Source organism: Macaca mulatta, chromosome 7, assembly GCF_049350105.2.
Source record: "Macaca mulatta isolate MMU2019108-1 chromosome 7, T2T-MMU8v2.0, whole genome shotgun sequence".
Lineage (NCBI taxonomy): Eukaryota > Metazoa > Chordata > Mammalia > Primates > Cercopithecidae > Macaca > Macaca mulatta.
This window is the reverse complement of record NC_133412.1, coordinates 99821047-99965225: the sequence shown is the minus strand read 5'-3', so window position 1 is coordinate 99965225 and position 144179 is coordinate 99821047. Positions and strand designations below refer to the sequence as shown.

The following is a 144179-nucleotide window of genomic DNA, read 5'->3' as shown; positions in this document are numbered from 1 at the left end:
TCTCTCCACAGGAGAAGAAAAACATGAATTTAATTATGGAAAACAATCATTGAAAATAGTATGAGAAAATGGCTGCTTTGTCTGGAAGGCTTGGGAAAAGTTACACTAAACTATTTCTAAGCCGAAAGAAAATTAATACAGAATATTTCTTCATGAGAACTCAAACATCCAGTAGGAAACTGTAACTGCACCAGACCAATCTGGCTCAACATTTAAGTAACAAAGTAAGTCTTTTTTCAGTTGCCATGGACTCCCAGGTAAAAGGTCACATAACCTGATCATTGTTTTATTTATGACTAAGTGAATAAAGTCAGATGAGCAAAGCATGCAACCAGTGGAGGAACCCAGGTGCTGAGACTGAGGTGCTGGGACTGATTTTAAAAGTGAACACTGTATGGCAGGATCCAGAATCCAATCAGATAAAGCTCTGGTGTCACTACTGGATTCTGGATCCTAAAGTTTTCAAGTGACACCAGGGCTTTATGTGACTGGGTTCTAGATCTTGCCTGATTATCTAATCAGATCATGCCTCATTACCCTACAGATATAAAATCTGATCCAGACCCCGGCTCAGAGAGACAGAAATGAGAATTTCCTTCTGTTTCCTTGCTAGTCAGCTCTCCATGAAGCTTTTCTTTTCTCAAAAGCCTTTGTCATGGTGTTGGCCTCCATGTGCATGAGGAAGCAAGCCCATTGATTGCTCTATAACAAAATCAACAGGAGAAAGCTCCTCATTCCTGCTCTTGGGTCCAGGAAAGTAAGAAGCAAAAAGTCTCGTTAGACACCCTTTCATGGTTTCCTTTGAGCTATGAATTAAACAGAAACAACAAATAATGTATTATTGTAAAGGGAAATAACCCATTTGTTTAAGGAGTCTTAAAGTTTATATTTGTTTCTCTATAATATAAGGAACATAAGGTGAAAAAACTTACATTTCAAAGTCATGGTTACTTTGAGATAAAAAAATGAAAAAGTTGTATTCTTAAAAATAAAACTTTAAAACCATAACTTTCACATGTGTTTTTGAAAATTTGAATCAATATGGAACAGTCTTTGGACATGAAGTTGTTTTGTATTGTTTTGTTTGTTCTCAGCTAAAAGCCATAAATGTATTTCATTCATTTGGGGAGGGCAGCTTAAAATTATGAATAATGTCGTTCAGTAATATCTTTAATATGTATATATATGTGTTTGTGTGTGTGTGTGTGTGTGTATTTTTTTTTTTTCGAGATGGAGTCTCGCCCTGTCACCCAGGCTGAAGTGCAATGGTGCAATCTTGAGTCACTGCAACCTCCGTCTCCCAAGTTCAAGCGATTCTCTTGCCTCAGCCTCCCGAGGAGCTGGGATTACAGGTGCACACCACCATGTCCAGCTAATTTTTCATATCTTTAGTAGATACAGGGTTTCATCATGTTGGCCAGGCTGGTCTCGAACTCCTGACCTCATGATCCACCGACCTCGACCTCCGAAAGTGCTGGGATTACAGGCGTGAGCCCCCACGCTCCGCCATCTTTAATATTTTGATGTCAAATTGAAGCATATTTTGACTGATGAAGTCTTTGTCAAAATAATCAAATTATGTAACTCAGGATTAAAAGGTAGAGAAGGAAAGAGAGTGAGAGGGAGAGAAAGACAGAACAAGGAAATTGTCAAGTTTGTTATGAGCCAATGCAAAGAAATTGTTAAGTTCTTGTGAAACAAAAGAAATACTACAGAGCCATAATTTGATTTCTAAAGGCATATCAAGGATATCACATCTGAAATGTACATGACAGTGGAGCAGCAAGGACAAAACTATGGATAATATTTTACCTGGCACTCTACATCAGTCACAGTAGTAGTCACATGAGGTACCAAGCATTTCTATTTTACCCAGTCACACCTTGGTAAGACAGAGTAGCAAACTGAACCATATTAAAAATAAATGATTTCCAGGATACCAGTCCTAGACATTTTTTGAGAAAGACTTAGGAAGTAGAGAAATTATTGTAGTGTACCTGATTGGTTAAGAACAAACATTTAGCTATGCATAAAATATTTCTGTAAAACATATACAATGTGAACTCTGTCAATCTTTGAAGAATTATATTGCAAGTTGTTTTACACAATGAGGGGATTGGAGAAGAATGGAGAGAGAGAGAGAGAGAGAGAGAAACTGTTTTTGACCCTGAGGGCAAGTAGATAGATCATATAAGTTTAATATCTCTATATTCAGGCAGAACTCCATGTGTGATTACTTGTTGAACTTTACAGAATGGTGTCTCTAATAGACCCAGCAATACTATACCAGGGCTGGAAAAGATATCAGCAAACATTTAACTTCCCCTTCTTTTTGTATGCAAGTCTGCTCTTAAATTAACAAAAGAAGACAGTTCTGCAATCCTTTTTAAAAGTTATTGGGAAAAAAATTCTTTGGCCATTCTTTGCCATTTCAAATTAAATAAAATATATTTAGACATGTACTCGCTATGAAAAGTTAACAAGGTCATTGAGAAGAGGACAGGGATCTGAAGAAGTGTATATTTTATGTATGCAACACCTGGAAGTCAAGTGTGTGCTGAATGTTTTCAGTATGATTAAATAGTTAGTACAGTGAGAGTTAAGTAAAAATAGTTTGAGTTCACCTATTTCCATGCAAAAGTAATCTTATCAACTTAATTGTAGAGTACTTTATTCTGCATTGTAAGAATTTGAGGCATATTTTTAAATAAATGGATAAATGAGTGATAAACAGCATCAGAGATGGAAATGCATCTCTCATCTTTATATAACTTACCCTATTTCTTTATGAAATCCTTTATGAAATCAATACTATATGTGTTCGGGTAGGTATATGTGTAGTTAGACCCTAAGTTGTCTTTTTTTAATAAAATGCAAAGATTCATGAAACTAATTCTAGATATTCAAAGGCTGTTGTAGGCTGGGAGTGATGGCTCACGCCTGTAATCCCAGCACTTTGGTAGTCTGAGGCAGACAGATCACTTGAAGTTAGGAGTTCAAGACCCATCTGGCCAACATGGTGAAACCCTGTCTCTACTAAAAATGCAAAAATTAGCTGGGCATGGTGGCATGTTCCAGTAATCCCAGTTACTTGGTATGTTGAGGCATGAGAATCACTTGAACCCAGCAGGTGGAGGTTGCAGTGAGCTGAGATTGTGCCACTGCAAAAAAGCTGGTGTAAATTTGAAGGCTCTAAAAGCAGATACGTCATAATTATTAGTCCTATGACAAGTCGATACGTTATATCATTTTGCAACACAGACTATGGAATTGCTAAGACCTGGGTTCCAGTTCAAGACCAACAATTATCAGCCATGAGTCAACAGACAAATAACATTCTCTGACAATCAACTTGCTCAGCTATAATATTGGTACTATAACTAATTTATAGTCCTTTTTTTAAAGTATAAAATACAGTGTTCTTAAATATTATAGCTATTAATCTGTGGTATTAACCCATAACCTGTATTTCATGTTTGAGACACTTCCATCTATGATGTACATGCATCATCTCCTCCATTCTTTCCTCCACACATTTGTGAGATGCCCTAATTGAGTACTTGACAGTTAGTGCACCTTTAAGTAATGATAACAGTTATTGTGTGGAGGAATAGACACGAGCTTACAAAGAGATTTTGATTACACAATGAACAACTTAGAAATACCTTGGGAAAAAAAGTAGAAAGCAGATATGAAGCAACTGAGCTGAAGTCAATACACTAACACTGCTCTCATTGTTTAGCTGTGTAATGACAATTAACATGCTTAAAATATGATTATAAATATGCATATTGGATCTAATTATCAGCCACATAATCATCTGTAGCATATGGAACAGGTCATGAAGAAAACCAAAAAGATGATTACAGGGCTAAGGAATAGTTCATATAAAAAGGTTCAGTAGAGCTGTTTTTGTTTTGTTTTCTCTTGTGTTTGGTAACAGAGAAACTAGGATGCAGAATGACTTGATTGACACAAAAGCTGTATGTCTAATTTGTCACTCTTCATACAGACTAAAGAATTTTTATTCAGGATGATGGAATGGAAATTCTTCCTAAAGTTGATAATGCATATTTTTTAAAGGCTATAATCTTTTTGAGGGTAGGAAGAGGATCTTATTAATTTTGCATTCTTGTACCTGGTGTACACTAAGTGTTTAAAATGTGTTTATGGAGGGGAAAAGGAGAGAGTTAGGGACAGAGAGAAAAGAGAGAGAAATCCCTTCCTGATGCTTGGCTAGAGAATAGGGATAAATTTGTCCAACTCAGTCTAACTATTGGTTGAAAATGTAACTACTCATGTGAATTGCCTGATATGCTTCTTTAAAGTACAGATTACCAGAATAAAATCCACAGAATTAGGAATCTGAGTAGTTCTTAAAAGAAAGATTCACAGGTGTTTCTAATATTCCAGATTTGTACCCATTAGATTAGGTAATAACATTACTGGGTCAGAGTTCCAAATTCCAAATTCATTTGGAGGATGAGATGGTCCTCACCTCAGATCTTTGGTCATGTGATAGGAGCAAAGAAGTTGGAGTTTTGATAGACATAGTGACTAAGACACTTCTACAGTATATGTCTGTCATACTGGAGTTAAAGAAATTTCAAAATCCTCAAGAAGAAATCATGTTCAGTAAAATGTATAGCTTGACTGGACTCATCCCTTTTTTCTTACTAGAAGAAGAAAGCTATGAGAAAGAGAAATGAAGCTTTCTCTCTCTGTGAGTCTGTGAGTCTTCCAAGTTAAGAGTTCATACTGAGCTCTTAACTTGCAACTTAACTGGGCTTACGACGTCAGAGGTACCTGTACTAAGCGGAACAATCAAACCTTTTTAAAAATCTTCAGCCCTTTCCACATCTTGAGGAGCAAACTCTTGTTTCTCTATAGCAATATGAGGTACCTCTTGGATCATCAAATATAAAGACCCATCAGGGTCATGCCAATTTGCTAACACTGGATATGCATTAGCAATTTCAATATAGTGTATCAAAATATATCTATATAAATGTTAAATAAGACCAGGTATTTGTATTCTACCCCCATAAGCTACTCAAAATGAAGAGTGTTGCATCATGAGAAGGGGGAAAAGCAATGTTGCTAGGATTGCTTTTTTTTTCACCAACATGTGATTAGTGACATTTCTGCAGAGACATCTCAGGGGTGTAGAGTACACTTGGCCTAGCAGATAGGATGCCTTTTTACCATTTTTCTCTCTCCAATAGACAGAAAGTTTAGATTAGTGAAGGTGTAGTCTTCTTAGATAAAATACTTGCAGTACTTAGTCCGGTGGCATTCATAATTCTGAATTTAGTCTGCTCTCTAAAGTTCCTCAGAGAAGATCAAAATTAGGTAGAATACTATCAAACACTTTGTCATTCAGCACAACACTAACCAATCTGACTTTTATAATGTTTAATGTGGAATGTTTCAGTAAACAGAAATTGTATTTAAACTAATACACTCTGCTATATAAGCATCACTTTCTTCTAAAATATTTAACATCACATACACCACCATTACCAACACTATTTTAATTTCCTAAGCCAGAGTTATCTCAAAAAGTCCAGGAAAAAAGAACCACTTCCCTAAATTGATGGCATATTGATGGCATATATATATATATATAAAATATATATATGTATGTGTATATATATGATTCTAAGTAGCTTCTACCTAAAGATATTTGACATGCTTAGTATGCTTTCCCCAGAGGATTTAGTAAAAATGAAATTAACTGCAGATACTAATTTATGAAATATCAAATTCATATGTATGTTGCATTTGATTCATTTATATAAGTTTCACATTTTTTTTTTCATGGCTGCTACCGAATGAAATATGTGATACCGTAGTTTGAATCTAGACTCTGCTACTGACTTACATAAATGTCTCGGGCAAGTTGCTTAATTGCTCTGAACTTCAGTTTGTTTGTGTATAAAATGTCAATAATGTCATTCTACATCATGAGGTTGTTTTGAAAAGCAAACAAAATAAGGTTTATAAAATTAGCTCAAGTAATACAGCGCATATAGTATGCAATACATTTTCCATACTTTGTTTTATATGCCAAGTGGGTACTTGACAAGTAATGCTTGTACTTGTATGTCCTGGGCTAGCATAAATTTATTTTCCATTTCTGAGCATTTATTTAACTGAATGTCTTCTATGAAATTCAGGTTCTGAAGACGTACAGTCTGGATCTTGAGATAGAATTGTTGCATCTGTCTTCTTATCAATTAAAACAACCAAATTAGTTTAACAACACTCTTATCAGAATCCTGAAACAACATTCATGAAGGATGAGCTTTAAAATGCCATAAGAGTATAGAAAGGACTTGCAAAATACCTTATTAGGGTGGTAGTTGTCCATAGAATAACACAGTAGATGATAGAGAGAAATGGAGATGGGCAATCTAGTTGTTTTCAAAACTTGAAATATTTTCTGGAAAATACTGCAGGGAAATTAATAAAAGGAATACCTAGATGTAAAAATGTATGAGTCCTAATAATCTAGGTACCTAAAGAGCAAACAATAACAGTCTGTATTCACTTATAAATCCTCACTGCCAGCTGAAAACTCTCAGAATAACTATGTGAGCATAATGGAGAAAAAAATATCTGGATGTTAGTGCAATTAGCTGTGTTTTTTACTATTAAAAAAATGCCCAGATGAGTTGTTATTAAATTGATCCACACCAATAGGAAAACTATCAAGTCATATATATTAAGAGAGCCTGGCCTTGCTTCACTCTTAATAAACGTTTTGGCCATCAACTTGAATATAAGTTAAGAAGTAATAACAGCAATAATAATGGTATTTATTAACTCTCAGCTATGTGCCACAGCACTTTGCAAAGTGTCTTTTCTGTATTATCTCTATGTTTCTGATAACCACTCTATGAAATAGGTACAATTATCCTTATTTCTTACAGATAAGGAATTTATGCTCAGAGAGGTTTAGTAACAAATTCCAAATCTTAACAATTAGTTATGCTATTGTTAGGTTTGGAATCCAGGTTCATCTTACAATAATGTCACTTGAGTAATAGTCTACACTGCCTTCTCTCTCTCTCTCTCTCTCTGTCTCTCTCTCTCTCTCTCTCTGTCTCTGTCTCTCTCTCTCTCTCTCTCTCTATATATATATATATAACACACACACACACTCTAATATATGTATGCTCTCTCTCTATATATGTGTGTGTGTGTATATATATAAGAGTGTGTGTGTGTGTGTGTGTGTGTGTGTGTATGCTTAACTAAACTTGCAGATGTCAAATCAGGCAGGTGAATAAATACCTTGATAGCTTGGTATGGAAGATGGTGCTGCACCTCACCAAGAATCAGTAATTGCCCTATCCTACATCTATGCTCCAAACTTCAACTACACAACTCAAGAAAAGGACAGAGGTGATGTAGTGGCAAGGACTCAGTCTGTGTATATGAATGTATATATAAAAATATGTGCATGCATGCTTATGTGCTGGACAGAATTAGTTGCTTTGGAAGAACATGAGTCTCCTCTTTCTGAAAGGATTCAAATCTAGGCTGGATGAAAGTCAGGAACTGTGGCTAGAATTTAAGCACCAGATGGATGTATAGACTGAACATTTAAGTGTATTTCCAACCCTAATATTCTTCTGTCATGCTACATTCAAGTGTTCAAATAAAAAACAATCCAATGTGGTTAGGAGAAGAGATATAGGGAAATGTATATTTTTAGTATCTTTAACTTGTAGTGAATAGTTGGAAAATCCATCAGAAGTGCAAAATCATATCTTGACTGACAAGCCTCACCCAGTGCACACCCCAGGCAATATTTTCATGTCACTGAGAAGCAAACTGGCCCACCCAGAAGAGAGTCTTACTAATCTTGATGCCTAGAAGCTTGAAGCCTCACTGGAGAAGTGAGCAGTCAAAGGGAGCTTGTCACCACTGATTAGTTGAAAACAAAGAAAAAAAGAAGAGAAATAAAGGAAGATATTTATTTTGCCAAGATGGATAAGATCCACCAGCTGAGCTGTACAGCTGGAGGGTAAAGGTAAGTAACCATAATCGGCAATAGTCACTTCTAGCTGGAGTTGAAAACAGTCTGTCGTATAAAAGCAGGCAAAGGGGAGCACCTTTCTCTTCCCTGAAGGGATTTCTGGCTAAAGGAATACTGTCAGTCGCCTTCTGGGGTCCCTCCCCCGAACATATGTGGACTCTGATTGTAGGCAGCCAACCTGGGCTTCTCTCCAGTCAGGGGCATATGGTGAGGTCACAATGGCTGAAGGGGATGAGACAGAAGACGATTGATTTCAGAGCCAGAGACAGTAATCCCATCAAATGCAGGTGCACAGAAATTATATCAGAACAGCTCTTTGCATTTCTTGCTACATTTCCAGTAGTTTCCCATTCCGTTGCTCAGTGCCTTGTCAGCACACCTAGAATTGAGGGTGTGATAAGAGAGGAGCTGAAAAATAAGACTGAAATATTTTCAAATACGACTAAGAATTTTGCAGAACGCAATAATTGTTTTAAACAGAACAGCAGTTTATGGTTATCAAGGCACCAAGGAATAGCACTGCCAAGAATTTACTGAGCAGTAGGGCTTCTCTGACAGGAACTGCGCAGCAATGTTCTCCCAGCAGCCTGACGTCATTCTGCATTGGTTGGGGTGAGATTGGGCAGAGTGTGGCTGAGGCTGACAGGAAAGAGATTATGCAGGTATGTGAAAGTAAGGGTACATAATTTGCACACAGTTCCTCATGGAGTCCGGAATTAATGGTTCAGATGAAGGTTGCAGCTTTCTTGTGGCACGGAATTCAGCATATACAATACGTTTTATACCAGGAAGTAATATATTGCAACTTTGATCCAATTCATCACCCACCTAAATCCATTAGGAAACAAATGAAACAGTCTAAATAAAGAGCCTAGACTAATTGAGGTTAGGATTTCCAGAACAGAAAGAGTTGAGACTCTAATTAAAGAAGCCTCCTAACCCCACACGTGGAGCAAAGGAGCTGAAACAGAAAGGACATGAATTCCTTCTGTTGTGCACGACAATAGCACCATCTGACAAGTCAAACATCTGTCCAAATGACCAAACATATGCACATCCCAGTTTAAAATGACAAGACATACACACTTAATTTAGAGGTATCTGAAGTATTATGCGAGCCTAAGGGAAATCCAGAGAGACTGGGATAGAGGAAAAACTGGTGCCAAAGCTTTGGGATTCACCTTGAATAACAAACAAAAATATCTTGGATTTTTGCATTCCTGAAGTAAACAATAAATATCAATATTAGAAAAACAACAAATGTGAAACTCATCCCCTGATACTTATCAGGAGACTTAGCCTCAATATTATTGCTCTCCATGATCTAGTGTTCAAAAAAGAAGTACTGATTGTTTTTATATTTGTTTACTTTGCAACTCAATGCATTTGTTCAAATCCAAGCAGAATCTACATATTTTTTTGTTTGTTTGTTTCAGTGGCTAACCAGCCAGGTACACTAATTGTTCTCTGCTCGTAAATCGAAATTAGAATTAGGAACAAAAGCCAAAGTAGTATAGTTTACGAAAACCCACCGATGTTTACAGTCATTAGATGGCACAAAAGAACCTATGGTTTATTATGAAATGTCACCCGCCAGAAGCTAACATTTAGACTAAGTCTTATATCACTGTCCTGGCCAAACTATGACAAAGCGAAGAAATTGCTTAAGCAAAAACAAGGACAATAAAACAAAGGTTTTCTAAATTACTGTTGCCCGTGTCATTAAATTTCATATTGTGCATGGAATATAAATACATCACTTTGTTCTGCATGACAAGCAGAAGTGAGCATTCATACATTACTCAGCCACTTAATTAAGTGCCTGGGATATTTGCAGTTAGCAGAAACTAATAAGGGAATCACATTTAAATTCAAATCACTCCTCAGGGTAGCTGTCTGCAACATAAGCAAGGCTTACTGGGTAGATGTTCCACTAAATGCTCAGCTAAAAGCTTAGATTCACTGTATTTGTGAATAAAGAATAATTCTACTTGTGATTAAAGGTGAGAGTAAAATAAACAATTCTGTTAGGAATATTTGAGTGACGTTTTATTTCCCCTGTTTTAAATAACCATGTCGTCTATTACTTTGTCTCCCAGAACAAGGGTATGATTTAGGGCTTTGCTAGCTTAGAGCAGGAGGTTCCATAAAAAAACAAATGACGAGGCTGACCCTTTCCATGGCAGCCTTTCAACAGACCTGACAGTAACAGTCCCTGCACCACAGACAGTAAACAACAAAATTATAAAGTCTCCATTGAGGAAAAAAGGCAAACAGGAAACAAAGTGATGGAGGGTCACAAGAGGCAAAGAATGGGAAGGAGAGAGGAGGGATTCACATATTTGTAGCAAGAAGCCAATAACTCAGTATTCCCAACTCTGAGGAATTGCTTGTCCTCTAGCCATTGCCCAAGACTGGGTTTATTTTTAGCCATTCTTCTTTATAAATTTTAACTTCTCTGGACTAAAACAGTCCCATATGGTTTCAAATCTGCCCTTGATTCCAAACAGCCCCCACACCGAGCTTCTTCAAAATTTCAAAGCCATCTGGTCACCGTTGGTACAAATGACCTCTCAATATCCCTCCTCACACAAAGTATGGTTTTTCTCAGCTTCAGGAAACTGGGCTCCCAGGGCCCCACACAATTACAATTACTACGGGCAGAGGTACACAAAAGACCCCATCACTTCAAGAAAAAAACATGCTCTAATCCAAGGTACTTACAGAAAAGTGAGTAGAATAGCTTAGATGCAGATTGTACACCTTTGTTCCTTTACTGAGAGAAATTACATAATTTCACCTGACACCATGCATCATTTTGTTACCGAAAAAATAAACTCCTAAATTCCAGATTGCAATCCCAACTTGAAATAAATTAAACTCTAATATTTTAACACTACATTTAGACTGAACATAGTATTTTTGGTTAGATTGAAATTTGGCATCTTCTGCAAGTCATAAAATCTTTGAAGCATAAATTCTGATCATCACAATAGGTACTGTCACACAGCATCACCTCAGATATTGTCAAGGTACCATCTGGCATTAGTTATACAGCAGTGGATAGAAAAGGTGTAGGCCTAGCACCCAATTCTTAAAAGTGTGGGAATCAGTACTCATACCAGCATCAAGAACCAGCATAAAACAGCTCCTATGTAGAGTATACATGCAGAAAAAAATGCTTGAGGATTTACATAGGGAACCATTATCTTAGTTGTATCTGGAGAGAAGACAGGGAGATTTAGTTTTTAATTATATATCCTTTTATACAATTTGAATTTATTGCCATGTGCATGCATTGGTTTTGTTAGACGTAGTAAACAATAAAAATTAAGTTTGCCCACAGCTTTTCAATTTTTCCCCGGTAATTTCTCTCAAATACCTCAATCTGAAAATACATTTCACTATTCAAACACATCCACTGAAATCCATCCTACCATTTTAAATAACAGCCTTCTCAGTTCAGAAGTATAATCTCCCCCTCAATGTTCCAAATGAGGTGCCTTGATAGATATGCCCTACTTAGATTCATCTGAGTCCTGATGGAAGTGTTGAGGATGATCTCTTATCCAGATAACATATTTGATTCTTCAGTGGAACTCTTTTAGACACTTGAAAATTTAGGATAGATGTTAAGAAGTTGAAGAGTCTAGCATTGTAAGCTAGCTATTATAACAAGTAATGCCAAAGATCTGAGAAGATTCATATGCAACAAAAGTTTATTTAGTCCTAATGTCACACATCAATGTGAGACTACTTAGAGGCTCTACTGTACAAAATTAGGGTCCAGTTTCCTTCCATTGTGACTGTGTAGCTTGGACATATTATTCTAGGTCCAAGAGTCCTCCAGACTCAGCCAGCAAATTAATAAGGAGAGAGCAAGAAGCATAGTGTGAGAGGTTTTACGAACCAAGCCTGGAATTGGCATGTATCACTTCTAACTACATTTCATTGGCATCACCCCTTCCCATGAGACACCCTATCTGCAAGGACAGAATTTAAGTATTTTCTTAAGAAGGAAAGTTTGGTGAACACCATAGTAGATCAGATCCTTTCAATTTCTTCATTCTCTCCATGCACCCCTACCTTTGCCATGTGACTTTGCAGTACTTCTCAGGAGAGTGAGCAATATCTCTTTCCCCACCTCACTGATATTGGCTTTGGCCATAAAATTTGCTTTGTCAGTGGCAAATTAGCAGAATTGACAATAGCAAACGTTTAAAATGTCCTGAGCAAGTTTCACCTTCCCTTGCAATTTGTTCCCTTAACCTTGAAAAGAACATGCCTCAGGAAGGAAGAAAGTCATGAAGTAGACCAAAACTTGTGCAGATATGAGTTTGAAGCCACATCCAGTGAACCCACATTCTGAGACAGAGCCACTCAGTGTAAACCATCCTAGATCAGCTAAACCACAGGTGGCTTGCTGGCCTGGTAGGTGAGAATCAGTTTGCTGCTCTAAGATGCAGAATAGAGGGAGAGAGACACAATTTGTTAAATATCATTACTGTAGTAGTAGCTAACTGATTCAGACACATAATAGTCTCTGCTTCAGCCGGCGTCTGTGAGCAATTATAATTTTAAAGGACCTCACTGTATATCGTTTTTAAAAGAATATTTCACCTGTATAGGAATACTTCTGGATAAATATTGAGAAAATTGTGAAATCTCTTAATTAAATCAGGTATAGCAAAACGAGTTAACACCATGAACTGTAACCTGGATAACATGTTGTTGTTTTACCACATTTTCCAAGTATTCTCTTAAATAATATGTTCTTAAATGCCATAAAGTGCTCATTTAAAAACTGAATATATCTTTGAGAGGTTAACAATTCTCCAAAAGTCATTTGCAAAATACTGAGAAACACAGCATCTATTCGACTACTATAACTGTAGATGATCATCCAAAGACTCATTTCTTTGTGTCTATAAATTTTTTAGATTTCTTTCCTTGATGCCTGCATTACAACATTTATTTCACAGCTGGTTTGAAATTTTAACAATGGATGATCAGAAGCAGAGATGTTTTTTACACCAATCATGAGCTAGATAATATTAGGCATTTGAAATATACTGCCCCATAAAATCCTCAAAATATTTCCATTCATTATTTATACTTGTCCCCATTTACAGATGAAGAATCTGATCCTTTTAATTTTTCCTAAATTTTTAATGTTATATTCTGCTAATGTGTTATAAAGTTGAAGGGCTCAGCTTAAAACTAAAGGAATCTTTCTCTAAAGTCCACATTTCATCCACTACACCAGACTGTCTCCCCAATTAATGTAAATGCAGAAACTTTAGTTAATAAAACACTGGCTAAAAGTAAGTTTAGGGATGACTAAGAAAAATACATTACTGACAATACAGACATTTGTAACTTGGCTTCATTTTCTAGATCTTGCAATAAAATTTAACAGTCATGTTTAGCCCACCTAAGATAAAATAATTAATAAATGTAGTTTAACAGAATAAGGAAGAGATTCATTTGTAGAATTAAAAATCAACTGATTTCAAGTCCTTAAATCACTACAACTTTTTATAAACAAATATAAGAAAATCCCCCCCCCCCCAAAAAAAATATCCTAATCTTCTTCTAAAACATTTGGGAAAAAAGAGAAACATATATGATACAATTTTGAAAAAAAAAGTTTCCAATTTTAGAAACTATTAAGTTTAGTGAGTGCAAAGTACCTATTTAGCCAATGTAACACAGCACAAATAGCAAGAGACCTTCTGTGTCTGAAGTTTGGTCAGAAAGAGCCACCATCTCTCTTAACCTCCCACGTATTTACCTTTGTAATCAAAAAAAGTCAAAATAAACCGAGTAAAGACGAGTTTTGTTTTAATTCTTCTGTAAGTCAAATACATTAAAATAAGTAAACACAGAAGAACGAGCTCCCACAGGGATTGAGGAATAATAGCATAGTAAGTGACTTGCAACGGGAACACATTCAACACTTCATGAGCTCACTGGAATTCGTGACACCTGCTCCACCTATTGAGTCAGCCTTGTGGTGGGTGGGTGCTGGAAAGGGAAAAGTGGGTGACAAAGGCAATTTCCATGGACCAAAATAGGTTCTGGCACATTTAGCTCCTAAGATTTTTTCTATTTAACTTTCTGAGGAAATTTTGGAAGAAAAAATGTTTACCAAAGTTTTCTTTTAATAAAAAATACTTTTACAAATTGAGATATAATCCTAGTTTCCATTGCAACGTAACTTCAAAATGCAAAGGTATTCTGATTTTCAATTACAGCCAGTACATCAGATTAACTTTTCCCCCAAGATGAGCTTTCTACTTTTTAGTAAAAAATCGTCATCCAGGTGACAAATCAGCTTTAAACAGGGCTTAAATCAGCACAGAATTTGAAATAAGCTCTTTCCTGCCAAAAGTGCAAAGACATCTGTTATCTCTTCTCTAATTCTTCCCATTAAAATTGCAACAGCAGAACAAATTTTTAGCATCATATCTCACTCAATCATTAATCTATGGATGAAAATTATTAAAATTTAAAAAATCAGATATACTTATTCCCAAAAGTTTCAATCTTTGAGACCTTTGTTTAAGATAAAGTTAAATACATGCATTTCTATTATGGCACTTATTTTAAGGCTCACCTTGGCTATTATTTCTCTCACTTGCCACGTTAATTACTCTTAATTTCCACTTTTTTGTTAGTTTAAATGTATAATAAATATACAACTAAATCTCTCCTTAATAAATGCCACTTTTATTATATATATATAAAATAATTGACTTAAGTCATTCAAAAATAATCAGGTTTAATTTATATCTTCAAGTTTGTCACTGAAAATCCTCTATTAGCTAAAAATCTCTAGATATATTAACTAATGTCATTGTATGCATATGAAAATATTTTAAATTTTATGTTAATACAAAATCATTATTTTATTATTTCTTGTTCTGTGTTATGTAGCTGATAAATAGTCATCGTTGAAAATATGTAAAACAAAAATACATGAAGGAATTTAATCTGTCATTCAACATCTAAATATGCCTTTCACTGGAATATGTTAAAAATATATACAATATAATTTATATTTATATTTGCATAAAAGGTTTCTGTAAATTTGAGGTGACACCTTATATCATTTTATAAATTTTTCCGACTTTGTTTTCTTTTATTTCCCTAGTTAATAATCTGTTAAATCTCCAAGTAGAGCACCTAATATTTAGGATACTCATCCCTATAGATGCCTCTCACTCCCTTTTTATAAACGTGAAATGTTAGCATCTTACAATTTATTTTATAGAATGATCTGTTTTCAAGTTCAGAGATTTCTTTTAAAATTGCATTAATTCAAAGATAGTTCTCAATTTAATTGACTTTAATGTACTTCACCTGCACAACTTATTTCTCATCGAGCTGTGTGTTGTTTTTTGTTTGTTTGTTTTTGTTTTTAATACGTTAAGTTCTAAGGTACATGTGCACAAAGTGCAGGTTGTTACATATGTATACATGTGCCATGTTGGTGTGCTGCACCCATTAACTCGTCATTTACATTAGGTATATCTCCTAATGCTATCCCTCCCCTCTACCCCCTCCCCACAATGGGACCCGGTGTGTGATGCTCCCCTTCTCGTGTCCAAGTGATCACATTGTTCAATTCCCACCTATGAGTGGGAACATGCAGTATTTGGTTTTCTGTTCTTGCGATAGTTTGCTGAGGATGATGGTTTCCAGCTGCATCCATGTCCCTACAAAGGACACGAACTCATCCTTTTTTATGGCTGCATAATATTCCATGGTGTATATGTGCCACATTTTCTTAATCCAATCTGTCACTGATGGACATTTGGGTTGATTCCAAGCCTTTGCTATTGTGAATAGTGCCGCAATAAACACACGTGTGCATGTGTCTTTATAGAAGGATGACTTATAATCCTTTGGGTATATTCCCAGTAATGGGATGGCTGGGTCATATGGTATTTCTGGTTCTAGATCCTTGAGGAATCGCCACACCATTTTCCACAATGTTTGAACTACTTTACAGTCCCACCAACAGTGTAAATGTGTTCTTATTTCTCCACATCCTCTCCAGCACCTGTTGTTTCCTGATTTTTTAATGATTGCCATTCTAACTGGTGTGAGATGGTATCTCATTGTGGTTTTGATTTGCATTTCTCTGATGGCCAGTGATGATGAGCATTTTTTCATGTGTCTGTTGGCTGTATGAATGTCTTCTTTTGAGAAGTGTCTGTTCATATCTTTTGCCCACTTTTAGATGGGTTTTTTTTTTCTTGTAAATTTGATTTAGTTCTTTATAGGTTCTAGATATAACCCTTTGTCAGATGAGTAGATTGCAAAACTTTTCTCCCATTCTATAGGTTGCCTGTTCACTCTGATGGTAGTTTCTTTTGCTGTGCAGAAGCTCTTTAGTTTAATTAGATCCCATTTGTCAATTTTGGCTTTTGTTGCCATTGCTCTTGTTTTAGACATGAAGTCTTTGCCCATGCCTATGTCCTGAATAGTATTACCTAGGTTTTCTCTTAGGGTTTTTATGGTTTTAGACTAACATTTAAGTCTCTAATCCATCTTGAATTAATTTTCGTATAAGGAGTAAGGAAAGGATCCAGTTTCAGCTTTCTACTTATGGCTAGCCAATTTTCCCAGCACCATTTATTAAACAGGGAATCCTTTCCCCATTTCTTGTTTCTCTCAGGTATGTCAAAGATCAGCTGGCTGTAGATGTGTGGTATTATATCTGAGGGCTCTGTTCTGTTCCATTGCTCTATATCTCTGTTTTGGTACCAGTACCATGCTGTTTTGGTTACCATAGCCTTGTAGTATAGTTTGAAGTCAGGTAGCGTGATGCCTCCAGCATTGTTCTTTTGGCTTAGAGAAAGAAGGAAAGATCTAAAATTGACACCTTACATCACAATTAAAGGAACCAGAGAAGCAAGAGCAAACACATTCAAAAGCTAGCAGAAGGCAAGAAATAACTAAGATCAGGGCAGAACTGAAGGAGATAGAGACACAAAAAACCCTCCAAAAAATCAATGAATCCAGGAGCTAGTTTTTTGAAAAGATCAACAAAATTGATAGACTGCTAGCAGGACTAATAAAGAAGAAAAGAGAGAAGAATCAAATAGACGCAATAAAAAATGATAAAGGGGATATCACCACCAACCCCACAGAAATACAAACGACCATCAGAGAATACTATGAACACCTCTACACAAATAAACTAGAAAACCTAGAAGAAATGGATAATTTCCTGGACACTTACACTCTCCCAAGACTAAACCAGGAAGAAGTTGAATCCCTGAATAGACCAATAGCAGGCTCCGAAATTGAGGCAATAATTAATAGCCTACCAACCAAAAAAAGTCCAGGACCAGATGGATTCACAGCCGAATTCTAGCAGAGGTACAAGGAGGAGTTGGTACCATTCCTTCTGAAACTATTCCAATCAATTGAAAAAGAGGGAATCCTCCCTAACTCATTTTACAAGGCCAACATCATCCTGATACCAAAGCCTGACAGAGATACAACAAAAAAAAAGAGAATTTTAGACGAATATCCCTGATGAACATCGATGAAAAGTCCTCAATAAAATACTGGCAAACTGAATCCATCAAAAAGCTTATCCACCATGATCAAGTGGGCTTCATCCCTGGGATGCAAGGCTGGTTCAACATATACAAATCAATAAATGTAATCCAGCATATAAACAGAACCAAAGAAGAAAACCACATGATTATCTCAATAGATGCAGAAAAGGCCTTTGACAAAATTCAACAGCCCTTCATGCCAAAAACTCTCAATAAATTTGGTATTGATGAAACGTATCTCAAAATAATAAGAGCTATTTATGACAAACCCACAGCCAATATCATAGTGAATGGGCAAAAACTGGAAGCATTCCCTTTGAAAACTGGCACAAGATCAGGATGCCCTCTCTCACCACTCCTATTCAACATAGTGTTGGAAGTTCTGGCTAGGGCAATCAGGTAAGAGAAAGAAATCAAGGGTATTCAGTTAGGAAAAGAAGAAGTCAAATTGTCCCTGTTTGCAGATGACATGACTGTATATTTAGAAAACCCCATTGTCTCAGCCCAAAATCTCCTTAAGCTGATAAGCAACTTCAGCAAAGTCTCAGGATACAAAATCAATGTGCAAATGTCACTAGCATTCTTATACACCAGTAACAGACAAACAGAGAGCCAAATCATGAAAGAACTTCCATTCACAATTGCTTCAAAGAGAATAAAATACCTAGGAATCCAACTTACAAGGGATGTAAAGGACCTCTTCAGGGAGAACTACAAACCACTGCTCAGTGAAATAAAAGAGGACACAAACAAATGGAAGAACATACTATGCTCATGGATAGGAAGAATCAATATTGTGAAAATGGTCATACTGCCCAAGGTAATTTATAGACTCAATGCCATCCCCATTAAGCTACCAATGACTTTCTTCACAGAATTGGAAAAAACTGCTTTAAAGTTCATATGGAACCAAAAAAGAACCCGCATTGCCAAGACAATCCTAAGCCAAAAGAGGTGTGATTTTTATAACTTTATTTGAAGAAGATGTGAGTAATCATGGAATGTGCTTCTTTGGTCCCCAAACACAGATACAGAGTTCTGAGATCTGAGGAAACTCTTTGGATGTTAATCCAATATCTTCGATATGAGAAATCGGAAATCAGCATGATTATGTTTTACTTTTTATGTTAACCTATTTTTTTAGTCTGATCTAGGTGGTTGAAAAACATTTTAAACATATTTTTAAATGTAAAATAAAAATGTAGCGCAGGTATAAATATGTTTTCTCAGGTGGATTTTCACTTATGTTCAGTAAACTTTTTCAATCTAAAGTTTTAAGTCTTTTGAGGTTTAGAATTGATCATTAATCCTTCATCAGTTCTGTGTTGTCACTCAAAACTTTTAAAAAATATATACTTAAATAATATATGTTGTGTCTGCTCTCCACATCACTTCTTTTCCCTTTCAGTTAGAAGAAACTTTCTCCAGTTTTTCATCTTCATGGATTTAACTTTTCACCATTGTCGTGGTGGTTGTTACTCATTGTTCCTTTGTTTTTTTGTTTTGAGACGGAGTCTCGCTCTGTCGCCCAGGCTGGAGTGCAGTGGCCGGATCTCAGTTCACTGCAAGCTCCGCCTCCCGGGTTCACGCCATTCTCCTGCCTCAGCCTCCCCAGTAGCTGGGACTACAGGTGACCTCCACCTCGCCCGTCTAGTTTTTTGTATTTTTTAGTAGAGACAGGGTTTCACCGTGTTAGCCGGGATGGTCTCCATCTCCTGACCTCGTGATCCGCCCGCCTCGGCCTCCCAAAGTGCTGGGATTCCAGGTGTGAGCCACTGCGCCCGGCCTCAATTGCTCCATTGCTTTAATATAATCACTTTGATTCCGTTTTATGCACTGTGCACTCTTATCTCATGTTGTTTCTTTCTTTTTTTAACTCCTTACAAACACAAATTAAAACAAAATTGTAATTGTTTATTCTGTTTCTTCAGTAAGTTTATTTTGTAGAAAAAAAAATTGCCATGATTTTTTATTTGTTGGTTTGTTTGTTTGTTTGAAACAGAGTCCCTGTGCCGCCCAGGCTGGATGGAGTTCAGGGGCCGGATCCCCGCTCACTGCAGCCTCCGCCTTCCAGGCTCAAACAATTCTCCCACCTCAGACTCTGGAGTAGCTGGGACTACAGGCGTGCGCCACCGTTCCCGGCTAATTTTTGTATTTTTAGTAGAGACAGGGTTTCGCCAGGGTGCCCAGGCCGGTCTCGAACTCCTCACCTTAAGTGACCCACTTCGGCCCACCAAACTGCTGGGATTACAGGCCTGAGCCACTGCTCTGGGCCGATTGCCATGATTTTTAAGAGTTGTTCCCATTATAGTGATAAACCGAGACAGCAGAAAGTAAAAATGCATGTTCACGTGCCCACAGACCTCAAAGGCCCCAAAGAGGAAAGTGAATCATTAAGACTGACCACAGTATCAACCACTGTGCTATTACTCATCTCTTCCTGGGATGATTTTTTTCTATCACTTATCTACTTAATTTGTGATTATATAAACTCTGGTTTCAACACATAGCTATAGCTGTGAAGATAGATTGACAGCTTGTTCCATTAGAAGCGCTTAGTAAATATGAATGATTATGATGATGACGTGCTGCAGAAATCGTGATTTCAGAACACCATTGTACAACTCTCAACCTCACATAGAAGCTTAAAAATACTAAATGATACTGACCTTGCTTACTTTACTTGGGAAAACCAACAATTTTCTTTTCAAATATCCAGTAAAAGAAAACATTTGAGTTCATCTAATAGCTGCTATAGAACACAAAACAATGAAAACTTACAATCTAGAATAGTAAATCTGAGCTTTCAGGAGAGAAGAATCATTTGACCTATTTACAAATTAGAACATGCAGTCAGTATGTATTTATAAAATTAATTTATATAAGTGATTTCAAAACATGTGATCTTAGATCATAAGCCCTCTTTATTTAGCTGAAATAATCATAATAAAAAGTTGTTGGCAGCAAAACTTGTAATAAATATTTCTGAATGGAGATTTAATTAATTATAACAGCAATGCTTGAACAATCATTGCCAAAATAAATAAATGCCACCAAGAACACAGGCCTTCCATGCAATTTGCATTGCATTAACAGATCTCATTTTTATCATCAGCAACTTTTTACTAAGAAGCCATTGTGAACAAAATATTAGCAGTGCTCTCCTTGCTACAGATAATCAACTATATTTTCTCAGGTGAGTGGGAACAAGGAAGTGGATCATGGGGAAGAGGAAACAAGATATGAGTCTTTTGGCCTCTCTTTCAGCTGCATTGACAACAATTGCAAGTATTAAGAGTCCAACAACAATTTTATTTGTTTGAGGTTACTGATTTGCCCATCCTTCAAACTTAGAAAAAAAAATCACATTTTTTCCCAGTATTATGAGAATCTTTGAGAGTTCTGCTATAGAAACATACACGTCGCTGTCAAGATACAGCTACTCAGTCTCTTGTATTATTGCCTAACTAAATTATTGCCTAATAAAATAAAATAAGGCCAGATATCCTAACTCTATTTATATATTCATTTAACTCATGTGTTATATTTTAAGCTTATCATCTTAACGGTTTTTCTCTTGTGCTTTACAAGAGCCTGGTATCATTTCAGTTGTAACACTCCACCCTGAGTATAGAAATCTTACATGAGACAGACACATGCTTCCCTAATGAGACTACCAACAAACTCCAGTCTGTTTCTGCTATACTCTTTTGGATATGTCTCACTATCATGCTTCATTTAGTAGGTCCAGTTGTTATATTATACAATTCATATTAATCCTTCTTAATATGGTTTTGGCCATCAAATGGCACATAGGTAAGCCATTAATAAATATTTGTATTTAAGCTTAAATAAAATAGTTCTGTAATAAAAGCCAAATAAGACACCACTGGGCTGTAAAAAGAGCATTTTTAACCCTGGCCCTTATTGTTTAAATAACAGCTTAAACTAAAAGGCAAGGAATCATGGATATACAATATAATGTATATCTGAATAAATGAGAACCTTTAGAGTTATACAACAACTACAGGCTATTTTCTGCCACGAAAATTCAGGTAGAGACACTAAAGAAAGGTCTCTTGTGTCTGCAAAACTCATCTGGGAAGCTTCTTAGGAAACACGAGGTAGGACTTCATGCGAATGAGAAATAAACTTCCATTGTGTTTAAAAAAAAAAAAATCAGGAGAGTCTCTTAAAACTCCTGCTTCAGACTACAACCACAAACACTGAGTCTTTTTAGAAGAATGTTTTACAGTAAGCATTAGTCTATTTTCTGGTAAGGAGAGACAGTCCTCCATACTTCCAGCATTTCTTGCACTGTATGAATTTATGAAATAGCAAACAGCATTGGTAAACATTAAACTATATTAACAGAATTTATGAAACCTCTATTGATAAGTAAATGCCTATAGAGATGACACTTAAAGGTGTTACGCTGTCTCTGATAGATAATTTAGCATCATACTGAGGAGTGACAAAAACAAGCTTAAAATAGTATGGGATGCTAAGAGACAATTTGTATCAGAGGCTAACCAAATAAGGAACCAGGTTCCCATATACTCATGTCTCAGCTACACTTGGACAGGGACTTCAACAACATTCTTGTAATGAAAGCCTAGTAATCAACATTAGTATCAACATGTAGACTATTTCATACAATGTGCTCAGCTATTTCCACCCGATTTTTTGTTTTATTTATAAATAACATGTTTAATAGAACCTTTTCAAGTACTTATGGTTTAAATTTGATTCTGCTTCCTAACTACTGAGATTGAACTCTTCGGAGGAATTCCTCTTCTAAATGAAATTAGTAATGGATAGAGGTTCTGCCTCACCAACCCAACATGTATTTTTGTCATATACCTTTGCAACTATGTCCTCGGCCTTAGCTGCACAAAGGCTATTCTTGCTGAATGATAGAGAGTTTACAAAAGTATGTAGAATGTCCACTGGGAATTAGTCCAAGACCTAGATCTAGAATACTAGATACCAAAATAAAATGAGTATTATTAGATTACAAAATGACCCAATTTTTTTCTGTCTTCATTTCTCAGTGGGATTTAATGGAATCATTGTAAGCAACCATAACAAAGTAGAAAAGAGACCAGGGAACCACACATATCTGCTCATTTCTCTCTGAAATTTCCATTTCTTTTGAGTCCCATTGCTTTACTTAATTAATGTTTTATGATTCATCATTCTCAACTATTTGTCCATAGCAAATACAAAATTTGTTCTTATTTGCATCCATCCTGTAACTCTGTCAGTAAAATAGCCTTCTTGTTATCTTTTCTCCCACATCAAAACCATTCCACAGATCATTTTGACATTTTTTCTTTCTCGTCATCTTGACCTTCATATTCCCATTCCTGAGAATACCACTGTTACACAATAAAAGCTACAGAGACACTGAAGATATAGGAATGCAATTTTACCAAAACCATTCATAATGGTTTTGGTAAAATTAAAAATCAATTATTTGTATTTTGTTCAATAGACAATAGCTATAAATAATCTGCAAGGAATAAAGTAGAATAAATTAATGTTTTCCTATGAAGGATATGTGTGGGTATTCTAGTACCTGATCCTCATAAATCCACCAAGCAACATTTAGCTAACTTGCAAATTTCCATATACATTTAATGCACTAGTAACAAAATGAGATCAACAATAGTACCAAGAGTTTCTACAAACCAACAATCAGTAATGAAAGTGTCTACAGAGGAACTATTTGACTTTTTGAACATAAAATGATCAATCCAAAAGGTATGTTTTGGTGAATTAGGTAAGAGTATTAGGTAACAATTGGTTCCATTATCTTTTGGTTAGAATACAATTATCAAAATGTAGAAACGATTTTGATTGAAAATATACCCTTGATTTTACGTAAAAAGATTATTTCTATGTCATATATTGTAGTTAATTGTGTTAGTAAAATAATTGCACCAAAGTGGATGTTCTCGAGTCATTTATGTAAAATGTAAGAGACACAGTATTATATTCAATAGCAATAATGCAATGTATATTACGGAATCTTTAAAAATGAGCCATCAGCAAATTAGCAGGTATATCCTGGCAATAGTACTTGCATAGTGACAAAACTGCTGTATTTTCTAGGGGAAGAACTGGGTAGTAAATTTAATACTAGACCAAAGTTCATTTAACAAGGGGACTTTTCACAAGAATCTACCATTGTGAGAAAAATAAAAATAAAAGCAAATAAAGTAAAACACCTGAAACTACACAGAAGCCCTCCACTATGTTACCATGACACCAGTTACAGAAATCCAAGAGTGTTTAAATCCTGCCTCTGGCAATGTTATATATAACATGTGTAAATTGTATTCTCGAGCCTTGAATTGAAAAATTTGCTTCTCTTCAGCTCTTCTTGTGGGCTGAGAAAATAAAAGTCTGCAGGAAAAAAAAAAGTATGACATGAACAATAAACATAATAGATTTTTGGACTTTCCATTCCTACATTTTGTACTCTGAGGTTCCTTTGTGTTGCCAAAGAGAATAGAATTTTCCCAAAGCAATACTGGTAGTTGAGGCAATATTCCACAAATAAAGAAGTTCATTCGAATTAGGAAGGAGCTACTTCCAGTTGACAGTTCACTCAGCTCCATAGCCGTGTTTATACCCAGTTTAGCCATCATCCATCACATTTCTGTTCCCTAGAGGTACAACACAGGAAGTTCTTTGTTTCTTAGCAGACACTTTCCAGATAGCCAACAGAGGTCTCTCAGAGCTTTTCCAAAAGAGATTGGGTAAGGAAGCACAGGTAATTGCAGACCAGAACAAGGAACAGCATAAGAGAAAAAGCGCTCTTAGCATAGCACTGGGCTCTTAATAGACATTCAAAAAAATATATTAAATTAATTAATTTTTAAAAATTCCATATCTTACACATTCTATAATCAGAGTCACTGAATTAGGAGTTTTTCATCTCCCTTTGTCCTTAACAATCTGCAAGAAGACATTCAAATTTAGAAACTAGACAGACCCACACCCATCTACATGCAAATCAGCATTTGTGTGCAACCCCAGGCATTTGGAAAATGTTAATATTTACAACTATCAGTTTCAATTTAATAGTATAACGTATTATATTGCAAAGTGTTTTAAAATAAGGGAGTGCGCATATTCACAAATACTCTGTCTTGAATTTTGGACCTGATTTTTGAAAGTAGTATCGAGAGTTCCCTTTCCTTCACACTCCACAACCTACTTCAAATTTTTCAGAGAAGTCCCTGGAAAACAACAAGGGCACAAAATATAACCATCTTAGAACACAATCCTACTACTAGGGCAATGAACTTTTTCATCAAAAGAGTGCAGAATCCCAGCACTTCGGGAGGCCGAGGCAGGCGATTCATGACGTCAGGAGATCAAGACCATCCTGGCCAACATGATGAAACCTCATCTCTACTGAAAATACAAACATTAGCCAGGCATGGTGGCAGGTACTTGTAATCCCAGCTACTCGAGAAGCTGAGGCAGGAGAATTGCTTGAACCCGGGAGGTGGAGTTTGCAGTGAGCTGAGATCATGCCATAGCACTCTAGCCTGGTGATACTGTGAGACTCCATCTCAAAAAAAAAAAATAGTGCAGAAGATACGACTTCCTGTAATTTCCCCATTAGTAACAGAAAAGAAGACAGAGTCTGGAATTACCTAGCTTTCCCCTTGAGATATTTCTTGAGTCTAAAGAACCTAGGGAAATAAAAAGGAGATGACATTTACTGAGTGTATATTACAAACAAAACACAGCACTTTATGGCTTATATATTATATATTTAATCTTTGCACTAGTCCTGTGAGGTAGGTGGTACTTACCCCATCTTACCAATGATGAAACTGACACTCAGAAAGGTTAGGTAACATTTCAAGATTACACTGTTAGCAAAAAGAGGTCTCTGTCTGACTCAGTGGCAGCCTTTGCTGAACTGTCTGCTGAAGTAGACTGGCTCTCGAGCAAGAGCCATCTGCTTGGGCTTATTCTGGCTTCTGGGGTTTATGAAAAGAGAAACCGAGGTTCTTCTTCAGAACTCTGTCTTGAAAAATCACTTTTTAAATCCCTTTCAAAATTATCAATTAAAAAGACGGAACAGAAGGGGACTTTGAAAGAGAGAAGCCAGAGAAAGGGAAAGGAAAGGGGTCTTTAACTCAAAGGATGCCTGCCTTGGTAAATATAAAGAAAAAAAAAAACGGAGCATGGAAACCCCCTTTGTCTCTGAAGGACTCCAGCAGTCAAAACAAAAATGTGGCCTAAAGCTCTAGGGCTTCAACAAGGGAAAATTCAAGATGAACCAGTTTTCTCACTACTCATATTCCTCAGCTGATTGATAATTTAGTGATTACAATATCTAGATTGCTATAATAAAATAGGACTTAAATCGTTTTAGAAATCAAAGCTATTAGGTTGAACCATGTGAAAATGTCATCTTTGTCGATCAAAAATGGTTGAATAATGACAGTTCAGTGTGGTTCAACCTAACATATTAGGTTGTTAACACCAATCCAAACATGGGAGAAGACCAAAATAATGAGAATTCAAACATGCCAATAACTCTGGATCATGTAAAATACAAGTTTTGACCCACACAGTTTCTCTGACCAAAGTTGATATGCCAGCTTGCAGGTAGAACATTCCCAAAAGACAGTAGTCCAGAGCTCTGAAATATTACTAAGGAAACAGTCTTTTACCATAACAGCAGTTTCGCCTATGGCAAAGCAAAACACATGCAAACAAAAGTTCTACTTCTCCCATGCCAGGGGCAGTTTTTCAGACTGAGATAGCTGGTCTGTGCTTACCTATTCTCATAGCTATGGAGAAGCTTTAGCTGGGACCTCAGTGTAAATTATATTCAGCCAATACTTGTGTGGAAGTATCAATTTAATTTTTAAAGAACAACCTTTGAGGTTTAGCATAACTAAGCCTGAATTAACATGTTTGCTACAAGGGCTGAGGCAAGCTGCTGGCTACGCTGGCCAATTCCAGTGTACAACCAACCCCCTTAGGTTTTCTACCGCATGTTTAAAAGGCCTGTTCTCTATGGCAAAGGCAGAATATATCCTGTAGGCTCCCTATGCAGCAAGAGGCTAAAATAGCATTTAAATTTGATCCTTGGAACCAAGGGGGAAATACAAAGCTGTCCAATTTCAGAAGAGTTGGAATGAAATTCAGCTGGTATCACTGTCATGCTTAGGAGAAGGAAAAGGCAGACAAGCCCAAGAGGAGATAGTCACAACAAACAAGAACTCTGGATCTCTGAAATGAGAAGCTACTGCCAAGTCCTCTCATCTAACAGTGCACAGTGTTGTGAACTCCTGGGGAAACTCAGACTCTCCACAGATGGGCATTTGTGGCATATGTTTTCCCTTCACAGTACACTGTAAACGGATATTTTCCTTTCTGCTTTGCTTCTTTGTCTAAAATTTAAGAGCACATTTAATTGTGCTATGCACTTTCCTAGACATTAGGTCTAGATCCCAGATATTGGTGGACTAAGAGGAGAAGACCCCTAAGAAATTGTTTTAGGAAGAACCACATCACTTTGGAAATGGTGAGTGAACAAGAAGTCCAATAGAGAACAATTCTAATAAGGGTAACACATCTCAAATATGCAGAAGTTAGGCAACTAAGGCACCGTTTAGTGAACTAACATGGGTTTAATTTATAAGTATGTAAGTGAATTTAGAAGAATATACCTTTATAAGAAAGTAAGATTTTTGCTTTCTCGTTAAAGGGGTATACTCTTTAGTGCTAGTCTTCACATTTCTGACTCGTGCATCCCTCCCCACCTCAACTCTTAGATTATTTCCCTTTGCCTTACTTAATTGAAAAACTTCCCTTAAGGGATAAGTATCTACATATTACCTTAAATGTAACCTGCCATTTTTCACAAGCAGCTTCTTTAGAATGGCCCCATGATTTTTTTTGTGTTATTATGATTAGAAAACTAAAGCAAAATGGAGACTTGGTTGATAAAGTTATTGAGTGAAGAAACTCCAAGATTGTATCTCAGATATTCCTAAAATAAATAACAACCCTTTTCCCCATTATGATTGAAATCGTACACATTGTAATCCGATTTTTTCAGCATAAATGTTTTCAAAATAAAGGAAGTCAGGTGGATAAAACAAAGGCGAAAGTATTCTGATGCCTTCTATGTTCAGCTCTATCTATGCCAAGCTGTTCTTTGATAATTCTATTACCAGATTCTCTTATACAAAGAGGCTTAACTGAAACCTGTATGTGTTATACAATTAAATTATGTGTGACTAAAAAGAAATAAAATGTTTTCCTTTTCTAAAATGCAGTTAATAAAAATTGATTTTCCCAATTTTGTCCATACTCACTTTTTAATCAAATGCTCTTATTAAGTCATTTCTTAGACACTGCAGTGTATGTATGAGTTTTTTTTTTTTTTTTTTTTTTTTTTTTTTCCCGGTAATATACCTTTTTGTCCATCTCTTGTTAAAGAACACAGATTTCTCTTCAGGAAACTGGAGTACATTATGTTTTTATTCCCAATCTTCCCCCTCTCTATATTTATATCTTCTGCAGTTCTTTCAACAGTAGCAGATTATACTTCCCTACGTCATTGATTGGCTGTGTTATTTGCTTTGATCAATGGGAGCATGAGCAGACATGACATGGAGGCTTCAAATGTACTTGAACCAGTGCCTCCAGCGTTCTTTAGCCATTGCTATGAACAGAAGATATCCCTGGTGGCACACAGTCCCTAGAATAATGAGAGACATGTGGAGATGAACTAAAACAACACCTCGCCTGTAGCCAAGCCAGGGCGAGTTCAGCTAAGATCAGTCAAACCCCAGCAAACCCACGGAAATATGAGCAAGCAATAATTGCTTATTGTTTTATGAGGATAATAGTTTGTCGTCTATTATTCAATATCATTGGCACCATATCTGAGTGATAACAGAAACAAATTCTTACCCTTATGAATTCTAGTGAGACTTTCAGTAAAGATTCTTCTTCCACTAAAAAGAGATGGGCATATGACAAAAGTTAGGTCAATCTGACTCTCTCTCCTAAGAATTCCAATCAACCTGAGTAACAAAGACAGAAAACAGTTGAAGCCTTTTCATCCCGGAAATTCTGCAGAGATTATGCAATACTTCTTAAAATCCAAATTCCTAAAACAGCCAAGAATCTTGACTTTTCCAAGACTTCAGATTTTTCTTTATTCTGTTGAGCTAATACACATTAGTTAAATTCATTCATTTGTTCTTAAGTTAGTGACTAATTTTCTGTTGCTGGTAACTCAAAAACCTTAATGATATAAGGACTTCATTTTTCAATCTCTAAATAAATTCATTGAATAGCAAAATATCTTATCATTATTTGCATTTTTCAGGACCGATCAAAATTCACAATGAGAAGGGAGTTGCCTACTACAATGGGAATTTCTCCAAACAAGTTAAAAAAACAAAGACTTCAACATCAGGTAACTTACTTGAATATTTTATTTGACATAAGAAAATGAATAAGACCTGATGATGACTCTTTTTGTTTTAGAACATTAATAAAAGTATTTCCACCAACAAACATTTCATAGATGTTATTCTTATTTTATTACAGAAGCTATACATAATAAAATCAAAGAACCCTCTTGAAATGGCATGTAACATGCCAAATATAAATTGAGTCAGAATTAGTATAAACTTATTTTAAATAACTCATGAAAATGCAAATATTTATTTTAAATGATGATATAATTCCCATTTCCAGCATATGATGATCAAAATAATCTGAAAACTCAGCTGCTACCAACCAGCTACAAATGGGAATAAAATTTTATTGCATATTTTAACTGCATAGCCAATATTTAAATTATACTTGTGAGATATCCTCAGAAACCAAAACTGGAAAAGGAACGAAAAGTAGGGGAGAACTACAGGGCTGATAATTTTGCTGGGGTGGAGTGGGCTACAGTTAATTCCTCTCCTTAACAAAGGATCTTGGATTTTAATGCCAAGCTGTAGCTAATACTCTGTGTCTGAGAAAGGAATGGATTATTGGTGATAGCCTCCCACAAAGCTGAGACCCTCACCCTCAGTGAAAGGGTAGACACGTGTAGGTAAATATGGACGATAAGTAAACTTATGCTTTTCCCTGAAATTTATGTGAATAAAGAACTGATCTGAGAATCCGAAATAGTGCTGAACTTAACATGGATTTGAAGTTCAAATCAAAATATCAAACTATATGGTGCTTAAAGTGCAAAATTAATATTAAAACACAGCACCAGTTTGATTACAATACCTTTAGCACATGGCATAAGCCAATGCAGACACCTAAAATGAACAATACTAATGATAAATAGCAACAGTGACACAATTATAGCAGAGACTTACAATGCTAAGAAAAAACTAAGAACAAAGTTAGTCAATGAATATAAACTTTTAATTAAAAGACTTACTAGAAAAGGACAACTTGCAAATATATTTCATATATATATTTCCATTAGAGAAATTGAATTGGTCTACACCAGTGTTTCTCAACTTTGTCACCATTGGTGATTTGGACTAATAATTATTTGTTTTCAGAAGCTGTCGTATACATTGTGGGATATTGAGCAGCGTATCTCGTCCCTATTCACTAGATGCCTGTAGCAAACTCAGAGTTTCCATAATTTTGTCTCTAATTCTCAAGGATGACTGAGGGGTTCAAGACTTCAGTGAAGGCAGTAACTGCAGATGTGGTGGAGATAGCAAGAGAACTGAATTACAAGTGGAGCCTAAAGATGGGACTGAATTGCTGCAATCTAATGGTCAAACATAAATGGATGAAGAGTTGCTTCTTTTGGATGAGCAGTGAAAGGTGCTTCTTGAGAAGGAATCTACTCTTGGTGAAGATGCTGTGAAAATTGTTGCAATGACAGGAAAGGATTTAGAATATGTCACAAACTTAGTTGGTAAATCAGCAGCAGGGTTTGAGAGGATTGACTCCAGTTTTGAAAAAAGTTCTACTGCGAGTAAAATGCTTTCAAACAGCATTTCATGCTACAGAGAAATATTTCGCGAATGGTAGAGTCCATTCACATGGTAAACTTCATTGTTGTGTTATTTTAAGAAATGACCACAGCCACTCCATCCTTCAGCAGTCACTACCCTGATTAGTCAGCAACCATCAACATTGAGGTAGGATCGTCCACCAGCGAAAAGATTACAACTTGCAAAAGGCTCAGATGATTATTAGCATTTTTTCATATGTGCATTATTTTTTCAGATATGTTATTGCACACTTAGACTATAGTACAGTGTAATCATAACTTTTATATGCACTGGGAAGCCAAAAAACTCTTATGACTCACTTTACTGTGATATTTGGTCTACTGTGGTGGTCTGGTACCAAACTCGCAGTATCTCTGAGGTGTGCCTGTACAAGTTCTCCAAAACCACAAATTAACAAATAATCTCCTCCTTTAAAAACTTGTCCCTGAGACTCAAGAGAGAATTTATTTTTTGCAATGGGTCTTACGTTAATGTGAAAATTACATAAGGGAAAAATGACAAGTAGGTGTGACTTCTTAAAATGGAAGAAAAGTTCTTAATATTAGAAAACTAATTCTTTCAACACTTACACACTGCTAGTGGGAATGTAAATTAGTTCAGGCACTACAGAAAGTAGTATGGAGATTTCTCAAAGAACTTAGAACAAAAGTACCATTCGACCAGCTATCCCATTACTCAGTATATAACAAAGGAATATAAATCGTTCTACCATAAAGACACATGCACACATATGTTCATTGCAGCACATTCACAATAGGAAAGGCACAGACTCAACCTAGATGCCCATCAATGGTGGACTGGATAAAGAAAATATGGTACATATTCACTATGCCATACTATGCAGCCATACAAAAAATGAAATCATGTCATTTGCAGCAACATAGATGCAGCTGTTGATTATCATCCTAAGCAAATTAACGTGGGAACAGAAACCAGATCCCTCAGGTTCTCACTTATAAGTGGTAACGAAACAATGAGTACATGTGACACAAATAAGGGAACAATAAACAATGGGGGCTACTTGAGGATAGAGGGTGGGAGGAAGGCGAGAGTCAAAAAACTACCTATCAGGTACTATGCTCACTACCTGAGTGATGAAATCACCAGACCCCAGTGACATGTAATTTACACTAGTGACATGCAGTTTGACAACCTGTACCCCTAAAACTAAAATAACATTTGAAAAATTACCTAATTATTTCAGTGTACAAAAGAGTACCTCACAACTGAATTGAGAGCATCCTAGGAATTCAAGAAAGAACATTAGAAAAGAATATGGTTTTAATTTATCATTTTGATACTGCTACAGATGCATACAGATGCATGAATCTAATGGACATAATATTGAGCAAAGAAGTCATAAACACATAAGTAAATGTGGTATCCCATTTGTTATGAATTTCAAAAACAGACAAAACTAGCATACAGTGTTAGAAGGGTAGTGATTCTTGGCAGATGCAGGGAGTGGATAGAGAAAGAGAAATGGCATGTGATATTTTATTGTTCTCTGCCCTTATGCTTATTAGGTCTTTCCTTACCTGTGAAGTGCTATTGTTTGCATAGGTATAAGGCTATAAATTTACCCCTGAGTTCTGTTTTATCTACATCTCATAAGTTTTATGATGCTATGTCATCATTCGTATTCAGTTCAAAATACTTTACATTTCTGAATTTAAGTTCTCTTTGACTCACGAATTATTTACAAGTATATTGTATGATTTCCAGGGAGTTTTTCTAGTTGTCTTCTTGTTATTTATTCCAGTAATATGATCATGGTCATATAACATCATCTGTGTTATCTTAACCTTTTCAAATTCGTTGAGATTTTGTTTGTGGCAGCAAGTGGACAATTTTTGGTAAATGTTTCATGTGTGCTTGAAAAAAATGTGAATTCTGTCATTATTCGTTGACACTTTTTATATGTTTGTCAATTAAGATAAATTTGTTAATTGTGTTGCTCAGCATGCTATATGCTTGATATTTTTTGCCTTGTTAGCCATTGAGAAAGATATGTTAACATCTTCCAATATAATAGTAGACTTGCTAATTTATCCTCTCAGTTTTGTCGATTTGTGTTTTGTAAATTTTGAAAGTATGTTTTTGATAATGTACAGATTTAAGACTGTGATATTTTCTGTTGGATTAGCCCCTATATTGTTATGACTATCTCTCCTTGGCTCTGCCAATTTTTGCTTTTAAGATTGTCTGATAGCATTTCTGGGCCTGCTTAATTTTCTTTAGGATTTTTGTGATACTTTTTTTTTTTTTTTTTTTGCATTTGGTTATTTTAACTTCTCTGTGTTCTTATATTAAGGATGTTTATCTTAATGCAAATTAAAACCACAATGAGATACCATCTCATGACAGTCAGAATGGTGACTATTAAAAAATCAAGAAATAACAGATGCTGGCAAGGCTGCAGAGAAAAAGGAACAGTTTTACACTGTCGGTAGGAATGTAAAGTAGTTTAACCATTGTGGAAGACAGTGTGGTGATTCCTCAAAGATCAAAGTTCTAGAAACAGAAATATTATTTCACCTAGCAATTCCCTTACTATGTATATAACCAAAGGAATATAAATCATTCTATTATAAAGATACATGCTCGTGTTACATTCATTGCATCACTATTCCCAACAGCAAAGACATGGTATCAACCCAAATACCCATCAATAGTAGATTGGATAAAGAAAATGTGGTACACATACACCACATAATACTACACCGCCATAGGAACGAGATCATGTCCTTTGCAGGGACGTGGATGGAGCTGGAAGCAGTTATCCTCAGCAAACTAATGCAGGAACTGAAAAGCCAACACCACATGTTCTCACTTATAAGTGGGAGCTGAACGATAAGAACACATGGACACATGTTGAGGAACAACACAAACTGGGGCCTGTCTGGGCAGAGAGTGGGGAGGAAGAGCATCAGGAAGAATAGCTAACTGATGCTGGGCTTAATACCTAGGCAATGGGTTGATCTGTGCAACAAATCACTATGGCACACGTTTACCTATGTATCAAACCTACACATCCTGCACATGTACCCCGGAACTTAAAATAAAAGTTGATTTAAAAAAAGAATGTTTCTCTTATAAGAATACTACAATCATTGTGTTTTTTAAAAAATCCAACCTGAACAGTCTTTATTCAGACTATGTCGTCCATCTACATAAAATATAATTACAGTTGGCCTATATCTACACACTTATTATTTGTTTTGTGTTTAGTTCAACTACTTTATGTTTCCTTTTGCTTTCTTAACTTCTTTTGGATAAGATCAAATATTTCTACTTGTTCTTTTGTTTCTTTCAAGTAGTGTGATTATTTGTTTTTGTTTTGTTTTGATTTTTACTATTCTTATAGTGGTTATGCTAGATATCACAACACAAATCATTGGTTTATAATCTAATAATATTTATATTCCTACTACTTTCTTGATACTACCTGGAAACATAGAACTTGTAAATTACATTGACCTTTCTTACCTTTTATATTATTAGAATCATACTTTTTAGTTCCACATATAATTTAACCCGCAGGGCATTATTATTATTTTTTTATAGTCTGTAGAATTTAATATTTGCCTGTATGTTTCTCTTGCCTTGTGTTCTTTGTTCTCTTATACGGCACTTCCACATTTCCATCTAGATCATCTCTCCCTTGAAAAGTGTGCCTATTAGTGTTGGTCTGCTAATAATAAATTGCCTGTTTTGTTTGTTTCAAAATTTATTTTACTGTATTTATTGACTAACATATTTTGGGATAGAAACCTTAGTTGAGAGTTTTTTCTAGAAATATCATTTAATTTTTTTCTGATTTGAATAATTTCTGCTAAGATATCAGCTATCAGTCTAGTGTTCCTTCGAAAGCCACGTGTGCTTTTTTGTTTGTTTTTCTGAATGTTTCTTTCTTTTGTGCCTTTGATGCTCAACAATTTTACTATGATGGCTCTTGGTATGGTTTTCTTTGTATTTGTCCTGCCTGGGATTTGCTAAGTTTTTGGAATAGGTTAATATATCTCACCAAATCTTGAAAATTCTTTATTGTTTGTTCTCTGAATATTGCCTCTGACAGAGAAAGAGACTAATCTCTCTTTCCGGAATTCCAATTATAATTATATTAAGGTTTTTAATATGCCCATGTGTCTCTTATGCTATTCTTTTTTTATTTTGCTTTTCATTCTGTTTTCTCTGCATTCAGTATTTTCTTTTGACTCATCTTTGAATTAATTCATCCTGCCTTTTACTTTGTGCAATTGACTATTAAACTCATCTCTTGAGTTCTTCAATTCTATATAATATTTTTAAAATTATGAGTTACTTAATTTTTATATCTAATTGATTGCTATTTTTATTGAAATTATCTTTTACACCGATTTTTGTTCATATATTTCTCAATTTTTAATATTTCCATCACAATTAGCTTAAAAGTCTTTGCCAACTTTTATATCTAGATCATATGTAAGTCTGCTTCTAGCATCTAAATTTTATTTTTATTATTAATAAAATGCAAATCTTCCTCCTATTTCCCCAGTTTCTCAGGAAAGAAGCTGAACTCCACCGAGGAGAGAATTACATAGCACTGATCATTCAGAGAAAAGTAATCTGAAAGCATTTATAGCCATTAATAAGCAAATTTTAATTCATCTCATCATAGCTGGATAAAATGTACTATTTTGTAACTTTAAAAGAATGGTTAAGATATATGATGAAATCTATTAAATGCCTTTCAGACATGTACAATAATCCTATTAACTTTGAACTTAGAAATTCTATGTCAAATAATTGATACTTACTACCACAAGGATTCAAATGGAACCCCAGTGATGTTGCATCAATAGTGTATGTTCCCACATGAATAAGAGCAAATTCTTGTCAGTAAAGATGCTCTAGTTTAGGTATTATTAGAGCTCCATGTGTATTGTAAAACCTACACACAATTTATCACGTTGAAAGGTATAGATTTCATATAGTTCATGGAATGCACAGGTGACAAAGATAAACAACAATAAATTTCACAAAATGCAAGTAAAATGACTGTGTATGACTCAGATATGTCTCCCTTTTGAGACAAATGGCATATTTGTAAAAGGTAAAAATTTCTAGTGCACAAATAGATTTTTAAGAATTTTGATCAGTATTGCCTATTTAATTGCTTCATTTGTTATTTTAAAAAAGTAATAGTAGGCTCCAATTTACCCAAAACAAGTACTTGGTTTACAGGGTGACACCAATTCACTTCAAAGCAATTCTGATCATACACAATTTATCCATGTAGAATGATATTCTAAATATCCAATTCTATATATATTGTAGTAAAAGCCACAAACTTGGTGAACAAAACTATCTGTGAGAAGATCTTGGTATACAGCCATTTGGAATCACAAAGTACTTTGTTTGAAATAGATGGAGAAATTAAAATATGGACTAAAAATGGTAACTGATACAGAAAATGTCTAGATGCTAATAAAATGCTTATGTTTATTCAGACTCAAACAAAGCAAATATTGGTCACCTTATTTTCAAATATATAATCCACAATTGTGGGAGAACCTGGAGAAGTAAAGACTGGATATGAGAGACAGAGGTTCAGAGAAAGAGTGACTAACAAAACAGTCTGCTAAGCCAAGTACTTCTAAGAATAAGTGGGTCCACCAAGGGGAAAGTTATAGGGAAATGTACGAGAACTTGTGTATTTTGTATAGCTATCACCTCCGTGAGTCCACAGCTATACATGTGGTAGTAGCCATGGACCCATCCTGTTAGTCAATAGTAGATGAAAAGACCTGCTCAGTTAGCAGGAGAAAGAAAAGACAAACTACAACTTATCGGCCCCCCCTGTGTCTGTCTGCAGGGACATCTAACCACAGAATGACCTTTGGAGAGTTTCACATCCATCTTCAGAGAGTTTAACCTCCACCTTCCCAACTTTGCATAAGTTCCTTTTTTTGCCACCTCTTAACCAGACTCATAAGCAGAAGGGGATTCTGGAAATGTAGCTCCCAGATTAATCAAGAAGCAAAATACACCAAAGTACCTATCAAAGTTAAGTGCTTCTGTCTTACATAAAATTACAAACATATTCTCATTTATAATTTATATTATTGCTTCAAATAAAATTAAGCAATAATTTATTACAGTTTTATTTTTAACAAAGAAACAAAGGATAGGATATAGCCCTTCCACTGATGTAAATTTCAAAATTTACAAATTTTAGACCCTCTTCCAAAATAAAAATACTGCCACTTACCATGTGATAGAAAAGCAAATTTTTAATCTGTATTTATGTTACCCTGAGAAAATCAAAGTTAATTTTAGTTCAATTATTAGTTTTGTAACTTCTTTCTTACTCTAGAAATTAATTTGTTATATATCATTAATCAATAATACATAAATAGGAGAGTCTGTATTTCGTAATGTTTAGCATGTAAGTACAAGATATTAACTTAGCCTCTTGGAGAAAATCTTGTTGAATTTTAGAACTACCTTATGACTTTGATTGACCTTAACTCTTTTTTACTTCTTCGACAAAACACATCTAACTGAATTGTTTGTATTGAAATTCACAGAAAGTAATAAGCTAAAATACTTTAATTCCAGAAAATGTGTCAATTTGAAAGATCTCATCAGGCACATTTGAGACGTTGTTGCTGCACACACTTGTACCCTTTTTGTTCACATTTGTTTGTGTTCAAGGGAAGGAAAGGAGGAAAACCCATATACCTTGTTGCTCTGTGAATTCTCCAGCCTGCAAGTGTCTGAGAAGCTGCCAGGACCTTTTATTTGTTTTGTAATCTTTAAGCTCTTTAAAAGGACCTTGACATTCTGCTTACCTTCTTCATTTCAGCTACCTATTAAACATCAGCGTTTAATGATTTTCTAACTATAACTGTAAAATTGCTTTGCTCATCCTTCTGATGTCACAGCCTTTATAACACAATTCTTCTCCTTCTTTATTTGCTCTAGGGTGACATTGAGAGTACGAATATCAGAATCCTTTTTTGTTTTCTATTCCATTCCCTGGACACATAGCACTCCTTCCAGAATCCTTATGTTCCCTCAAATTCGCAAAACTGCCCCCTGACTGTAAGTCATTACCCACAAAAAAAGTCATTTGGTGAGCTGATTTTCTCTCTCATGCACAGCGCATACAAAGCACCTCATTATATCTTGGTATGGCCTAGTAAACTGCAGAGACGTGGGGGCCACTGAGGAGCCTCTGCACTTCACAGTCCCTGATGAAGAAAGAGCCTCTGCAGTTTCTTCATCCTTTCACGTGCACTTCTTTAAGGAAAATAATCTCTAAGATGAAGAAGTCTTGCAGGCAACTGAAATTGAACTCCCTTTCTCCCCATACCCTCACTCCTATCACTCACTTTGTCAGTCCCCTTCTGCAGTCATCCAACACCCCCTTCCTGAAATTACTCTCACACAGATTTCTTACTCATTCATTGAACCTCTAAAGGAAATTGTTTGTATCTAGTAAGCTCTTTTCATATATTTCTCATCCTCCCTGGGAAAAGATTTTATTGATCCATGAATGTCATGACATTTCCAAGATGATGGCAGTTACAGAATTTTTATCATGAGCAAGGCTTGGTTTGGGACAAGACAGAAGATAGATGGGGAACTGGTGATGTCACATATGATGTACCACAGAATATGGGGGTATCAGAGAGCACATGTGCATATGTCAGCAAGGTTCAGTAAGAGATCAACATCTGAAAATAAAACTGAGCTAACAATGAAGCAGTGAGGAAACAGGATATTTATTCTTAAGAGAAAATTAAAACAACCATTAAAATTTCAGGTGGAACTTTGGGTTTGGAACTGACATTTTATGTCAATAGGCAATAATCATGGTGGAGTGTGTTTCCATAATGCATGTAAGTAATTTGTACATGGATAATTATTTTGCATTATTACTCAACGAGAGACCTATTATTTTTCCATGCAATAAGAAAACAGCATATTTGTAAGTAAGGCCAGTGGAATTGTATATTAAATTTTGAGAAAGAGATATTCATATAGGACACTTTGGTGCCTGTGGTAAATGAGGAAAGAGAGAGGAAAGAAGAGTGAGGTTCTGGGAGACTGGAAGTTAACTCAAGATATTGGAAGGGGATTGAAAAATTGGGGACTATAAAACCAGTAAAACATAAGAAGGGAAACTTGCTTTTATAAAGAATGAGTATTTTTTTTGTTTTGATTTCCATGAAGTACATGAAAATAAAATTATTCTTGACTGTAGTTCACCCAAAGGTTTATTGACCTTAGCTTTACAGCATTTGGATAAAGAGCTTATAAAATGCCTATCATACACAGGCCTGAGAAGCAAGAATTCTGCCTAGGGTAATAACTCAGGTGTCTGCCATTGACAAAAGTTGGCTGCTAGATTTCTTTGCAATGCAGTTTAGTTAAGTGATTCTGCAAATTACCTGCTCCTGCTATGTCTGTCAGTAAGGCATTCTCAAACAAGTGTAATTTTCAGTGAAGAAGCAGTCTTGGCAATCAAGTATAAAAGAAAAAAGCAGGAGGAGAGGGGAGGGCAGAAGCAAAGAATGCCACTCTAATCAATTCTGCCTTGGAGCGGAGACTCCTACCTAAATAACATGAGAGTTAATCAGCATTTTGTGTGCGGTATATAGAAAAAAATTGTCAATTTTTTATTGCAGTACAGATATCAAAGTAATGTTTCCATTACTGATTGACTTCAGACAGTGAATATGTTCCATCACAATGTAGCCACCACAGCTATTTCATTTAACGCTATTTTTATTTTGAAATAAAAGAACATACCTTATGAGATACCATAACAAAATATCATTTTAATATTCAGCCTTCTCAGTTTTTTCTTTCCTTTCAAGTTTTAATTCTAAGGAGCACTTCCTTGTGAAACAACCAAGAATTGTCTTGAGACAGGAATACTCCAGAATTAGGTTTTGGGAGAGTGTCAAAATCTCATTCTAATAGTAGGTAGCTATGAGAGAATTGTTCATGTCATCCTACAAATATACAGTGAGCATAGATTATATTCTAGACAATATTATATTGTTTTGTCATATATGGAGATGACTAAGGCTGGCTTCTAGACTTCAAGAGATGATAATATAGTTGGCCTTGTCCTAGGACCTTTAGAATTGCTCTGCCTTCTTTTTAGTCCATCATTATGTGTACAGATAATTTACCCGGCAAATTATAAGACACCGGAACAGGTATTTTCCATTGAATTTTCACAAGTGTGATGAAAAAAATTCCCCGACATAAGTATCAAAGTATAAATATGAGCTTCAAAAAGTCATATTGCAAAACTGCAAGTGAATTATTTCTAGGAAATTTACACCTGCAAAAAGGATACTTACTGTCCAAGTGGCAGCTCTTTAGTAAACTCTACACATTTGATTTCTTAGAGTTATTTATTAATCCAAATCCAGTTTTCTTACCAACCCCCAGGCTGAACAATTTTAGCTGGGAAGAGAGGTGGCCAACTTTCTAGGGCTGACTTTGATCCAGTAGAACATGGCTTTTACAAGCATTTACTTTACCAACTGGGAACTCAGTCCCCTTCCCTGTGAAAAACGCCCAGGCAAGTCCAAGGTAAAATTTCAGCTCTCATCTACTAGAATGAAAAAGGAAGAGATGGTCAACATAATCAGCTCAATCCAGCAATTTCTAGAGCAAGATATCCACCCTTTGAACTTTTATGTGTTTCAACATCCCAGGGACTCCCATTGTTCAGACTGCCTGTGTGTGGGGTGGTAAGGGTGGAGGGACTGCCTGGTTCATTTAAGCACATGTTGACCAGACACCTATGCAGAGCAGAATTTTTCTTACATCAGAAACAAAAACTTTAGTAATTCTAGTTTAAATGTGATTGAGCAGAATCAGAGATGCAGTTTATTCTCTCCTAATTTTTCTCTATTTATAGCCTCACTTAGTGACAGGTCTGTTGCACAGGAGTGGGCTCTTACTCAACACATCTGCTCCCCATGTGTTGCTGAGTCACACATACTTTTTTCATTACCAAAAGTAACAAATATTTATTTTCTCCTTGACAGTCCCACAGAGTTGTTGCAACAGCGGGAAAAACAAGTGGGATTCCATTCAACTTGGCTCATATAAAGATCCTTATTGGTGCTTGTGTCTCCACTACTAAGAGGCTTGTGGAAACCTTGGAACATGTACAAAGTAGAGCAATGGAAATGACTGGGAAAGAGGATCTATGAGAAAGACTGAAAGAATTGATATGGGTGTAGAAATAAAATTGTATGGAATTACAGATACACTGTTTCAGGTAAAAAAAAAAAAAAAAAAGATAGAGAATAGCCTACAGCTGAGTTTCCTCTAAAGCAAGTTTTATCAATCTGAGACAGGCTTCAGGGAACTTTTGAACCCCTCTGTCACATATTATATCCACATAAATCTTTAATTTTTGTATCAGCCTCAGATGTAATCATGCAATGTTATCTTAAGGTAATGACATAAATTATGTTTTTCTCACGATGATGTCAGAGGGCAGAGGTGAAAAACTAGGCTCTTCCACTCTTTGTGATTTTGTATTAGTAATTCTTTAATTTGCCTATTGCAGCTCTGGACTTACACATCAAACCACGTCTGACCTAGAGGACAAGGAGTGAAAATGAATAGTCTAGCCCACATCATTTCTCTGAATCAGTTTTATAATTGAACTGCACTTTAAACCTTATCTTTAGTCTTCTCACAAGTCTTATAAATGAATGTCACCCTGATTTGATTGACTGATCTTCGTTTCACACCCTTCATAAAGTAGCCCAAAATAGCTGCTGGAAAACACTACAAACCTGCTGAGTTTTAGCAGTCGTCAACTTCATATTGTCAGAATTTCTTGTGGGTGAGTTATAATTAGGTTTATTTATTAACTATAAAAGCTCCTGAAAGAAAATATCACAAATCATGCCATAGCCATCTTATCGTGTCACTGCTTCTTTCTTAGGAAAGACAACATCTTATCCACTGTCATTAAGGATCATTGCTTAGAAAGGAATTTTAGGAACTAAAAAGAATGACTTCATACTGTGACAGTGAATTTGCCTTTTCTTTAAACTGGCTTATTTGCTATCTTAATTGCATATGTGTGAAATCACAAACATTCACAAAATAGGCTCTACAAAGACATATTTGCTAGTATAATGATCGCTTTGCTTATATAATCTGGGAATGGACTTAGCATCATTACACACATTTTGAAAGAAAAAAAAAATCCTTCTATCAAGGTGGCCTAAATCAAAAAGAATGTTAGCTGACTTGAACATCAGCTGCTGCTTCGTGACCTTGATTGCGTTTAGATCACCTACATTCCCCCTGCTTCAGAAGAACCCACATTATGCTAATGACCCTACTTCCCAAAATATCTAACCCTCTCACATCTAGTTAAGCTAGTGCTATTCCAAAAACATAGATCACCCAAATGCTCAGGTGCTTACAGAAAATTCACCCTTTCTAATAAGTCATTTTGGCTTGCCACTGCAAGTGTTCATGCATAAAACATACAAGCTGAACTGAAGAATTTCTGTAAAAATATATGCCCCAGAATATTTTTCACAACTTAAAAATCATGTATTTTAAATTGAACAACCAATGTAATGTGGGAGCATAGCAGTTTTTAAGATGTAGTTAAATACTTTAAAGAATTATTTTTCTACCTGTGGCTTAGCTAATGCAATCTGTGTTACTTAACTTTCCAAAAGCTATTAAGTAAAAATGTAAAATTTCTTTCACTTTTACATCTAAAAACTCAACTTTCTGCTCAAATGTAAACTGTCTGTGGGGATACGAAATGCAATCTCAAAATGTAATCTGTTTTCTAGTCTTAAAAATCATCTGACAGCTCTCCAAATGCAAAGTACACACACATTTCAAAAGTTAACCTTCAGGAAGTATAAATAGAATAGAGAAGCACCTTGCTGTCTCATTGTGTGTTCAAATAGCGTAAATTGATTCAAAATCTATTAAGATTAATCTTTCAAAACTAATACTCTGTGGTTCGAAGGTTACTGAGATAGTATCCCTTCATACCTTGACATGTTTTATCATATCTCAAAAGTATCTTAAGGGGTCACATACTATCTGATGTTTATGTAGGTTATAGGCCCATTCCATTCATAGGCAACCCAAGCTATTTCTTGTCAGACAGAAACTGATAAAACTTCAATAGTATTCAAGAACCTTTTCCAGCAAAGTAACTATCCCATTGCCATAGAGTAGCATTAAAAAAAAATGGTAGTCCAATGTATTATGAATGCCTATTTTCATAAACAGGCTTTTAGGTGAATGTGTAAGCACATAGTACTATGTCTGAAAGCTAGCTACTAAGAAAGAAACATTTATCTCTTATAAGAGTGTCTTTAAGTATACATCAATTCAAGAAAAATGATATGGCAGAAAAGTAGTTGTGAAATGAATGTGAGCAATAAAGGCAACCAATAGGAATAACTCAGGTTGAAAATATTTGTCTCAAGAATAGGATTTTGGCAGAATCCCCAGATTATAATTTCAACTCTCTATTCAAATTTGCAATCATAAAGAAATCCAAAAATGATAACATATTGTCTTTTTTTCCCTAATGAAACAGCCATATATTTGAGACATATTTTTGTCTGAAATTAAATAAGATTCTGATAGACCTGCGAAAACATGTGGACAAACAATTTGACTATTTTTAACATTGTTGTCTCTCATGAAATTAAGTTGATAATAAAACCTGTGGACTGTGCCTTCATGGAGAGGGTAGACAGCATTTACTGGGAAGACCATTGCCACTGATATTTTTGAAATGCCTCAGAAACTTAGAAACAAAAACATTATTAAAATCTCTTCTCCAGGAAGTTTTGTTCTCATTCGTTAAAATAATCCACCATTAAACATTATTCCATTATTCTTGTCCTTAAACATTATCCACTCCTTCTTCTGGCGAAAGGCAAATGCTGCTCAGACAGGAATTCTTGAAGCCTGGTGTTCACATGGATAGGGGAATGTGTCTAGCCAACCATGTGAGTAAGGACCCTGCAGTGAGCCACAGCATAGACTGAAGAGATCAATTTCTTGTCTTCAAAAAACACATATTCTTGATGTTCACTGCAGATGTCAGAAGCAAACTTCAGGGAGAGTGAGACTAAAACGATCTTCTAAGGAATGATAAGAAATATTTTGTTAACAATCATGTGAGATTGGAAAGTAGCACTCCTAGAAAAAGAATTTCATGCTATCATATACCATCTGTTTAAAATAATGAAACCATTTTAGAAGTGAGAAATGTCAACAAATATCTTTTATTTGACTATTGTAAGTAATCCAAAAATTGTTTATGTCCAAATTACTAAGCAATATTGTATACACCTGGAGTCAGAGTATTATACACTGCTACACTATACCAGGTCTATAGGTAATGCATTCATATATTACATGCCTATCCAGTTAATGGTTTACAATTTCTTTTATATAGTATTATTTTGAAATGTATTTAGGTATCAAAATGAAATGTTTTCAAAAGAAAGATCCGCTAAGCAAAAGAGAAAACTCCTATAGCAGGAGTTCCATTTGAGCTCCTTCCCTACTTGTCAGGGAAAACTAACAACAAATATATAAGTAAATAAACATTTAGCAAAAAAATGATAAAATCCACTGACCTTCTGGTAATCTTTTATTTAAGAGTATGAGGTTAAACAAACAAGAGAATATGAAGGAGGAAAATAAGATGGAGGAGAACAAAGTTTTCAGAAGTGCTTAATAGAACTATTGTATGCCAAATATCTGCTCTATGGGAAAAGCAAATTTCACAATATTTTTATCAATTCTGTATTCACACATCTGATCAAGGTAACATCTTAAAATGGGTAGATGAAACAATGACATGAAAAAACCAAAAGAGAACCCAAAGATAAGTTGATATAAATGTCAATTTAATTCATTTAAAAATCTCATTTGTGTTGAGACTCTAATTCAGCAAGAAGTGTTAACTCTAGTTAAAAACAAATTAATCAAGTCTAGTATCACAGATTAGTAAATCAAGGCCCACCCAAGGTCATATAGTTAATATGTGGCAGAATTGGGATTTTATTATGCAGTACTAGAATTAGAAATCAATTAAAGTCCTTTGATAAAGATTGAGACTTTGTAAGCATCTTCCAGTTTGGTATAGAAATGGGTTAAACAATAAATGTTGATTAAGAAAAATACCTAGAAACCTCAGAAATACTACTTAAACTTCATGGAAGATGAGTGCTGATTTATCCCACAATCTCTAACCAGATATCCCCTTTTAATTCCTATAACCTAAGATTTCATTTTTTCTTTCCATGAGATATTGCTTCCAGTGGAGTTTAAAAAGAAGGAAAGAACCTTTCAGATTACTAATTCTAAGCATGTAATATGCCCTCATGATAATTACACTTCTCTCCACTTTCTCCACTGCATTTCACCTGAATAGAGCTGGAACTAGATCTATAAGCAATCATAGTATATCCAATGAGAGATTCTTTATTGTTATTTTAATTAATTTTGTCACCCAGGCTGGAGTGCAGAGGTGTGATCATAGCTCATTATAACCTCAGAGTCCTGGGCTCAAGCCATCGTCCCACCTGGACCTCCCAAAGAGAGATTCTATTTTTAAATCTAGGATTAGGCATATCTACCCCTGGGTAGCTTTATGGTGAGTTGACCGGAAAAGTAAATTTCCTTTTTTTTTTTTTTTTTAAGGTTCTACCATTTTTTGAAACTAAATACATGTAACATAACAATTGAAGTAACAGTGAGGTAGGGGGAAAATATAGTGGCATTCTTTATTTTTATTTGTTAAATGAGGCAATCTGATTCACAAGAGGAAAATGTAAGGTCTTTATGAAATGCAGCAGTAGTACTCAAGGTAATTTGGATTTTTATATTAGATATCACAGATGTTAAGTGCATGCCCAATAGGTAATAATCTATTTAGGGAATAAACAACTTCAGTCTGTTTTAAAAGTATTTATATGTTTTATTTTATGACTAAATATTATCATTGAGCTAAAATAATTTATACAGCTACAAACATGAAAACATTAACTGTGGATGTAATTCAAGCAAGTGCAAGTATCACCTGTCAGTTGGCTGTTATGAAAACAAATTATAATTAAAACAAACTTAAATTAATTCAATTTCTCTAAAATTCTTTGCAAATACAGTACAGCTATTTGAGAAATGAAAACTAATTTGACTTCCATTACTCATAATTAGCATTCGTTAATAAGGCAAGAACTTTTAAACAAGCTATAGCATCTCTGCCTCCAAGAGTAGAAGGACTGACTTTTATTACATTTAAAACATAATTGGTAACTTAGATAACTTACCTAAAGCAATCCAGCATTATGAAATTTTGAAAAGAACTTAGCTGCTCTGGGCTGTAATCGTCCTGAGGAAAAACTGTCTACTTTCTGTTCCGAAATAGCCCACCCAAAGACTATCAAAAACTACTAACTGAAATGTTGTGATAATTTGAAGGCTTTCTTCTCTTCTTTTTGTGTAAAAATCAACATGTAATAGACAAGGAAAGTTTAGTCGGCTCTTTCAATTTTGCAGGTACGTGAAACATTCTTGTATACCTTCAGAGAATGAGGCTAGATGAGAAAAGGGTCATTTTATACCTAAGACGTGGTTAGAATTTAATTTCCTTTTAAAATTTATTTTGAGCAAAGGAAGCTTTACTTAAACACACTGTGTGATTCCACTGGATTGTCACAGACTTCCCTCATCTGTCCAATTGTTCTGCTCACAGCATTCAGGAAACCCTGCTCGCCATCTCTCTTGTTCAGTTATGTCATTCTTCCGCTCTCTTCTTGTTCAAAGGCTCTTGAAATCTCTTTTCTTTTTTTTTTTTTTTTTTTTTTTTTTTTGAGACGGAGTCTCACTCTGTCACCCAGGCTGGAGTGCAGTGGCCAGATCTCAGCTCACTGCAAGCTCCGCCTCCCGGGTTTAGCCATTCTCCTGGCTCAGCCTCCCGAGTAGCTGGGACTACAGGCGCCCGCCACCTCGCTCGGCTAGTTTTTTGTATTTCTTAATAGAGACGGGGTTTCACCGTGTTAGCCAGGATGGTCTCGATCTCCTGACCTCGTGATCCGCCCGTCTCGGCCTCCCAAAGTGCTGGGATTACAGGCTTGAGCCACCGCGCCCGGCCAGAAATCTCTTTTCTTAATACAGATTTCTATGACGAAGAAATACAAAAGAAAGAAAGCTAATCTTTCTGCCCCTAATTTTTTTCTCACTAGCACATTTCTACTATACAGCAAAACCACTCCTGGATTAGTGCTTGTACTTTAGCACTTTCCTATCAGTGCTTGCATAAAATGAGCTATAAATGCTTCATCCAAAATAGATGGTGACTTTTTAGGCTTTATATAACCACGTTCTTTTATATGTTAATCCATAAAAGTTCTCTTCATTTGAGATACCTTGAGATCAAGGACATTATCATTTTGAAATAATTCTGTGGATCCCATAGAAAATGTTCATGTGGCATAAAAAACAGCACGCTATAGAATTTGCACTAAATCTGCTCAGCACAATATCCAAAAGTTTGCAGAGAATTGGAGCTAAATTGGGTGAGCTGGTGATTATACTTGCTTTAAACCAACAGCAGAGATTCACTAGCCAAACGAAGCGAATGCCTCATGTTGTTAATGCATAGTTTTAAACAACAAAACTACAACAAATACACTTATCAAGTTCTATGTCAGTAAATTATAAAATCTAGAAGTTGAGAAGGAAGTCAAATATGTTGATTCTCACACTGACCAGAATATAAAATATAGAATGAGAGGGTTTGAAAAAAGAAAAAAAAAAAAGGAAATAAGAATGATTTTTAGGCTTTTCAGGGGCCATCCCACAATATTCTGTTAGATTTCAAAAAGCAGATATAATTAATTGCCCACAGACATTCATTTAATCAGGTGTTTTTCATCAAATGTCTCCCTAGAATTTAAAGCTGATTGCAGTCCTAAAATGCTATGATATGTACCACAGGCTCTGAAAGATCCATCTGGTATATGTAAGTCAATATGCATTTTGGAAGGCTCAAGGCATCTTCAAAAGTCAAAACCAACAATCTACTATCTGCAGTTTACAAACTAAATCATACTGGTATTTTTGCCTGCATTAGCCAATTTACCCTTCATTATAATGTAAACTAATAACTAGAGCCAATAGCTAGTTATTTCCCATTTTACAAATATAAATTGGGTCCAGAAAGGATAAGTAATTTGTCCAAAATTATATTTCCTAAGAATAGCAGGACGGGGATGTGAATTCAGAACCTGAGAATTTAGTCATTTTGCTCATCTGAATCTCACAAAGCTCTTGAACAAAACCTTATTCAACATGATTGGCACTAGAAGTTGATCATCTACTCTAAGAAATCAGTTAAGGTAAGAAATTATCTTAAACAATTTACAGGACAGACAGACATGGATAAAGAAATGGATATATTAACAGATTTATTTGTAGATATTTTCATATATGGCCAAACTTTTTCTTTGGTGGGTATCCTATTTTGTGCTCCCCACAAAGTACACGCTGAGATAAGTATAAAGCGCAAGTGACTCGTTTGAAAGTGGTCCCAGAAAGCACAACAAATAAAATAGGGAAGATGATTTAGAGAAGGGAAGAAAAGTCATCAAGGTGTAGGTTTAGCTGTGAAAAGTAAAATTCAATCTCACTTGAAATTCTCTGAGGAACTGTGTGGTATTTCAAAACTATCCTAAAAATAATAACAAAAAGAAATTTTAAAAAGATAGAAAGCTGGCTGTATATTTATTCATTGATTTCCATGCCTCATTGAATCAGAGTTTTACTCGGGAGCATTAAACCCCTAGCACTTTAGGTGGCCTTGGCGCTGGACTGAGCAAGCTTCTGGATCTCTAAGAGAAATGATCAGGCAGAGAGTCAAAGGAATGCAGGTGTGTGGCATGTCATGCTATAAAACTGCTGGGCACGGTCTCCTGAAAGTGCAGGTGAACACAGAAAAGCTGTGGATGGAGCATGAAGTGTCCACAGCGTCTGCTACTACTATGAGCAGCAGAGGAGAGTTCCTGGTTGGAATTTCTCATCATTTTTCTTGCTTAACCCACAGCTCTTCCCTATTTTTGATAAATATAATTTTATGTTCCCTTAAAATGAAGTAAGAAATTAAAGATACTTGGAAAGAAAAGTGTAGAATCCTTTAGGTGATTTATTTTTTCATACTTTTATAAACTTTCCCAAACCTTTACAACCATTTTACCCTCAACAAATTCTACAGAATGCTTTTCGGAAATGTTCTATAATAAATCTTCCTAACAACTTAAACAACAACTTTATTTCATTCTGCAATATTTCAACTGTATACAAAATAATTTCTTCAAAATAGATATGACTCTTGGTAAATACACAATTTAGCTGGTTGGGTGGCTAAGGTAGATGAATCATCAAGATTTCTGCTTGCCTTGGACATCAGGTGCTATGTTTACCAATGAAGTTAAGACCATGGGCTAACCTTGTGGGGATTTTTTAAGTGGAAATTGCCACTGTTGCTGGTATTTACTGCTGCTGGGAATCTTACTCTCAGTCCCAGAAAAGGCTCATCATTATTTACATTTTACAAAATAAAATGCAAAGAAAAAATGATTCACTGTGTGGTCTAAAAAGGCCACACTATTGCCATGTACACTTACACCCAAGTCACCAGAAGGCACACCCATGGCTAACTGATGAGGCAGGTCACCCATTCATCTAAACAGTGAGGCAATGTGATTAGAAAAACGTTAGATAATTAAATAAATAATTAAATATATTGATGTCATTAATCCATGTAATCACAGCCTTAAATAATGACTGAAATATATTACTTTTGTAAGAATCAATCACAAATCCTAGCCAAAAACATAAAGTGGGCAAGCATGTCAGCCTTGCTGTCTTCTCCTTTCTTGATACTTCACTCATGTTTAGGCACTTTTGGCCCTTTGTCTGTCCCGCCTCAAATACTCCTCCTTCCATCATATGGAATAATTGCTAGGAAGCAGGCACTCATTTCAGGACTTCATTTCTAGGTTCCATTTGCATCAAAATGGGGTTGTATGACTAGTTTTTAATGGGATAAAATGGCTGGAAGCAAAGTATATTATTTAATGGTCCAGATATTTGAAAAATGAGCATGCCTTCTCCCTTCTCTTTTACTATCTATTGGCTGCATATCAAAGCCTAGTGTGTCCTGGAAGATAACATGACTTCTGGCAGCCTGGTCTCTGAATGTCTGAATGAATTGATCGTGACTCTTTTCTAGCCCCAGTCTCTGAACTGGAACTACCTTAGACTGTTTAGCTACAGAGAAAAAGAAGGATTTCTGGAGTCTAGGTTTGAAACAATGCTGTGTGCTTCCCCAAACCATGTCATTTTCCTGGTCATACAAGAAGACTATAATGCCTAGCCTCTCCTATTTTTATATTGGGTAGATGTTTCTGCATTCTGGCTAATGGAATTTGGGTATAATTGACATATGCTATTTCCAGACTCAGCCAGAAAGCTTCTTCCACAATCCTGCATTCTCACTACAAGTCTCCTGCAGTCTCCTGGAGCTGCATGCTGAAGATGGAAGGCTAGGTCTTGAATTGCTTAGGTGGGGCAGCTTACATTGACTGGGACATGACTCATGACAGGCATCAGAGTGTTCATTGAACACATTTGGTAAACCATCACCTATAGCCTGTTCCTGCAGAACTTGATCTAAGGGAAGAGATTAGAAAACAAAGCCATTAATGTATATGTTGGTTGCTTCTGTTGTGTTTGGTAATATGTTGCAAGAAAGAGATAGACTAAGAATAAAGTGGCTAAGTTTGCAAGCAGAAATAAATGAGAATGAGAACCTACAATTTTTGAGCCTTGCTAACCCCTTCTAGATCCCAAAGTGTAATAAATAAAATTGAGGAAAGTCTCTGACCCAGTGAAACTTTTCAGTTGAACAGAGTGACTCAGCTTTGTGCCCAAATTCAGTTGAGGGATCCATCCTTCCTAAAATTCCTGATAGCCTCAATAGAGCTGGCATTAAGCATAGAGTCAGAGACTTGAATGAGGAATTAAAAGAATGAGTATCTTTGTGAACTACATCCCAGAAAGAACTTTAGGTGTGGCTACTAGGCCATATAAATGACAAGAAAGATAGATTAGAAGATACTGTTTGTGACAAAACTATTATTTTAAAATAAGAAATAATGAGCTTAGTCTAAAACATTGGAGGATTTGGGGGTAGTGTTAACCATTAGCAGACTAAGAGGCAGTCTGCAAAACTTGTGCAGTCCTCACAGAAGGCAGAGCCAGGCACCCCCTAGGAGAGGTTCTTGCAGAGAGTGGAATTAGCATCTAATCAATAAACTTCTCCCTCTTACAAAGTACATAGTCTTTACAATGTTCATCAAGCAAGTTTTAGAATTTTTCTATGCCAGCTTCTGTTACATGGAGCCCATTTCTTACCTTTTCACATGACAATGTTGTCATGCTATTGGGTTTTAGGGATAGAACCAGATAAAAAATCTTTTCAGGTTATAGGATGCTGACCCAATGAAAAAAACAACACATCGTCAGTAGATTCTAGACTTTGAGTTGGAGGCAGTGACTGAATGAATTTTGTCCACCTCAATGGAGAGTTCATTAATGTTTTCTATGTGTAGAAGTAAGAGTGAAGTAGTTATTTCACATTGGAAGTACAGACTTTGGCAGAGAAAATGCTATGTGTTCACCAAAAGCAACTTTCTTGACTTTCAAGAAGAGTACATTTTTCATACATTATGTTGATTAGTTTGAGGTTCTATGATTGAATCCTGGCCATCCGAGTATTCCTGTGAGTAAAAGTGATGTATGCCAGTTTCACACATGGTCGAAAAAACATCTGTATGATAATCTATTCTCTTTTTTCCCTTTTGCAGAGATGTTAGAAGCCAGTTCTTGAGAATGGTAGGACCACCTGGTGGACATAACCTGGGTCGGTGAATGACTGCATGGAGCAGAGTCCTATCTGTCAAGACATCAGATTATGATGTAAGCAATAAACATGTATCTTGTTAACTCATTAGATTTGGGAATCGATTGGTACAACAGTGTATTAGTTTCCTAGGACTGACATTATAAATGACCACAAACTCAGTGGCTTAAAAAAAACAGAAATTTATCCTATCACAGATCTGGAGGCCAGAAATATGAAAGCAAGGGGTTTGGCAGGGTCATGGTCCTTCCAAAGAGGGACACTCTAGGGAAGGGTCCTTCCTTGCCTCTTTCAGTTTCTGGCGGCTGCTAGCAATTCTTGGCATTTCTTGGCTTGCAGATGCATCAGTCCTATCTCTTCCTCCTTTTTCACATTGACTTCTCCCCTGTTTCTGTGTGTGCATCTCAAATATTCCTCTGCTTTTCTAGAACACACTTGTCATTGGACACTTTTTCCAACGACACTTGCCATTGGATTTAGGCTCCCCCAATTCAACACACTAGGAGCATTTAGCTTATTCAGTCCATTGAGCTCTCAAGCTATTCTACACAACTTTTTTCTCAGAAAAATAACTCTCCAAAACAGAAGTCAATGTTTCACAAATTGTAGTAACCAAAATGATTTTGGATGCTATACATGTGAATATTAATAATTACATTTGTCATTTTAAGGTTCATTCCTAATTATATAAAGTTTCACATTTAAATAGATGTATTATAAAAGACAAAAATGTTAAATAATTGAAAAAAAAAAAACTTCTATCTATTGGTAAGCAGTAGAGAAGCTTCCTGAAAGTAAAGGGGCTTTCCTGTATCCTTAAAATCATGATGTTGGGAGGCTGATGACACTGAAGAAGATGAAAGGTGGTCTCTGATACTAGGAATTAGATATTGAGGAACACGACAATTGCCCAGGCAGCCTCCAAGTTTGGACAAATTATATCAAGGAGTGACTGGCTTTGTGAAAAACTGCAAAGCTTCCAACTACATGCTCATTTTGGAAAGATCAGTAGGTCACACTCTTCCTTCAGAGTGTGTCCGTAAAAGATAACTTCTTCAGTCACTGAATATCAATGATCATAGAAATTAAAACACAGAAATAAGTACATATCAGAAGTCGCAATACTGAAGAACCACACTGAGCATGATGTTGGATCAAATGCAAAGCTTTGTGTGCACACACACACACACACACACACATTTAGACTAACAGGACTTGTGTTCCTTATGCTGGCCCATCAAAATAAGAGAAAAAAAGACAACAACATAAATTAAGAAGTTATTTGACAGAGGATTCTTTGACTCAATAGTAATTAATTTGGTAATTAATTACTGAATTGTAATTAATTATATTTAATTAAACAATAAATTAAAAGCCATTTGAACACAGACATGACAACTAGTTTCATAAAAATCCTCTCCAAAAGAAAATGTTCAAGAACTTTATCATAGTCTCTATTATACTTAGCATTTTTGGCAGCATATTCACCATGGATATCTCACCAGACATGAATCCTATCAAAGTTTACGTAAATTAATATCAATTTTAAATTGAATGTAATTTGAACAAATATATTTTTTGGCTTATTGTAAAGATATGAAATTAAGGCATCAAATAGCAGCACTAAGTCTCATTCTTATAAATAGCTTATGGCCCAAATCTTCCTAAAGTCAACAGAAAGGAAAGACAATTAGCACGTTACTGATATTAATGTTCATTCTGTTCTTATTTCCAAAGCTATTTTATTTGCTAATTACACTTTGATTAATGGTTCAGTCTAGGTTTGTAATATCTCCCTTTTAAATGCATTAAATACCAAAAATATGCTAATTTGAGAATAGGATTATCAACTGAAAAATAGTAGTGGGTTTACTACATCTTCTCATCTATTTTGACCATTAAAAAATAAATCTCTCTTCACACTGCTCTGGACATTAACTGCAAATCAGATATATATTAAATGAGTTTCCTCTCATCTTATTTCCCATTTTATTTTAGTACATAATTTACTTTCTTTGACAGTATTTTAAAAAATCAACCTGGTTAATAATAAGATTGCAATTTGGTGGCTTCTAGACAATAACTTTACATTTTCTCTGTTATTCTCTCTGGTTAAAATTTAAAACCTTGTTAAAACAAATATTTTAATTCAGTCAGGCTTGGGTGGGGCCAGTCATTATACATTTCTAATACTCTCCTTTTTGATGACAGTGCTGCTGGTCTGTGGACGAGACTTTGAATAGCAAATTGCAGTCACATCAGGTAAATGTTCAATTTTCATTTTATTAAATTTATACTGACTTCAATGACTATAAAGCCGTATACTATTAACCTAAAATGACAATATTCAAAAAGAAAAAAAAATCACACAAAGGGAAGTACACACAGAAATAGGATAATTTTAAATGTGTTAAACCCCTTTTATACTCTTTAAATATGTTTTGCATGTTGTAACTGTGCAACAAGCTAGTTCAGTAGTCAACACTTCTCAACTCTACTAGCAATTCACAAACTATGCTAACACTCAACCACAAGGTTTCCTTGTATCTTGCTCATTTATTGATTTTCCATATTTTCAGTGTCCACACGTAATCTTGGCAGCCTAGCAAGACCTGATCTCTGATTTCACAGCCATATGCCACTTAAGTAATAGCAGAGTTTGCTTGCACACATGGAAACATGAGCATTCTTAAAAGTATCTCTCTTGGGGTCTCACCAAAAGGGGCCAATTTTTCGATATCATTGTTCAAACCTAACTTGGATGAATATCCACCTGATCTCCTGTAGTGTATTCATTTATCTTTGCCACAATGTTATCCATAAAGATCACCTATTGAATAAATGACTTATCAAAAAAAGGAACTTATTGGACACTAGTCTAACAATTCACCTGAAGAAATTATTTATTTGTTTGTTTGTTTGTTTGTTTGTTTATTTATTTATTTATTTATTTATTGAGACAGAGTCTCCCTCTTGTCGCCCAGGCTGGAGTGCAATGGCGTGATCTCGGTTCACTGCAACCTCCGCCTCCTGGGCTCAAGCGATTCTCCTGCCTCAACCTCCCAAGCAGCTGGGATTACGGGCACCTACCACCACGCCCAGCTAATTTTTGTATTTTTAGTAGAGACAGGGTTTCGCCATGTTGGTCAGGCTGGTCTCGAACTCCTGACCTCAGGTGATCCACCTGCCTCAGCCTCCCAAATTGCTGGGATTACAGGCGTGAGCCACCGTGCCCGGCAGAAATTATGTTATTTATAAAAATTCAAAATTTTATTCATTGTTACCTGCATGTACATGTACAGACACACACATATAAAACAGGTTTATAGATAGAGAACTTAAAGAGCCCAGTGAGAAAATTAAACTGTTAATAACAGAAATGTTGAAAAGAAGCATTGAACAACCCTGGCATTTTCTACATAATATGTTCTTGTACCTGATAATAATATTAATAATATGCTTACTTGGAGACAGTATGGCATAACAGTTACAAATATGTGTACTGAAATCAGAGGGCCTTAGTTTGAGTCCCAGTTCTTTTGTTCTATAATCATGTGAATTAGGATGCTTTACTTAACCATTCTGAGTCTCAGTTTCTTTACAATAGCTTCTGCTTTAAAAAATTACATTAACTTTTGTTGCATAGCAGAATCACTAAATCACACAGGCATAGATGAAGAAGCATTATTTTCTCACTCATCACTGTGTGAGTTTGCAGGTTAGCTGGGAGTATCTATCTTGTAGATTAAGTCCAGATCAGTTCCATATGTAGCCTTCTGGGACCTGGGTTAGAAGGACAGTGATTACCTGGAGACATGTTTTTCTCATAATACAGTTCGCAAGCTTCCAGGGGATTGAAGAGTGAAATGTACTGTTTTTTAGTGACTCAAGTTTGATACAACAATGTCATTTCAGCTCACATTTTGTTGGCCAAACCAAGTCATATGCCAAGCCCAACATCAAGGAGATGTGGAAGGAAACTCCTCCTCATGAGGTAGTAAGGGGAAATCGTTAGGGTGGTAAGGCAGTAATCATTATCTAAACAATAATCTAACCTTTACCAATGTCTTGTGAGGGATTTAAACTGCACTTCAAATGCTTAGATAGGGATGTATAGTAAGTATTCCATGAATGCTTAGAGAAGAGAGATATTTAGTGTAACTATGAGTCAGAACCTGGTTTGGTTGTTCACCAGCCGTTTCCCTTTTGTTCTTGTGCACATAGCTTGATTGCATTTCCCAGTTTCTCTTTTATTTAGATGCAGCCATTTATTTGAGTTCTGGCCAATGGAAAGTGAACAGACATGATATACTGGACTCAGTCTGGCTCACAAAAATCCCCCTACCAATCTCCCATGCTCTCTCTTTCTCATCTGCAGGCTTGAAACAGAGGTCCTAGTGGAAGACCCGGAGGCTCCAGTTCAGAGTGTCCAGCTAGATTTTTGTGATGATGGAAATGTTTTACAACTTTACACACCAATAAAATAGTAGGCAAATGATGCTACTGAATACTTCAAATGTGGCTTCTGCAGCTGAGAAGCTGAAATTTTCATTTTAATTAATATCTTCATATGGTTAATGGCTACCATGTTGTACTGGGCAGTTCTGAGGAAGGCAAAGACACTAGATAGATGGAGTCTGAAATGTTGCATGCCAATCATTTAATTGAACTGTGATATGAGCTAGAAATGAAATTCTACTTTGCTAAATTACTGAGATTTGGAGGTTGTTTCACGGAACTGTTAGACTATGCCAACTAATAAAGGGGCTGTAAGTAACAGAATTACGTGTTCAGGCTTTAGCATGAGACAGAAAAAGGTTTCGATCCTGGCTCCACATTTAGTAACTATGTAGCATTGGGCCAGTTACTTAGCTATCTCCTTTGCCTATTAAAAGAAAATATTACCAGAACCTACCTAATATGGTTATGTGGGGATTAAATAACACGTTGCTCTTACAATAACATATGAAGCATAGTAAAAGCCTAAAAATAGCAGTTACAATTGTTGCTAAATAGTTGAATAGCTGAAAATATACAATTCACAAGGGTCACCCCCAATCTCTCCTTACCTTAATGAAATATTTACGATAGTTTTGTATGTGAGAACAAGGATTGAGGCAAGTCATCACTTTAGTCAAATAGATTTGGACAGGATGCATTATAGCAGTATAAAACCACATTTTAGTATTAAGCCTGGGACTTTAATAAACTGCATGGAAACAGAGAAATAAAAAGAATCCAATCTATGTTATAAAAATGATTAAAGGGAGGGAATGCCTTAAAGAGGCATGCTAATTAATAATAATAAAATTTAAAACCATAGTTGAAAACATACTCAAAAGGAAATAATGTAGCATGAAAATTCTAAAGAGATGTGTTTGGTAGAAGAATAGTTTTCTGCTAACCCCACCAAGCTACCTTGACTATGATTTGTTTGGGATCCTCATGATTAGGGAAAACACAAGTGTGTGTGGATGTCCATGCAGGTGCTGAGAGAAGAAAGAGTGGGTATGGAGAGCGAGTGGGTAGTAGAACCCTTACCCTAAATAAAAAGCAAATTATTGTGGAAGTATAAAATTTTCATAATAATTTAACAAATTACCACCAGGGCAATGTCATATGCATTTTAAAGCAACATTTATCATCAATTTAGAAATGCCTTATTTCATCTAATTAAAACAGAGCTTAATACATTTTATGATGGAAATTGATACCAGGAAATGATACAATTTAAAATCATATTTATTATGTTTTAAAGCAAGTGACTTATTTTAGGATGGAATAGATCAACTCATTCCAAGCGATAACTTTCTCCGGTTTCAGCTACATTGTTAAAACTTGAAAAATTATCAGGAATTTCTCTCTCATGGTGATATTTAATTTGAGTAAGGCCTTTCACATTTGGTCTGATTGGCATATAAATCAAGAACAAATATTTCTTAAATGCTTATTTAAAGTACTCATTTGCCAATTTTTGAAATATAACTCAAATGTTATGGAAATGAAAATTAATGTTCTACCCATATATTTCCTAGAACTTCTTAATTTAGGGCAATTTTTGTTTGCTGATTTGTTTTGGTTTTTTTGAGCCCATTTTTCCATATCAGAAAAAATAATTTTAGATTATCATCTCCCTTAGATCATCTCATCTAGTCCAATGGCTTTAAATACAACCAATAAGTCAATGACTTCCAAACCTCTATCTCTATCTCCCTCCTTGACTGTTTAAGTCCACTTTTCTAGGATAACAAATAAATAGAACATAGTGGATTTCAGCAACATGTGTTTCTTGTGTGCAGCACTCCAGTGCTACAACTCCAATGGCCTTGACTCAAACAGCTCAGTGTCATGTGTCTTCTCATCTCAGATACCAGGCTTAAGGATCAGAGAATCACTGGAACTTACCACTTTCATGGTGGAGGGCAAGAAAAAGGGGCCAAACTAAAACATGCAAGCCAATTTAAAGCTTTTTCTTACACACAGCAAATGTCAAGTTTGCTCATATTCTATTACCCAAAGCCATTTGTGTGGGCTAGGAAGCACGTTCTGTATATAAATGTGGAAAGGGAGGGAAGGGGACAAATACTCATGAACAAACAATGCCAGCTACAGCACTACGCTTTTTCTGAACTCAAGGTTCATATGGACATTAGAGCTGCTTGATAACTCCACCTGCATGTTTACCAAACATTTTGCCCTTACCATGTCCAAAATTGAAACTTTGATTTCCAGTGCCCCCTCGAAGCTGCAATTCACTGACCTGTCTTTCCTAGCGCAGTAAATTTCATTATTATCCAGTCTATGTTCCCAAGCACTATACCCTAGCAGTGTATCCTATCAGTAAAGGCTAGTATTTACCGAGTCAAATCTGGGCACTGGATTGCTTATTATACTGGAGGAAAGTCGTGTTTTTATATAATTTTAAACCTTTGTATTATGAAAACTTTCAATTATATATAAAGTAGACGGAATGGTATAATGAATTCTATGTGCCCAACTTTAATGACTATCAAATTCATGGCTAATCGTGTTTCACTAAACCTCATTCACTTTACCTCCCCAACAGCTTTTTAAACAAATTCCAGATATCACATCATTTCATCATTGGTATTATACTATAAAAAGAATAATATTTTTTAATCATCAAACAAATCACCATATGCTCCTGGTACCCTGCAATAGGTTCCCTTTGCTGCTGGAATAAAGTCTAATTTCTCTGATACCCATAGTATCAGCCCACACCTACCTCTCTAAACCCTTTTCTCTCATGCTGCTATCACCTTCATCCAATAAGCCCTGAAACACTGAAATTTCTGGTCATCTAGTGTTCCTTTTGCCACCAAAGCTCTGCCACGCAATCTTCACATGGTTATATTCATTTTATTATTTAGGAACAAGCTTAAATGCTGACGTCTTAGAAGGACATTCATTGACGATCAGTCTTAATGATCAATATGATTCGTGGCTATTTTTTAGCTTATTATCTGCTGTCTGTTCACTCCACTAGAATCTGAACATCTTGAGAGAGAGTTAGTGTTTTTTATTATCACATCTTTATGTCTAGAACAGTGCTCTTTTGTTAGCATATATTTAATAGATATTTATTATATGAATATTTTTGTTTGTACAGGTTGGTGAACTTCTACTACTTGGATCATAATCCTCAGTATTTTCATTTAAAGAGTTAAATCCATTTCACTAAGTTACGTGATTTCTAGAACTTACTATATATTCTTGCCTAAGAATTGGAATTACAGAAGACAAGCACAGAAATAGGGGAATGCTGTCTTGCCATGTTAAGATTAAATGCATTGATATGCTTGTGTTTGATTCAAGTGAAGGATAAGGGGTGTGAGCTGGATTTGGGAATGCACAAGGCACTGAAGAGCAGTGAAAGGTAGATCCAAAATTCCTCCTGGGACATAATTTAGACAGCTTGAAAGTAAAAATGAAAGATCAAAATGGTTTCAATTCTTATTTCTGCTATTGTGACTTCTAGACATAAAAGTTCTAACACATCCAATGATTTTGTATGAATTTTTTGTTAGCTTATTTCTCAACATAAAACCACTGAGAGTCATCATCTCTATCTAATTTTTGACCACATTTAAAGCAAATGGACAAGCAATAAAATAAAATATGCAAGCAATAAGCAGAAGGGAGCATACAAGGATAGCTTATCAGTAAAGATTGCATCACCAAGATCAGATCTGTGGGTGCTGTTGTGGGGATGGTTAGTAAACGTTGTTAACATTCCCATTATCTCCCTCCAAATAATGCATAATGTGACAGTTTCTACAAATGCAGCCACTGTCACCACTTCCAGCCAGATTACTGCCCCTAAGCTCCTTGTCAAGAGAAATTTAGGAGTTACCAATGTTTAAAAGTATTTTAAACCAAAAATTTATTACCTAGGGAGATTTTGTTTGTGAATAAAGTTTCTTTCTACCACTTCAAGTGGATAAGAAGACAGAAAGAAAATAAATTGTGCTTGACATTAAAACTAGAGAAGCTAGAGAGAACCGGGACATCCCTTGCAGATAACTTCAGCGTAAGTCAAAGGAAAACAAGGAGAAAACTTGTAAAGCTGAGGCAATTTACCAGTTTCCTTATCTTGCTGTTTTGTGTTTTACATATATAACAATGAGTTACTAAGGCAAATGTCATGTTAGGAAGAGAACACAATCATCATGATAGGAAGACCCATGTATCTGGTACAATAATTTCAAACTTAATTTTGAAAAAATGTAGTTTTTATTTTCTACAACTGAGTCTAATTTAACCCTAACTCCATTCTGCTCAGGAGAACAGAAACATAATTTGCCACTTCAAAGCAGTCTAGAGGATTCCTCTTCCCTTTCCCTTTCTTCCTTGTATTGTATATAAATGCCAAGGTCACTGAGGTGAAATGTGACATGAGGTGAAAGGTGGCATCTCGTCCTTCATCACTACATGCCTATCGTGACATAGAGGACTAAATATATATCCTCCATCTACTTTCTGGAATTAATACCTTCATGATTATGTCAATTGAGGTGTACAGTTCTCATGTGGTCTTTTATATTATTCAGGCCACGTATACTACTGCAACTCTCCTCCAAGTTGGCTGGCAAAGCTATGCCAACCTTATCCAGAAAAACTATGTCTATACTGTAAGTCTTTTTGGTGCATGCAGAACTGATTTAGCCATTTCATTTTATCCTCTACTGCCAAGAAGGAACATAGAACGTCAGCAGCACAGATTTTATCTAACTGCAGATCTCTAAAATTATTAAGGGATTCCACTTTGTCCCCATCAGTTTAGAGTTAACTCAAGTAAGAGAGGAGAGAGTAAGAAACCCATACCAGTCTCTGGATTGCTAAACTCCTTCCTTCAGATGTCATGATCTTTCTCCAGTCTCTGTTCTAGTGTAGTTTGGGAAAGAACTCCTTGTGTGTGATCATGTTTGTTTGCTTGTTTTTCTCAAATCTTATTGTCTATTACCTGAGAACCACTTCAAATGTAAAAGGCAAGAATTTTAGGTCTATGCCTTTGTTCTGATGTTTTCCTGAGACTGTCCTCCCCTAAAATAATGAATGCTTTCTCGTGTTGCTGCCTGGAATAAGGAAGGAAAGTACCTAGTGACACAAGGAGATGTAATGTTTAATACTTTAACGCTTTGCAATACTAGTCATCAATAATAAGTTTTCCAAACTTAATCATTTAACTAATGACATCTTAGTATTAGCCTTTATGTTACATGTCTATAAAACGTCTTATAAAGATGTAGTTTGAATTTGCTTCATGTTATATTCTCCTTTTGTTTATTTAGGAAAATAACATCTACTAATTTAAAATTTGTCACATCCAAAATTTGTGCTATAATAGTATAGTGGTAAATGATGGTGTATCAGGATTCTCTCTTAACTATTACTGATATGTTTAATTTACAGAATGGAAAGAGTTTAAGAGCTTAAAGAAGGAATCTTGTTATTTCTTTCAAGATATATCAGTAATATTTATTCATGAATAACCACTTGTTCTAAAATTTAAATGAAACTGAAAATTATTCAGAATATTGTAGCTGAGGCAATTATCAAAGCTGTTTTATACCAATTACGATTTTTATAGACAAGCTAGCACAGGCTATTGTGCTCCTTGCCATATAGAATTCAAAAACTGACGATGAAATTATTTTGCAAATTTGTAATAAGAGTAATCCAGAACATGAGTATTTAGAATTTTGTTGATTTATAATTTTCAAGGTCACTTTCAGTCTCAAGCTCATTATGCTCACTAGCAACTCCATGAAATATGCACAATGATGTATTTTTATTTAAATGATAAGCAATTAGATTCAGAAGAGGTAAAATATTTACTTGAGGTCATGAGTCACAGATATTCAAAAGTAGGGGTAGCACTACATGATCTGAAAAATAACCCAATAGTTTTTCTACTTATTATCCCCCTTGAAATTATGTTTGAAAATCGGGATGAACGTTTTAACTGTATTTAGAGATGGGTTCTTTATATTAGCAGCACAATGTAATTAAGCATTCTTATGAAAGTTATGACGGGCCTCACAGATTGTAATTTGTAAGGCTTCGATAGATTGTCTTATTTTCTGAGTTATGTGTTATGCCAGAATATTTTAAACAAAATATAGTTTGCTCTAATAATTCTTCCACAGTCTTATTTACATTACTAAAATGCTTACTAATGCATTTTTTGATATTTTGCACAGATAAACATATACCTAGTTCTTTCCTGAAATACCAGAAATTGCAAGCTTGTCAAATTGTGATTAATGAGGATTTACTGGATATCAACATATGAGTCTTCGGTAAATAATGTTTATTCTTTTTAACTGAGTTGCATTATTCAACAACGAAGAACAGAGGAATGATAAATAACATGCTAACATGATAGAGATTTGAGTGAATGTTTTGTCTTCACAGATCTTCAACGATTTGAACAAATTCAGAATTCATTACAGCAGTTTTTCACATAAAACTAAAGAAAAAAAAAGATCAGTTCAATTTCTATGAGCCAGATATTGGAATTACTTGAAACAGGCTCGCGGTAGCTGTTCTCTGGGGAGAATAGTTGTTAACTCAATAGAATCAAGTCCTGAGATGGAGGGGGAGAAAAACAAACCAATCAAGGCTAATGGTTCCTGATGAACCCAGATTAAACACAGAGATTGGTCTGGTTTAAATATACTCAAGGGAACAGTCCTTCAGATAAGAGTATCAATTTTCACTCTGGGTCAATAGGATGAAGAGTGTGTGGTTAAAAATCAGATATTGCAAATGTATACAGCTTGAGTCAGGATGCCTGTTGGGGGGAAAAGAACACTTGGCAATCAGAAAAAAACCTGAAAGTACATGAAGAATTATAATGAGTATAGTCAAATAAAAAATATTAAATTTAACAAGATAATTTTTAAAATACTTAAAAATAAACATGCAGAAATCAGTAACTCGTATATATATATATATCAATATCTTAGAAAATTAAAAAGAACTGTAATTATGAACAACATAAACATACTTATGCATAATATTTAGGATTAAAGTGAAGAAAACTTCAGCAGTATTGAATAATATAAGCACTTAAATAAAGAGATATTACCATATGTAAGTTTAAATATTGTAAAGATTTAAGACATTTCTACAGATTAATTTTTAGATTTAAAGCAAATCTAATCAAAATCCCAACTTTTTACTTATAAAATAATACAAAAATTTAATTTATCAAAGCACGTATTGAAAAAAGGCAAATAAGAGATTTTACCATAAGGATGTTCAATGCAGCATCATTTAAAACAGAGAAAGATGTAATTGTTTACATAATAAATTACACTGCATCTGAAGGTTATGATTTTGTAGGCAAGTTGTTTTTTAACAATAATTTTTTAGATAAGTTACAAAAATGGTATGTATGTTATAATGATTTTTATTTTGAAAATACTCTGGAAATATAGTTATATATATTTTTACATACAGGGAAAAAAAAAAGTTTGAAACTCTCACTGCTCTTACCTAGGGGCAGATAAATCTCCCAAGACGGGAATGAAGAGGGCAATTCCACGATCTTATTTGAGGAACCCTCCTTGAGCAAACTCCACCTTTCATAACTCCCCACCTGCACGCCCACCCCGCCCCATGTATTGCTGTGTTCGTGTTTTTCTCTTCAATCTGATTCTTGATAATTTTTTCAAGGGAATAATTATAATTTTTTCTCACTGCTTTTATCAACATGTTTATGTATATGTATGCATTTATTCATTTTATAATACCTTCCATTGCTAAGGTTTTGAAGCTGAAAAGGAAAGCTACAGTATGCATTCATTCTGTAATCTTGAAACAAAACTGGAGACATTTTGGCAATGGCAGTCAAGACTGCCTTATCTCTGTGTTTGCAGTGTTCATGATTGGGTGATGGAATTATGAATGCTTTTCATTTTCTTTGAGTAAATCCATGCTATCCAAATTGTTCATTCTCGGCATATATTGTTTTACAATCCTAAAATCTATACTATTTGTTTCTGTTTTTAATATCCCTAACAATATCTGGTAAAATGAAGAAAAATTAAAAGTATTTTTGAAATACTTTCATTTTTATTGTCTTGGATCACTTAGAGAAAGAAAGTGGACATTTTTCTAGTAAGAAATACACTTAAACAAGTTTGAATTAAACTCAAGTATTTAAGACTGATTTACTGTTCACCTGAATTCCATTTTATCAACCCTTTTATGTATCCTAGTTTAATATATGTAGAGGACATGTTTTCAACTCTCTAAAAAAAATTTCCACAGAGATTGTGTTAAGTGCACATGGTATTAGAGGATAACCTCTTTGAGAATAAACACTGTGCTAAATGCATTTTTGTATCCTTCCTTGTGGCTAGCATAGGGCCTTACACAAGTACACAATGAAACACACAAGTAGTTAAGACTGACTTAAGATCCACTTCAACCCCATTTTATCAATCATATCCTAGTTTGATATGTTTAGAGGATATGTTTTCAATTATCTAAAAATATTTTAAAGATGTCTGAAAATATTCTATATCATTATGTTGAAAATAATAAATTTGGGATATACGTTGCTCTTAATTATTATAAACTCTCTGGTTTATTATCTTAAAAAAAAAACTCTGTGAGGATATACATATGCTTCCATGAATCATTATATGCTTGAGATCTAACTGATCCCATTATTTGACTTTTTACTTTTAGGAATATTCTCCTATCATTATTTCAGAAAGGAGAATGACCTTGACCTTATAAGCACAGAGAATCAAGTAGAACTGACTAGCATGTAGTGCTACTGTCTTTTTACGTGTTGAAAAGATACGCACTTTTTTTAGTCCCCAAAAGGGGTCAAAATAAATGTGGCAAGCTGGTTATTGGTCTCAGATTAGAGTCATATCTTCCCAAGGGGCATTCAAACTAGACCGTTAAGAAAAATGGGTTACCGGGACAAAAATTATCATAAGATGATATACACCTACATAGGAGTCCAAGGGACTTCTGTGTTTTATTAGGGCTCTGAAAATATGCAATATGAATGAACTCTATTTATTTTGTTGAACTGAGTTTACTAAAAAAATTAAAAGTTTGTGTCTGCTGAAAATATGTACATTCTACATAGGGTTCCAGCAAGTATGAGGAAAAAAAAAAAAAAATCTAATTTGACTGGACCGCTGGTTGATTTCCTAAAGTCCCATTGCTTCCGATTTCTCAGTGATGACATACTTTCCTGCAGTCAATATGCATCTCTTAATTTGTTTGCAGGAAAGTTGGCCTCTTTTGCCTTCTCAAATCACACTTTGTAATCAATGACTATGTTCTAAATGGAATTCAGAAATGTCTTTAGAAATCGAGGGCAGTTTCAATAAATTATTTTTAGCCTGCTCTCCTTCTAGGAACTTATTACTACCATAGCATAGCAGTGATTTTTCTTTCCTTACATCTGCAAACCAACACACATTCTACTACAATAGTCCAGGATTTACAGAGCGGCCACATACTATGAATAGATTTTGTTCAATAAAATCTATTCCCAATTCACTCTTGGAAACATGCCATATTTACATGGTTCTTGTAATATTTCAAAACATAGAAATTAACAATTCAGTCACTTGGCCTATTAAATAAATTTTCAATATCTGCATGTGCAACAAAGTCTTACTTTTTAGGAAACTAAGAAACTTCTAATACTATTAAAACATCCAGGATGAGTAAGATACTCAGACTTGGGATTTGAAGTCAAAATTAAATTACAGTAATAAGTAATAATTACACCTTAGAGTAAGCTATTTCATTTATATTTGAGTGATGGCTGTTCCAAAAAATATCTTTCTCAGAGACTGGTTAGTTCATGACACTATCATTTTATTTGAAGTACTATATATTCATACCATTTCAGTTAGCACTGGTGAGGTAAACCTCAGAAGCAGATGACCTGTGCAAGATCATCTGAGTATACATTTCTGAACTTGAATATTGCATCTTAAGAAGGCATTGTCCTTGATTTGTCTATTCTACAAAAATTTTTACCTATAAACAACAATAAATGCCAAAACCTTAAGGAGATTCTACATTAATGTTTAGCAAAAATACATTCAAATAGTTAATCCATTTGGACAAAATACACGAGTAAAGAAACAATCAAAGCCAAAAGCAGAGTAAAGATACTACCGGAACTGTTATTAAAGTTGTGGTTCAAGGCTATCAATAAGGTCACTTAACGTAGGTCATAGAGTTCACTAAGACTGAGACAAAGCTACAGAGCAGGTGCTGATGACGTATATTTATAGTTCATTCACTCACTGACAAACCCAATGCTATCTATGAACCATTGCTCACTGTGGGACTGTTCCTAGTCAAGGGATACAGCAGCGAAAAACATAGACAAAGTCCTTCTCATGCTGTCATGGCTCTTCCATTTTAGATGAAGCCAAGGAGAAGGAGGAGCTCCTCAACAGATAGATAGAGAGAGAGAGAGAGAGAGAGAGAGAGATAGTTTAACTTAAGGTAGTGATAAGTGTTATGAGCAAAAGCAATGTATCACATTCTCAAACGACCATATTGTACCACATCTCTTGAAAATATACTTTAAAACGGCTTCAGTATAACATTGTTAGAATTTAAAAAACATCAAGAAAACAACTTTTCAGGGGATAATTCATATACATACTTATACAAGTAACTTCTCTGAACTTACTAGTAGCAGGATTAGTGTAAGACCTAGCATTTTCTTAATTCTAGGCTTGTGCTTAGATGTATGCCTTAGCTTTCAGCTTTCATTAGCCATAGGTTACATTTAACTTTAAAGATTATAGTATTACCTCAAGAAGAGTATTAGAATAAAATTCAGTAAATGAGGATTCTAGAGATTCAAGAGATCATGAGCAAATTCTAATCTCTTTGTGTTGGTTTCTTCCAACTAACAAATGTGGATAAGCTTTTTCAAATAAATATAGAGGAGTTTTGAGAATTTCTATCCGATTCAATTCCTAATATTCCAGCTATTGTGACAAGCATGGGGGTGCATCAAGGAAGACAAACACTAAATAATTCATTATACATATTAGAAAAGTGGAGACCTACCCATTTTTTTAGAGAAGATAAGCCACAATAAAATTTGAGCATACACTTGAAGAGTGAGCAAATATTAATGCATATACTAAGTAGCATATTTGAACTCTTTGAGGTTCCCTGGAAGAATGGCAATCAGTATTTGTCTAACGACAGTAGCGAAAGTCACACTATCATAATATCATATCAGAAGATATAGAACAATCCCCAAATCTCAAATAAATAATATATATGAAAATAAATGAAGTCTTGGTAGTTAATATGCTCCTCACTAAATTCCTGAATAAAATGTGGCCCAACCTATTAAAACTTTAGGGCATGGCTAAATCTTACAGGTATTTTCAGAACGAGTTATTAACCTTCTCCCTGTTTCCTCCTTAGTTTCTCATTTTTTATATTCTTCATTCTCTCCTTTCATTACAAACAATCACACTAGTTACTAAACAGCATAGTCAAGATAAAGTGGCCCCTGAAATTATTCATCTTGCGCTGAAGTCATTGAGAACAGAGTGAATAAGTTGTAAGCAGTTGTCTCTCCAGAAGCCATCTAGTTATAAGAGAAAAGGTGAAATACTAATTTCTCTATGAACTTTGTTTTTAAAAACAAATTTTTATAAATTGCATAAAGTTGATCATTACAGTAAAAAATGCCCTTTAATTTGACTTAAATATCAAGTTTTTGTGATGAATCCTTCTACACATATTATAGTGACAGAACAAAGAAATAAGATTTCCAGGGCTCACAATAGCTACATCAATTTTCCATTAAAAGCTTCAGAATTTAGCTGATCTCATTTAGTAATAACCTAATTAGTGAAGGTAAGGAAATAATAACATGCATCAATCTATTATCTTTTTTATATAAATTATATAATGAAATTAATTTACAGCCATAAGAATACAGGTTATAAATGACTCTGATAATGTGTTAACACACTAGAAACCCAATTGAACCTATAAGTACATATTTCTTCACTGAAATTGCTCAAAATCCATTCATCAAATTGTTTCATCTAAATTCATTTCCCACCGGTAAGGAGAAAAGGGGATAGAAGAAGAAAGATGAGAGAGGTAGGAATGAAGGAATTCCTGGTGTTATAGCCCTGTGCCAAATTTTAAGCTTTTCAAATACCTAACAGAAAAGATAAACCATCTAGTATGTTGTCATACTAAACACAACAAATGATGGCTCTTGTCCCCAGTTTCAATTAAATGCTAAGAAATATAGTTCATGACCTTATTTGTTTTGTTTGTTTTCCTACAAGAGCTCCAAAGAGCCATTTCAAAATGATCGTTCTTTTTAAAGGTTGGCGTTGTTCCTCTTATCACCCTTATTTGCATTTATATTTTAGAATAAGAATTTTATGATACAAAATCCTCAATATGCACCTGATGGCCTTTTGAATTCTCCCCAATAAACACTGGCATATCTACACACATACACACACACACACACACACAAACACACACACACACACACACACACAAAGTTCATCAGGCCATATGCCACAATTATTTTACCTTCTCAAGACTAATCTTTTTTTGTCATAAAGTCACTGGATTATTGTTTCTATATATTCTGAAATGACATCTACTGCATACCTCCTTAAATATTTTACTTTATATAGAAGTAGAGAGCAGAAGAGGAGGAATAGGAGAAGCACTGTGAAACTCTAAGTCAAAGACGGGTGTTTTGTTGTTGTTGTTTTGGTTGGTATAACATTTAATAGGTACAGGAAAATGAAAAATCTCTCCTTCAATAGAACATCCTACGTAAGTAGCCACAGTGAACCTCTCCCTGATGACCCCTCAAGAAAGAACAATTGCCAAGTGTCTGTACATAGGCCAAAGGGACTATCTCAACATTCAAATTATTTGAAATATGCATTATTTTAACATTCATGTAAAATTTCAATTTTGCTTCCTTAAAACAATACCAACTTATTTTCACTTATTAAAAATTCCTGGTCAGGCACTGTGGCTCATGTCTGTAATCCCAGCACTTTGGGAGACTGAGGCGGGTGGATCACCTGAGGTCAGGAGTTTGAGAGCAGCCAGCTAACACGGTGAAACCCCATTGCTACTAAAAATACAAAAATTAGCCAGGCGTGGTGGCGGATGCCTATAATCCCAGGTACTCAGGAGGCTGAGGCAGGAGGATTGCTTGAACCCAGGGAGTTGGAGGTTGCAGTGAGCCGAGATCACGCCATTGCACCCCAGCCTGGGCGACAAGAGCAAAACTCCTTTTTAAAAATAAAAAAATTCCAAACCTTCTGGTAATATTTCAGCCCCACACCACCATATGCTCCCAGAGGGATCCATAACCAACCATGAGATGCATAAACAAAGGTGACCTTCTGGATGAGGTACACTGGCTTATGGAAAATTATTAAATGCATGCTATAATTGACCTTAAGAGGTTATATAATCGAACCACAGTTTCTAGGTATGATTATATTTGGTCTAAACATAACAATATAATTTCTGTTTGAAAATTTCCAGAAGGGGAGGTAACATATCTTACCATATTTTAAATTATAGTGCTCAACAAAGTATTCAAATCTAAAAATTCTCTTTCTCAGTGAAAAGTCATCTATTCCTTTCCACCCTAGGTTGCAATGAAGGACAGCTATTAACTATTACTACATCATCATTATTATCTTTTAACATTAGAAGCTCAAGAAAGTTACATTTTGTTAAGAAAAAGCTGATTTTTACTCAGAACTGTGCAAGAGCTGTGAAATGATAATAGCAGTAAAAATAGCAATAGATTTGAAACTCCATCTACAATACCTCTGCAAGCTCAGGGGGACAGAGAAACTAAGGCATTGCCTCTGCAAGCTCAGGGGGACAGAGAAACTAAGGCATTGCCCCATCCAAGGTCATGCAGAATTTAAAAAAAAAAAAAAAAAGAGTCAATAGGAAGCCAATCCAGGAGTTTCAGTCTCCTGTTCTTACTGCTTCAATAGTCTCACCATCATTAAAGTTCTTTTTCATTCAGGTTAGACAGAGCCCTATGGGATTCATTCCCCCTTGTGTGTGTTGCTTGGCTGAGCCATACATTTCTATTGGCCCTATTGATTAGGCATCTGCTTCCTCTGTGAGGATAGTTTGCTCTTGTGGAACTGTGTTTAGCAGCTGTTACAGTTCAGATGAGTGTTGACAGGATGAAAATTAAATTAACACCCAATAACATTTTAACACCTGGTCCAACAACTGCAATATCATTGAATTTCACCTTTTCAAAATTGCTTCGGGAGTTAATTCATCCTTACTTTGACTTTGACCTGAGGAGACATTCCTGTAATTTTGCCACAAAAGACTCTCTCCTGACTGTTCATTTATAATTTCCATGAACCTCCCTCTGATCCATGTTTAGGGACTACATGGCCAGTTTTTGGAAAATACACAGAATAAATATCTTATTGGAAGATGTGCCACCCTCTTGATCACAGCTAAAGAATGAGCACAAACAAAAACATTAACCGAAAAGAATGTGTTTCACTGTAGCATAAGCCAGACTGATGGGCAAGTAACCATCTTACCAGAGAAAATGAACTCAGAAAGAATGCAGGTTTCACACACTTGTGACTTTCTCAGTCTTGATTGGCTTGTGAATAATGTTGGAAGGAGGATGTAAAGCACTGTCTTGAAGCCAGTGGACTCTGAAGTCAGTCGGCCTGGTTGAAAACTTCACCTTGGCTGCTCCCTAAGCATATGACATTGTATAAAATACTTCAATCCTTAAGCCTCACTTTCTTCATAAAATGCAACTAACAATGGTGTCTATTATGCAGGATTATTTTGATGATTATACAATCCATGTAAAACTCTTAAAGTGCTAGTGCCCGACAAGGTCCTAAGTCAGCCTAAGGTACCATATTATCTCACAGTCTCCCTGAACTGAAAGGGAGCTTTGAGATCATTTATCTTGCCCTCTCATTTTACATTAAGCAAGCACAAAGGGGTTCAGCAATTTCTCAAGGATGTTTATTTTGTAGTTAGAGCTGAGAAACAAACCCAGGTTTCCTCATCAGAACTTTTATTTTCTTTTTATAAAACTGCCAACTTCTATTTTAACACGCTATTTATTTAGAAAACATTCTGTGTCCGTGCTATGGAATTTATCCACTTAAGCTCCTTTTGTATTTCTCTTTCTCCTCTGGGAGGCGGAAATGGTGTTATTTGCTATTGGCCAGAGCTATTAAGAGGCATAGGTAATAAAAATATTATACTATCATTTGCTGTTTAGAATTCCTATCAGATGCTAGGTGCCCTGACAAAGATAAATATAACACAGTACCTAACTTACAAGAAAGCAAGGAAAAAATGGTATCACACCACCACATAAAAAATACAGTCTATTAACAATTGTTAGAAAATGATAATCCATTTTGTGGATTTTCCAGGATCATTATGTCTTTTCTTGTTTTTGTTGCCTTCAATTTTATTGCTAATTATATCTGTACTGAAGGAGGACTAGCAGAAGAGAGAACAGCATTTTTTAATTTGGGTAGCGTTGCACATATTAACAATGATTTTGGCAAATGTTTTGTATTTCTAAGATTGATATTTTAGGCTGTAATGAGATTTTAGGATTAACTGTAAATTGTATTTATCTATTTTTCCCACCTGCCCTTTCCCCAACAAAAAGTAATACAGACTCAAGAGTTTTTCTTTTTGTTTTATGATAGATTATCCACCCCCAACTTTTTTTCTTTTCATCCTAAACGTATGGTAGTGATAAAATAGGCACAATTTGCAAAACACAATTTGGCGGTGATAATTACTTTCACACATGATACTTTAAAAAAATAATTTTAATTATTTTAAATAAAACATCCCAATCCTTTATTATTAAACTTGCAAAATTCAATGTAAGCATTAGTTTCTCAGAAAAATGACATTTTGTAAAATGAGGTATAATTTCATGAAAAAAAAAATGACAGATGGGAGGGGCAGGTGTGAAGATTTTAACTATTCTAACCAGCTAGTATGAGAAAAGCAGTTCTCCAGAAGTACAAATCAAATGGTGGAAAGTATTGAATGTTTTCAAAATGTTATATAATTGCTTAATTGCCTCACTCTCCTAAATGGTTCCCTGTGTCCCCTCAGGCAAATAAAGCCTTCATTACCCTAACTGTAGAAGGGATCTAATCACCCTGGGGAGAATATGCATATAATTTGAAATATATAAGCATTAATGATATAATAATGTGCTCAGCAACACATATATCACTGATTCCATCTATATTTCCCAGATAAAGGTATATGTATCTGGAGAAAGGTGTATTTTTCACTAAAAATAATGAGACCAGTAACAGTTTAAAAATATTTTTAGCTATCTAAGCATGCATTTAAAACAGGAAGAAAAGTTATGGTTCTCAAATTCTCATAGATATGATAGTGTATTTTATCAATCCTTTGCAGAACCAATTACTAAGCATCTAAAAATACTCCTACTAAAACTAATACATTCACACTATGATCAGGATTAATATTTTAATGTTGTATGAAGAATGAGAAAAGATAATCTTTACAGACCTAAAATATGTTTGAGCAGTTTTAAGAGCCTTGGCAACCAGTGACACTTTGCTTTGGGATATTTTAATTATACTTTACTATAGTAAGATATGGTCAACTAGGGAAAAAATATTGTTTTCCTAGGAGAAAGAGAAGCCAAAAAAAAAAAAAAAGTGGAATAGAAATCAGGAAAACGTCTCATCTATGTCATTGCCAATATATAGTTATCAAGTAATAATTCATAAAATCATAGAACTAGAAGAAATATTAGTATTCCATTCAGTCCACGCTCATGCCTCCTGGAAGTCAGTAGAAAATAAGAAAAAAAAAGGGAAAAACAACTATAGACTTTTGAATAAAAAACAGCAGCTCAGCCAGGCATGGTGGCTCATGTCTGTAATCCTAGCACTTTGGGAGGTCAAGTTGGGTGGATCACCTGAGGTAGGGAGTTTGAGAGCAGCCTGGCCAACACAGTGAAACCTTGTCTCTACTAAAAATACAAAAATTAGCTGTGTGTGGTGATGTGTGCCTGAAATGCCAGCTACTTGGGAGGCTGAGTCAGGAGAATCACTTGAACCTGGGAGGTGGAGGCTGAAGGAAGCTGAGATCATGCCACTGCACTCCAGCCTAGGTGACAGAGTGAAACTCTATCTCATACAAAACAAAACAAAAAACAAAACAAAATAAAAAAATCCAGCCACTCATCAGCCTCTGATACTATTTAAAAATATTCATGATAATGTTGGCAACCAAAGCAGGCAGAGCTCCTTTTTACCACTTCATCAGACATAAAATTAACAGTAATAATAATTAATTAATTAATTAAAATACCAGAGAAACACAACCCAGAATATTGGGGATCATCTGATAGGAACACTTTATTTTACAGATAAGATGACCATCCCTGTAAATTATGGCATGTGTTCTCCATGGCTACACAGATAGAAAAAACAAGATGCAAATGGAGGGACATTACCTGGCAGGCCAACATACGTTTTAGGACACCAAGCTAGTAGTCAAGCTTGCTCTATTATTAGTTATTAGTTAACACTTAAGTGGTAGCAGAAACTAACAGGAGTCTGAAATTCTAGAACTTTTAGTTTATTTGCCAAAGGGAATCGCGATCTCAGCCTCTAGGGCATCTCAGATAAATGGCATGGAAGTCATTTATTTTGATGTCTACCAGCCTGTCTTCCAGCACTCTAAGCTGCTACAGATGACTGCTAATAACTATATCCAAATAAAAAAATGTTTGGAAGGGAAAGTTCAAATGTATAGATTTGGTACCAATATATATTAGCAGGAAAATTACATATATATATATACACACACACACACACACATATATATCTCTGGTGGAAAATTAATCAAATAATCAAAATATTATTTATTACAGATATATATTGCTAATGTACTATTTGACATAACCTATGGTCATTATTGAAATTCTTTAGATATATTCTTTGGGTATTCTATAAGAAGGTTAAGATTCATAATCTTTGCCACCATCTCAATAGATTTTTTATGTATTTTTCTGATTTTACTTTTAATACAAACCACTATTAAGACAAGAAACAAGCCAACAAACAAATACGTTTCCCATGGTAACTGGAACTCATCCTCTCTACCACAGATCACCAAGAAAGCAAAGTGTATTCCATCTGCATGAGAATGGATGGAAGGCTAGAAATAGGCTAGAAATACCAAGAATATAATGTTCTGACCTAAGAACTCTGAGGTGAGAATGTTCTTCAAAACAGTCTTGACAGATACACATAATCAAGATGGCATGTTGCTGTGGCATACCATACCCACATCCATGTGAAACACAACATATAAAAGGGAAAAAAAATGGAGAAAGACAGAGTCATTCTTTGGCTGATCTCTTATACATTGCATCACCACCAAATGTTAAGTAAACAAGAAAGCAAATTTTAACCGGGGGCGGGGGGGATGTCCTTTATCTAGAGATTTTTATTTAAAGTTTTATTACAAACTGGAAAAAGAAATGTAATTATATTTGCTTTCAGAGATGGATCAGGCTTAATACATTTATACAAATGTAGCCTTCCTAAGAAAATAGATATTTAAGCTTTGGTTCCTGGGAGTTCCTAAAACTGAGGATGAAGTGAAATTGCCTTTGGAGTCAGTTAGACACCCAGAATGAACTTCAAGATGAACTAAGGGAATAGGAAGAAAAAACAAATATAACCTATCACTGAAATTATATTCTTTACATAACTATAACCTTGTTATCTAATGAAAAATTTTATGAATTGAAATCTATTTGATTTATTTTAGTGATTATACTTAAAATATACAATTAGTCAAAACATTTCCCATCTGAGCTATTAGTATTTTGTAGAAAGAATGAGTTTCCAAATATTTAAAAAACAATCACATTCTTAATAAGCTCACAAATTATCGTTAATTATTGCAAAAAGTTAATAGATAAATGTGGGCTAGTAACTTACTTTTACAGAAATAACAAAAGTAAGCTCAGATAGTCTCCATACTATAATAAAGGCTCTTCCATAATTGAAACACAAATGCTTTTACTTACAAACACATGCAGTTAATGTTGATTAGGGATTTTGGGTGTATTTAATCTGTAGTGAGGGCTGACACATTTAAGACTTGACCTGGACAGGACACAAAATGTTCAACAGCACAATTCCATGGCTGAAACAAAGATGGAGTTTCATCATTCAAGGAGAACGCTCATAGATTTAGCCACTATTGATATGTACCTAGAGTTTGACTCTTTTCTCAAAGCTCTCTAAGTAGTCCATTTCTAAATTGCCTTCTAATATGATCTCATCTTAGAATCTACATGACTTTGTATTTAAAAATTCTTACTGAAATAACTTCACTTCTCTATATTTATTCAATTCATCTCACTCTTATTCTCAGGTGAGGTGATAATACCATGTTCACCGTCTTCAAAAAAATTTATTTACTTTTTTGAGACAAAGTCTCACTCTGTTCCATAGGCTGAAGTGAAGTGGCATGACCACGGCTCGCTGCAACCTCCACTTCCCAGTCAAGCGATTTTCCTGCCTCAGCCTCCCTAATAGTTGGAATTACAGGCACCCACCACCATGTCCAGCTAATTTTTGTATTTTTAGTAGACATGGGGTTTCACCAATTATAATTTTTAAAGTATTTATTTAGGTCATCTGAAAAGCAGACAGCAAGATGGGAATAGACTTTCAAGATATTTTTTCAGTTGGAAACAACTGCAAAGGATAAAGGGGAGGAAGCAGGATGAGGCAGAGAAATTCTTCAGACTGCAATGCAGATCTGATGTTTTTGACAAGAAAGGGAAAGAAAGAGAGTGGGGCAGGTAGTGTCTCAGACTTCAATGCAGCTCTGAGAAAATCTCAGCCAGAAGGATAGGAGTTCCCAAACCAAACTTTCCTACTAGAGAAGTCCAGCCGGGCGCGGTGGCTCAAGCCTGTAATCCCAGCACTTTGGGAGGTCGAGACGGGCGGATCACGAGGTCAGGAGATCGAGACCATCCTGGCTAACACGGTGAAACCCCGTCTCTACTAAAAAATACAAAAAAAACTAGCCGGGCGAGGTGGCAGGCGCCTGTAGTCCCAGCTACTCGGGAGGCTGAGGCAGGAGAATGGCGTGAACCCGGGAGGCGGAGCTTGCAGTGAGCTGAGATCCGGCCACTGCACTCCAGCCTGGGCGACAGAGCGAGACTCCGTCTCAAAAAAAAAAAAAAAAAAAAAAAAGAGAAGTCCAATGTCTCATCAGAATGGGCCGCCATCAGAGGCTTTCAATAGCAGAGCTCAATGGTACATTTCTATGTCTGCCTTGGTAGTTTTGAACTCTTCCTGCATATCTATGAGAATTGTAACCTGGAATATGTAGATACTTTGCAAATGCCCAAAAGTTAGGCAAGAATCTGTCTATCAACTTACCTTCCAATTGGAGATAGGAATTCTATTAGTGTCACAGTGACAAAGCACTCAAACCGACACAATTGCCTTCTAACAAACACTGTAATTAGAATAATACAGCTTTCGTTCACATGGGAAATTAGAAAACAACCCGGAGGACTTTATTCTCTATTTCTATGGATGTCTCTTTATTTTTCTCATGATTGATCAAATATATATTGGAATAAGTTTTTCAGTAAGGGTAACATACTTCTTCAGAATATGCATATGTAAGAACTCCTTTTTATTGCCTTTGCAGATACACACCAACTTGACTGAGAGGAGATAAAGGAATTGCAATTTAGTCAATGATACTGTTCCATAAGATGAGGCACATTTTTCTCCCATTCCCCCACTGCCACCTGCACAATTCTTAACAGACCAAGGTAGAACTGCCGCTATTGCCAAGTCTGAAGGGATGTGGAGTTTGAGGATGAGACACTCCAAAGTCACTGAGGAACAAACAGAGAAATGAACTCAACTACATAGAAACTGGTAGTTACTTTAACTTGTTTTATCATACGTCATTTTACTCTCTTATTTGGAGAGGTTAGGAGGATAAAACTCATGCAACATAGACTCCTTTGGAAACTGGGTTTCTAGATGTGAATTAGCTGCCTTCACATGGCATTTCAGGGCAGTGGTGGCTGGCAAGCAAGTTTTGACAGGAAGGTTTTCGCCTCAGACAGGCTGAACATTCTGATCCCTTGTCATCTACCATCAGCATATATGATGGCAGCGGAAGTAGCCCTGGGAATAGCAGGGTTTTGTGATCTTATAGCAAAAAGTCTAATGGTAATCTGCTTGCAATGTTTTTGTAAAAAAGTAATTTCCTGTAGAAAGCCTCTTTCTGCATGGTTTTGGTTTTTCTGAACAGAAACCTGAACTAACACAATGATCGTGCTATAGAACTATGTGTGTGATAGGGAGGTAAATGGATGGAGATCATAAGGTGGAAAGCTATAGAATAACTGCACTTGCATCAAGATGGAAAAGTACCATGGAAAGGTCATGATGCTGCTTATTGAAGACCAAGAATCTTCCAAAAGAAAGGAAACCTAGTTAGTAAATTATGGGATAAGAATATCCTGGAATGAAATACAGAGATGATGCGTATGTAAAATGGTTAATTTGCTGTGAAGTCAAGTAGTTCCTGAATGGATTAAACATAATTCAGATATTATCCAGAAATTTCACTCCTAGGATATATCCAATACAAATGAAAACATAGGTTCATACACAAACTTGTACACAAATGTTTATAGCAGTTATTTATAATAGCCAAAAGATGGAAACAACCCAAATGTTCATCAATGTACAAATAGATAAATAAATGTGGTATATCCATACAATGGTATATTACTTGACCATAAAAAATGAAGTGTTGATATATGCTACAAGATCGATGTGCCTTGAAAACATTATGCTAAGTGAAATAAGCCAGTTTTAAAAGTCCATATATGATATGACTCTATTCATAGAAAAGTCCACAATAGAAAGATCTATGGAGACAGTGGTTGTTTCAAGCTGAAGAAGGAAAAAGGAGTAAGGGTTTGATAGTTAAAAGGTTATGGGACTTCTTTTTGAGGTGATGGAATAGTAGAAAAGTCTTTCCAGACACAAGAAACAGAGTAAGTCCATAAAAAGAAGTCAGTAATTTTATTTTTGCTTCATTGCTGCTACTTTTTATAGGGTGTTGTATTTAAAACACAGTGTGTATAAAACACTGCTACCCCTTCACAAACTGACAGTTTTGTTTGCTTAATCAAACTTGAAATCAACATGAAGTCCTCTCTTAAATCTTCCTTTTCATGTTGAAATTGCACTTACTCTCTTACTGTTTGTGTATTTTGATTTGGAGTTGTGATCTAGTGTATTAATTCTCTATTACTGTGTAACAAATCACCACAAATTTAGTAGTTGAAGATGACATCTCTTTATTATCTCACAGTTCATTAGTTCAAAAGGCTGGGCTCACATGGCTGGATTTTCTGCTCAGGGCCTCACAAGGCCAAAATCAAAGTATTAGCCAATCTGTAGGCTGTAGGGAAGAATCTACTGTTAAACTCACTCAGGTTGCTGGTAGAATTCAGTTCCTTGCCACTGTAGGATTGCGGTTCCTTGATGGCTATTGGATGGGAGTTACCCGAGGCTCCTAAAGGCAATTGTTTGGTCCTAGCATGTGGCTCCTTCCATTATTAAAGCCATGAACACAACAGCATGCAACATCTTTCTTATGCTTTGAATCTCTCTGATTTTCTTTCTGCCACCAGCTAGAGAAAAATGACTCTCTGCTATTAAAAGGTTCATGTGATCAGGTTAGGCCCACCAGAATAGTCTCCCTTTTGATTAGCTCAAAGTCAACTGTTCAATAACTTTAGTTATATCCGAAAAACCACTTTTAAAGTGTAAGATAACAGAACCAGGGCATACTATTTTGTTAGATATAAAAATCAAACGGTTAAGGCAGGAAATCTTGTGGGGAGTCCATCTTAGAATTTGATCTGCTAAACCTGGTTTAGATGAAAGGATTTCTATGAACAAGTAAACTTTAGAAGTACTGTCTAAGAAATGATAAGTAGGGTTTTCTTCTCTCTGCAGGATATCTCCACATTTTTAAATGGTTTCTGTACATTATTATTTTCCAAGAAGATAAAAATCTGTGTTAATTATTTAAAATTATATGTCATGAGTCATTATATCAATGTAGTACATATGACTATCATTGTTCATAGGAAAATTAAACTGAGTAAAACAATATTAGAATCAACCACAATAGGTTAAAGGTATTTTTGTGAATGATTTTATACTCATCATCCATATATGTACGGTTTATAATGTATCAGGTAATGTTCTAAGAATTTTACCAAAAGCAACATATTTTAATTTAGTAATAATCTTTGATGATAAAGAAACAGAGGCAGAGAACCTTGCTAAATGTGAGACAGGTAGCAAATGTTAGAGCCAAGATATAAACCAAGGTTCCACCTGGGTTTGTAGAATCTAACTACTATAGGGCAATGTTCTTAAGCACCACTCTAGTGCTAACAGTTTTGTTCTTTTTTTTTTACAGCTTTTATATCAAATATATTTAATAAGTAAACTCCTATGTTTCCTAAACGTAGATTACAGTAAAATCCTTTGTTGATTCCATGCTGTAGTTCATTTTGTATCTTGAGAAACATCATTTAGAGATGCTTTTGTTTGTATGTGTAATATAAAAACAAGGTGAATGGAAAGCTACACGGCCATAAAAATTAACAAAATCTTGTCCTTTGCAGCAACATGGATGCAGCTGGAAGCTGTTATCCTAAATGAATTAATGCAGGAACAGAAAACCAAATACCACATGTTCTCACTTAAAAGTCGGCACTAAACATTGAGTACACTTGTACACAAAGAAGGTAGCAGAAGATGCACCAGGACCTACTTGAGGGTTGAGGATGGGAGGAGGCTGAGGATCAGAAACTACCTATCATGTGTTATGCTCATAATTTGGGTAATGAAATAAACTGTACACCAAACCTCCGCAACACACAATTTATCTGTGTAACAAACCTGCACATGTGCCCCCTAAACCTAAAATAAAAGTTGGAAAAAAAAGACCAGCAAGGTGGATCTTATGCAGATGGTTCTAAATCAATTTCAGTAAATTAAAAACTTAAATTGTGTAACTTCAAGTGCTGCAAAATATTTTAAAACTCTATTTAAATAGTCCCTATTTTAAAATGCTTCTTGATTTTTGATGGGGTTACATCCTGAGAAGCCCATCATAAACTGAAAATATCATGAGTAGAAAATGCATTTAATATACCTCACCTACTGAACATCATAGCTTAGCTTAGCGTACATTACTATGCTTAGAACACTACATTAGCCCATAGATGGGCAAAATCATCTGGCAACACAGTACACCATAGGGTACTGGCGTTTGCCCTCATGATTGCCTGGCTGACTGGGAACTGCGGCTTGCTGTCTCTGCCCAACATCAAGAGACAGTATTGTACCACACATTCACAGCCCAAGAAAACATCAAAATTCAAAATTCAAAGTCCAATTTCCATTGAACGTGTATAGCTTTCACATCATTGTAAAGTAAAAGAATTGTACGCTGAACCATCATAAGTCAGGGACTCACTGTATTTCAATATTATTTAGGAGAATTAAGAGTAAGACAATTTTCAATTATTAGTTAGGTTTATAAGACAGTCCAGGAATTCATTGAAGTAAAAAAAAGAAAAAAAAAAAAAAAACCTCACTTTCCAGAGCTCGATTATACCATGGAGGCAAGAGTAAATGGCATTAAATCAATAGCCTAATATATCAAGCAGCTAGTAGAAGCAATGAACTGGATTACTGAGAACACTGTGGAAGAATCTTAAAAATGTATTGTGGAGTTAAAAAAAAATGGAAACGGAAAAATACCTAACTAAATCACAATGTCATTTAGATAAAGAGAAAAGGGGATCATCACACATACAGACAAATAAAGATGTCACTGTATTTTTTCTAAAACACATGCATATCTACAACATCATGGGTGCATCGAAGATTAAAAAATGTCTACAATATTAAAGGCACCACCAGCAGTGATTTGTAAACGGTCTCATGCCGTCTGCCCACATGCTGCTTCCACGAAGCCTTGCCAAGTCCTGGCTCCATCTTGGAAACTGTCTGACCTTCACGCCCAGGGGAACTTTGGCTGTTTTCTCTTGTCCCCACCTTCTGTCCTTGACCTGCATACTCACTTCTATTGATTATTTAAGTCATTAATTAGATGTAAGATTAGCTCTTGCACCACTCTGCTTCGCTGACGTGTATGTCTTTGGAAAGTCTTCCAAGTAAACGGTAGTTCATATTATTTTTAATTTGTTATCTGTGGTGTCAGTAATCATTTCTTCTAGAAGTTAGGCATCACATCTTTGGTCAGGAAAGTGACTTTCTATGGTAACATGGTTTCTATAGGAACATCAGTTTAAACTGTACCTTTCAAAGCATCTTTTTCTGAATACAAATTGTCATAAAAACAATGCATATCCATAGATTTTTGAGGGCTAAAAAATAAAATTTATGTATATGTTATGTAAAGTTTATGTATTTGTTAATCTTTCTCTGCTTATTTTATCAGGATACGGACTGAGGATATTTATGAGGGTTCACATCATATGTCTGTATCTTTGCGAAGCATTTTTATTAATAATGACTTAAAAATTCCCTGAATGTATTTTAGGAGTCAGTTGTACAAACAATTATATGCAAATAGTTTAGCTAAAATAACCTAATTATAAAAGAAAATTTTCCTACCTCAAAAGCAAAGATAAAACAGTCATGACAACATATATTATTTCTGTCATTCATTTACTAAAATAGTCAAAAAATAACAACACTTCAAATTCTTGCTATGCCAAATTTTGATGAGATTACTCTATTTTTCTTGACAGAAGATGTATGAAAAATTCTTATTGAACTTATAGCTAAGTGAAAATCCAAAAAAAATAGCTGGATATGTCAGCCAATGAGGTTGACATCACTCATTGTGAATGTTCAAGTTTAGTAATAAATCCTCACTTCAATGCACAAAATATTACTCACTGCAATGGGACTCACTTCCTTAGCTTCCAGTTTAGGTCATACATGTGTAAGCTTCTTGCTAACATTTTAATTTAACATTAAGAAATGTCTTCCAGATGTTATTAAGAAAATGTAATGGTATAGAAAAATGAAAGTTTGAACAATAAATATTTGCTTTGATGAATAAATGGAAAACATAAATTTAAGAATACTTAAAATCTACAAAAAAATTTACTTGTCCGTGCAGACAGATGCACAATAGGTTACCTTGCAAAACTGAGTTGCTTACTGGTGGCCCCAGCCTCTATCATGCTATGATAACCCATATAAGTATATATCATTGCCTAGATATCAGTATAGTCTCCACATAACAAAAAAATGTTTGTGGATAATACCATCAAGACAGTTACATTTCTCGAGTTCAAGTAAAGTCTTATGAATAATATTTCAAAAATAAATATAATTTGTTTTCCCAGGAAATAGATGTGCCAAGTCTGCTATTTTGCAGGACCTTGGATTAATATTCATTTCAGTTGATAAGCTTCAGAAACAAATTATGTTTTCATCAATACTTTCCTTAATTAACTCTCATACATATTGTCTGTGTATTCAGATGGATTCTGCAGTGCTATCCTGTAAATTGACCAAAGAGGACAATTGATTGAGACTCTCAAAACAAGCTTCCTTGAGACAAAGGAATTTATAGACCAAGAAGTCAAAAAGGCCTAAAATATTTCAGGTATTTTAGCACAGATTCAAATCAAAAGCTCGTAATAATTCCAAAAGAATTACTGGGATTCATCAAGGAATGTATTTTTGTACATACCTCCAGCATCATTTACAGCCTTTACAGCTAAATTTCAATAAAGATTTATCTACCCCAGCTTTCTCTCCTTTTTCTTGTTATTTGCTCTTTGTTCCTTTGTAATTCTTGCCACAAAATTTAACCTGTTCTCTTAAAGTTTAACAATAACATAGTCATCAACTCAAATATATACATATATATATATATATATATATATATTTTTTTTTTTTTTTTTTTTTTTTTCTCCTCCATGACCTGAGAGCTACTATGGAAGATTCCCCTTCCAATTATGGTTGCCTGACCCTGTCACTTTCTGTTCTCCTCTGACTTCTGAAGCCATTTCTTCTCTGTCTTTTCTCTTGGCTTCTTTTCCTCAGTCTATGAGTCTTTACCCCTATTCCCGTATCTCCTCTTTATTTTGTTATTGTTGTTCTTCTCCAGCTCTCTCTCACCAAATATTAAATATTTTGTGGCTTTAAATATTATTTCCCACCTGGTTCAGTGGCTCACACCTGTAATCCCAGCACTTTGGGAGACTGAGGCAGGTGGATCACCCGAGTCCAGGAGTTCGAGACCAGCCTGGCCAGCCTGGCCAACATGGCGAAACCCCATCTCTACTAAAAATACAAAAAATTAACCGGGCATGGTGGCAGGTGTCTGCAATCCCAGCTACTCAGGAGGCTGAGGCAGGAGAATCTCTTGAACCCAGGAAGCAGAGATTGCAGTGAGCTGAGATAGCAACACTGCACTCCAGCCTGGGCAACAAGAGTGAAACTCTGTCTCAAAAAAAAAAAAAAAAGTTGGGGGGGATTTCTTTATGGCCCACCACCAAGTTTACATCCATCACTTTACTCCTTCATTCTCATTTTCTCATTTCTAATTACCTATTTGCTTAATCTATTTTGAGACTATAACAGAATCTCAAAGGCCACATTCACAAAGTTGAACTTCCCAAATTCCTAGTTAAAATGAATTATCCTATTTAATTCCCTACTTCAGTTAATGGCTTGGATGTTTTCTCTACTCATCCAAGCTTTCCACTTAAAAGAGTTTTTAGAGTTTGATTTTTTTTTCTTTCTTTCTTTTTTTTTTTTTTGTTTGTTTCACTCTCACCCAGGCTAGAGTGTGATGGTGAAATTATAGCTCACTGCAGCCTCAAAAGTCCTGGACTCAAGGGATACTACTGCCTCAGCCTCCCAAGTAGCTGGGACCATGGGTGCACACTACAGTGCCTGGCTAAGTTTTTATTTTTGGGTAGAGATGGGGTTTCACTATGGTGCCCAGCTGGTCTCGAACTCCTGGGTTCAAGTTATCATCTCATCTAAGCCTCACAAAATGTTGGGATTACAGGCTTGAGCCACCATACCCAGCCTTTTACTTCTTTTTTTTTTTTTTTTAAACTTCATAGACTTTGCCTCCATCAATATAGTCAGTTGGGAGACCATGTTGATTTTCCAACTGCAGTATTTAACATCTACCCCATGTACCACATTTCACGGATACTGCCGTCATTATCTCCGTCCTGTTATACTATATTAGGTTTTGTCAACATTGGTATAAATAGTTCACTTTATTATAGTAAAAACCTTTTCAAGTCTATTCTTGGTCCTGGCTTTTTCCTTTTGAACACATAACTTAAACAGTTTAATCTTCTCTTAATTTACAATATCTTAAAGATGATACGAAAACATTTAAATGGGCCAGGCATGGTGGCTCACGCTTGTAATCCCAGCAACTCTGGAGGCTGGGGTTGGAGGATCAGGAGTTCAAGGCTGCAGTGAGCTACATGCACACCACTGTCCTCCAGCCTGGGCAAAAGGATGAGACCCCCATCTCTAAAAAGAAGAGGAAGAAGAAGAAGAAGAAGAAGAAGAAGAAGAAGAAGAAGAAGAAGAAGAAGAAGAAGAAGAAGAAGAAGAAGAAGAAGAAGGAGGAGGAGGAGGAGGAGGAGGAGGAGGAGGAGGAGGAGGAGGAGGAGGAGGAGGAGGAGGAGGAGGAGGAGGAGGAGAGGAAAAAAAAACTTTAAAATGGAACTATGATTGTCATCTCTAGGAGCAATACATGCAAAACTAGATGTAGTTTACAATTAAAAATAGCTTCATAGTATAAAAGCTTTTATCATGCTGCCTTATTCCCCCACATTCAGTCTTTCATTTGTTCAGCCATTTAATCATCAAATATTTGTTGAGTACTCCCTATGTATCAGGTACTGTTTTAGGCACTGGGAATATACTACTAAGCAAAATAGACAACCTGCTTGAAATAAGTATCCTTATACTCTAGGGGTAGTGAGGGAGTAAACAAAAAATAAGTAATGGAAAGATTACCTACAACACTCTGTGTTCCACCATAGTCCAATATAGATAGGAGAGAGATAGGGTCCAAAATGACAAATGCCACAGGGCCTAGAGAGAAACTGATTTCTTGTTAACAGCAGGAATCATATAGGCCACACACTGCATGAGAAAAACACTTCTTTAGTTTCAGCATTACACAGCATAACACAGTAGAACACAAGTTAAAATAATAGCCACAGCTATAGAACAGAGCCTGTACTTCACGTGCAAGCTTAGTGCAATTACAAAGTGAAAGACTGGTAATTCTCAGTTGCTAGTGTGCAAGTTACCATCCTAGCGCTGGCATTAAATTATCATCTAGTGCAACGCCACACTCTACTAGAATAACTTTTCCTTTGATCACACCTATTTGATAATTTCCCCAATTTTTCAGTGAGTATACTAGTCAGGTTTCTCCAGAGAAACAGGACCAATAGAAAATATATAGATGTATAGATATATAACTTAATTATAAGGAATTTGCTGATGCAGTTTTGAAGGTTGACAAGTCCCAATATCTGCAATAGGCAAGGTGGAGACCCAGGAGAGCCGATGGTGTAGTCCCAGGTTCAAGACCTAAAAAAAACCTGAGGTTCCAGCTCAAAGGCTGTTAGAAGGAGTTCCCCCTTACTCATAGAAGGGCTGACTTTTTGTTCTAGTCACACCTTCAGCTGATTAGATAATGCTGCTGACATTAGGAGGGCAATCTGCTTTACTCAGTCCACCTATTCCAATGCTAATCACGTCCAGAAACATCCTCACAGACACACCCAGAATAATGTTTGATGAAGTACATGAGCACCCAATGGTCTCCTTCTCTCTTTTTTTCTCTTTCTTCTTTCTCTATGTATACATGTATGTATATATGTATGTATGTATGTATGTATCTAATATCTATCATTCTGACCAAAACTGTGGATTCAGACATTATCAATTAATGCTATTGTCTTTGTAAACCATGTATTAATAAAACACCTTATCCCACTGTTAATATTCAATAATGAGACAAAGTAGACCACAGCCTGCAATTGTCCAGAATGAACAGCAGAAGTAAATTATGCCTCCTATATTGACTTCCAAGGCTGCTTTTCTAGCTAATTGATACATTTTCTTATATATCATTTTGTTAGTGGTGGCAGAGATCAGAGTTACCACGAGTTACTAGCAACATATCCATGCAGGTCCACAGCCACTTCAATTCTTGACTCCTCAGAAGAAAGAATTCGACTGAGTGGCATAAAGCAGAAAAAGAGACTGAGGCAAGTTTCAGAGCAGGAGTGAAAGTTTGTTAAAAAGTTTTAGAATAGTAAGGAAAGGAAAGAAAAGAGGAAAGTGCAACTTGGAAGAGGGCCAAGAGGGCAGCTCGAGAAACCAAGTGACTTGGGGTTTTATACGTTGGCCTGTTTCTGGGATCTTGCCTTACTTCTCCCAACTCCTGAGACCTTATTGGGAAGCTGCTGATCAATTTCAGGTGTTTTCTATCTATCAGGAGACTGCATTTCCCTGATGCTGGCTACAACCAATTATTACTTTAGAGAAATGGTTAACAACTGCTTGACCATCACCTGATGGTCAACACTCCTGGTGTGTTTTGGCCGGGTGTCCTCTCCTGCTCCGCTCATACCTAACTAGCTACTTCCTCTAACAGTTTTATTTATTCTTTAATCCACCTTTTGAAAACAAAACTCAACCCCTTTTAAACTAACCCATACCATGCTGCTTGCTAGATTAGTCTTTCTAAAGCACCATCCCACCTTATCACTCTGTGTGCAAAGACCTTTAATTTTTCTCAACTGGTTTCAGCATGGTCTACATTATATATGTTATATTATATAACCTACTGCAAAACCTTGATGTATACTATTAACTAGTCAGGGTGACATATTTGCTGTTCCTCATTCAAATATTGCTCATTCTATTCCTTTTTTTCTATGACATAACTCTCAATCCCCAAATTGTACTCACTCAAAATCCGTCCTACTCTTAGGACTTAATTAAAATGTTATTTCTTCCATGAAATAACATGAATTGTTCCCTATTCAAAACTATCTTACTTTACATAAAACAATTTCTCTATACTCTGCACATGCAGCCATCTCTCTTTGAATCAACTTCCTAATGTTGGATACCCTAGTGTTGAATCCCTGATAAATCCTCTTCTTTATCTGCACTCACTTCTTTGGTGAGTTCGTCCAACCTAATGGCCTTAAATATCTACTTGCAATGTCTCATAAAGTTGATTTATGCTACCCAGCCTTCTCTTCTTTGTTCCAGACCTATGGTACCAACTGCATACTTGATTATCGGGGAAACCAGCCCCAATATTTCAACGTAAGTTCTTTCTATTTTCCCTAAGTGTCAGTTCGTCTGAGAAATAAAGAGAAAGAGTACAAAGAGAGGAATTTTACAGCTGGGCCTCCAGGGGTGACCTCACATGTTGGTAGGACTGTGATTTCTTCTGTGCCATAAAATCAGCAAGTTTTACAGGGGGAGGGGGTGTACAAACAGGGAGTAGGTCACAAAGACCACATGCTTCAAAGGGCAATAAAGATCCCAAGACAAAGGCAAAATTAGAATTACTGATAAGGGTCTATGTCCCTCTGTACAAGTGTTATCTCAATAAACATCTTAACAGAAAACAGCTTGAGAGCAGAGAACTGGTCTGACCAAAATTTACCAGGCTGGAATTTCCCAATCCTAGTTGGCCTGAGGGTACTGCAGGAGACCAGGGAGTATTTCAGTCCTTATCTCAGCCATATAAGACAGACACTCCCAGAGTGGTCGTTTATAGACCTATCACCAGGAATGCATTCCTTCCCCAGGATATTCCTTGCTGGGAAAGGAATTCAGCGATATCTCTCTTACTTGCACATCCATTTATAGACTCTCAGCAAGAAGAAAAATATGGCTCGATTCTGCCCAACCCCGCTGGCAGTCAGACCTTATGGTTATCTTCCCTTGTTCCCTGAAAATTGCCGTTACTTTGTTCTTTTTCAAGGTGCACTGATTTCATATTGTTCAAACACACATGTTTTAGAGTCAGTTTGTACAATAGTGGTCCTGAGGTGACATACATTCTCAGCTTATGAAGATAACAGGATTAAGAGATTAAAGCAAAGACAGGCATAAGAAATTATAAGAGTATTATTAGGGAAGTGGTAAATGTACATGAAATCTTCACAATTTATGTTCAGAGATTGCAGTAAAGACAAGCATAAGAGATTACAAAAGTATTAATTTGAGGAACTGATAAATGTCCATGAAATTTTCACGATTTATATTCTTCTGCTGTGGTTTCAGCTGGTCCCTCCATTTGGGGTCCCTGACTTCCTGCAACACTTGCTATCTCCTTCAGAATGTTTAATAAACCTTTCAAACATAATCTGTCCAAAACTGAACTCCTAATCGTCCATCCACAAATGCTCTTTCCTCTCTCAAGTGATAATATCATCCTTGCAGTTACTCAGGCCAAAAACTTGCAGTAACCTCTTATCTGCCTTTCTTTCCCTCACAAACCCTGTCCAATCCATCAGAAAATCTTTTTGACTCTACCTTCAAACTTTATCCAGGATCAAACTGCTTCTCAGTAATTCCACTACTATCACTTGGTTTTATCCACCATTATCTGCTTGTGTGGATTTTTGCAAAATCCTTCTAACTACTTGCTAAGATTCTATTCTTGCCATTTGTCATACAGCAGCCAATAGTCTGCAAAGGCATATGTGATCTGCCATTCCCATTGTCTCTTCCATCTCATGGTTTTCCCTTTCTGTCTGATTCATTCTACTCAAGCCACACTTGTCTCCTTGATATTCCTCCCACACACCAAGTTAAGTTCCATTACAGGCATTTCCAGTGACTAGTTTTTATCTGCCTGGAATGTCCTTCAAAATATCCTCATAGCTAATTTCCTCATCTCAAGTCTTTGCATAAATGCCACCTTCTCTGTGAGGTCTATTCTGACCATACTATTTCAAAATGTATCTTTATCTATCCTATACACTTGATCAGCTCTATCTGTTTTATTTTTTAACCATGGTATTAATGGCCTTCTAATATGCTATATAATTTACTTTTGTGTATTTTTTGCATCTCTCTCTACTAGAATATAAGATCTACAAGAGCAGGTATTTTGATGGATTTTGATCACAAATATATTTCAAATTCTTACACTGGTGTTAAATAAATTTTCCTTTTTTTAAATTATTTTATGGAATACACACTGTAGTACTATTGTTTGTGTATAGCTTATTTCCTTTCTCAGTTTTTGGACTCCATGAGGAGAATATCAGTGTCTGATTCATTTTTGTTAACCGCATCTGCATTCACAGTATTCAGTATCTTGCTTTGCACATGAGAGGTAAGTCATAGCACAATTTTGGTACAAAAAAATACAAATTCAAACAAATTAACTGTTTGTAAATGGTGTAAATTAATTTTGGGTGCATAATTATTTCACAGAAATGAAATAAAATTTTTCTATATACTTTCCATATTTAATAAACAACTAATACCAGGAAACTGGAATGCTATTGGGAAGTGAGACAGGATCTCCTGTCTACATCTTTGTGGAGCCAGATATTTCATCTCTAGTTGTTTGCACAGTTTTGTTTTTTCATTTATGTCTGTCTCTCCACCCCTTCTCTTTGCTCTCTAATCCATCTCCACACAGTATTTCACTGCTTCTTCATATTTATGTAACAAAAGATGGCTATCCATAGCTTCCTAGTTTAACTCCTCCTCAAGTAACACTTGAACCATTTCAGTTTTAGGGGCTTTGGCCTAGATATAATGACAACCATAAAAATTTAACCCATCAAATTTTATTCAAGTCTTTTCCTAACCATTTAAATGGCCCTCACTATAGGCCTAAATCTCCTACTTAAAAAAAACCTGCCTAGTTCAGCACACTGCCAATGGACATCCAAACTCATTCAAGCAATAAAAGGAATCTTGACTAGGTTGAAGGATTCATTCTAATTAAATCAATTCCTTTGTCCCATTCATCATTCATTCTCTCTAAATAGTTATGCCAATTTATTTTGCCTTACTGTAAGATTTATAACCTTGTGTTTATAGTGGAAAAGAAATGGAAAGGCAAGGTGAAAAGAAAGTTTCAAGCTCAACAAAGAAAAAGTATTTTGCCCAGTTTTCACTTACAGCATTGTAAAATCTTTAGGCAAGATATCCTGAGTTATATATATATAATTTAAATTACATATAATGTATTTAAATGTATATAAATATATTTAAATATATAATATATTTAAATTATATATAATTATTTATTTAATAATATATATATACTTAATCACTATGATTTAAATATTCTCCCTTTTTTCTCCCCTAAATGTTCATCTTCTTGTTATTACCACTGGTTGTCAAGAGATACTAGATCTTGGCTTTCTACAAAAAAAGCTGGGGAAAAAACATCCCACAATATTTAACAAAAACCACAACAGAATTTTAAGAAACAGATTTTGTCTTTTTGATATTTTTCTTTTTCCTTTTCACTTACTTCTAAATGAAAAATAACAACCAGAGATACTGGCTGAGAAAGAATATGATGAATGTCACTGCTCATCGGGGTTTCACCTAGACCACTGTCTTCTTTCTCCAGTCTATCCCACACCGATAGAGTTTAAAAACACAAATTCTTTGACACTCCTACCATTGTGAGATGAGGTTCACAGCACTTCTCCTTTAATCTGGGCAGGTTCATAACTGTTTGTACCACTAGAATATACTATGTGGCTTCCACAACTAGGTCATAAAAATATCTATGCAGTCTTTCACCTTCCTTACTGGTACACTTGCTCTTGGAGCCCTAAACAACAGTGTAAAACTGCCAACCTGGGGTGGAGTCGTATAGATTCCCCCATCAACATTCCTAACTGTGTAAATTATTTTGTCATCTACTCTACCTGCTAGAGATGTGAATAAAGAAATCATTTTTAAAGGGTATCCTCCAGCCCTAACTGTTTCAGCCTTAACTGCTTTAAATTGTCTCCAGTAATGGAGTCATTCCATGAGCATAATAAAATGATTATAGCTTTGTAGACCTGACTTGTGCAGTAGTTTGTTACACAGAAGTAGATAACTGGCCCACATTTCAAAGCTTTAGTTGTTTCTTTTGATTCCTGAACAACGTCTTCATTAACAAAACATTGACAGCCAGTTATCATATGTAAAGGATGTGATAAACTTTACAGTAAGGTGTTAATAGGTGATAACCCAACATAAGCATCTGAGCCTCCAGCTTCCTCATTATTATATCAGGAGTATGTGCTATATAGTCTCCTAGACTCCTTTCACTTTGGATCTTTGTAGGACTCATGAGATGTGCCTTAACTTAGAGAATAAAGCATCAATGGTAGCACTTGTGGGTGCATAATTTAATTTTCAAATATTTAGCTTAGAATCTCTCAAATATATCATTAGGTTGTCATTCTCATCAGTTTGTTCCGACACTAACTCTAGTCTAGAGACTGTCAATTCAACATTTTTTTATGGGAGCAGTATACCTCTACATCTCTTCCCTAATTAACTCTTAAATAAGATGTGTGATTTTTGATGAACAATCCAGGTACTTTTCTTCTCCACAGTAATTCAGAGAAGCAGTTCTCTCAGGACCATACTAGTGCCATTAGTGTCTGTAATATTGGGCCAGAAATATTTCTAGCTATTTCCTCTGGAAGGCAAATAAAAATGACTGGGAAGTTTCCTAAGGATCAGATTTACTCAAGCAGTATTTTGTCCCAAAGCATTCTTTTGTTCATCACTAGAAATGGCATTATATCACCATTAATTCCTATATTAATTTTTATATTAAAGAAGACGCATTTCTGAATACTTCTAAAAATTTAACTTTAAAATAGATTTTGCTTTAAATACAGGTGCTTCTTTTCCCCCTCTTAAATGTTAGTGCAGTGAAGAAATTACTCTCATTTTTCTTTCTTTCTTAAACAAGCATTCCTAGTTATTTGTTCATTTAGTTATTGTTACATAGCTAAATATTTTTTTTCTTCAGATTTTAAAATCTCTCTTTCCTAGTGGTAGACCACTGACCCTTAGCGAAAGAAACGAAAGCACTGAATTTTGGTCATTAGCAATAGAAAAGATTGGATCTTTTCACAATCTCTGAATGGAAAGAGATTGTGACAGTTAACCAAGTTATACTACCCATTAAAGCTTAAAATCTGCTTTTCTGAAAATCCTGAGGTAACCCTCACACCACAGATTGCATGTGTTGTTCTTTTAAAAGTGGAGAATGACATTAAAATAACTATGAAAATATTTTTGACTGAGAACATATTGAAACTTATCATTATCCAACTCTGGTGCTTTGACTAAAATGTAAAACACATTTGCTGAAGCATTGAAGTTCTCATTAAGTAGCCCTAGCTTAGTCAAAGCACAATTGTTGACCTTCTGTGCTGAAGGCATGTGCTGTTCCATACAGATAGAGGCTTTCCTACCACACTCCTCTTGATGGTTCATAACGGAGTGGCATGTGCATATCAGGAGAAGAACAGACCCTAATTTGAAATATTAAGTAGCATGGGCACATAAAAGGGCTTCATTAAAATATTAAAAGTTTGTTAAACCCATAAGAGCTAAGAGATATGTTTCTATGAGAGGAAAATTCCAACCTCAGGCTCCCTCCATATGTTAATTTCTGACATTTGTTAATAAGAACATTAACTTAGAAACTCATTTTATCCAGTAGCTGCTAAAGTGCTACTAGACTACCGGAGGATTAGTTCACACTTTACTTTTGGCAGAGCACGACAGAACAGTACCATATACAATCATTGCATCCCTGAAAGTGCCAAACTACAAACTTAAGGCTCATTTTGTCATTGTGAGCTAAACGGAGGATTGGCAGGGAGTGTCCTCATTACAACAATTTTCACCAAGTCGTTGATAGCCTCATCAAGGTTTTGATATTATAACTATGTCAATGGACAGTTGATGTTCATATTTTCAACCAAAATTGGGGAAGCACTTACCATCAGAAAGTGCCTAAAACAGAGCACTCTGAGTCTCCAATTTTGACTTTTTTTTTCTTTTTGAGATGGAGTCTTGCTCTGTCACTCAGGCTGGAGTACAGTGGTGCAATCTTGGTTCACCACAATCTCCGCCTCCTGGGTTCCAACAATTTTCCTGCCTCAGCCTCCTGAGGAGCTGGGACTACAGGTACATGCCACCACGTCCACCTAATTTTTCAGTAGAGATGGGGTTTCATCATATTGATCAGGCTGATCTTGAACTCCTGACCTTGTGATTTGCCTGCCTCGGCCTCCCAAAGTCCTGGGATTACTGGTGTGAGCCACCACAACTGGTTGACTTTTAAAAATATAAAACAACCTATCTAGAGACTAATTTTATATTAGCCATTAAATGAACTTAGTAATTTCTATATTTAAAAAGATGCATTTCTAAATACTTTTAAAAATTTAACTTTAAAGTAAATATTGTTTTAAATACAGGGCTTTTTTCCCCTCTTAAAAGTTAGCATCATGAAGAAATTACTCTCATTTGTTAAGTAACAGGTATCAAAAAAATGGTAATATTTATACATACCTAATCTTCAGATATTGTTATCTTAACAATTTAAAAGTCATATTACATCCTGGAATCCATCATAGTGCTTGAAAAGCACCTGAGACATAATTCAAGGGCTATTTGTTTAATATATAAATTTTTTAAGCACTTTACTCCTGCTGAGTACACTTTAATAGTATGAGGATAAACATGGAGGGAATAGCAAGGATTGCTCCAGTAACTAGGCTAGGAAGGACTTTGTGGATTTACAAAAAGAAAGAAAAAGTTCACAAATTGGTAACAAAGTAATATGTGAAAATTAACATATTCATTTTGCTAGGGCTGTCACACACACACACACACACACACAAAATACTACACAATGGTGGCTTAAGGAACAGAAATTTATTTGGTTACAGTTTTGAAGAAGTGTATGATCAAGGTATTTTTCTGATGCCTCTCTCCTTGGCTTCCAGATGGCCACTGTCTCCCTGTGTCCTCATACATTCTTTCCTCTATTCCTGTACAGAGTTTTGGTGTTTCCCTGAGTGTCCAAATTTCTTCTTTTTGTAAAGACAACAGTCAGATTGGATTAGGTCCCCACTAAAGATCTCATTTTAATGCAATGACATCTCTAAGAGCCTTATCTCCAATACAACCACATCCTGAGATACTGGGAGTTAGAATTTGAACATATAAACTGGGGAGACACATTTCAGCCCACAACAACTAGTTTCTCATCTTCAAGGCCACAGAAACCCACAAAGTTAAAAATGGAATTTTGAAAAAACTTAGGTTTTATTTATTTGGAAATATATTAGGGAGAGATCTTGAGGTCTTTAGATATTCAGAAACTATAACACATTTGCAAACAGTACAAGAAAATTGTGTAATCAATAAAAGTAGGCTTTGTATCAACTGCAAAAACAACAAATTAATGTCATGGTATTATACCATAAACATAAAGGGTCACTCTGCTGGAAAAAAGTTGTTTCACAACCTACTTGAGAGAAGAGAAGGGGAAGGTATGAACTGAGCAATAACCAATTGCTATATATGGCTACATATGAAATCTAACTCCCAGAAGATAGATGTGGGAACTTGGGAGGAAAGGCAAAGTCAAATGCTAATAACTAGCCTAAGGCTTACCAACCCTTACAAACCAACAGGGCTTTCTTGCTGGACCCTAGTTTCTACTCTCTAGAATGACCATATGTTCCAATTTGCCAAGGACTATCCCAGGTTATATCTGTTGTTTCTCAGTCGTATGTCTGTTTAGCATCCCCATGAAAATCAAAAGTATCCCAGTTTGTATGATGTGATCATCTATCACTATGGTCCCTTCTGCCACAACATGTGTATAAACCCACACAAATAGCAAGTATTTGAGGTTCGGAAGACCTGGTCTCCCATCCTCAATAGATATCATCCCCTCCCCATACTTACGCATTCAACCTCTTTCCTTTTTGACCAGTGAAGAGAAGTTGAAAGATCTCAAATTCTGTTTTATCTATCTTTGATGTATTAGTCTGCTCTCTGAGACTGGGTTATTTATAAGAAAAGAGATTTATATTGGTTCATGATTCTATAGGCTGTACAGAAAGCACAACACTGGTATCTGCTTCTGGGGAGGCCTCTGGAAGCTTACAATCATGGCAGAATGCAAAGAGGGAGCAGGGACATCACATGGCAAAAGCAGAAGCAAAAGAGAGAGAGATGGGAGAGGTGCCACACACTTTGAAAGGACAAGATCTCTCAAGAGCTCTCTCACTGTTGCCAGGACAGCACCAAGGGGATGGTACTAAACGATTCATGAGAAATTCCCCCGTGATCCAATTGCCTCTCACCAGGCTCCCAACTCCAACATTGGGGATTATCTTCCACCATGAAATTTGGGTGGGAACACAGATCCAAGTCATAGCACTTGATAATACAACCTAGGTTCTGAAGAGAAAGAAGAAGAGTTCCTGTAATATTTTTTGAATTCTCACATTTAATCTCAACAGTCATCAAGGTATAATAGAAAGAAGTCTGGACTAGAAATAATATTAGAATTCTGATCCCCACTTGGTTGTTAGTCCTGAGACTTTGTACACATTATTTAAACTGTTTAAGCCTTACTTTCCTCATTCATATCAAAGGAATAGGGTGGATAGGGGAGCATGATATCCATCCTACCTATTTCAGTGTCCTAAATTATCAAATGAAATACTGGCTAAACACTTTTAAAATCCTTTAAGCATCATATGAATGGTAGTTGTTATTATTCTTATAATCAGAGAGATAAATAGACAGCATAATAATTAAATGTGTTTATTTAAAGGCCTTATCCACAACATTAGAAGTGCCCTCTAGGAGCCATAGCTTCTCACTTCCAGACCACCTTTTTCTCATTATTGTACTTTCACCATGAGGATTCATATGAGTAAGGTGAAAGCAGAAAAGCTGAATTAAGGATTGTGTATCTGAATATACTACAGAATTAAGGATGAATGATTGAAAAACCTACAAGTTCAGAGAGGAGGAAAGGTGAAGTGAGATAAAACTGTAAAAGTACTTCATAAGCTTCCCAGTCAAGTCTTCAAGGGCATTGGAACATGTAAGTGGTGATGTGTTAGTATCCTATGTTTTTTATACTTTTATTATGGGGAAAGGGAAGTTGGGGAATGAGAAGAGGGAGAATAATAAAAAAGAAAGTAAACTATAAAAACAGCAATGAATAGACTTTTAGCCTTTGCTTTGCCCATTTTGACTTTTGTTAAAAGAGGACACAGAGAACACAGGAAAAAGAGACTCAAGATGTGGGACTATTTTCATCAACATAGACCTGGATGTATGAAAGATTACCTTGACTTCTTTGTTTTTAGTGTGTTTATGTGTTTCTTCAAGAAAAAAAAAACCATATATATAAAAGTATATGGTTTTGTCCCTAGAAAGACTGTTGCCTAATACTCAATTGGGTAAAAAGATAAAATAATACATGGTCAATCTGGAACAAAAAGGACTTACCAACCTATATTCTAGCACAATACTCCCCACTTTTCACTAGCCATCCCATTGTCATCTTCTTTTTTATCTGTTATAAAATTCTCACCATTCCCATATCCACAATTTAGTGTGTATTTAGGCACATTAACTTGGGGATATATCTAACTATGGATACAATGTATGTGCTCCAGTTTCCAAAAAGTAATTTTATGCTCAGAGAGACCAAAGTCAAAGTGGTTGAAAAGACATGTGGGGTTAATTCTTGCAATCATTAGAAATCAGTTCAAAATATTTCTTAAACAAATACCCAAATCATAATTGCCCTTAAGTTTGAATATGTACTGTGACATAGTCTATGCTCTTCTGACAGAAGGTTTTGTTTTGTTTTAACAAAACTACCGCATAATCTGTATTGAATTAGTTTGCTACTTGATGTATTCAAAAACATTAAAATTTGGCAATGACTCTTCTCTTGATGATGACTCTTGGCTATGACCATGGCTAGTTGAGGGAAGAAGAGTAGAGAATTAGGATTGTTTGCAGAACATGCCCATAATGAAGCAATTTCATCTTTTTTCTTACTGTATCAGTTATCTGTTGCCATCATAAGGCTATAAAACAACAGAAAACCTCAATGACCTATAGCAGTAAACATTCATTTAGCTCACAAGTCCGCAAGTTGATGATTGAGGCTGAACTCAGTCACATAGTTTTTCTAGTCTCAGGTGAGAGCACCCGCATATCTGGGGTTCTGCAGTCCTAGATTGGGGCCTCATACATCCGGACTGCCTGGGTATTGGCTAGAGTAAATCAGCTCTGCTTCACTCACCTCTCACCAGCAATCTATACTTGTATTCTCATGGCAAAAGCAGAGGAATGAAAGTTGGAAAAAAAAAAAAAGAATAAATAAGTAAATGGTTTCAAGCAAAAAAGGAGAAGGCAGAACTGTCACTGCCTATTTCTCCCTATCCACACCAAACTCTATTTCAGCTGCCTAAATGTTTCTCATGTTTCTTGACTCAACATTTTTATCAATGATTTCCTCTTTCTTCACCACATCATTACTGATATCTTATTCTCCTGTATTCTTTACTCTGTATACTCTATGACTGATTCTCTATATCCTATAACTGATGTTTTCAAACCTCCTCATGCATTATACCTGCTAACTTCCCATTGACCAAACCAAATTTCATGGTTGAAGGTAGAATCCAGGGAGCAGAGAAATAAACCCCACCTTTTAATGAGAGTAACTACAAAGCCACATGGCAAAGAGATCCCTTTGTAAGGAGGGATGAAGAATTTGGGCTATCCCTGCAGTTTATGGTAGATATACCATCAACCATTCTTAGATAAAAAATTTCTCAGGGCTTTAGGGACATTTCTACATGCTTTCATTAGAATATCAATATCTATATCTATATCTATCTATCTATCTATCTATCTACCTACCTACCTATCTATCTATATGCAGTTCCCAGTCATCTTCCCTGGGCCACCTCCCCACCCACCCTGAAATCTATTTCAGCTGCCTATGTGTTTCTCAGGTTTCTTAACATTTTCATCACTGATTTCATCACCCTTTATCACGTTGTTACCAATATATATTTCCTTCTGTTTTCTTTATTCTCTCTACTCTATAACTGATTCCATCATGTGCCAGGTCAAATGAGCCAGAAAAATAGGAAGGTCTCTTCCTGCTTACCCTCTCTTTACATTTTCCAATGGATCATGTCCCATGACTGCTACCTCTGTAATATTTGCTTATGTATTTTTCTTTTCTGTTTCCACTGTCACAATACTGATTCATGCTTTACCTTTTATAACTACTGAAATATTTTACTTCTCTTTCTATTCTAACCTGATCCAGAATAACCTTTCTAAAATGAACATTGTCATGGGATATCCTAGCTTACCATCTTCAATGGTGCCCCATTGCCTGTAGGACATAGAATGTGAGGACCTTTGTGATTTAGCTCCTTCTTACAGTACCCGTAAATTATGATAATACTAATCTGGAATAATTTAGTGTTGTTTCAATAAGCCTGGCTGATTCTACTTATTTGATTTGAGTGTCTCATATATATAATATATATATACACATATATATTATATATATATTACATACACACATAAACACACATACATGCAGAGACACACACACAACTGGGGTAGGGAAATCAATAAAAACATAGACTTTGGAATAGGGAGGATCCGAGTTTGAATCCTGGCTACATCACTAACTAGCTATTTAAATTTGGGCAAGTGAACTAAACTCTTTTAGTATAGTCCTTTGGTCTAAATGTTGGTTTACATATTTGTGTAAAAATGCACAACTGTAAAAATACACAAATACATCGGGTATGTATCCATCAAGTCTCAGTTCAAGGACCATCATCTATCTGAAACCCTTTCTAAATGACCTAGAGTACCTTTCTCACTCTGTATTTTATGCCTCCACTACATTCTGTGTAGACCTTTATCATAACAGCTGTAGTGCATTAATGCACTTATTGCTTTACATCTGTCTTTGGTTTTATAGACTATGGTTTTATAGACTATTCTTACCTTATTAAGATGACTTCTTATTCATCTTTCTAACCCCAGAATCTAGCATGCAACAGATTTGGTGTCTGAATAATCTCAGAGACAGGTGGTAGGTACAGTTTCCAGGTGAAAAGGAAACATTACACATATACCCAGTATACATGTTATATATTCTCTTGATATTAAATAAAACAGACTGAAGAAAATAAACTAAGCTTGAATCTTCCTCTACTCTCTTAAACGATATCCCAGGCAATTTGCCACTTACTCCTTTTCAATCAGTGATTACTTCCTAGACCTCTCTCCAGATGTATAAAATGACTGGTAAGTCAGTCTTATAGAACCTGCCAGAGTCAGCTCTCCAGATGGTACTAAATGTGTCAATAATGAAAATATGCCAGTGTTAATGCTGTCCTTCATTTCCATATACCTGATGAGGCAAAAGAATGAGAGAATGTCAACTTTTACAATAGATGGGCCAAGTACTGGAACAAGAAGATTTTTGCCTTCAGGAGTACCAATAAATCATTAAAAATTTTATTCTACCTCAAGAGATAACTCCCCAACGATATTCTTAATAATGAGGACTTACACACAAGAGAAGCTAAGAAATTTAAAGTAAGACCCAATATACATATTAAATGTATATTAATTTCAATAACCTGCGTACATTCATTTAAGTGGTACACATGCAGATACCATTCAAGGCCTCCAGGTAAGAGTAGCCAGACTCTAACCAAAGCAGAAGAAGGAAGATCTTGTGGCATCAGAATTTCACCTCTTTAAGGGTTCTTTCTCCCTCCTACTATGAAATAATAAACATATATTCAGTTATCACTTTTTACAGTCATAATATACCACCTGAGAATGCCTAACAATGAATTGCATAGTGGAGAGCTGACCATAACCCTGAGTTTCTTCCATACCCATTGTCTTCTGCTGGCCAGAAGTTGCCAGTTGGCCAGCAGAGTAAATGGTGTCTTCACTTGAGTATTCTGAACTTAAAAGGTCATATTAAAATTGATAGTGACTATCCAAACCAATTAGAGAAGGATTAGATAGTGGAAGGATTTAAAAGATTTGCAGAAATAAATAAATAAGAGCCATGAGAAAGTGCACACCATGAATAAGAAGAAGCCAGGAGGTAAAAATAGAAAAGCAAAAAGTAGCCACAAGTAAAAGCAGAGAAACAAGTGGAACAATCGAGTGATTAGTAAAGGCAACAATGGGCATTTGCCTACAATGAGACAACTGAAAATTTCTGGGGAGACACAAAGAACTCCTTGAGGACCCGGGATTTGATTACTGAAGCAGCTTCTTGTACTTTCCCTCTTCTCCTGTAAACCTACAATGAACTCCCATGATAAGTGGAAATCTAAACATGTTTACTTCTTATTTGGAAGTAACTTAATAATGCAATGGGAAAGTGTAAAGAAAATGTGTGTGTTTCTGCTGGGCAGCATTTACAAGTCAATTTTTCTTTAGAATCTAACCAGGATAACAGCTCGGAACTTTTAACCTTCAGAACCATATTAATCTGTTCCAACTCTTTCATCTTACTGCTAATATTTTGTTAAGTATAACTTTTCCCCCATCATGAGTCAATATTTTAAAACAGTACTTAGCGTAAGAGAAAAAATGTCACTTAATAAGATAATATCATCTCTCTCAGGTACGTTAAAGTTCCCTCTTAGTTCATTAATGTAAATCAAAATAAGTACATTAAGCTACTAGTCATAAAAAAGTTCAAACCAAAACACAAATGAAATAAGATGATTCTCTAACATACTTTTCCCAACCAGTATTTGATCTGTAACTCTCAAGACTTCAACTGATTAATATTTTCTGCCATAAAAATGCCCATGATGGAAGCTAAAATGTTTTAAGAAGTTCTTCTTTCACTTCTCCTAGATTAACTCCTATACGGGGTTGAAAAGATATCCCTTGACCACTAGCTATGGACAGAACCACTTCTGCCATATATACAGTTGGTCAAAGTAGTCACAAAGCCTGCTCAGAGTCAAGGAATAGAGAAATAAACTCTATGTCTTGATGAGAGAGTGGCAATGTCACACTGCAGAAGAGTACATAGGATGGGAGATCTCTGGTCATCTTTGGATAATACAATCTGTCAGCCTCCAAAGTTAAAAGTGTGAGCACAGATATATTTTACAAAGTATCTTCTGCATTTTCTTCTATTTTTATAGTATTTTCACAATACTTGGCATGCAGCGGATATTTTTACACAAGTTTTATTTTTCAAGCAAGTTTTGAAATATTTCTAGTACTGCCACACAGTATACAAAAAGTAGAGGTGCTATTTTTTTTCGGGGGTGGGGGTTAGATACAGACAAGAAGATGCTACCTATAAAATGTGGTATAAATTTTCAACTGCAGTAAGGTTATTGTTTGCCTTATGTTTTCTTTGATGAAAGTGGCCAGGAAGACTTCCATCCTGAAAATTTCACCTTCTAAAAGCCCCATTTGTTGAGTACTATTTCCATGATTACATAACTAGATTTGATCTCTGGGTGTGGACTATGCATGTACTTAACCTGAGGTTGATTTGTCTCTCCTCTAAGGATGCATAAAAATTAGTTTTTAAAGGTTCCAATAAACTTTCATCAGCTAAGTTTGTATTAAAGGAAAAAAGCAAAAAACCAAAACAGCCTTCAGTATTCTAGATAAAGAACCTCCTTTTGATTGTTGCCAGGGAGACCTCATCTGAAGCCTCCCTCTGTGCTGGACATGCATTGGCTCATATTCATCACTATTGACAGTCTCATATGTGTCACTGTCCAGCAAAAATCCTATCTGTTGCTATTAATAAGTACCCTTTGCCACATTGATTAGGTGCTTATCTGAGCTTTACAGACAACAACCTCCCTGCTTGTCTCAGAAGTCTCATATTAGTCAGAATGGTACCCCTAACTCTTTACTCCCTATTTTCATGACTTTAGGTACACACAGCTTTGACCTTAGATATTTTCTTTGTACCTCTGTCTTAGCACTCAAATCAAGACATTCTCTTGAACCTTGTTACAGTGTTAACTCTCAGACAACCACACACTGCTTTGTGCATTTCATATCTGGCACTTTCTGGAAGTCGTTTGGGTGTGGCTACTCTGCCTAAACTATAGATGGTAGAAATCTCCAAGCTAAAGTGTGGGGCTTCTAAATAACATGCACACAATAAATTTTAAAAGGATGCACTCAAATATCCCATTTTTAACATGACTTAACTCCATTTCTTGATAACAATAACAATAATTATGTGGAACTGGAAAACTATTAGATCTAGTCCAGTAAATCAGTGGTATGACACACAAAGTAGATATTAGGAGGGAAAGGAGAAGCTTGTTCCCAGCTTAGCTGTAAACCATGCTCAAAGATTCAGATGCTACTGTAACTCCCTAGAGAGCCAATGGGTTGACCTCACCAGGAATTTATTTCATTGACATGTCCACCTTGAAAGCAGTTTATCCAAAAGAATGAGGCATGCAAGCTCAATTTGAGAATGATACCAATTTAGAAAGAGGAGGCAGTTATCAATAGGTGCTTTATGTGAGTCTCATGGCCTCACATTTGTATTGTAGGAAAATTGACTTCCAGAGAAAATGAAAGCTGTTTTCACCAAAATCTCCATGAGATATTGCGACCATGAAGTCCAATATGAAGTGGCTACTCTGGTTGCTTGTATCTGGGACATATATATCCAAGCACACCACAAAGGTGGGAGAAAGGGCTTCTCTTCCCCTAAGCATAGAGCCGAACGGCCACATGGCGATTCCTCAGCTTCAACAATAACTTTAGTTTTGGTGCAGCAAAGCAGCTTCAGTTCAATAGAATATTGACATTACTCAGTTTCAGTGATTTTTATCCAGAGACTATGACAATATCAGCAGCCTTAGAGTTCCTTTGAAGGATTGTGTGGACATTGATTATTTTAGCAGCATACATTACTTGAGAAGTTTGGACCAACAATGAGAGCAAAAAGGAAAATGTTAAAAGTTACACAGAGGTCCCAAAATAATTGGTGGAACTTTGAGAGGGGCTACAATTTCCACAGTAGAAATTAAAGAAGATACAGAAAACTATTGTTTGTCATTTTTGAGCTTAGTCTATATAGGTTTTTTCATATAAATTTTTTTTTAAAAAAACAAGATATGAATTAAGATGTAGAATTGAGAAAAGCCCCAGCAGAACATGGGGATGAATGTTAAACATTGGCTTCTCTAACCCTACAACTTTGCAATCTATTCCCTGCCTACCTTTTCATCTTTCCTTATTTTGTTTATACACATGAAGGATATTGGATGATGGAGCCACTGACCTGTGCCTCTCCACAAAATAGATCCATTATATGCATATAAAAAAAGAGTACGCATAAAAACAAACACCATGCTTGAAATTAGAAGAAAACATTTCAGTAGTACATTCAGTTAAACTTGCTCTTCTTATTTAGGATGCTATTATAGCTTCTTTGCTAGAATGTTGATTTCTAGAATTGTTCGCTGCTAGCAACTCACCATAAAATTCAAGAAGTGTGTCATAAAAGATCTCATCAAATATAACAGTTAATCAGATTCTTTTAATTCTCTGCATACATTTTCTCAAAATAACACATAGTATCCTTAAGAAAATGAGTTCTAAAATATGATCAAAGCAAAAATAACCTGTTTCTGATGGAAGCCCAAAGTGTCTAGCAAATACCTTTCTAATTCATATAAACAGAGACAAATAGGTTAATTTTGTTTATTGTTTTATTTTTAACAGCTCTCAGCCAGGATCTCATTTACACTTTTTTTTTTTTATTTTATTTATTTTTTTTTTTACTATAACTCTCTTTTAAAAGGGTATTTCCTCAAGACAAAGAAACTTCCTGGCATAATTGGCATGAGCATGTTATGTGAAATTGAATTATGTTAGCCAGCATTTCTCTAATTACCATTTTTTCATGGGCATCTATTATTCAACAATAATATTAGAAATATAATTAATACCTTCAGGACAAGGACCTGAACTTTATGCAAATATAGATTAGAAAAGTCCAAATTATTTTTTAATGAGCTATATGTATTATGTCTCCCTATCTAGAGTTCATCTGGACCATGGCATTAAATAAGCTGAGTTAATTAAGCGTATTATAACTATTCCTGGCTTCTGCCATTATTAGTATGAATCTGCCAGCTCAGAGGCACTCAGCAAACATGAAAATACTTTTTCAACACCCCTCTCCAAAACACCTTGAAATATTTCAATCCTGTCCATACTCTTGGGATAATTCTAGAAGCTCAAACCTATTGGACCCATTTTGAAATCCATTACTTTTCTATTTATATCAATATGAATTTCAGGAATAGAGGAGGCTTTCTTTGTAGATGTTGATTTATATTAATAAGAGCTACAGCCAAACAATTGCTCTCAAGCACATGCACACACGAAGGTAGGATATCTCTTGCTGCAGAGATACTGGCTCAGGCAGCAGATTAAATGAATAGATTTGCTTCATATTTGAGTGTGCTAAATTGAATACAAGTCATAATAGAAAATCTCAACATGCAAATGAAATCAGAAGAGCTTTTCTAATTTTCAGGAAGTGAATGACAGAATCGCCCTTTCAGTTTAAAAAAAAAAAAATCTTCAGACCACTCATTAATAGCTGATCACATGTTAGCACTAGCCAAACTAATTGAATTGAAACCTACTCAGAGGTTGTGTTAGTTAGAAGAGTGAACCCTGTTGGAGCAAGTCCTTCTAAAATCCACCCAAAATTTGAAAGAATTATTACTTATATAAGATAATCCTATGGATAGAGAGGAGCAGTGCCATGAATATCAAGAGAAAAGCAATAGACATTCATTTTCTATTAGGAACTCAGCAGGGAAAGGAAAAAAAGCAAAGTCAAGATGAATTTTCCATGGGGTGGGTTCAAATTCTATCATAAACCCTAAGGCCGTATTTCAACAGCTGTGGCAAAATTTTTTATAGGAGAATGATTTGACATTTGAAGAGTTATCTTTCCAGTCTCTTTCATGTAATTCTGTGATGAAACAACAAACTCAGGCGTCCTGGAGAAGGCTGGGAATATCAAAAACCAATAGATTGTGGATTCAGACAAACCAGACTTTAAGTACAAGCATAGCCATACACTACATGAGCTACCTTGGAAAATCAGTTAACTTTTCTCAGCCTTAGTTCTTTCTACAGAAAGAGAATTCACTACACAAACAGAGCCATCAAAGGGCATGTACCCAGCAAATATTTTGAAACATAACAGGCATTTAGTAATTATTTGTTCACTCATCTCCCTTTCTTCAGATATTATCTTCACTCTATTTTTATGCTATTGGCTACTGTTCAAAAACTTGAGTCGCTTTGTGTGATTTTGCCTTCAGTCTTGTATATTCTACTTTTATCTCAAGGTGTTCATCAGTTTGACCCATATAATATATCTTTTGAAATACCTCAAGACCTTCTGTCCCCACAACCTCACTCCATTCTTCCTCTAGGGTTGAAGGAAGAACAGAACAATAGTCAAATGGAATTAATAAGAATAGGCTATTGTACCAGAAGGTGGAATTTCTGTTGGGAAGAATAAAGGAATCATAATGACAGCTAGACCCAGGCAAACACATTCCTGTCTCTCGTGAAATAGTCCTCCCCTTAGAATTCCTTGTGGCTAATAGGTTTCTTTTCTTCTTGGAAGAGAAACACCCACAACTCTGGAGGAAGAGTTCAGGAAAAAGGAACTAAGAGACAGGATAGTGAGGCCCACACATTATTTAGGGCAAGGTAGCCCTCATGACACATATGAAGTACAGGTTTGTTCTCTGGAGGGATGGACACATAAGCATTTCAGAGCCAAATCAGTAATTATTCTTTTTCCTTTTGTGAAATGATATCTGTGCACATGGGACTCAAGTTGAGATGGTCAAGGGGGGCTGCAACTGCTGTATGAGACAGGTAGAAATCTCAAAGATTTGATCCTGTCCACATGCTATCACTACCCTTCTAATAGTTAAATGAATGTAGCCTGGTTTTCTTGAGTTTCATACCAAACAGTTTACAATATTATAAAATATGATTTTATAACTTTACTATAAAGATTTGGTACCTCATAAAGAAATTTTGAACTTCTTTTCCAAAAATGAATATAAAATATTTGTTCATATCATATACAAGAACTCTCTTAGGTTACATATTCAGATAACTATTTATAGACACTAATTTTTGATGGATCACTATGGTCAGCTACATAATAACATCTCAAAATATTTACATCCTAATCTCTGGAATGTTTGGATGTTTTCTTACATGGCTAAAGGAATGTTGCAGATGTGATTTAATTAAGGATCTTGAGGAGGGGCAATTACTTACCTTATATCATGGACCATAATGTAACCCTCAGTGACCTTATACGGAGGAGACAGAGGGAGTTTATTACAGGAGATGATGTGAGGGTGCTGCTGACTTTGCAGATGAAAGAAGGGGACCTGGGTTGAGGCATGCATCTCTAGAAATGGAAAAGGTAAAGGATCACATTTTCCCAGAGAACCTCCCTAAGGAAAGTGGCCTTGCCAATACCTTCATTTTGTCCCAAAGAAACCCACTTTGAGATTCTGGTCTCCAAATCTATAAAAGAATACATTTCTGTTTCAAGTGACTAAATCTGTGGTAATTTGTTACAGCAACCATGGGAAGCCAATAAAGTCAGAAATGTTCTAACCAAATAGCAACTGAGGATTAAATAATTTATAATTTGAGTATGTGAACAGAAACTAAAGCTTTTCCCAAAACCTCCAAACTTGATTAGGTACTTCCACAGCATAGCATAATCCTCTCTCACTGCATCTCTCACATACACTGAAACTTAATTATTTAGTCATCTCTCTTTTCCAAAAACCAGAAAGTCCATGAGAGCCTGGTTTCATATCTGCCTTACTCATCTCTGTATCCCTAAAGTCGAGTATAGAAGCTGACACATAGCAGAATCAATAAACATTTGTTGAAACAATAAATATGTGAATGAGAAAATGAATGAATAAATAAATTGTTTAAGAATGGTGCCAAGCAAGGAGAAGCAAAGCAAGGCAACACAGGCAAAAGAGCATTACCTCACACATGTAAACTGTTGTCAGTATAGGAAAGAAAGCCAATGGATTCAGGGGATTTTTTTCATGCTCTTCTTGATCATCTTTTGCTAAGTTTCAAGAAACAAAGCACAAAAAGGCAGCCAAATGAAATCAAAGTTTTGTATTATCTATAAACTTTTAAAGAGACCTTAAATTATCATAAAATGTAAGCATTTATAGATGATCGTAGGATCAAACATTTAAATATTTGAAAGATTTCTAATTCATTTTACAAATTGTATTTTAAATGTATTTCATTGTACTATATAATGGAAATACTATTATTATACTGTTGTATTGTGTTATTATATGGTCTAAACAATGATTCTTAGTAACAAATTACAAATACAGTACTTTTACCATTTTACACAAGCCAATAATCAATAGTCAAATTCAACAGGGAAGTTGTATCTTTAAACTCCAAATGTTTTACGTACCCCAAATGGTTGTGTTTCCTGTCTCTACACAGGAAAGACAAAGAACATTCACTAAAGTTTAATTCTCCTTGACAATCAGCACTTCTCTAAAACACACTCAAAGACATAGAAATGGGAGGTTCTACTTTGACAGCACCTAAACCACCTGTGGTGTGGGTTATTTGTCCAGTGACTTGCTCCTCGCAATTACTAATATTGCTCAGTAAGGAGGGCTAAGTTTTTCCCGCTTTCTAATATACGTAAAAACCTTGTTTGTAAAAGTTTTTACTATCAATAAATGCATTTCAATCATAGCCAGTCTATGTATCCCAAGCTAAACGCTTTCTTCAAACAGAAGTGCATATCCTGGAATCTTTTGCACCTGTTAATTTGAAAGCAAAATTTGGATCTGAAACCTTTTTTTATTTTTATCTAAGCACTTCTTTACAGCTGTTCAAACTAGCATGATAATATGAAAATCACATATCATTTATTCAGAAGGGAAATTAACTTTTATAATAACATACATTTCAGAAATTTCCCATGTAGATAAACATTGTATTTTTTTTCCCCAAATTTAAATTTTCTTTACAAAGATTTGTTCTGTGTCATCGAATTCTTGTTTCTCTAGTTTGAGAGCTATATATGAATATGCAAATAAACTAGAGCAGTAGTAATTCATTGAAAAGCAATACTAATACTAATATTAATGCCATTCATATCTTACAAAGAACTTCTCAGAGTTAATATATAATGTATAGTATTATATGCAAGTAATTCTCATTTGCATATGATATAGAAAAGTATGCCTGCCTTAGTATAACTAAAGCTGAATTTGAAAATATTTCCAGCACAAAATCCATTTTTAAGTATTGGTGATCATTAAAAAGTCAGGAAACAACAGATGCTGGAGAGGATGTGGAGAAATAGGAATGCTTTTACACTGTTGGTGGGAGTGTAAGCTAGTTCAACCATTGTGGAAGATAGTGTGGCAATTCTTCAAGGATCTTGAACCAGAAATACCATTTGACCCAGTAATTCCATTACTGGGTATATACCCAAAGGATTATAAGTCATTCTGTTATAAAGATACAACCACACATATGTTTATTGCAGCACTGTTCACAATGGCAAAGATGATGAAGCAACCCAAATGCCCATCAGTGTAGACTGGATAAACAAAATGTGGCACATATATACCATGGAATACTATGCAGCCATAAAAAAGGATAAGTTCATGTCCTTTGCAGGGATATGGATGAAGCTGGAAGCCATCATTCTCAGCAAACTAACACAGGAACAGAAAACCAAACACCCATGTTCTCACTCATAAGTGGGAGTTGAACAATGAGAACACATGGACACAGGGAGGGGAACATCACACATCGGGGCCTATCGGGGGGTGTGGGATTATTGTAGGAATAGCATTAGGAGAAATACCTAATGTAGATGATGGGTTGATGGGTGAAACAAACCACCACAACACATGTATACGTATGTAACAAACCTGCACGTTCTGCACATGTATCTCAGAACTTAAAGTATAATAAAAAATAAATAAATAAAATAGAATAAAATAAAATAAATAAAGATTGTTAGCTATTAACAAATGACTCTCTAAAGAACAACACACATTTTGATTAGGAGCAAGGAAATGTGGCAAAGATTGTAAAAATTCCCGTCAGATTTTGACATTAATACATTAGTCAGGCTAAGAGTTATATCAGTAAAGGATGAGTGATGAGAAAGCTTCAAGTATACCAACAGATTCTGGGCTAAAGTACAGAACTGTCACGAACAAGATCTGACAATGAAAAGCAAAGAAAAAAAATCACAGAATGGTACCCTCGACTTGACTCGCCATCTGCTAGAATATTTGTATTAAGATCTTGATTTCTGGATTTAAAAGATCACCCAGGCTGGGCATGGTGGCTCACACCTGTAATCCCAGAACACTGAGAGGTCAAGGTGAGGAGGTCACTTGAGCTCAGGAGTTCGAGACTAGCTTGGGCAATAGGGCAAAACCCCATCTCTACAAAAAATACAAAAATTACCGGGACGTGGTGGTGTGTGTCTGTAGTCCCAGCTACTTGGGAGGCTGAGGCAGGAGAATTGCTGGAGCCCAGGAAGTCGAGGTTACAGTGAGCCATGTTCGTGCCACCGCACTCCAGCCTGGGCAACAGAGTGAGATCTCCAGCTCTAAGAAAAAAAAAAAAATCCTCAATTTTCTTCTCACTCTAATACATCATGGTAATAATGACCTGAATTATATTTCTGTTAAGGCCATCTTTTAACAGGAAGATAGATGAGAAAAGAATTCACATTAACACAGCAGTACTTATAAAATTTAAAAAGTGATTATGAACAACCTTCTTATTTGCTTTAGAGATAAAAGAAGAAATACAATTCAATTTGGAGTTGATAAGAAATTGTAAAAAAGCAATCACTTGTTTTGAACATGGACTCTGTAAACTAACGTATTTGAGCTGCTGAATACTTCACATGCCAGATTTTAGTGGTCTTTAGTCTCAGGTTGGCACCTCTAATGTTTACACAAACTGTTTGGAAAGGAAATTTGCAAAACAAAGAAAGATCAAAGTACATTTAAATATGTGGATGAGGCTGAAGTATCTATCAGTGGAAAAGATCTCCAAGATGGAAACTGTGATCTTTAAAAGACAGTTTCTGTTTGTCAGCAGAACCCAAACAAAACATCATTTTGTTTCAAAAGATGAAACCAAGCCATTTTTACAGCTAGACTTGGACTATGGGCTTCCTAATTAATTTATGACTTCTAGCTCTGTATGGTAACGTTTCTAATCCATTTCTTGAAAAAGAATAACACCACACAATGAAAAGTTGAATTTATTAAGAGGCCAACATTAGGAATGGGCGGAGACTTAGAATTCATGTAATAAAACTATCTCATGTTACAGGCATGGAAACAAAGGCGTAGGGAGGTAAAGTGACTTGCCAAAAAGATGACACAACCTTCCCTCTAAAAGGAGGAAAAAGACTCCTCATCTCCATACCCACTGTCAAGTCCTCTTTCCCCCAATATTAGAGCACAACAAAGAGCAACTGAATGTGAGTGAATGATTTACCGTACATCATGCTTGCGTTTTGGCAGCATTTCACTACTTTTTGAAGCCATAGTGTTCTGAGTTACTAAAGATTGACACTACTATTTCAGTGAAGTTTATTGTTCACATGAAACCATTACAAAGTAGAATAAGAGACAGAACAAATTTGATTTTGAAGTTGACTTTTTGTGCTTAGAGCATGTGATGAGGGAAAATGTTCTGACAGTTCAAGCTTACTCAAGCTTAATGACAGATCTAAATTGGAGCTTGGAGATAAAAGAAATTCTTTAGTGATGCCTCAGTTGTCATTGATTGCTATGAGCAATTTTAAAGCTATTCAAGATGAGAATTGCCAGCTTGGTTCTGAAAGGGGAGAAAGTAGTACATAAGATTAGAGGCTGGTACAAATGCTATCTTGGTTTAAAAAGAGAGAGGACAGTTTAGTATCACACGCATAGGTGACAATCGTGACTACACATAGACATTTACCAGCAGGAAATGACTCAATGAATGTTTAGGGTAGTGTAAGCACCAGCTGTGCTGAGGAAGATGAAAATGAAAAGCAGCTTCCCTTATAAGGATCACCAGCAGCAACATGGCTGGGGAGGGAGGGGGAAGAAAGTGGTTGCTAAAGCTGAGAGCTAATAAAAAATAATCATAAACTATCTTCATAAATTACAGGATATGGTCCTTCTGCTTGCTGAAAATCATGGAATTAAAAAGATATAGAGTCCATTCTGAGAAATTCAATTTCATCAAATGGAAAGTGAAAGCATCTCCAATTCTATATATACACACTGAAGCCTTCATGCCCCATTTACATTATTCGTATCGAATCCCGTAATAAGTTTCTGCCTATTGGGTCCGAATAAATGGTGGTTATCAAAATGTTCTATTTTTAACTGATCTTTTAAGTTGCTTTCTCTTTAGTATTTTTCCTGATAAAATATACTAATTCCTTACGACTGTTAATTAATTGATGTGCTTTCCCGTAAATAATAGTATCATTCATTTAAAGGTAGGAGCCAGAAACAGAAAAATTCAGCAATCTTTAAGGGCTTTTTTTTTTTTTTTTTTTTGACAAAAAAAGTTCTATCTACAAGTAAGACAGAGGGTCCCGGGAAAAAATATAGCCCCAGTAGAGATTTTCCACTGGAGTACACAGCTCTCACCTGTTTGTTATCCCCTAAATATACTGTGCATATTCACACTCAGTGCCTTTTTAAAAAATGAAGCTGTTCTTCTATATAAAAATGGTTTTTCCAAGATTATTCACCTAGCATATATAACTCATTCTCTACTTCTTACCTCCAACATCACTTTAGTGACCGAAAATCACATGTCAGAGAGAAAAAAATATTCTGCCTTTGTATTTCCACAGCACACACCTCCAACATAGCAATAGCACATACAATCCGTTTATTCCTTCACTATAAGAACTGCCCTATAGAATATTATTTGTCTCTGTATCTGTCACAGGAGTTAATATATTGACTTTTACAGAGCAAGTACTACAGAATATTTGTTCAATAAATGAATAAAAGTGGACTTTATCAATAGGATTGTTTATTTCTTTGTTTCCAATGGGAATTACAATAAAATATAAAATCCAGCTACAGACAACCTTGCTGGTGAATTTTTCTTTCACATATATCACAGAAATGTATATTTTACCCTAATATATCCTATACAAATATTTCATTATGTCTATTTTCCATCTAAGTATTTATTGTTAACAAAGAAATTGCATAGGAATTTATGAGTGTGTTTGTATTATAAGATAAATAACATTTCTCTTTTTGTTTTGCAGCAATATAGAAGAACTCACTAAAAATAGTATTTTCTGTTGACCTAGACTAGGATTGATAAACATAGAAATGGAAAAATGATTTTATGGAAATGACAGAATCCACCTCCTTTCAGAATCATACCTGCGTTAGGGAAGACAGGAAGTGAATCACAGGAATTCCTGTGTCGTCTCGCTGACATCTTCACCTGCAATATCATAGCTTTCAGTTACTGTGGTGAGATTCAGCCACATTATCTGTACTACCCCATACTGTCTGCCAAAGTATTTCCTTACACAATTCTTTTATAGGAAATAAAAACTACTCTAATCTATTTATTTTTGTCATATGGGTGGACCTGGGCAGAAAAATCCAGATGGTTTTGGTAAAGTGAGCTGGAAAAACCCAATGTAAATTTCCTAATAAACAAAAGCAAATATTTTACAGTGTAAATTATGCCACATCAGGGAAATCTCATCGTCCACAAATGTTGCAAATTACTAATAAGATATCCAATCCCAGCAGTCTGGGTATATCCAGTTGTTATTTGTTTGTTTTTCACTAGAAATGATCCTACCAGCAAAATGCTGTTGTTTTCTAAATTCTTGTTCATTTTGGCAATGTGCTCTAATAAGAGAAGGGAAAAAAATTCATTGAAATAACCTCCCATGAGGGTGCTTGTTATCTGTGAAGGTATATATAATGTCATTGTCTTTATAAGAGCAGAAATAGTTCTGACCTTCTCAAGAATGTATACAATCGCCGGGAGTGGTCGCTCACGCCTGTAATCCCAGCACTTTGGGAGGCCAAGGCGGGTGGATCATGAGGTCAGGGGTTTAAGACCTGCCTGGCCAACATGGTGGAACTCAGTCTCTATGAAAAATACAAAAACTTAGCCAGGTGTGGTGGCTCAGGCCTATAGTCCCAGCTACTCAGGAGGCTGAGGCAGGAGAGTTGTTTGAACCCGGGAGGTGGAGGTTGCCATGAGCTGAGATCTCACCACTGCACAGAGACAGAGCGAGACTCCATCTCAAAAAAGAAAAAAAAAAAAAAAAAGAATGTATACAATCAATCTAAAAATGGGATAGTTACACTTACTTAACATGCCTTATTTTTATCCAAATAAATGTGAAAAGAATCTAACATAATATTTGAAATTCTACCATAGGACATTATATTAGAAAAAAGTAATAGTAGTCTTTTTATAATGTTTGTTCACATCACAAAATTACTGAGAAGGAAAGCATTTCTAAAGTTACATTAGAACATTGTAATTCATGTTTGTGTTGGAATGATGGTTACCAGAATCTGGGAAGGGTAGTGGAGGAGTGGAAGCGGGGATGGTCATGGGGTACAAAAATATAGTTGGATAGAAAGAAAAAGACCTAGTATTTGTTAGCGCATCAGGGTGACTACGGCCAGCAATAATTTATTGTACATTTTAAAATAACTATAAGACCATAATTAAATTGTAACACAAAGAAAGGGTAAGTGCTTAAGGTGATGGATACCCCATTTATTCTGATGTGATTATTGCACATTGTATGCTTGTATCAAAATAGCTCATGTGGCCAGGTGCAGTGGCTCACGCCTGTAATCCCAGCACTTCGGGAGGCGAAGGCAGGTGGATCACAAGGTCAGGAGTTCGAGACCAGTCAGGCCAACATGGTGAAACCCTGTTTCTACTAAAAATACAAAAATTAGCCTGGCATGGTGGCGGATGCATGTAATCCCGGCTACTTGGGAGGCTGACGCAGAGAATTGCTTGAACCTGGGAGGCAGAGTTTGCAGTAAGCAGAAATCACACCACTGCACTCCAGCCTGGGCAACAGAGTAAGACTCCATCCAAAAAAAAAAAAAAAAAAATCTCATGTACCCCACAAATATATACACCTACTATGTACTCATAAAAGTTAAAAATTATAAAAATTATTAAAAATAAAAAACAAATTCTTCTCTTTTCTAATAGTCCTCTAAAATTATTTCAAGAATGATATTGATGCTGTAACAAAATTATGCAAAAATTGATAAAGTAAAACTGCAATTTGGGTCTTGTAATAATAAATTTGCCTGTGGTTTTTCTTATATAATGTAGTGGAATCTTCTAGTACCCAAGCCACTGCAGAAGAGCAAGTTACCTAGCTTTTGAGAAAAACAAAACAATTATTCTTACAAACCACAGGAAACTTAGTAAATTAAAAGAGAAATTATGAATAGTATTGAGAAGCATGAAAGAGACAATGCAATCTATTAATTTATGTTCAGAAAAAAACATCAGCTCTATACATAACTAATTATTGATAATAATAATAATTTTTCAAAATTTTCCTTTTCTGATACATTTCTGGCCACTACTTAACATTCCAGTTTGTGCCCTTGCCTACCTTACCATACAACAGACTCTTAATTTTGTATTGATTTAATGAATTATTGATTTAGTCTGTTTTTCTTCCATTAGTCTGAATATTTTGGAACTGATGCTGTATTTTCACTTACCCTGAAATTAACTAATAAAAAAGTCTGAATTATAACATTTTAATGCATCAAAATTGTTCTTTTAACAAATGTTCTTTTAACTTTGAAGAAATAGCAATCATATTCTCAAAGTCTTTGTTTCACTAACGCTGAGGAAATGAGGCTTTATTTTTAACAGGAAAACACTGTTGATTTATGGGGGCACATTTTTGGTTATTTTTATTTTTATTTTTATTTTTTGCCCTTGTTAATTAAAAAACAGGAAAAAGGATGGGCACGGTGGCTCACGGTGGGAGGTCGAGGCAGGCAGATCATCTGAAGTCAGGAGTTCGAGACCAGCCTAGCCAACATGGTGAAATCCCATCTCTACTAAAAAAAATTAAAAAATTAGCCAGGAGTGGCGGTTCGCACCTGTAATCCCAGCCACTCAGGAGGCTGAGGCAGGAGAATGGTTTGAACAAGGGAGGTGGAGGTTGCAAGTGAGTCTAGATCACGCCACTGCACTCCAGCCTGGGCAACAGAGTGAGATTCCTTCTCAAAAAAAAAAAAAGGAAACATATATATTGAAGTAGTGTATTTGCTCTTACAATAGGTATATTTCTTGTTTTTTAAAATCCGATTCATCATTCAGGCAAATTATTATGTAATCTTATGTTTCCCTCTAAATTATATTAATACATGCATTCTCATGTGTAAAAAAAAAAAAAAGAAAAAAGAAAATCTGATTATTATACTTTCAAAGGCCAGGCCTATATGCCCCTCAACCTTTTCAACAATAATGTTTGTTTGTTTAATCTAAAACAATGAAACAGCTAAGGTTTGAAAACAGAGAAAGCCTCTATCAAACCTAGAAAGATTGGATTAATAACTGTAATTATATGATAATCTAATATGAAATTGAATTTTTAATTTTGATAACATTTAATCTTTAGTTCACATAACAAGTAGTACTCAAGATTCAAGGATATATGAAGGTATGGTTGAAGAGATTGTTCTAGGTGGAAGAAGGCACTGTAAATAACAATAACCAAGATGCTGCTGTGAATGCCTTTTTACTGTTCATTATAGCAAACTGCTGTAGAATTTTCACTATATTCTGGGGAGCATCATGAAAGAGATTCTGGCGTCTGTGATCTTTTGCTGGGTCAGTAGTGATCCATCAAATATGTACCCTTAGGGAGATACATATTCCTTGATGTGAAAGTTAGAAAATACTTCAACTCTATTACTTTCTGTATTTTTTTACATTTTAAAAATGGAGCTCCACTTTTCTTCCTAGCACACTATAGGACATGCCTGAAACTAATGGACTTCAGACTCATCTAGCCGAAATAATGCAGTCATCTATTTTAATCTGTAGTGTTTGTGGGGTCATGTCCTTCTTCACATTCCTAATATTTTTATTTATAATATCTCTTTTTTCCCCTTTGATCAGTTTTTCAAATGTTTACCTATTTTATTAGTATTTTTGGCAGATGTATTTTAATTGTATTAATAATTTTCTTTGTTTGCTTCTTTGTATATTTTTACTTATTTTCTCAATGTCTAACATTATATTTACTCTTCATTTCTTTTACATTATTTGGATTTATTCTGTGTTTCTTTCCATTAATTTTGGGGTTGAATGCCCAGCTCATTTATCTCAGTCCCTCTGGTGTAATGACATCACATCAGGTAACTTTTAAGCCAATATCTTTCTCTCTATGTAACATTTGGTTATATGTTGTAAATATTGAGGTGTGGTAAATTCAATTCCAAATATTCAGCAATTTTTTTATTATTATCTTTTTTATTCATCTCTTCTTTTTAAAAATAATTTTAATATTTATTGTAGATTCAGAGGTTACATATGCAGGCTTGTTACCTCGGTATTTGCGTGATGCTGAGGTTTGGGGTATGATCGATCCTGTCACCCAGGTAGTGAGCACAGCACTTAATATTTAGTTTTTCAACCATGCCCTCTTCCTTCTCTTCCCACTCTGGTAGTCTCCAGTATTGTTGGCTTCTGCATATTCATGATCACTCAATTTTTAGCTCCTACATATAAGTAAAAACATGCAGTATTTGGTTTCCTACTCCTACATTAATTTATTTAGGATAATGGCCTCCACCTATATCCATAGTTTTTCAGATGTATAGTTTGTGAATATTTTCTCCCATTCTGTATGTTGTTCATTTACTCTGTTGATAGTTTCTTTTGTTGTGCAGTAACTCTTTAGTTTAATTAGATTCCCGTTCATCAATTTTTGTTTTTGTTGCAATTGCTTTTGAGGACTTAGTCATGATTTTTTTCCTAAGGCCCACATCCAGAGGTGTTTCCCAGGTTTTTCTCTAGGATTCTTATAGTTTGAGGTCTTATATTTAAATCTTTAATTCATCTTGAGTTAGTTTTTGTACGTAGTGAAAAATAGGTGTCCAGTTTTATTCTTCTCCATATGGCCAGCCAGTTATCCCAGTACCTTTTACTGAATAGGGAGTCCTTTCCCCATTTGACTTTGTCAAAGATCAGATGACTGTAGGTAGGCAGCTTTATATTGGGGGTTCTCTATTGTTTTCCATTGTCTATGTGTCTGTTTTTGTACCAGTATGTACCAGTATGCTCTTTTGGTTATGGTAGCCTTTTCATATAGCTTGAAGTCAGGTAGATGATAATCTAGCAATTATCCCATCCCGCACTTACACTTCAACACATGCAAGTTGCTGACAGATATATGTTTCTGGTCCCACACTTCCTTACTCATTTTCTTGTCCAAGCTAGTTATGTATTTTCCACATTTCTGAAGATAGGTCTCTTGAATTGTGCTTTGTCTTAGCTATGTCTACATATTTCTTGGACACAGAAAACATTTGAAATTCTGGCTTCCTCGGACACGCCCCTCTGGGTTATACCAAGTGTCCATCTCTATTATCTCCTCATCAAAGGAAAAATGAGAAGACCACATCTATTATGGCAATTTGTTGGTGTATAGCAGAGGATCAAGGCAAAGACCGTGTTGGTGCACATGCGCACACACAAACACACACACACACACACACACACACACCCCTCAATATATAAGTAAGTCTCTCCTCACTAAGTCTCCTTACTGTATCTACTCCCACTCTGCTTTTCTCAGAGCAATGGAAGTCTTATTTAATCTGGAAAGAAAGTAGGCAGGAAGGAAACTTTTTCTGACTTATTTTGTATTTTTTTTTTTTTAATGTATTGTTTCTGAGGCTGGGCGTGGTGGCTTAAACCCATAATCCCAACACTTTGGCAGGGCTAGGCAGGTGGATCCCTTGAGCCCAGAAGTTCGAGACCAGCCTGGGCAAAATGGTGAAACCCCATCTCTACTAAAAATACAAAAAATTAGCTGGGTGTGGTGGTGTGTAACTATAGTCCCAGCTACTCAGGAGGCCGAGTGGGAGGATCACCTGAGCCCAGGAAGTGGAGGTTGCAGTGAGCGGTGATTGCACCACTGCACTCCCACGTGGGCAACAGTGAGACCCTGTCTTCCCCAAATATATATATTTCATGGGGTGAACTTTATGCCCAGCATTCTTCAGGGCTTAAGCTTTTGAAGGTAAGTATCATTTTCTTTTTTTTCTTTTTTTTTTTGTTTTTGAGACGGAGTTTCACCCTTGTTGCCCAGACTGGAGTGCAATGGCGCAATCTCGGCTCACCGCAACCTCCACCTCACAGGTTCAAGCGATTCTCCTGCCTAAACCTCCCAAGTAGCTGGGATTACAGGCATGCGCCAGAATGCCCGGCTAATTTTGTATTTTTACTAGAGACAGGGTGTCTCCATGTTGGTTGAGCTTGTCTCAAACTCCCTACCTCAGTTGATCCGCCTACCTCGGCCTCCCAAAGTGCTGGGATTACAGGCGTGAGCCACCACACCCGGCCATTTTCTTTTTTCTTAAAAGAGGCTTCAGGTGTACAAAACCTGTGAAGACTCCTTGAGGAAGTAATTGCCTCATCAACCTCAAGGTATGAGAGGGAGCGTAATTCTGAGTAATAGAAAATCCTAGAAGTAACATAGAAGCTAATATATTACAAAATATGATTCTGACACATATGGTAAGAGACCAGCACTAATGCTTTTTATTTGTGTTAAAGAAAAATTGTAAGAATTAAGACATACTTTATCCCAATTCTAATCTTAATTTCAGGATATCTCTGACCAGTGAATTATTTTCAGAACTAGACAAGCTTTAAGGAGGTTATATACTGTTATGTAAAGGGCCTTCAAAGCTCTGAAGGTTGTAAATATTTTTTTTAATTCAATAAGAATAAAAATAAAGTTTTATTTCCAAACACAAAATTTTGTTTTTACAAGGGAAACATACAAGGTCCATACGTTAGAATACTAAAGTATTTCCAGACAACCAAGTAGAAAATAAAAACAATCACTTCTTTGTGGCTCTTCTTTGATAAGAATTTTTCCAGGATTTTAAGTAGAAATCAATCAAGTTTGGCAATATTAGGCCTCCACATCCACAAGACTGACATAATCAATGTTACCCTAAAACTCTGTAAAATACAATCCATTTTCAGCACATTAGCATATTTTCTGGAAGCAATATGAGGTTGAGAAAGAGACAATATTTTTAGTAAACAGTGGCAATCAAACATTAAGAATAACTGCAAAACAAAGCGAAAAAATATCTACCTCTAGGGTGAAATAAAAACTTTAACATAAGTTGTTTTTTCCTTCTGTGTAGGAAAAAAAGACTATAAGTAATTTTTAAATTTTGCATTAAATGTATTAGAACCTAGTTTTAAAACTGGGAATGTTTAAAAATATGTACCACAAAGAAACAACATTAATTTAAAAATCAAAAATTCACAACCATTTAAAAGTACCTTGTATTTCGAGGCTCTTAAAACTGTTTGATTTTAAATTTTGTTATAAAATATAAGCTCTATGAGGACATACACCTTCTCTAAGTTTTTCCCCACTGAATTTTCACTGCTCAGAACATTAAATAAAATATGAAAATCACTGCATAAATCCCCATAGAATGAATTAAAATATGTTATTTTAATGACCACATATTTGTGACACAATGAAGGTATTTTGTCCTTAGTATTTCATAAGGGAGATGCTAAGTGATATTTTTCAAATAGCACACGGTTATTTAGTATCAGACAAAAATGTTATTAAGTTTTACATCAGTGTAATGTTCTTTCCCAATAGCAGAACAAGATTTATGAGGCTACTAAAGGGTTACATATGTACATCATTGAATAAATCAAAACTGCTATTTTAATTCCATACAGAACGTGAAGTTTTGTCAGATTCAGAGAAAAAGCTTTGGTTTGTTTTCCTTTAAATCTGTATCTATTGAAGTATAACTAACATTTGTTCCTGAGCAGTTTGTCCATCAATTTATTCATCCATCCATTCGTTCATCCTTTTTATCTTAATGATATCACTCAGCGCTAAAATAAAGGAACCATACAAATAAAGCTGATGGAGTCTGAACTATCACAATAAGTAACCCAACTTACTTTGTGCTTAAAGAGTACTATGACTTGCGGGCGCCTGTAGTCCCAGCTACTCGGGAGGCTGAGGCAGGAGAATGGCGCAAACCCGGGAGGCGGAGCTTGCAGTGAGCTGAGATCCGGCCACTGCACTCCAGCCTGGGCGACAGAGCGAGACTCCATCTCAAAAAAAAAAAAAAAAAAAAAAAAAAAAAAGAAAGAAAGAGTTCTATGACTTTGTTATGCCTTTGAGCTTTTTACAGCAAGAAATTATTTTGTCACATTCGCTTTGTTGTAGGGAGGGCCAATAAAATCTCAACAATCTGATGATCCCCTAAACTTTCACCGTTCTCCATCATGTTTCAAGCAACTCCCTTTTACTTCACCAGGAGAGTTTGATTAGGTCATTCCCTCCATTTACACTGCAGGGTTTCATTCATTCCTGGGATAAGAGGAGAATGAACACTTTAAGAAGAATCTAGCCAAGCCATATGGGTTTCTCTGTGAGCTCAGGATTGTGAAAGAAATTAAAGGCATATTGAATGAGAAAAAGTTAAAGGAAACTGGAGGTATTTAGCAGTGAGAAAACTCTAAGACCAGGCAAGGTCATGGTCTTCAAACATTTGAAAGGTTGTAAGGTTCCAAAAAGGAATATTTGTACCAGGGATAGAAGTAGTACTGGTGGCAGGAAGGTTAAGAGTACAGATTGCAGTTCAATATAAGGAAGTAAGAGCTATTCAAATAGAGATTTGGTTATGCAATTCAGCCCATGTGGAAATCTTCACTATTTATTTGTCACTGGACTTAGCCAAGTGTAGGTTAGAAAACCTCTTGATGGGGTTGATATAAGCCAATTCAATCATTACATTAAGGTTTAGCTTTCATGACCTTTAAAGTCCATTCCAACGCTGAGATTCACCGAGGCTCAGAAACCCACTCCACTGGGAGTGCTGCCTGCCAAATTAGTCTTTGCATGAAAGGCACAAAATGATGTCAATTGTTGCAGCTGCAGTGAGTCAGCTGGAAACTGCCTGACAAAGGCAAAGTTCAACCTAGTTACTAAACCCCAACTAATTTTAAATGATTTTAGCTTCTTAGATGGTTCCAGAATTACACACTCAATTAATGCTGTTGATTTCAGCCAAGTCTCCACAAAAATAAGTGAAAGCAAGGCAATTATTTGGATAAGTCAAAGCAAAGAAACTAAATCTTTCTATTTTAACTCTATTTTCAACGGTTCTGAAAACTCAGACCAAAAGTATATCATGATTCATGATATAGAGGATTGAATTGGAAAATAGAAGTCCAAATCCCTGCCATATTTCACTGTATTTACAAGAGAGGAAGTTTCAGAGTGAGGCTGATTAAGTTTGAATACTGGCTTAACCATCATTAGTTATGAGACCTTGCAGGAGCTACGATATCTCTGAATCAGTAATCTCATCTACATTAACAACTGCAACTATCATTATTGGAAGCCTGCTATGTGCCTGCCACTGGACTAGAGTTTCAAATGCACACTTATCTTTACAATATTTCTATGAGATGAGCATGTTAATTACATTTTAGAAATGAAGAAAATGACTTTCAAAGAGATAAAGTCACTTCCCCAAACCACACAGTTAGTAGGAATCTTATGAGAGTGAACAGCACTTTTTAACATTTCATTGTCAATTTTAGCCAGTGAAATGTAAAAGTGTCCTGTAGATCTTACAGGAAGATTTATTTGAGAGAGGAGACGTGTTTGTCTTATGCCCTGCCTCTGTCCTGCTGTCCAGAAGTTGTCTGTGATGGCTAGAGCTGAAGTCACTGGCTAGCTCTGGTAAGACATCTAGGGATAAGGAAGAAACACACTGAAAATAATCTGGGTTCCTGTGATTTTGAGCAACCACCATGTGTGTCTAAACCAGCTCGTAATAAAGTTCAACACGATAGGGAAATGCACTTCTTTCATTTTAAGCATTGTAAAACATTGCTGATACGGGTTTTAGTATAAGGATGCTGACCTTAGTTATCTTAAGTGATATACCACATATCCAAATAAACCATGTTTCTGGAGCAGAGGCTCATGCTGGGGCGTAATATGAGAGATGTTTGATTAAACAATATGCAGTTAACAACTACAGAAACCGAAAAGCTATCTAGCAGCCTAAAATTTCTGTAAGTTATTAAGTAGCCAACCATGGTAAGTTTTGGGGCAGATTTAACTAAGCAGCAGCATATATACAAAATAAGTTGGAGTTGAGGACAGAAGCTTGTCTTAATAAGCTGTAACATTGGCAAACCAATTCTTCCTATGATATTCCTCTAGAATCCGGTAATAATAAAAACCAGTCATCAATTGATACTGGAAGCCAATAATCTCATCTTTTGTTTGATTCATTTACTTAAATAATTGTGCCATATTCTCCAATGCACCATGCCTGCTATATATGCACAAGTCCTCAGATTGATTTAGAGATACAGAACATGAAAAGCATAATTCCTGTCCTCTAGTGAAAGAGACATAAAATTAAACAAATAAACAAACAAATACACAGAAATGAACGATGTGATAGAAATATGCACAAGATGCTTTGGAAGCCCAGAGGAGAAACAGTCCCTTCCCAGATTAGAGGGAGGGATGGGGATTAAAGACTTCTCAAAAGAGGTGACAGTTGACCTGAGTCCTCAGCAATACATAGAATTTAACCAGGCATATAAACAGCAGAAGGGTACCCTAGACAAAGTTAAAAGTCCATACAAATGAAAAGCATTGACAGCTTGACATATTTGAGCTGGTGTACACACATTAATATGAAATAGAGGAAAAGAGGATATGAAGAAAGGGCTGGATAACCAAGGCTCATTATACTAGCCAGAGGAGCTTAAATTTTATCCTTGAAACATTTAAGGTATTTCATGAGCACTTAAATGATCAAACGTGCTTGCTGAGATTACTCTGGGAAGAGTTTGGAGGACAAAATTGCATTACAGATATAAATTGAAGGGCACATTAGAGATATTTAAAACAACTAAGAAGAGTCTACCAAATTTAGCAGTCTAAAGGCCATTTGGTTTCAAGAGTGAGAGAATTTCAGGGGTGTGTGAAAGCCAACCCAAGGCTGACAAGAGTAGAGGATTGAATGAGCAATGAAGTGCAGAGGAGTGGAGACTAACTCTTATGGTCATGTGCTGTATAAAGATGTTTTGGTCAATGATGCACTCTATATATGATGGTGGTTCCATAAGATTCAATGGAGCTGAAAAATTTGTATCACCTAGTATTTACCATACTACACTTTTTATCATTATTTTACAGTGTACTTCATGTATATATACACACATATACATACACACACACACACACATATATATACACACACATTAACTGTAACACAGCCTCAGGCAGATCCTTCGGGAGGTATTCCAGAAGAAGGCATTGTTATCATAGGAGATGACAGCTCCATGGATGTTATTGTCCCTGAAGACCTTCCAGTGGGACAAAACATAGAGGTGAAAGACAGTGATATCGATGAGCCAGACACTGTGTAAGCCTAGGCTAATATGTGTGTATGTTTTTAACAAAAACATTTTAAAAATGTAAAAATACGTTAAAAAGCTTATAGAATAACGATATAAAGAAAGAATATTTGTGTACAGCTGTACAATGTGTTTGTGTTTTATGCTGAGTTTTATTACAAATGTTTTAAAAAATTAAAGTTTATGAAGTAAAAAAGTTACATCAGCTAAGGTTAATTTATTATTAGAAAATAAAAATAGTTTTAATACATTTAGTATAGCCTAAGTGTACCGTGTTTATAAAATCTACAGTAGTGTACAATAATGTCCTAGGCCTTCACATGCACTCACCACTCTCTAATTCACCCAGAGCAACTTCCAGTCCTACAAGCTCCATTCATGGTTTCTTATACATTTTTTAATGGTAAAATGGTAAGTGTGTCATTTTTAAAAACTTTTTTTAAATTTTAACTTTTTTCTTAATTGGTATTTTTTTGAGACAGGATCTCACTCTGTCACCCAGGCTGGAGTGCAGTGGCGCAATCACAGCTCACTGCAGCTGCCACCTCCCAAGCTCAGGTGATCCTCATCAGCTTCCTGAGTAGCTGGGACTCCAGATGCATGCCACCATACCCAGTTCCTTTCTTTTATTGTTGTTGTTGTTGTTGTTGTTTTTGTAGAGACAGGGTTTCGTATGTTTCCCAGGCAAGTCTCTAACTTCTGGGCTCAACTGATATGCCCACCTTGGCCTCCCAAAGTGCTGGGATTACAGGCTTGAGCCACCATGCCTGGGATAAATCTTTCATACTGTATTTTCTACACGTTTTCTATGTTTAGACATGTGTAGATACATAAATATGTACATTGTGCCACAGTTGCCTACAGTATTCAGTAAAGCAACATCCTGTATAGGTTTGTAGTCTAGGAGCAATAGGCTATATCATATAGTGTAGCTGTGCAGTGGGCTATATTGTCTAGGTCAGCTGTCCCCAAACTTTTCAGCACCAGGAACCAGTTTCGTGGAAGACAATTTTTCCATGCACGCAGTGGGGGCAGAGGAGAGGGTAGTGATGGTGTCAGGATGATTTAAGCACATTACATTTATTGTGAACTTTATTTTCTGTTATTTTCACTTTGTAATATACGATGAAATAATTATACAACTCACCATAATGTAGAATCAGTGGGAGCCCAAAGTTTGTTTTCCTGCAACTAGATGGTCCCATTTGGGAGTGATGGGAGACAGTAACAGACCATCAGGCATTAGGCTCTCATAAGGAGCACACAACCTAGATCTCTCGAATGCGCAGTTCACAATAGCGGTCGTGCTCCTATGAGAATCTAATGCCGCCATTGGTCTGACAGGAGGCAGAGCTCAGGCAGTAATGCGAGCAATGAGAAGTGACTGCAAATACAGACTAAGCTTGGTTCACTGTCCACTGCTCACCTTCTGCTCTGTGGCCTGGTTCCTAACAGGCCACGGAAGTGGCCCAGGGGTTGGGGACGCCTGGTCTAAGTTTTTGTAAGTACACTGTGTGATGTTGACACAATGACAAAATCGCCTAATGTTGCATTTCTCAGAAAGTTACCAGCGCGATGCATGATTGTAGTTTTCCATCAAAGCAAAGCTGCTTGAATTGAGACAATATTCAAAAATATGTCTCAGGAAGAAAAGTAAAAGGAGTGTGTCTTTTTCCAAAACTAGAGAGAACTGAAAATGTTTATATTGTGGTGGGGGCAGGAAAGTCTGTAGAAGGATGAGAATAATCATTGAAAGCAAGACCATGAGCACTTAAGGGAAATGGATCCTACACAAAATATGCAGTACAGAATACAGCCAGGCAATAGAATTGTTCATGAAAAGGGACCCCAGGCATGAGTGAAGTATTCAGGTTTAAAGAAATTGGAGAACTTCATTATTTGCTTCCCTATCCCAGATGTAAGCCAATTGGGAGAGTCAACAAGAAAAAAAAAATGACAGTCAGCAGAAGGTTTGAACAGCCATATTATCTGTGAGATGCTTTATACTTGATCCAAGAACCAGAACAAAGAAATGTATTCTTTTCTTCCCCATACTTATTATCTTATTTGTCCTTTTCTATGCAAATAGAGGTTGGGATAGAAATAAAAAACCCTTAAAGACATTTTTATTCATCGTTAGGTAGACTCAGACAAAACAACTTGCTGAATGAAACTATAGACAGTGTTTTAAATATTAAAATCCAACCTACAAGAAAGAAGGGGGAAGGAAATTCAGAAAGAAACTGCTAGTATTATTCAGAAATGCAAAGACAATATTGTCAGATTAACAGTAGGAAAATTAGAACTGATTCTGAGAGATTAACACCTGGGGGGAAAGGTCTCAGGATTAAACTCCAGAGATTAGAAACAGGATTCTCAAAACGCAGTTTTGACAATGGTGAAGACTAGAGTGGTTTTCATCATTGTATCCCCCATACGTGATGCTGTTACAGCACATAGCACTCACAAATGACTACTATTTGTATGTTATTATGAAGTGTGTAACATGAGCCTCATACCTTCAGTATGTTTAATCACATTCTTAGTATGGCTAAGTATGGACTATCAGTTCTGTAACACTTAGTTTTCTTTTTAAAAACGTACTTTGTAATTGACAAATTAAAATTATATATGTTTATGGTATAGAACATGATGTTTTAGAGTATATGTACATTAGGGAATAGCTAAATCCAGTTAATTAATATATGCATTACCTCTTATACATATTCTTGGTGATAAGAACACTTAAAATCTGTTGTCAGCTATTTCCAAGAGTACAATATATTATTACTAACAGTAGTCACCAGGTTGTACATTAGATCTCTTGAGTTTATTCTTCCTATCTGCACTTTTGTATCTTTTGACCAACATGTTCTCAACCTCCCACCCTCACCCCAGCTCCTGGTACCACCAATCTACTCTCTACATCTATGAATTCAATTTTTTAGATACCACATATGTGACATTCTGTGTTATTGGTCTTACTTGGCCTGGCTTATTTCACTCAATATAATGTATTCTACGTTCATCTACGTTGTTACAAATGACAAGATTTCCTTCTTTTTAAAGGCTGAATCATATTTTATTATGTATCAATCCCAGACGGTCTTCATTCATCCAATGATGTACACTAGGATTGAGTATATATCTTGGCTATTGTGAATAACGCTACAATGAATATGAGAGTACGGTTATCTCTACAACATACTGATTTTAATTCCTTTGGATTCCCAGTAGTGGAATTGCTGAATAATATAGTGGTTCTGTTTTTAAATTTTTTGAGGAACTTTCATACTATTTTCCATAATGGCTGTACTAATTTACATTTCCACCACCAATGAGCTAGGGTTCCCTTTCCTCCACATCCTCACCAGTGCTTATTATCGTCCATATTTTTGATAATGGCCATTCTAACAGGTTTGAGGTAATATCTCTTTGTGGCTTTAATTTGCATTTCTGTAATGATTGGTGATGTTGAGCATTTTTCATACATCTATGGCCCATCTGAGTGCCTTCTTTTGAGAAATTTTTCAGCTTCTTTGCCCATTTTTCAATCAGGTTATTTGTTTTCTTGCTATTGAGTTTGATACGGTTTGGCTCTGTGTCCCCACCCAAGTTTCTTCTCGAATTGTAATCCCCATGTGTCTAGGGAGAAACCTGTAATCCCCAAGGGTTGAGGGAGAAAGGTAATTGGATTATCGGGGCGGTTCCCCATGCCGTACTCCTGAAAGTGAATGAGTTCTCACAAGATCTGATTGTTTTATAGGTGTTTGGAAGCTCTTCCTTTGCTCTTTTCTCTCCTTCCACCTTTTGAAGAAGGTGCTTGCTTCCTCTTCGCCTTCCAGCATGATTGTAAACTTCCTGAGGCCTCCCCAGCCTTGTGTATCTGTGAGTCAATTAAAGCTCTTTCCTTTATAAACTACCCAGTCCTGGGTATTTCTTTATAATTGCAGTGTGAGAACGAACTAATGTAGAGTCCTTTGAGTTCCTTATGTACTTTGGATATTAACCCCTTATCAAATGCACAATTTGCAGATATTTCCTCCTACTCCATAGATTATTTCTCCATTCTGTTGGTTGTTGTGCAGAAGCTTTTTAGTTTGAAACAATCCTACTTGTCTATTTTTGCCTTTGTTGCCAGTACTTTTAGGGTCATATCCAAAAAATTCATGCCCAGGCCAATGTCATTTATGGTTTTGTATGAGTTTTAGGATTATCTCTTCTGTGAAAAATGTCATAGGAATTTTTACAGGGATTGCATCGAATCTGTAGATCACTTCAGGTAGTATGGACTATTTTAACAGTATTAATTGTTCCAACCCATGAATATGGGATATATTTTTAATTATTTGTGTCTTCAATTTCTTTCTTCAATATTTTATTGCTTTCAGAGTACAAGTCTTTCACCTCCTTGGTTAAACTTACTTGTAAGTATTTTTTTTTTTTGTAGCTATTGTAAATAATATTGTTTTCTTGATTTCTTTTTGTAGTTCTTGGTTGTTGCGAAGAAACATTAATGATTTTTGTATCCTGCAAATTTGCTGAATTATTTTATTTGTTCTTACAGTTTTTTACTGGAGTCTTTTGGATTTTCTATACATAAATAATGTCATCTGCAAACAGTGACCGTTTAACTTCATCCTTTCCAATTTGGAAGTCTTTTTTTTCTTTCTCTAGTCTAATTACTCTGGCTAGGATGTCCAGTATGAATATTAATTAGTATGTTGAATAGAAGTGATGACAGTGGGCATCTTTGTCTTGTTCCTGATCTTAGAGGAAAAGCTTTCAACTTTTCACCTTGAGTATAATGTCAGCTGTGGGTTTGCCATATGTGACCTTGATTGTGTTGCAGTACAATCCTTCTATATCAAATATATTGAGTTATTATTATGAAAGAATGTTGAATTTTGTCAAATGCTTTTTCTTCACCTATTGTGATGGTCATATGGTTTTAGTCTTTCAAATGCGGTATATTACATTTATAGATCTGTGTATGTTAAACTATCCTTTCATTTCTGGAGTAAATCCCATTTGATCTTGGTGAATGGTCCTTTTAATGTGCTGTTTGATTTGGTTTGCTAATCTTTTGTTGAGGATTTTTGTATCTGTGTTCATTGAGAACATTGACCTCCAAAATTCTTGTCTTGAAGTGTCTTTGCCTGGCTTTGGTATCAAAATAACACTGGCTTTGTAAGATGAGCTTGGGTGTATTTCCTCTTCTTCGGTTGTTTTGAAGAGTTTTAAATGGTTGGGATTAGTTTTCCTTTAAATGTGTGATAGAATTCAGCTGTGAAGCTGTAAAATCCTGGACTTTTTTTTTAATGAGAGAATATTACTTATTCAGTCTCCTTACTCTTTATTCATATGCTAAGATTTTCCATTTCTTTATAATTCAGTCTTGGTAGGTTGTCTGTGTCTAGGAATTTATCTATTTCTCCTAGGTCATCCAGGTGGTTGGCATATAATTGCTTTTAGTATTTGCTTATGATCCTTTATATTTCTGTAGTGTGACACTTTCTAATGTCTACAGCTTCTGAAGGTGCTGGAGATACAACAGATGGTTAGATTCTCCAAGAGAGTGTTCATTTATTTATTTATTCATTTGAAAATTATTTAGTAAGCTCTACTACAAATTAGGCATGGTATTAGAACTAGAAATCCAGAACTCAATCAAGTTGCACTGTTTGTTTTCTATCTATCATACAGTTGTACCACAATTTCTAGCTATGAAGGGAAAGCCTGAAACAGCTTCTCTAAGATGGCAGAAATTGAGTGAGATCTCACAATAATATAAATTGTTTACAGCAGTGTTTCTTAAATCTAAATGTGCATGCACTTGGGGATAATGTTAAAATGTGGACTCTGATTCAGTAGGTCCAGGGTGTTTCATGAACCATACTTTGAGTATCAAAAATTCATAGCAATTTAATATAGGTGGTATTAACTAGAAAACACATTTGAAGTTTTGTTTCTATAGTTTTTCTCTTCATATATTTTGCCTTTTTGCTACCTTTTCATAGTGTTTTTGTTTGTTTTCTAGTGCAGTCAATAATTGCTGTCTCAGTAGGAAAGAGTATACTTTGAATATATTCTTCAAACAAAAATATGCCATAGGTCACTGGTTACTATGGATATTAAAGTATGTTTTAATATTGTTGGGCTCTAAACACTGCATAGCTTAGTTCCTTCAGGAAAAAAATGCTCAATGATATATTTTCTCTTTTTATTAAAGCATTATATTTTTAAGATTGGAGGGAGCACATAAATGCTGTCTTATTTTCTCTTGATAACCAAATTGTTCTACTTTTTTCAGTACTTAATTAGAATAATCTCAATTTTCACTGGAATAATAAATTTGTCACTAATATTCTGTGTGAACTTGACTAGAAAGCTAGAGAAAAATTCTTTTTCTTATCTGAGTTATATATGTGTGTATATACACACATATATAATATAATTGTGGTACAACTGTATGATAGATAGAAAACAATATATATATATATACATATATATTTTTTTTTCTTTTTTTTGAGATGGAGTGTCGCACTTGTCACCCAGGCTGGAGTGCAATGGTGCAATCTTGGGTCACTGCAACCTCCGCCTCCCAGGTTTAAGCAATTCTCCTGTCTCAGCCTCCTGAGTAGCTGGGATTACAGACACCCACCACTGTGCCTGGCTAATTTTTGGTATTTTTTAGTAGAGACAGGGTTTCACCATGTTGGTCAGGCTGGTCTCAAACTCCTGACCTTAGGTGATCCACCCGCTTTGGCCTCCCAAAGTGCTAGGATTACAGGTGTGAACCACCACGCCCGACCTAATTTTTAAAATCTACCAAAAGACTACATACGGCCGGGCGCAGTGGCTCAAGCCTGTAATCCCAGCACTTTGGGAGGCCGAGACGGGCGGATCACGAGGTCAGGAGATCGAGACCATCCTGGCTAACACGGTGAAACCCCGTCTCTATTAAGAAATACAAAAAACTAGCCGGGCGAGGTGGCAGGCGCCTGTAGTCCCAGCTACTCGGGAGGCTGAGGCCGGAGAATGGCGTAAACCCGGGAGGCGGAGCTTGCAGTGAGCTGAGATCCGGCCACTGCACTCCAGCCTGGGTGACAGAGCGAGACTCCGTCTCAAAAAAAAAAAAAAAAAAAAAAAAAAGACTACATACAATTGTCACCCTATTTTGCATATTGAAAAACAAAGCAAAATCCCAGGAACTATTATTGCCCAACCAACCATTGATACTCTGAATATAACAATCCTCATTGTTAAAATGGGGGTATAGTAGTCTGCTTAATTCCCTGCACCTATAGCTCTCTAAGTCTAAACTAGAATTACTAACATTCCCATGAATATTTAGTTGCCTCACCCCCATTTTTTAGGGCAAGGTCTAGTGTAAGAAGCTTTGGGTCAGTATTTATCATTAAACCCTCCTGACTGTTGGCCTCTCTTAATTTTAATAGCTGATTCACTGGTTGTGAGATGATTTAGTCTGTATTTGGTATTTTAAGACACTAAGACATTGGATTTCCTAATCTTTAGCTTGACTGTCCCTTGGAAAAATATGTAATATCTTCTCCTAGATGAATATCAAAAAGCAGATGCTAGATCATCAGTTATAATCTATTCTCTTTCCTACTGCACTGACACCCTTGATTTGAACTTAAATCAGAGTATTGGCTAATCCTCAAAATCTGCCTATATTTTCCTCCATAAACTAAATTTATCAATTTAGATTTAATTTTAATAAATACTTGTGTTTAAATTTCCCATATTCCTGGTATAAACTCTTTATCTAATACTATGGACATACCTAGATTTCTAATCTTAAATGTTCCAACATATTCCCTTCCCTTTGTTGTCACATCTATCTTTTCCCTCCATCACTCCATTTCTGATTTTGATACTAAGGCCATTTCTTTTCATCCTAAAAAAAAAGTAGAGTGACTACTGTGCTCTAGAAACTGTCTTACATGTAGTAATACACAAGAAATTACTCATCTGCACAAAGCTTATTTTTCAAATGCTGTGATTCTAATATGTACCTATATAAATTTAAAAAACTGTGAACTGTATTCCAACTGTATTTCATTCATTATTTCTGATATATATTTTTATATTTTTACAAAATACATGTTTCTAAAAACGCTACAATTTTAACCATCTATTTTACTTACATAAAATATTCCATAATAATTCTTTTAGAATCCTAGATTGCAGTTTTAGAAAAAAAAAAAAAAATAGAAAATACCTAATTCAACACCCTTACCCAAATTCAGAATACACTTTCCAGAGTCTGTGTACATCGTCTAGTTTCTGCTCAGATATACAAGAAATGGGATTTTTTTTTTTTTTTTTTTTTTTCTGGGACAGAATTTTGCTCTGTCACCGAGGCTGGAGTGCAGTGGTGCAATCTTGGCTCACTGCAACCTCCGCCTCCCAGGTTCAAGCGATTCTCCTGCATCGGCCTCCTGAGTAGCAGGGATTATAGGCACCCACCACCATGCCCGGCTAATGAGTTTCTTATTTCATAAGGTGAGCTCACATTGTTGTGTCTCTAATTGGTACCATTTCTGCTCTTTCCTCAACAAAGAAAAATATTATCATAAGGTAACCTCCAAATATTAGAATTCCACCATCCCGTGTCACCTTAATTCTTTCTTCTCTAAGTTAAATAACTCAAATTTGTGGCAGAGTTTTATAGATCCTTCACCACTTTGATCCCTGTTCTCTGTATATGCTCTAATTTTGCAATGTTTCTCTAAAGATATGACACTCCGAATAGAACAAGATCACCCTAGTGGACCAGCACAAAACACCACAAACACTCCTGAGACCTGGATAACCTAAAATTGTAAGGTAAGGGTGTCAATCTTCAGTTTGTGGTGAGCTAAGGGAAACTAAATCTCCTTCCACATGAAATACAAGCCAGATATTTCTCTATCTTAAACTAAATCAACCAATTGCTTATGCCTAAATGGAGTAAATTATATTTGCCCATGTTAATTTTTTGTTAGTTTCAATACAACATTCTAGTTCTGGTTATGAAAACACATGACTCAATCAACTATGCTATTAACTATCCCTTCCAATTTTTTTCCATCTGAAAGTATGATAAGCTTGTCATATATGACTTCACCCAAATAATTGATAACATTTTTCAACACTATGAAGGCAGAAGACAGAGCCTTGTGGCATTCCCAGATGGCAGCAAGCCATTAATCTTTCTTTCTTTTTTTCTATTTTTCTCCTTTGTAAGTATTTTCTTATGAAACTCATACTTGCTTGCTATAAAAATTTAAACAATACAGGAATGGATATATTAGAAACAGAATAGTCCTATTACAATCCTACTTTCCAAAAGTAACATTTTTCAATGTTTTGTTACATATTTGTCTATATAGATGTATTTGCCTATTTCTATTATAATTGTATGTATTCATATTTTTCAAAAGTGGGCTTACATGGTAAATATTGTTCTACAAATGCTTTTATTTAAATTATCATTAGCCTATTTGCCTCTGTGTTCGAACATTTCAAGCTATTTTATTCTGTTCTGGTTACATTGTATACCATCATATAGTTTTACCACAATTTATTTAATCTTTTTCTGGTGAACCTACTTTACTTACAATTTTTGCTGTTATAAAATATAGTTATATATATACACACTACCACATACAAATTTATTAGGCAATATTGGCAGTATTTCTGTAGGATTAATTCCTTGAAGTAGAATTGTTGAATCAAAAATTATGCATATTTTCAGGTTTAATGCATACTGCCAAATTGCCCTCCAAAAAATAATATGGAATTATACCTCAACCAATGTTAATGACTATGTCCATTTGTTTATATCTTTGTCAAAAAAATGATCAATCTTTTAGTTTGTGCCACTATGACAGATAAAAGCTTTTCTTAATTTACGTACCTTTTGTGTTTTTTTGAATTTCTGTTTTAATGTTTTCTGTTTTAATCTAGCAAATTATAGCTCGGTTTCATAGCTAGGTATGAAAGCTTAAGGGACTCTAGAAATAATTAATTCTTTGAACTGAGATGGATGGCACCAACCCAGTCTCAACTCTTATGACTATATACATCCCAAGAGAAGACTGACAAGATTCCAGTATTAAAGGCATAAATACATGAAGAAAACTGATGTTCCTTAACTCTCATCCTCTTTAAGTTGGAACTCCATCATTTTGTATGTAAAATGGATGAAGTGAAGGCATATATTTTTGCAAAATGGTAAACAAAATATATTCTCTCGGCTACAATTTGGTTTTATTATAATGTGTGAATATGGAATGCTTTCTATTTGAACAAGAAAATGGTAAGTGTTTTTTTTTTTTTACTTTCACATAATAAAGCATCATTTTCTTATTATATATTTAATGTATTAATTTCCCCATTTAATTAAATATCCAAAATATCTATTACTCCCCAGTGATCTCAAGCAGTAGTTTTTTTAAAATCATACAGCTCCTAAAAGAAACTATTAATTTCTAAGAAGCTAATATAAAGCAGTTATTCTCTAATCTAGATAATCACAGTATCCTTTGAGGACCTTTAAAACAACAGCAACAACAATGACATCTCTGGAGCACATCACTAAAAATTCTAATGCACTGGAAGTAGTAGGAGGCATTAAGTCTATACTTGTAAAAAGTATTTTCAGGTGATTCTGATAATGTTTTTAAATATTATACATGTTTTTACCCATTTCTATAGAATTTATACTGTAGACTCTTAGACCACCAAGTTTAGATTATCTGGAAAGATAATTTTAAATGCGTATGATAACTAGACTATAGTCCAGATACACTGACTCAAACATTTAGAAGGACCTGGAAATTTCAGTCTTAATTCCCATCCCACTAAGTTTCAGTAATATTTACTTCAATACTGAGTCTCTACAATAGCATCATTGAAGTAGAAATGCAGGAAGATTGATTATGAAACTGCCTTTGCAAAAATTATATCGGAGAGAAAATATGGCAGTGGGGGAGATTTGATTCAACCAACCCCCACGCTTGCCTTTAGGTTTCAAGCTGCCTTAATTATTCTTAGACTTAGGCCAAGCTAACTTTGGAAGACATTTAAGTTATAGTTTAAATGATAATAGCCCTTGTCCAAAACTAAACTGCCTTTGTAAAGCTAATGAAAGACCACCCGGCTAGGGGGAAGAGAGGAGCCTGAATTCTGCTAAGGTATAGACTGGTCACAAGACAGGCAACTTCTCCAGTTACTCCTGCAGATAACATCACTATTGTACATTGGCCTTTTGAAATATCTTTTCAAGTTTTTTGCATGTCTGACACTGATGGCTCCACCTGGGCCCACCAAGCCACTCCTGTGGCCCCACCAATGAGCTACTCAGCTCAAGAGGACAGCTTTGACCTGCTATGATTTAATCTCTCCTGCAGCCTATCAGCAGCAAGGACCCACTGCCTAGGCAGCCCCACTCCTTTTCCCAAAATGCTTCTGAAAAATCCCTCACCTGCAAGCCTTCTTGATTTTTATTTTGACTAGGTATTGCAGCTTCAATCTTGCTCTATGCCTCTTAATGTGTTCTCTGATGCTGGAAAATTAGAATTTTAGCTACACATTTCTCAACTGAGTTGAGGCACCTATGCACTGTGTTTTAGCTGTACCATTCACTATATTTTAACCACATACTCTCACGCCAACCTACAACTCTTGTGTATCTACTAAAGACCACCAGTATCGAAAATAAATAAATAAATAAAATAAGAGGCGCATGTAGAAGTAAATATCATATTTTTTCTCCATAGGTCTATTTTAAATGTGTGTGTGTGTGTGTGTGTGTGTGTGTGTGTGTGTGTGTTTAAATACAGGGTCTTGCTATTTTACCCAGGTTGGTATTGAATTCCTGGGCTCAAGTAGTCCTCCCACCTCAGCCTCTCAAGTAGCTGAGATTACACGCACAGCCACCATGCCTAGCTAAAGGTTTTTAATTTTAAAATATATTATAAAAATCAGAAATGTATACATAAGTAAATTATAAAAGCAATTTTAACCAACCCAGGTTTTAGAAATAGAATATTGTCAGTATTTTAAACCCTTCTGTTTGACCTTTCTTGTTACATTTCCCTCTCTTCCCACAAGAGATAATCGTTATTATGCTTTCTATGAATAATTTATTATTGTTTTCCTATGTATGAATCCCTAAACAATAAAGTTTAATTTTTCTGTTTTCTCAGTAATATAAAATTTAAATCATACTGAATATACCCTTTTGACTTTCTTCTTTTCCTCAGTAGTTTTTATATGTTCATTCATATTAGGGAGTGGATCATATAGTGTTCTATTTTATGAATATACCAAAATGTTAAATTTTACTACTAATGCAAATTTGAGTTGTTTCTAGTTTGGACTATTGTTTTTAAAAAATGCTATAAACATGTGTTGTAGACATACAAGTTTTCCTCTAGAGTATACAACTTGAAGTGGGTTTGCTAAGTCATAGGATATACACATCTTTAATTTTTCTTGATAATGACTAACCTGTTTTCCAGATTTCTAGATAATGACTAACCTGTTTTCCAGAGTCATTGCACCAGCTTACAATACACCAACAAAGTATGCATGTTCCCATTGCCTTATATTTGTACCAGCACTTGGTATTTCTGATTATTTAATTTTGGTCAATCTAATACATGTGTTAGGGTAGCTCATTGTAATTTAAAGTTACATGTGTCTGATTACTAATGAGGTTGAGAATGGTTTGAGTTTTGTTGTGTGTCCCAGTAAAATTTTATTTACAAAAATAGAGGCTTCTAAATTTGGGTGGTAAAAGTCATGTGAGAAGTGGCTAAATTAGAGAATTTTGTTTATATGTTTATCAACTCTGGATTTCATCTCTTGTCACTTAACGTCTTTTGAAAATTCTCTGGGAGTCTTGAGTTCCACCTCAATTTTTTCCTCAGCAGTTTATCTGAAAATAAAAAAATGTTATTGATGTTGGCTTTCAGGTTTCTGTAGCCATTCAATATCACCTCCAAAATTTTATAGAAGAGCTGCAATTCTAAGAGGTACCTTGTGTTCCCCAATCTTACTAACATGTCTGATTTCACATCACATACAGGATCTTCTAGAAATAATCAGGAGTCGCCTTCCAAGTGAACAGCCTCTTTTAATCCTACTACATTTTATTACATCCCTCCTTCTGAAGAAGACATACTAGGGTTTGAAACAGTCTATAGAGTAAATGTCTTGGAGACTGATGGGGCCATGAAAATAATTCATCATATATCCTCAAATTCTCATTTTAGAGACAAATAAATAAAGACTCAGAAACATAGAGAGAACCAAATTTTCAATGTAATTTAATGATCTTTTCCATAATTCTAGATAAAATTGAGAGATTATTTTTCTAACTATGAAAAGAACACATATTGACGTAGGAAATTTAAGCCATAAGATACAAAGAAGAAAATAAAATTCCCTCGCTACCCTACTAACTGAAAGTAACCAGTGTATATTTTCTTTGAACCAGCTTGTAAACACTCTCTTGCTCTCTTTCTCTCTCTTCAATATATTTCTTTAAAAATTACTTTTAATTTTTGTGGGTATATAGTTGGTATATATATTTATGGACTACATGAGATATTTTGATACAGGCATACAATATATAATAACCACAACAGGGTAAATGGAGTATCCATCCCCTCAAGGGTTTATCTTTTCTTTGAGTTACAAACTATCCAATTATACTCTTTTAGTTATTATTGTTGACTGTAGTCACTCCATTGTGCTTTCAAACACTATATCTCATTCATTCTTTTTTGTACATATTAACCATCGGCACTTTACCCTCTCCCCACAACTACCCTTCACAGCCTCTGGTAATCATCATACCACCCTCCATCTCCATGAGTTCAGTTGTTTTAATTTTTAGCTCCTCCAAATAAGTGAGTACACACAAAGTTTGTCTTTCTGTGTCTTGCTTATTTTATTTAACATAATGACATCCAGTTCCATCCATGTTGTTGCAAATGACAGGCTCTTATTTTTTTATGACCAAATAATACTCCATTATATATACGTTCCACATTTTCTTTATCTGTTTGTCTGTTGATGGACACTTAGGTTGTTTCTAAATTTTGACTATTGTGAATAGTGCTGTAATAAACATTGGGAGTGCAAATATCTCTTTGATATACTGATTTCCTTCCTTTTGGATATATACGTAGCAGTGGGATTGTTGGATCATCTAGTAGTTTTATTTTTAGTTTTGTGAGGAACCTCCAAACCGTTCTTCATAGTGGTTGGACTAGTTTCTATTGCCACCAACAGTGTACCGTGTTCCCTTTTCTCTACATCTTCACTGGCATTTGTTATTGCCTGTCCTTTGCATAAAAGCAATTTTAACTGTAATGAAATGATATCTCATTGTAGTTTTCATTTGCATTTCTCTGATGATCAGTGATGTTGAGCACCTTTTCTTGTATCTGTTTGGTATTTGCATGTCTTCTTTTGAAAAATGTCTATTCAGATCTTTTTCTAATTCTTAAATTGGATTATCAGATTTTTCCTTTAGAGTTGTTTAAGTTATTTATATATTCTAATTATTAATTCCTTGTCAGACAGATAGTTGGCAAATATTTTCTCCCATTCTGTGTGTTGTCTCTTTACTTTGTTGATTGTTTCCTTTGCTGTGCAGAAACTTTTGACTTGATGTGACCTCATTTGTCCATTTTTGCTTTGATTGCCTGTGCTTGTAGGGCATTACTCAAGAAATCTTTGCTCAGCCCAATGTCCTAGTGAGTGTCCCCAATGTTTTCTTTAAGTAGTTTCAGAATTTGAGGTCTTAGATGTAAGTCTTCAATCCATTTTGATTTGATTTTTGTATATGACAGGAAATAGAGGTTGAGTTTCATTCTTCTGCGTATAAATATCCAGTTTTCCCAGCACTATTTATTGAAGAGATAGTCCTTCCCTCAACGTATATTCTTGGCACCCTTGTTGAAAATGAGTTCACAATAGATCTATGGATTTGTTTCTGGTTTCTCTATTCTATTTTATTGGTCTATGTGCTTATTTTTATGGCAATACTGTGCTGTTTTGGTTACCATAGCTCTCCAGTATAATTTGAAGTCAGGTGATTTGTTTCTGCAGTTTTGTTCTTTTTGCTCAGGATAGCTTTGGCCATTATCTGTCTTTTTTGGTTTCATATAAATTTTAGGATTGTTTTATATTTCTGTGAAGATTGTTATTTGGAATTTTGATAAGGACTGCATTGCATCTGTTGATTGCTTCGGGTAGTGTGGACATTTTAACAATATTGGTTCTTCCAACCCATGAATGTGGAATATCTTTCCATTTTTCTGTGTCTTCTTACAATTATTTCATCAATGATTTACAGTTTTCATGGTAGAGATCTTTTCTTTCTTTTGTTAAGTTAATTTATAAGTGTTTGATTTTATTTGTGACTGTTTTAAATGGGATTACTTTTCTGATTTCTTTTTCAGGTTTTTCACTGATGGCATATAGAAATGTTACTGATTTTCATATGTTGATTTAATGCATCTTTACTGAATTTGTTTTATCAGTTCTAATAATTTTTTGGTGTAGTCTTTAGGATTTTTCAAATGTAAAATCATATCGTCAGCAAACAAGGATAATTTGACTTCCTTCTATCCAATTTGGATGCTCTTTATTTCTCTCTTTTGTGTGATTGCTCTAGCTAGAAATTCTCCCCTAAATTTTTTATTTGTCATTTAGCTTAATTCTTTATTATAAACAATATTATAATGAATATTTTTGGCATGTATTATCCCATGTTTATTTGACGTTTTTCTTATTATAAATTCCTGGAAAATAGGATATCACATTTATGTTTTACTAGTTTACATTTGTTAACAAACTTTCTCCTTGAAAGTACCAATTTAGTCTGAATGCTGGTTTCCTCATGTCTTTGCTGACATTGAATATTGTCAATCTTTTTAATATTTCGTAGATTGACAAAAACGTGAAGAATCATTGTTTTGTGTATGTGTTTTTGAATGCCAGTTATGTTGACATGTTGTCACATGTTTAATAGCTTTTTACATTTCCCTTTAGAATTGCTTGTCCATGTCCTTTGTCAATTTGTAATTGGAATGTTTGTTTTATCTTATTGATTTTGAAATTTTTGTGTATATTAAGATCATTAACATTTTTATCATATGTGGTGCAGATGACCTCCAGTTTTTAATCTCTTAACTTCGTTTTGTTTTATTAAACTAAGATTTTAAGAAAATGTTTTGTTTGGTATATTGATGATAATAAAAATAATTAGAAATATATAAACAAAAATGCTAATGATCCATATTTGTGTGATAATGTCATAAGTGACAGTGGTAGACAGTGTATTATTGTCTTGTCTGCCCAGCATGCAAATATTCAGTATGGCAAGCAATTTCCTCCCACCTCTACAGTGTGTGAAAATATGTCTCTCTCAACATGATTTAGCAGCTAGAGTTAGGCATGTGCGTCAACACAGCAACTTAGTAGCTGCTACGGAAGAAAAAGAAAACTGGGGGAGTGACACAAAGATAAAGGGCCAAATAGGGGATCTGTGAAGCAGCTACCAAGAGTTGACAGTCTAATAGCATGATGTAAATCAAATATTCAAAGATGTAGGAAAGCAGCGTATCAACTAATTGTCCAGTGGCATCAGGGTCAGAAATGTCACATGACCAGAGACAATTATGCCAAAAGTGATACCCTAAGCAAACATTTCTTATAACAAAATATTAGCTGTGCAGAGTATTTTGCACAACGAGGATCCTGCTCAGTCTTGGTTCTCATCCTCCCTGTTGATTATGTAAGCCACCTGATACCCCTGTCTGTCTGCACTTCCACTTCTGGCTTAGTTCCATGACTTTCTTTACTTTTACTTATTTCTAAGCCTTCTATAATCAGATGATAGATGATATAACAGACCATATGATTGTTAGTTTTTAAATTAATACATAAAGCAATACAAAATGTATTCTTTTATTACCTCTGTCTTTAATTTGTATGGCAAAATTTCAGGTATAATTTTCAGACACATATTTGCCAAATTTGCTTCAGGAAGTTATATTTAAACAAGCAAACAAATCTGGACTCACATATGCCTTAAGAATTTTGTAATATACATAGCAATGTTCTTTTCATTTTAAAATAAAATATGTGGTTAACTGAATAATTTTTAATTTATATAGTCTGTTGATAAAGCAACATGGAAACGTTATTTAAAATAGGTGTCATTCACCACATGTACATGTTGAAAGCTGCAAGGGCATGCTTTGATTATACTGGGAAAAAAAGCATTTCTTGATTATACTGGAAAGATAAATTTATTGAAAGTAAATTTTCCTGTATAATACTATCAACTACCAAATGTCACAAATTTTGAAGAAAGAAGAAAATGAGTGATTCTTCAATTAAAAACCCCACATGAAGCAAAATAATCTGCAAGTTTAATTTGACACTTATAGACATCTGGAGAAACATTTGGTAAATTTAGAGAAGTTCCACTGGATGTTTCAGAACTCCTTACTGCAAATTTCTCTCATTAAAACCAAAGGCAAACCATTATTTAAAGTGACATCATTTTTCTCTGAGTAATTAAAACTAAAATCCAACTTTTAATAACATTTAACTGTACTTTACTTTTTAATAACCATTATCTCTTGGTAGGTACAAAATTTCAGAAAGTTATACCAGCTATACATAAAGGCAAATTGACTTTACTTATTAACATCTTAATTACCCTGCCCAGTTAATCTTAGAGTTCACTGTGTGATTTGCTTTGGCTGATGGAAGGTGAACAGATGTGAAGTATGCCATGACCGAACAGAAACTTTGAGCACTCGAATGGTTGGGCTCACTTAGCAGCTCTTTTATTTATTCCATGAGAGCTGCATGGCCCAAATAGAGACTGCTCCTTCCACCTGAATCCTCAAATGAAAAAAGACTCATAGAAAAAGAGTAGACTTGGATTATCTCTGTTTAGCTGTGGCCTACAGATGACATGTAATGAGAGAAACCACATAACTTTGTTGTCATAAGCAATTCAGATTTAAGAGATACTCGCCATGCATCATAACCTAATGCAAGCTGACTAATACAAGTGGTATTGGTCCTCATTGTAGCCCAGTCGACATCTTCAGATGAGAAAATTCTGCATATTCTATATTACTTATTTAAAAAATAATAGTAATGAGAGAGAAAGTGTATGCATCTTAACCCCAATACACCCAGAAGAATTTCTGTTATTTATCTGAATTAGAACAGGTTAAATCACACATTACTCTGACTTAGGGTAGGAATATGGAATGAGATACTTACCGTAGTCTACATATTCCACTACTGTAGTCCAGGGTGGAAGCAATTGCTCTAACACTGCAAGTATTACTCAATGGAAATTAAGGACTTCTGGAAACTGAGAAAAGAGAAATAGATGATTAGAAGACAGTTAACAATTATTTGTTACACCATGAAAAAAGACAATTTTTAGTGCTCCCTTATAAATATTCTTGTAACTTTTAAAGAAAATGGGTGCATAGTTTATATTTGCAAATGTTTAAAATGTGGGTAGAAATATAACTTAGAGGTCAAGTCATATTAGTGGTTAAGATCTATTAGATTAGAGGTTAAAATTTTAACCACTAGAAGGTTACATGATTAGTTTGATACAGAAGTCACTAAAATATTTTGTAACTAGTGAGGAAGGTTGTGGAATAAATCTAGATATTTGTACACATATTTGAATCTGTGGTACATTTCAGATTAATTAATGTAGATAGTTAACAGAGACCATTTCATTACTTTCATCTTCAAAATGCGTTGTCCTATGTGAAAATTAAATACACGCATACATTGTACAATATGTCCATTTCACTTTGTTTACCAATGTTAGTCAGAACAAGTGTGTGTATATTTTTTCTGTCTTTAAATTCAGTAGCAGTTGTGTGAGATTTTTAACCATATTAACTGTTCAAATGAACATGGATACACGTAGAATCAGAAGAGGTGGGTGACAAAATGTATTACATAAGACAGTAAGGAACCAAAGGTGCCTCAGGAATGGACAAATGATAAATAAGAAAGAGTATCGTTAAGGATGGAAGGGATACAAATGCAGGCAGCAACAGTGAAAGCTGGCATAAAAGTAAGTGCCTCAGTCCCCTAAAAGGATTAAAAGCTCAGAATAATAAATTTCATTGGAAGATTTTGAAAGTTACTTTTCCTTATAATAAATCACATCAAATTATTTCTTTTCTTTCTATAGAGAGATAATAAAAAATTTTAAAGGAAAAAATGGAGTCAAACCAATGACATAGTTGTCTTATTTATTCCTAAGAGCCCACACTTGTGAAGAAATCTATAGGTAGACAAATAGAAATCTATAGGTAGACCAAAAAAAAAGGATGTCATTTACATAGTCTTTCAGGATATCTGTTATTCTAACTTTACTACATAGGAAAAAATTGAAGCAGAATTTGATTGATTGTGAAAATGCCTTTTCTTCCTTCAAAAAATACCTCTTCAGTGGATGCATGTATTATTAGTGAAAATGAGCTCAGTTGCATCACCTACTGTGAACATACAGCTGTATCAATCAATGCTGCTTTTTTTTTTCTTTCAGCAAAGCAAAAGAAAAATTTTTAGACAGGAAATGGAAAGGGAAGTCAAGTAATTGTGTTGTATTTTTTTTCCCCATTTGGGAGTGAAGTGAGCTCCCAGAAATAAAACCGCTGC

The 144179-nt window shown here is 35.4% G+C and overlaps 1 long non-coding RNA gene across 1 annotated transcript; it reads left to right on the top strand.

The window, feature by feature from the left end:
• The first annotated feature begins 61079 nt into the window (after positions 1-61079).
• LOC144329664 (uncharacterized) lies at positions 61080-112064 on the top strand. The gene is made up of 4 exons (XR_013395277.1): positions 61080-61196; positions 62412-62510; positions 74432-74536; positions 111858-112064. It is a non-coding gene; the product is annotated as an uncharacterized LOC144329664 (long non-coding RNA).
• Positions 112065-144179: the final 32115 nt, after the last annotated feature.